Consider the following 124,064-nt stretch of genomic DNA (forward strand, 5'->3'; position numbering starts at 1 on the left):
TCGGGGACCCGGGGATTGTTTCGCCCACCTGCGGGGACCCTGTCCTGCCCACGAGCCCAACCCCAGCGGCCCTTCGGGGTAGTAGAGCTCCGGGCCCGACAGTGGGTGAGTCTGCGGGCAGGTGGGCGTGCAAGTGCATGGATGGCCGTGGCGAGGCGATTCGCCGCCAAGCGAGGGTCCGGGCTCTTACAGGGAGACGCCTTCCAAGCCTGGGCATCTTTGGGTTGGGTTTTTGGACAAGATTTGCCCCTGGGTGGGTAGCGGGGAACCTCCCTTTGCAGAGACCCTCCCTCCCTCTCCTAGGCCAGGCAGATGATAGTGCCATCTCCGAGCCAAAACAAGGTTCCCGAAGGACCTCCGCCGAGACAGCCAGGGGCACACGTCCAGGAGCCCACCAGGGCTGGACCTCCGCACCCTCAGCGCGCCAGGCCGTCTTCTCCCTCCCGGGGCCGCCGGCGCACCGTGTGCTGTTTTTCCCTGTTTTGCTAGGCCGCCGCTCCAGGGCAGGGAGAGAAAGGGGGTCGCCGCGGAGGGGCTGCGAAATGGCTGCCGCAGGGAGGAGCCGGGCGACAAAGAAGTCTTTTTTTTTTTTTTTGTAGAGACAGAGTCTCACTGTACCGCCCTTGGGTAGAGTGCCGTGGCGTCACACCGCTCACAGCAACCTCTAACTCTTGGGCTTACGCGATTCTCTTGCCTCAGCCTCCCGAGCAGCTGGGACTACAGGCACCCGCCACAACGCCCGGCTATTTTTTTGTTGCAGTTTGGCCGGGGCTGGGTTTGAACCCGCCACCCTCGGCATATGGGGCCGGCGCCCTACTCACTGAGCCACAGGCGCCGCCCGACAAAGAAGTCTTTAAGTGAAAAGAGCCAGGGCTATAACCCAGTTATAACCTAAGAATAGGGGGAAGGGGGAAAGGGAGGGGAGGGAGGGTGGAGGGGGGTGGAGGGAGGGTGATTGGTGGGATTACACCTGCGGTGCATCTTTACAAGGGTATATGTGAAACTTAGTAAGTGCAGAATGTAAATGTCTTAACGAGTGTATGGTGCCCCATGATCGCATTAATGTACACAGCTATGATTTAATAATAAAGAAATGATTCAAGAACTCCTATAAATAGACAAATTATAATAAAAGGAGTCCCAGATTATTAGGAAGGAAGAAAGAATAACAGCATAAATGAAAAATAAAGGTAAATACAAAAAAAAAAGAGCCAGAGGAATCTATTGCCTTTTTCCTCGCTGTGCCTCAGCCCCCCTCACCTCAGTTTCTGTGCCTTCTTTCTCAGCAGTGGAGAGCTGCACTGTGGCTCAGAGGCTCTGAGCCTTGCAGCTCACCCCTGAGCTGAGGTTTCTGCCTAGGATCTCCTCTAATGTCAGGACCCGTTTACAAATGAGGATACTGAGGGGGCTGGTGCTGGGCTCCTAGCAGAAGCTGCCATATCTAAGGCCCCCAAGTCCTCGTCTGCACTCTGCCAGCTTTCCACACGGGGCATCACTGCCTTCTTATTGAATGCCTTCTGCATCATAGGCACCATACGCCCACCCCTCTCAGCTTCCTCTATGCATTTCTCTTCCTAAAAAGCTCTGAGCTTGGAACTGGGCTCGTTTCTCTTTTGCTTCTGTCTCTGAAAGAACTAGCTTCCCCATCCTTCAAGCCCACCCCAAGATTTGGTTTCCAGCCCAGGCTCCCTTCAGAGGTCCAGGCCTGGTGGGCTCTTGGCTCTTGAAGGTCCTTCGGGAACCTTGTTCTGCATGTCAGAGATGGTGCTATCATCTGGTTGGCCTATGAGAAGATGTGTGTCATGGGACATGGTGCGTGGGTCAGAGAAAGGAGTGAGAAGAGGAGATGTCCACACACACCACTCCTGTAGCCTCAATGTGGCCTTTTCTTGTCTAAGGGTCCCTGACTGTCAGAGCTCATATGGCAGCAAGTTCTGCAGCCTGCGTCTGTGTTGGGCCAGGAAGAAATCTCACAGTGTGTGTGTATGGAGGTGGCTTCTGGAAGCAGAAAACCCTAGTGCTGTTGGGAATGAGATCAGGAGGCAGGCTTGGGGCCAGCTGGATGGGGAAGGCTGGCTCAGAAACCTGGGCTATTTGGGAGTCCTCCTGTGATGAATTTTCAGTAAGCTGAACACCTTGAAAAGGAGCCCCTTTTAAAAAGATCTTTAAAAGGGGTAGGAGGGCAGCACCTGTGGCTCAAAGGAGTAGGGTGCCAGCCCCATATGCCAGAGGTGGTGGGTTCAAGCCCAGCCCCAGCCAAAAACTGCAAAAAAGGAATGAATGATTGAGTGTAGGAGTGTTTTGGGAGGCAGTAGGGACAAGTAGAGCCCTCTGCTCCCAGCTCCCTGAGAATTTTGGGCTTAGAGAGGCTGCCCTCAACCTTGTGGGACTCCGGCAGGACCCATCTCTGACCAAGGCTGAATTTTGGGCCCACTGGCAGCTCCCAGCCTCCTTCCCAATGGCCTAGCTGTGGCTCTCCCTCACCAGCCAGCACACACGCACTGCCCACAAGGTTGACCCTCTCTTCCTCCCTGATGTCCTGAGATTCAGAAAACTAATCCCTTCCGCCTGGCCTAAGCTTTCTGTCTCAGAGGCCTGCTGTACCCCTAGCTAAGTCCTCATGTAAGCCAGATTCCTTTCATTCAAGGACTTTCAAAGAGGGCCTATGCCCAGTCTGCTCCTGCCTGGGCTGTCCAGCAGCCTGTTGGGACTCCACTGCCACTTTCTCTGGGAAGCCCTCCTGGCTGGCATAACTATATGTCCTCTCAAAGCCAGGCCTTTGTTTTTCCCAGGGCCTCATCCCCCATCACATTTTATTGTCCTAAGACTGAGATTCCTCACCTCAGTGACCCCAGTGCCCAGCACTGCGCCTGGTACTGTAGTAACTGAGTCAGCAAGAGGACCCCTAAAGACCCCTAACTGTCTCAGCCTGAGTCCCCACCTGTTTCAACCCCACCTTGGCTTAATTCTGAGAACAGGTTTCAGAATAGAACAAAGAAGTTCCCTGAGTTCCCAGGAATTCCTAGCAACAGGTAACAATGGTAGAACTTACCCCAACCCCCTAGCAATAACTAAACAATGGTGAAAAACTTATATCCCAAGCCAAGTTTGTCCCCATGCCAGCTGCCACGATAAAACCCCCTGACTCACTGCAACTGGTGCCAAGCCCCCCTGAGCCAAGTATGTAACCCCACCCCTGGGCTAACTAACTGCTATGTTCTGTTCTTTTTTTTTTTTTTTTTTGTAGAGACAGAGTCTCACTTTATGGCCCTCGGTAGAGTGCAGTGGCCTCACACAGCTCACAGCAACCTCCAACTCCTGGGCTTAAGTGATTCTCTTGCCTCAGCCTCCCAAGTAGCTGGGACTACAGGCGCCCGCCACAACGCCTGGCTATTTTTTGGTTGCAGTTTGGCCGGGGCCAGGTTTGAACCCGCCACCCTCAGTATATGGGGCCGGCGCCTTACCGACTGAGCCACAGGCGCAGCCCTCTGTTTTTGTTTTTGCTTACTTGCATGGCAAAAAAGGTATAAAAGGCAACCTGCTTTTCTCTTCGGGGCCGTTCGCCTTTGGCCGGTGGCCCACCTGCACAGGTGCAATAAATCACCATCTGATTTATACCTGAATTGGGGTCCGAGTCTTTCTTTCAGGTGGCAAATGAGTACAACAGTACAAAGTGGGTGCTAAGGCAAGGCCCACTGCACGTATCCTTGAAAGTATGAATAAGTGGGGACTTCAGACATTTTGGGAAGCTCTTGGCTGAGTCAAAGTTCTGCAGTGTCCTGAGACTTACTACCAGGGGCCTACTGTTCTCACATAGTTTGACCTCTGGATGAGCTTTAAGACAGTGGGCAAACAACTATTACTTAGAATTACCTTGGGCCACTGGGAGCCTGCTCATTCTTCTATACACTTCAACTCCGACCCACTCAAGGCTCAGTCTTTTGGGCTTTCCTGGCATCTAACTCTTGGCTTGTCCTGCCCACCTTCATGACAGGGTCCTATTTGCAGACTCCTGGCATTGCTTGCTCACTCCCATCTCATGCTGTCAACTCCCAGGAACTGGGTATTTCTCAGACGGCTCTGGCCTGTGTGGGTGAAAGCAGAAGCTGGCATACCCAGTTGCAGTGTACACAGCATGCACACATATGTACCACGTGCCCCCTACCCCTCGAGCCAGAGAGAGAGACTGCTGAGCCAGAGGATCAGATTTATTAGATTACAGCAAGACTACGGTACATGTTTCATGCAGATTAAATAAGTGCCTCACTACTCCGGGAGGGGAACACTTTCACTGCCAGCTCCTTCATTGGCATGTCAAGAGGTGCATATCAAGGGGAACCCTCAAGATATTCTGCATGGGGGACAGTTGGGATCACGACTGGAGGAGGAAGTGAGACACTAGGCAGCCGAGGGCCCTTGGGACCTTGAGTCTTAAGAGGCTCAGGGACTATGGGACCTTGGTCCTTTGCTGGTGCTGGCACCAAGGAATCTTGATCCTTCAGAGGCCCTGGGATTATAGGAACTTGATTTTTCACAGGCTCAGGAAACACAGGACCTTGATTCTTTGGAGGCTCTGGAATTATGGGATCCTTATCCTTGACCGGTGCTGGGACAGTAGGGCTTTGATTCTTCACAGACTCAGGGACTGCAGGACCACGATTCTTTACAGGTGCTATGGGTGCAGAATCATGAACCTTCAGATGCTCTGGGATCGATACATCTTGATCCTTGACTGGCTCTGGACCCACAAAACTTTGATTCTTTATAAACTCAGATACCATGGGACCTTCCTTCTTTACAGGTGCTGTGGTCATGGCACTTTGATTCTTCGGATGCTCTGGGACCTTGGGACCCTGATCCTTGACAGATGCTGAGACCATGGAATCTTGATCCGTAACAGGTGCTGGGACTACAGGGACTTGATTCTTCACAGGCTCAGGGGCCACAGGACCTTGACCCTTCAGAGACTCTGGTACCATGGGACTTTGATCCTTAACTCTTGCTGGAACCATAGGACTTTGATTCTTTAGAGGCACTGGGACCAAAGGAACTTGGTCCTTGGCTGGTACTGAGATCATAGAACCTTCATTCTTTAGAGGCTCATGGACCACATGGTCTTGATCCTTGACTTGTACTGGAGTTATAGGACCTAGATCCTTCGGAGGCCCTGGGACCACAGTCCTGGGGCCTTGATCCTTTGGAGGCTCTTGGACCACAGGCCCATGACCTTTCAGAAGGCCTGGGACCACAGGACCTTGATCCTTGTTTGGCTCTGTGGCTACAGGACCTCGATTCTTACTTGAATCACTGGCAGGTTTGACCAGGCTCCTGCAAAGGAGAGAGAGGTGGTCACTGTGAGGGTAGAGCTCAGGCCAGGGATAGGGCAGAGCACAGATTGCCTGATCAATCTTGGCCCAGTGGAGCCTGGGCTAGGCAGCTCTTGCTGGAGAGCCAGTGGAGTCTGATTTCTCTGTTCTTATTACAGAACGTGGGGTAGGGTGAGGGGCAGGCTCAGGGATCAGTAATTCAATGTGCTTGCCAATTGATTATAACCTGCACGTGGCACAGGATGGTGCCCTGGTGACAACGGCAGTATCATAGCTGGACTCAGACTTGGCCAGTGGGCACCCAGCAGCCCATCCACCCCACACTCCATCCAGGCCCTTGCTTTTTCCCAGGATTGTTGGGCCCTTCCTGGGAACCCTATGTTAGCTATTCTCTTAGATATCACTATAGGGTGCTCTTTCCTTGTTCTTGTGGCCTTCCAAGATTCCTTTCCTTCCCTGACCCCCTTTTTAAGGGCTGATGTAAGGGAGAGGCCAGGGATTCATGGCATACCAAGAAAGGGGCCAGTGGGAATTTCCCTCTTCCCCCTCCCTGCAAGGGGAAAAAGTATTTTTGTCACTGACATTATCTAGCACAGTGGCATGTGGTGACAGCTGGCCTTTAGCTTTATCATTGCTTTTAAATTTCTATAGACAGTGAACCCCATTGTTGCCTGCATCACTCCCACTGACCCCACCTTTGGTAAGTGGCTGGCTGGGACTCCCCATTCCAGCAGTGATAAGGCCCTGGTCCCGTCACTCTATCCCCACTTCCAGTTCCCTCTGTACTCTTTGGACTCTTGCTGTCACTTACGCCAAGGCTCCTGGGCCTATCACCCTGCAGCCCAGAGTCCAAGCCTGTCACCAGAATTCTCCTGGGCCATTCCAGCTGCCTCACTGCAGCCCTCTTTCCCATCCCTTGGCCCATCCACATGTGGAGACAGTGACAGCACTGACACCTGAGGGAAAGCATTGCCATGCTCAGACCTGGCCGGTCTGGAGCCCTCTGGTGTGGGATGCACACCCCTCCCTCGCAAGCCAGCTGGAAAGTTGCTGCTCAGCAGTGGTGTTGCTCAGCAGGTGTCACAAGCCTGCGCACACCTACAACACATCCTGCTCTCCCACTCACGTCTTGTCATAGCTCATCTTGGCTACACAGCAGTCCTGTGAAGCACACAGGAAAGATTTTATCACCCCTACTTGTCTAATGTAAAAAAGGAGGTCCTGAGAGGGCAGGTGATGTAGAAAGTGAAGGGACCCACGTGGACTAGTCTGGATTTTTCCAATCCTGGAGCCTGTGCTCTTCCCCCTGGCACACAGTAGGTTCTCCATACAGGGTAGCTGTTATTCTTTAACATGTGTAGCAATAAACTTTCAGCATTTTAACAGTTCCTATCAGGCTTCTACAGAAATATATCTTAATGCTTCTTAAAACTGCTTTAGTAAGACCTCTACTTGGTAGCACTTTCTTAGCTCAGTATAGTTTGATCTCTCTGGACCTCAAGCCTGTCATCTGTTTATTGGGTATAATGATATGATATTCACTCAGAAATTTATGATGTAACGGTCATGTACATAGAGCCTTTTGGTATTACTAAGTAGTGTTATGATTATTTTTCTATTTACTTTGAAATAAAATCCCACATATTTGGATTGTTTATATTCTGCTACAGAAGCTTTTTATTGTATTTAGCATTTTGAACCCTCAGTGGCACAGGCAGCCTGCCCACCAGCTCCCTTGCTGGACCTGAGTAGGACAGCTCTCTAGCTCAGCATGACGTGGGGTGATCAAGCTGAGAGAGGACAAAAGAAGGTGATGGGGTGGGGTGGGGCTTAACGGATCTCAGGCTCAGGCTGAAGAACCTACCCCTTGCCAGGACGTGGACTCAGAGTCCATGCAGGCGTGGAGATCGTGAAGACCAGCCCATACTTCCCTGGATCTTTACAGCCTCGTACACCCCAAATGTCTATTTAATGAGCTAAGCCCAGATTGTGTGGACATATAACCTCATATTGCTTTGGTTAGTTAACTTTTTTCTCTATTGGGTAAATGTCTTTAGTCATGGGAGGGTTTAGAATTAAGATTATAAATGATGAATTAAGTCAAATGTAAAATATTACTTTTTTGGGTATTAAGTTTGGGAAAAATCTGCATGGATTTAGTTCGAAAGTATTTGTAATGCTTAGGATAATTTAGCATATTAAAATACCCAGCAGATTAGCTTTGTGATTCCAATATAAAATGTATAATGAAATAATCAAGTTAGACAGAATTTAACAAATTATAGAAATGGAACCCGGAAAGTTCAGACATAATTTAAAGTAGAAAAATATGAGACAGTTTTAGAATTATGTAGACAATGATGAAAATTTTTTTTTTTTTTTTTTAGACAGAGTCTCTTGCACTTGGGTAGAGTGCCATGGCGTCACAGCTGATGCAACCTGAAACTCTTAAGCTTAAGCAATTCTCTTGGGACTACAGGCTCCCGCCACAACACCTGGCTGTTTTTTTGTTGTAGTTGTCATTATTGTTTAGCTGGCCCGGGCTGGGTTTGAACCCGCCAGCCTCAGTATATAGGGCTGGTGCTGTAACCACTGTGCTACAGGGAGCCGAGCCAATGATGAAATTTTTTTATGACAACCCAAGAGTCACCGTATTTTTAAGCTTACTTTATTTTAAATTATTTAGGAGAGTTGAATTACATTAGAAAATCCTCCTTAAAAGAGATTGTTGCATTTTATTAGATCTTTTTATTTTATTATTTTTATCAATTAAGCATTCATTTTTTAAAACCAAAGTAGCCTGGGCAGTTTTTCTTTTTTTCTTTTTTTTTAAACACTACTATTTTATTTTTATTTATTTATTTTTTTGGCCGGGGATGGGTTTGAACCCGCCACCTCCGGCATATGGGACCCGCGCCCTACTCCTTGAGCCACAAGTGCCACCCAGCTGGGCAGTTTTTCTATGCACAAAACTGTTCTCAAGAGCTCTGTGAAACCATCCCTGACACTGACTAGGCATCACCTGGTTCCACAGTTCCCTGCCAGTCTCTGCATCTGTAAAATGCCCCATCACCTCCAATAAGGCTGGTGGGAGCTGCACCCTCAATGTGCCCGTGTGAATAAGGCAAAACCACCTCCTCGAACAAGCTGCATGTGTGGCTTGGGGAGCGGAAACAAGCTGCGTTCAACGCCACTCAGCACAGGCCAGCTGTCCTTTGGCATGACCCAGCCTACACCACTGAATCTGGGCCAGCTGTATATCTTCTCCGGAGAGCATATGACACAGGCCCCTGCCACCTCTCAGCCTGTGTGCTCTGAAAGCACGAACCTCTCAGAAACTAGGATGGGGGTCTAGTGGGTCTGGGTCTCTCTTCCTTCTATGCTGCTGATCGTCTGAGAGGTCTGGGGCAACTGCTCACCCATGCTAGACCTCAGTTTCCCCACCCTTAAAATGGGGACAACAATATAAATGTCAGGGACTGTTACAACAGAGGATCAGGGATCCTGTTAGGTAGCAATCTGAAATCATAACTCTTGATATCTGCAGAGCGCTTGGGTGTGTTACACAACTAATCCACGACTGTAATAATTAATAGCAGTTTACCAAATTCTCACAGCCTCCTTACTGTATCTCGCTTGACCCTCACGCAGCCCTGGGGTTTGGCAGGGTGTCCTGGGACACTTGCCCTATCCTCTCCTGCTGGTTTATATACTCCCAGTGCTGGGTCTTTGCTTCAGCCCCTTGCCCCATCACACCCCTGCCTGTCCTTGAAGGCTCAGCTCAGTGCCCACATCCTCAAAAGTCGTCCTGCCTCCATCTCTCCAGATTAGTTTTGTTCACCCCCGCCCCCATGCATAACCATTTCAGATTCATACATTCACAGATATCAATTGCTGTCATTTTCCCCGGGAGACTGTGAGCTCCCTGAAGGCAGGAGCTATCCTCCTAACCTACAGCCCTAATGCCCAGCATAGTGTCCGGAACAAAGAAGTCCAAATGCAAAGAGTTACAAATTACTGTTGCTGACAGGTGGGTTATCTTCTGTTCCATGGCCCCAGCCAGAAGTCCAGAGTCATCTTTGATACCACCCTCTCCCTCAAAATGCTCACCCAGTCCATCAAGTCCCAACTACTTCAGCTCCTAACATTTCTCTCCTGAATATCCCCATTTCTTTCCCTGCCTCTTCCTTTATCACCTGTTCTACCATTATCTTGTGGGCCACTCTCACAGCCTCCTAACTGGGAGCCCCCGTTCCCTTTATCCTTCTTCTCCTCCAATTCATTCTTCATGCAGAAATCAGAGTAGTCTTTTAAGAAAGCAAATCTCATCCCCTCCTTCTCTGCTTACAACCCCCCAAGGGTTTCTCCTTGCACTCAGAATAAAGAATAAAATCTGTTCCACGGCCCCATCTAGCTGGCCGGCCTGCAAGCCTGCTCCCCTGCCCTGAGCCTTCTCTGGGACTCTGCCTGGACTTCATTCTGTCCCTTAAGCACGCCCTGCTCCTTCCCATTTTACAGCATTTGCATGTTCTGTTATCTGCTCCTGGAATAGTCTCTTGTTCCCTCTTCTCCTGGCTAGTGCCTACTCAGCCTGCCTCTCTCAGCTCACTGAGGCGTTGCCTGGGGAAATCCCTCTCTGACCCCACTGCCAAGGCCAGCCTCCTGCTACAGGCACTGCTGGTTTCTGGCACCTTGTTCCTCTCCCTTATCTCCTCCAGAAGAGCTGAGTTCAACCCTTTCTTTCCAGGGAAGGGTATCGTGGGCGTGGATCTCTAAGCCTCAATTTCCTTATTTATAAAGGGGGATTATACAGCCTACCTTATAGGAAGAATTAGCTTGTGGGGACTTGCATGGCAAGACCCTTGGCATACCAGTGATATTTAGTAAGTGTTAGTTTTTTGTTTTTTGTTTTTTTTTTGAAGGGTCTCACTTCGCCAGCCTGGATAAAGGGCTGTGCCATCATCATAGCTCACAGCAACCTCAACCCTTGGGCTTGAGCAATTTTCTTGCCTCAGCCTCCCAAGTAGCTGGCACTACAGGTATGCGCCACCACGTCTGGCTAGTTTTTTCAATTTTCTTGCTCAGGTTGGTCTTGAACTCCTGAGCTCAAGCAATCCACCCACCTCAGTGTTCCCAGAGTGCTAGGATTACAATACCCAGCCACTGGGTATTTCCAATTTTCTTGCTCAGGTTGGTCTTGAACTCCTGAGCTCAAGCTCCTGAGTCCACCCACCTCAGTGTCCCCAGAGTGCTAGGATTACAGTACCCAGCCACTGCACCCAGCCAGTAAATGTTAGTTCTAAAGAGGGACTCAGTGATCTGATCCAATTGTCTTGCTCCAGGATGGGAAAACTAGGCCCAGAGTGGGCAAGTGACTCTCCACAGCTGCATAGCTAATGGATAGTAGGTCCAAGACTAAGACACGGGCCTCCCAATGATCCCATCAGTGTGGGGACAGGAGGGACGAAGCAGACTCACTCGGAGCACAGATGGTGGGAGAGGAGAGCAAGGCCCAGGCCCATGGCGACAGCAGAACATGATATCACTGCTTTGCTCCCTTCCTCTCTGCCTCCATGGCCCTGCACGGGAGCCCACGATTCTTGGATACAAACAAAGTTCCTAACAGTAAAGGGAAATGCAGGTGCCCAAGGGGGATTGTCAAGGAAACCACCTTTGAAAGGCTCGTTATTCCTATGAAGAATCTGCAGGAGACAAGGACTTCTCAAAACAAGAAGTCCTGCCCCACAGGACTCTGTGGCAGCCTCAATTTAGCAATTACAATGTTGTTTAGTAATTATCTGCCTCTCCCGCTAGACCGTGGGGCTGTGTTTTGTTCATCTTTGCATCACAAGTATCTAGCACAGCCTCTGGCAGATAGGAGTACTGGGCAGATGTTTGTGAGAGTAACAAATGGCTGGTGTGTGGCTTTTTCTCTTTATTTTCTTTTGTATTTTTTCTCTTTTATCCATTCATTGGACAAAATCTACTGAACTCCTGTTCTGTGTTAGGCCCTGTGCTGGGCCCTGACTTGAGGAGACCCTAGTGGGGAGCAGGAGACAGATCTATAAACACACTCCAGGAACACAGTGCTGCTCACGTGGGCAGGCACCACCACGGCCCAGGCACTAAGCCTTATCAGCCTGAGTCTCTTCAACCAGAGCGATTCAAAGGTGGTCTCTTAAAGGACAAAGCCATCACTTGACTGGAGAAGCCCTCCCTCTTTGTTCCATGAAAGCACAGCTCCATAGATCCAAATCAGAGGTGCCCAGGGCTGGGAGGACAGACCTGGTGGGCCATGGGTCTCCTGAACCTGCACTGCAATTTCCCTGCCAGCTGGCTGCCCAGCCGCTGTCCCCTCTTGCCTCAGAAAGTGAAAGCCATTTTGTAGGCATGATCTCCAAACAGGATACTTTCTCTGCCCTACAGTCTATACCTGCCCTCAGCTGCTCTGACTTCCTCTCGGGCACATCAGGGCTGGCTGCTAGAACACCATCTATCCCTGTCTGCCTAGTAAATTCTTTCTCAGCAATTGAAAATTCAGCTCCAGGGCCACTTCCTCAGTGAAGACCCCTGTGACCCTTCATCTCCTTCTTCTGCACCCCCACAACCCTACCCCACCCCTGGCAGCAGCCCCCATCACATCACTCTCCATGTTTTGTATCTGCCTCCCCAGGCTGGGTGGTTTGAGCGCAGACACCACATCTACTTCATCTCTTTCCCTCCATCCCTTGCTCCCTCCCCTTTTCTCTCTGCCTCCTCTGACCCCCTGCTTCCTTCCTGACTTCTTCAAATATTTAATAAATGCCTACTAGGTGCCAGGCCCTTGGATATAGTGGAGAGGCAGGGAGGTCCAGCTTAGGGCTGGCACAGAGCAGGAGGCCTACCTTCTAGATGAGGAGTTTTAAAAGTAGCTCACATGAGATTGAAATCTAACAACCACATTTACACGACATATAAAGGTTTCTCTAGTTTTACCTTACTTAGCATCTTTTTGGTCATCCCCCTAATTATAACATCTCTTTAAGGTTTTCCAAGAGGACTTTACATATAATATGGCATTTGATTCTCACAAGTGGAATCAGCTAGAAAGGGGTCTAGAAAGGGGCTATGCCCCAGATCACCCTGTGAGTATGTGAGTCAAGACCTTAGCTGAGGAGCTCTTTTCTCTCTACAACATCTCTCATGGGTGTGACTTCAAATACAGAGTTTCCAAATTTGTCTGCAGACATCCAAACTGGGTTGAAATGACCCTGACTGGTTCCGGCTGGAGGCAGTGTCTTCTGTAGGTCCCAGCTCAGAGCTCCCAGATACATTTTCTGAGACAGTTGCTGGGGCTGCAGGCCCCCACAACCTGCTTGGCCAGTCCCTGTTACCTCAGCCTTCCTGTATCCACTGTGCAAGGACCCTCTCCAGTTTATCTCCTGGCACTCAGCACACTCTGGCAAAGCAGTGGCATCCTGGCCTAAGAGTGCCCATCAACATTCACACACCTGTGAGCCCCACCTATGCGCTGCCAATCGGTCTATCCGCCCAGGGCCACATAGTCCACCCAGATATGGCTCATCACTACAGAAAGAGCAGCTCAAACCACAGCCAGGAAAGACACTGCCACCACAAGGCTTAATTCTGGGTAGGGGGTGGAGGGAACAAATTGTGCCCATCAAACTCAGCATCTGTGACCTCCCCTGTGACTCATTTCCATGGACAGAGCATTAGTCATTGACGGCTTCATTGCAAGCAAGGGACAGAATGAAGAGCCTGCTATTTCAGGAGAATGCATGTCTTTACCACAGGAACCCAAGAGCTGATCCTAAATGCTGGACAAATACTGGGTTTTAGAGTCATCCAAACCTGGTTTCAAATCCTGGCTCACCGTACGAGTTGTGTGATTTTGTTCCTCAGTCACTGAGTTTTGATTTCTTTACCTGTAAATGGAGATAATACCTACAGACTTTATCACTTATTGTGAGGATTAAATGAGGCCAATTGTGTATAGGTCAAATAAATGTTCATTCCCTTCCCTCAGGCTGTGCCAACTCTGGATTTTACAAAAGCCAAACCAGAGACCTGGGGCCGATTCCTAGTTGAGATCTTTCTCCCCCACGCTGGGCTCCCTCCCTCTTCTGCAGTACAGGAAATGGTTGTACCAAGCGGCTAAGTGGTTATGTTTTCTGCTCTGTTGTATACTTATTTTTTCTGTTGGTAAATATCTTTCTAGATCTGACCTGCTAAGAACTAAATAATCCCCAGTTGTATAAGAAATATTTTTAAAAGCATCCTTGGTTGTTTTAATATCAGGAAGGTGAAGTCAAGGACATCATTGACTGTCTCAATGGGCTGCTAGGAATCTGATAATCTGATAATGACCCTTTTGGAAATGTGAAGTGCTAGATTAAGACAGCCAGACATAAATGGCTCAGTTTTTGTCTAAGTCTGTGCTCCTGGGAAGTAGCGAATCAATTTTTATCCTTTCCCAACAACTTCCATCTAAAGCAAAGCATAGGATCTTGAACAATTAGTCAAAATTGGTTTCATGTGTCTAGAGGGGAGCACTTCAAATGAACGTGTAATTGCAGAAATGGAAACTGCACCAGGTGATTTATAGGTTGTGCTCCGAGAGAGGAGGGGCCCAATGAAGGGCTGAGCAAGGGGAGGAGGGCAGTAAGAGCCATCACCACCTGGCCTTAATTTCAGGCTATTGTGTGGCACAAGGGATGGGTTTACTTCAGGTAGCTCTACTACCAGACTGTTTGGGACCAAGGGTGGTAAGTAACTGGACGTCAGTGAAACTATGAAATGAAATATTGACAAGGGCTCACCCCTTTCCAGTTTACCGGAGACTTTGGCATGCAACCCCAGTGGATCAGAACATATATCCCTTGCTATCACAGCTCTTACCACAGGTCATCTCAAATTCTAGATTCTAGAATCTAGAAGCAAAGAGATATGGAAAACACACTATCCCTTGCTGGCCAAACTCTTACTTCCTGAATTTCAGAACCAACAGGAGAGTGATGCATACTTGCGTTCTCTTTGAGGCTTAAAGTACCTAGTACCTGAATTAAGAGATTCAGCCAAAGTCACACAGCTAGTAAATTGTAAAGCTTGGATTTAGAGCCAGGCCTGTTGCTAAGATTTGGATATGCCTATGGCATGCCAGGAGTGGGGCTGCCTTTCTGTTATGCTACAATTACCAGTAAGGGCTCTGCACTGAGCAGGGGGTGGGATTAACCAACTTCTTAAGATTGTCCTGTGATCAAGAGCCCATGAGTTTATGATGTTGGGACTATTTAGAAAAACTGGACTACAGAAAATACAGAGATATGCTGGCCTGAACAGAGGCTGGCCATGATAAAACCAGGCTTTGACTCCTCTTTTCTGTTGCCATGACTTCTCTCAAAACCATCCCTATCACGTGAGCAGGGACAGTTAGGCAGAATGAAGCCTTGGGGAGGAACCACAGTGAATATGGAGGCAGATGGTGAATATTATCACTCACTCACTCACTACTCATTCAACAGACACTATAGAAGACATTCTCTGTGGTCAGCATTGGGCCAGGAGCTAGGGATACCAAGATGAACAGACGGACCTGGGCTTTGCCCTGGGAGAACACGGACCGGTTAGGGGAGGTACATACACAAATGAGCAGATGACACAGTAGATGTGGCAAATTCCATCATGAAGACACAGGGAGCTTCTTACCCAGCCTACGAGGTGCAGGAAAGGCTTCCTGGAGGTGTCCCCCGAGCGGAGTCTTGAAGGATGAGTTAGCCAGGTGGAGAAGCAGAAGGGCATTCTGGGCAGGTGGGGCAGCGTGGGTAAAGGCATGGAGGTGAGAAGCAGCATGGTGCACTGAGGGAACAGTAAGCTTCTGCCACGAGGAGCCCGAGATGGTTCAAAGCAGGGTGTGACATGGCCAGATTCACAGAGTAGAGATCCCTCTAGCAGCTTAAACCAGTAGCGGTGGCAGTAACTACTAATAATTGATCACAGCACCTGAAGCTCCCTTGGCCCGGATAAGAGGTCTGGAGCCAGCTGTTAATATATTTATATACAATGCCAAGTTAGCAAGTGATTGTGGCCCACTTATATGAGGACAAGGGATAGAAATTAAAGTTTAATTCTACTGGTAGAAGTAAAATGCATAAAATGGTGGTCTCTGATCCAGTGCTTTAGGTACTGGATACCAGTTTTTTCTTGGTATCTCCAGTACCAAGTATATTTCTTATGAATGAAAAATCCGTTATGTCATTCTGTATTTAATAACCACACATTTCAATCACCCATTCAGTTAAAAATCTGAATTTGGTTGTGATTGGTCAGTACAGTCAAGATGTTTGTGCCAAGTGTGAGTAGACCTGATCCCAATCTAATTTTCTCTGGATTAGTTCTGGGCCCCAAGATGTAAAGATGGTACCAGGTGAGCCTAGTGGGGGATCTGCAGTGGCCCAGCTAAGGTGTGGCACTGTGAGGTTTGGGTTTAGTTTTTGTTAGGTGACAGGGAGACACAGTTAGGGCTGTGGAGCAGAAGCCTGGGCTCTAGGGCCTCCTCTGTCTTCCAGGCCTGACCCAGCTGGTCAGGTGCCCCTCCTCTTTGAGCTTCCCTTTCTCATCGGTCACCTGGGGCAAACACCTGCATCACAACTCTAGGAGGGTTCAATGGAACAACACAAAAATCCTTTGCAAGCAATTCATAAATATAAATTGTCAGATATTGTTATTTTATTTATTTATTTATTTTGTAGAGACAGAGTCTCACTTTATCGCCCTCGGTAGAGTGCCATGGCATCACACAGCTCACAGCAACTTCCAACTTCTGGGCTTAGGCGATTCTTTTGCCTCAGCCTCCCAAGCAGCTGGAACTACACAAGGCCTGGCTATTTTTTTGTTGCGATTTGGCCAGGGCCGGGTTCAAACCTACCACCCTCGGTATATGGGGCCAGTGCCCTGCCCCCTGAGCCACAGGCGCTGCCCCAGATTGTCAGATATTCTCATGTAGGTCTGTGGACTCAAGGTAACTCAATAGCTGGAATTCTTTAAAAGTGATCTTAAGAGTGTTTGCCTCATTCAACTTCATATATTACTCCTAGTTAACTGCACATATATCAATCGGAAAGAAAGTGAACATATCTTTTAGAGAAGAAGGGCCTGAAATGATATGTTTAGTGTCTACTATGGGTTGCCTGTAACCTTCATATCATTTCATCTTCACTCTGTTCCTCTGAGGTAGTAGTGCCCTCGTTTTCAGAGGACACCAAGATTCCAAGAGTTTAAGAAAAGACACAGGTTTCCCAGAGGTACTGATGTCTAGCCGTGAACCATGTAAATGCCTAAGTGCATTGCCAATGTTAACAGTATTCACAAGATGAATAATAAAATATGTAACGATGAGAATTCTAGTTCTTTCTGCTGTTATAGGTATTCTAGAATGGTTTAGGTGCAATGAGAATGTATTCATTTGATAGCAGTGAGGTGGGGGGTTTGGACCACACGCGTGGTTCTGCAAGAGTCTAAGATAGTTGGTTCCATTTGAGACATCTGCCTCTCCTGTCTCAGTGGCCTTGGCTGCCCCAAGAAGCTGTCCTCAAGCGCGACTGGGGTGGAGCCTTGCTTTAATGCAGATGGTCCACAGGCTTATCCTGAAGGAAACTTTTTGTACTTGTGGTCCTAGAAACGTGTACTGTTTTAAGAAGTTTTCGAAGTAAAAGGACCTTGAACCACTGAGACATGCTAAAGGAGTCTATAGCCCTTGTGAGATGGGCCTGGACACTACACAAATCTATAAGAAGCAGGTTAAACCCTGGTGAAAGAAAGAGGGAAGAATTTCATTAAGAACACACAAACTTTAAGGAAGGATGAAAATATATTTATAATTAATTTAGAAACAACGGCCCATTTTAAAAAGAGAAGCTAATTTTAATTGTGATTGTCGTTTGAGGGAGGCAGGGTAAGTGATGGCCTCAGATGTGTCTCCCAGGGCTCTGCACAAGGACAGTCACAGCACGAACCACAGGTGTATGTGCCTCGGGGTGAGCCCTGACCCTGTGGTGGCACAGAGAGAGGGGACAAGACACCCTTCCTGCCCCGTCCATCGCCCAGGTCTTGCCTTCTCTGGCCCTGAGTGTATCTCGCTCATCTCCTCTCATTCTCTTAGTTACTCTCCGTGTCTTCATGTGTGTGCGTGTGTTTTCTGTGACTTTTCTCTCTTGGCCTCTGTCTCTTCCTCTCTATTTCTCTCCTTTCTTAACACCTCTTCCAATCCCTGTTTTGTCTCTTTCCCTTAACTGATTGAAAGAGAACTGAATGATATACTTTCATGTATTTGCTTTACTTATTGAACGGGCTTTGTGTTTTCTGCCTCAGATGGGTGGAATGTTTTCTATTCATCTGGAAAACAAATACATAGTGGTTTTTCATTTATATGACTCTTGATTGCTGATTCCTACCACTGTTTCAGCCACCATACACGAAGTCTCAGAAATCTGGGCCAGCAATAAAAGTCTGACCCTAGGGCTCCTAGCTTAGAGCAAGAGAGGATCTGCCGTGTGCCTGGTGGCTGGGGAGGGACAGCAGCATGAGGAGGGAGCATGCAGGGGTCGGGTGCGGTCTGGGCGTGTGGAATGGAGAGCCCTTTAGCAACTGCCCACTCACGTGGCCCCAGCCCTCTCCACCACTGAGCTCTGCCACTCTCCAGCTTTTGCCTTGATCCTCCCCAAGTGAACTATCCCCTAGAACATGAGCTTACCCATGTATGGCCCCTCCCACACCTGTGCTTGGTAGATCCCTCTGTCTGGCATGCTGCAGCCACCCCTGGCTCTGTTCACCTGGTGGACACCTACCCATCCGCTGAAGTCCTCCCTGATCCATGGAACCAGCTAGAACGGTCTCCTCCTTCATGCCCCACAGTGATCAGAGGCAGGGTCTCAGGCATCCTGGTTTACCTAGTGCCTAGCACAGTGCCTGGCACATAATAGGTATTCAATCAACATACATTGGAAAAATGAAGAGTATGAGATCTTTTGTCTCCCCCTACTTTACCAGCAGGATACCAAAGTGGGCAAACTTGGCCCCAACTCTCAGGTCCCACCCAGTTCCCACACTTTCCCATGCCTAGATCCACTCACCTGCCATAGGCTGCCCGCCCACTCCCCACAGCTCCCTCTGCCAAGACCCCGTCTGTGATTTCCCACCTCTGGTGGCAAGAAATCTATCCTTCATTCCCATTCCCAACTCCCTGGTCTGTTGTCATCTTATTTGGGCCTCTCTTATGGCTGTTTCAACAACCTGTGTTAGGCACACACACGATCGTCACCCCTATAACCCACACAGTGAGCCAGCCCCTCAAGGGTGGAACTTCCAAAATGACCATAAATTAAACAAGCAAGTGAAAGCATCTCTGCTGCTTTGGGAGGACAAAAAGTCAGAACGGACAGTCCTGCCGTCAACAGGAAGAGGCAGAGTGTTGGAGCCCAGCCTCCCAGCGTGGCGGGGCGATGCAAAGTGCAGGCGGTCACTCCTCCCAGCAACATGGGGTCAAAGCATTATACTACCTTGTTGGCCAGTGCGTCTCCCGGTCCATCTTCGCCTTCCCAACACTTAGCTCTGACTGCTTGCAATTAGTATCTGAGAGGCAATCTAAAAGGTAAGCTGCATTATGGAGAACCCCAGGAAAACTGCGGGGCACAGCTCATCTTGTGGAGAGTGGCTCAAATGGCAAAGGTTGGTTCCTTCACCTACTCAGCTGGGCCTCACCAAGGAAATAAGATCAAGAAAGTGGTGTTTGTCTTTAGCATTTATTTATAATTGGAAAAATTGTTTGTTTGTTTTTCTGAGCAAGCACAGACCACAAGCACGTCACAATCAATTGGCTATACATGAATATTTTTGTCATTCTCTTACTAACAGCAGGAATGAAATAGCACCAAGAGAGGTGTGCGCTACAGGTCACATAGACAATCTGTGGTATGCAACAAAACTCAGGCCACAAAATCGTAATTAGACACTTCCTTCCTGCCTCAGAAGGCAAAGCTATGTGGACTGAATGGGACTGTGGACACGGAGCAGAGAGCTGAGGGAAGCCAGCGCACAGCTTAACGGGCTACTTTTGCAGGCAGGGGAGACAGACAGCAGGAAAGCTTCAGTCCCATCTCTCTGGCCAAGGGAGTGTGGGGAAGCCACAGGGAAATATAAATGGCAAGACAGGCGTCAGAAGCTTGGTTACCTTCAGAAAGGCAACATCAAAACACTGCTTGTGGAACCAAAATCAGTTTCATTCAGTATGTTTAGGATACAGAATGAGACTGGCTGAGTTTTATTTGTAAACAGTAGAAATCAAAGGAAGTTTCTTGCCAGTGAAATGACACATTCAAGAGTCAAGTGAACTACAAACAGTTTTCTTAGTGGGTGTGTTAAAAAGAAGGGATGCTGACAGGTTGAAAAAGACATTATACAGGTCATCTAAAGCCTCAGGTTGGGCAGGGTAGCAAATTTAGTCACTGGGGCTGCAAGTTAATGGAAGTGCCTGCAGGGCCTTTGCGACAAGTTACAATTTGGGCAACGCCAACTTGACTCAGTCACAGAGATCAAGTCATATGCAGCCTTCTGGCTGTGTGGCTGTGGGGACAGATTCATTTATACCGTCCACCAAGTCTAGCACAATGCCTGGCACACAGGTGCTCAATAAGTGAATGCTGAATTCATGATCCCTAATGCATTGTAAACTCTGATTTATTTGATCTGCAAAAAAACAAATGGTTATTCTATGGAGAAATCAGAATTGTGGCAAACATCAGCATGTCTGACTAATGCCAAATCTTAAGAGAAAGGACAAACATTGGCAAATTCTCTGGACATAGTTAAAGATCATGTTGATAGAGTTTTTGGTAAATGGTAACACTTGCTAGCAAATAGCTGAAACTGTACTGGAAATCTGCTCCAGTCATTTCCAATAGGCATTCAAGTTTGAGATTCATGAAGACTTACTAGCATTTCCTGTCTTTTTTTTTTTTTGCAGTTTTTGGCTGGGGGGCCAGCGCCCTACTCCTTTGAGCCACAGGCACCACCCGCATTTCCTGTCTTTTTCCATGCTGTGAGGCTCTTTAGTTGCAGCCGGCCTGACTGAGCACTTCATTTCTAGTCTTCCTGTTCTGTTCATAGTTATGGCCAATGTGGCATACGCTGAATTAATTTGCAAAAGACTTCCCAATCAGCCTGAGGCTACAGAGCAATTGGCATAAACGGCCTGAACAGTCAGAATAAGAGAGAGCTTGTGGAGGTTCTGCTTCCTCCAAACCGGAAGGACCTAAAGGGGCTTTTGAGGTCAGGAATTGTGGGACTGTCACTCTTCCCCACTTACATTATTAAAAAAAAAGCAAGCCTGAGCCAAGAGGCTTGGCGCTGTTCTGCAGCCCAGGATTTCAGAATGCTGGGGACGATAAGGACTTTTAAGGACAGAAGAAATAAAGCGTGCCAAGCAATATACACATCACATTTGCAAATATCGTATTTTCCTGGTAGATATTTTGGGTTCCCTCACAAGCACTGAGGGTATTTTCACAACAACTCCCCAACTAATACCTACAACACAACTTATGCACAGCTAAGTCGGCACTAGCCACCCCTGGGAACTTTGGCCACATAAGATACGCGACACAGAATATACCGTGAGCTGCTTTTATGCATTAACGAATCAAAGATGCTTGCTAATCACTCAGCAAGGCACTCTCCGAGTCTGCAGGTAAGTCGCAGAAAATCCCCCGACCTGCCCTGGGCACCCCTGGCCCCCCCAAGGAGCAGAGCAGGAGCAGGGCAGGAAGGGAGAGCAAACACTGCCACACTGGCCACCACCTACGCGCCCCTGGGACTTCACCGAAATGGAAAGCCTCGCTTTCCCTACACCTTCACTGTTCCTCCTCAGTCACCTTGAACCAGTTGTTCTGCAACCTTGGCAGCACTGGCTAGGCAGTAAACAGAGGGAAAGTCTCCTCATTTTTGTGACCTTCCTCTGACACCTAGAACGCACCTAAAACACTGAACCTTTTTACCACCGCTGGCCTAGTTTTAGTTATCAGTGGCTAATCCATTACTCAGTAGAGCCCACTGATAGGAAACTAAACACAGGCACACATCTCTAACAGAAGATTCTATGGAACAATTACTTAATAGACACAATTTCATTTTGCTGACATTAAGGCCAAGGTTGTTTATTTTTTTTGTTTTAAATATTTTCAGAAATTTTGTCAATTGCTGCAGCCCAAGTTGAGCTTCTCTAGCATAGGATAATTTCCTGAATTTTGGAAAAGAACACATCTACCTAAAGTTCAAAATTGACCAATGGCTCGGATCTTGGGGAAGAAGAGGAGACCTACAGATACTTCCAGACACACCAGGAGTTTTGCTTCACAGCTAGCTCAGAGTTGCTCCCGCAGGACCTGCTCGCCTTTCTTGTCAGCGAGAGGTCTCACCGACAAGGGCGGGCGCAGCCAGTGGGCAAAGCTTCCCGGTGTTCCAGGTGCCGGTGGCCTGGAGGCCTGGGCTCCTCTAAGGAGGAGGTACCTACTCAGTCTTTGAAGCAGGATTCTGCCTTTAACAAAACCAAACCAAAGAGCTCCTGGAACACTCAGGACCTAGGCAGATGAGAAGCTTCTAATTAATTTTGTGGCCTTTTTTTGTTTGTTGGTTTAAAAAAAGAGAGAGAGAGAAGAGTAAAAGGAAAGTGCAGTGAAATTTACTCTTTCGCCTCAGCCAGTTTATTGTTCATCTCTTTGCTTTGCTCCTTGTCCTCGGGCTTGGTGGCACTGGGGCCCTCTGCGTTCTTTTTCTTGGCGGCCTGGCCCGACACCGCCTGCTTGTCTTTGGCCTTCCTCGTGGGCTTATGGCTTGCTGAGGTCTTTTTTGGTTTGGAACTCTGAACACTAGGTTTCTCCACCTGCATGGAGAGACAGACAGACCGCAAATACAGAAACACAGAAGGGAGGGAGCAGGGGAGAGAATTTAGAGAGGAGACATTATACTTAAAGAGTAACAGTAAAAGAAGTTTGGCACTGATGGAGCCCAGTGCGTGAAGTGTTTCCAGTGACATTGGGGCATTTGACTTGTCCCGTCTGAACTCCCTGGTCAGTCACCTGGGCAACATTCACTGGCTACGCTGGAGCCCCTGTGCAGCCAGTCCTTCCCCTGGACCACCACGGGTGGTGCCTGCGTCACTGCTATATCTGATGCCCGTGCCCGTGGGAAGATTAGACCGCATCACCTTGTTCCACGCAGGCAAAGGCATGTGATTTGCTTTAGTCAGTGAAACATAAGAAGCGATGTGGGTCACCTCCAGGCAGAAGAATCCAGAGTCAGCCTGTGCTTCCCACTGCTCTCTCTTCCTCTGCTGGACAGAGAGACTTCTGCATCAGTCTGAGCACCAGACAGAAAAGGCAATGAGAGGCAGAGTGGCAGCTGACCCAGGGCGGACGTGGGTAATAGACAAACCTCTGTTGCTATGTGTATAACGTGCAGAGTCTTTGGGCTGGTTTCTTTTAAAGTTCCGTGGCATCACAGTTCACTGTAACTTCCCACTCCTGGGCTCAAGCGATTCTGCCTCCGCCTCCCAAGTAGCTGGGACGACAGGCGCCCGACATAACACCTGGCTATTTTTTTTGGTTGCAGCCGTCATTGCTGTTTTGGTGGGCCCGGGGCCTAGCTCAGGTGTATGTGGCTGGCGCCTTAGCCGCTTGAGCCACAGGCACCGAGCCTTGGGCTGGTTTCTTACTGCAGCTCCAGCTGGCCTTGCCCTATTTCTGTCTCTAGGATGGGGAGCTTAGATGGAGTCAAGTCCTCACTGAACACTTTGGCCAGGAGGTCTCCAGCCTCAACTAGCTCATTAGCACTGCAGCTCTCTCTTCCTCTCTGGATGGGTCCCTGTCCGTTCCCCCCAGGGCAGTTGTTCTGAGCCTGCTCCACTCTCCACAAGCTCCCACTCCCAGTACTATAGCTGGCGTCGTGCCTCCTCATTCTAAGGAGATAGCCTCACCTCCCCAAGCCCCTTTCTCAGAGAACTCTAGCCACTGGGCATGATGCCTCAATATGCCCCCTGTTTATCTCTAGATCTGATGTCCCCAATCTTCCTTTCTTCCTCCCTAAATCCTGGTCATCTCTAGATCTGATGTCCCCAGTCTTCCCTTCTTTCTCCCTAAATTCTCCTTTGCCCAGTGCCAGCCGCGTGTCCTAGATCCCCCCCTCCTCTGTGGATGACAGAGCTGATGTTGGGCCTCATAGGCTGGCTCATTCACTCACTGAGGGCCAGTGGTTTTCAATCACCCTTGACCTATAAGTAAGGTAACCAATAGTCCTGGTTTGCCTGGAACTGAGAAGTTTCCTAGAACATGGAACTTTCAGTGCTAACCCTGGAAGAGTTAGGCAAACTGGGTGGGTTAGTTACTTTACCCAGAAATGCCCTGGGCCACATAGGAAAATCCTCTTGAGTGTAAGACTTTAGGACAAAAGCAGAGAAGAGGCTAATTAGGTTCTAGAGCTATTTAGGTTCTCAGACATTTTCTGAGAGGATAGAAGAGAGGATATTTGCACATCTCCATGGGGACTGAATGAGAGAATAAGCTGGGGTGTTTGACGTGTATGTGCCTGCTTCCTCTAGCTGTATCGCCAACGCTTCTCCCTCTCATGAACTCATTCTGAGATGCAATTAAGGCAGGGTAGTGTTATTATAGGAAAATCCCTGAGTCCACGTTCACAAACTGCTTATTTTAGTAACAAATTACTGGGAACTCATCTTGCAGCTGATGTAACAAGTGTGTTGTGACAGACTGAGAACAGCTGGAGGATGGTGTCTGTCCAGGGAAGATGAGAGAGGGCAGGCGCTTTTCAGGGACTGGGGAAGGAAGGAAGGGTCAGTGACAGAAGCCAGGCTGAGGCAGGACCAGGGAGAGGTGGGAAGGAAGCTGGGCGAGAGGGCCTGCAACACTGGGTGGGCCTTCAGGGGCATAAGCACAGTTATTTTAAGACAGGGGATTTAGGGTTTAGGTGATATTTGCTGCCACTATTTTTCTGGATTTCTTAAAATCAGAAACTAGTTCTCTGGAAATCTGCCATCCCTTTAACTTTTTGTTTTAGGTAATGCTCCCTTTTAACATTCCCTTTGAATTTAACAAAGCTTTTTGTTGAAGATACCCTGGGTCTCAGTGTGCTAAAAGGAACCCAGGGATTTTAAAGAGCTGGCAGTAGCCCACCCTCCACGCTCTGTTGCAGTTAACCTTTCCAGTCCAGATGGTGCTGGAGTGGATGGATTCCCACCAGCTCAGTCTCACCTTTGGGGGTTCCTTGAAAGGTTCGCTGTAGAGGCTGCGTATTCTTCTGCGGTCAGTGACCTTATTATCAGCTGCTGTTGGCTTGTTGGCCTCCCCTTTGAACTGGGCACTATAGCTGGTTTCATGAACCATCTTATCATCTGGGGGCTTGTACTGGGGCTTGGCTTTTATTGGTTTCACAGGCTTGATGTCCGTCCATGCTTTGAATTCATTCCTGTCAAAGAAAGCATTAGGGATGTGAAATATCATATGCCTGGAAATAGTGCTCCTAACACAGGGCCGCAAACACAGCAAGGTCACAGCTAGTGCTTGTGGCATTGACTGAAGTGTGGCAGAGGGTTAGTTTGTCTTTCATCATGAAAAATGCAAGTTTTCCTTTTTGCAAATTTGACCGAGGTTGTGACCTTAGCACTAGTGACTTGGAGAAAGAGCTCAGTTCCCAAATCCACACTGTGATCATGGGCAGGAAATTCTAATCTTCAGACTTCATTTTCCTAATCTCTGGAATAAGGTTGGCTGGGCACAGTGGCTCACTCCTGTAATCCTAGCGCTCTGGGAAGGCTGAGGGGAGTGGATTGCTTGAGCTCACGTGTTTGAGAACAACCTGAACAAAAGCCCCCGTCTCTACTAAAAAAAAAAAAAAAAAAAAAATAGAAAAACTGAGGCAAGAGGATAGCTTGAGCCCAAGTGTTGGAGGTTGCTGTGAGCTATAATACCACGGCATTCTCTCCAGGGTGACAGCTTGTCTTAAAAAATAAATAGATAAATAATAAAAATAAAATAAAATAAAATAAAAATAAGGCTGCAAAAACCCAGCCTATTCAGTTCAGCAAATACTGAATGTCTGCTTTGTGCAGGGTTAAAGAGTCATGAAATTAAGTGAGATGATTTGTTAGGCACAGTCTCTGCCTTGTATATTGTGGCCTGTCAACAAATGTCAATTCCTTTCCTCACTTTTTCATAATGAAGAATTTTTGTTGTCCAGAATCCTAAAGAATAATTCCTCCTTTTAAATAGCAGAGAGAGGGCTTGCTTCTGATAGTGTTAGAATTTTAACAGTCTTAATCACTTTAAATCATCACATTTGATGGCTTTAGTTCTTAACCACATTTAGAGCATCCTTGCCTAAATGTTTGCGGATCTAAGGAAGCAAAAAGTACTAAATATAATTTGGTTATCACAGCTAGGACTAGTGTTGGGATTTGTACTTGTGTATGTGTAGAAGAGTCTCCCCCCCCCCTTTTTTGAGACAGTCTCACTCTGTTGCCGTGGGGTCATCATAGCTCATAGCAACTTCAAACTCCTGGGCTCGAGCTATTCTCCTGCCTCAGCCTCTCAAGTAGCTGGGAATGTAGGTGCCTGCCACTACACATAGCTAATTTTTTCTATTTTTTTGCAGAGATAGGGTCTTGTTCTTGCTCAGGCTGGCCTCAAACTCTTGCCTTAAGCAATCCTCCTGCCTCTGTCTCCCATAGTGCTAGGGTTACAGGCATGAGCTGGCACGCCTGGCCAGGAGAGTCTTCTTGCGCTTTGGTGTGAATGGTTATTGGTCCTTACAGGGAACAATCCTCAGGGCTGCTTTTTTGAGTCCATGTGTCAGTTTTCTTGTTCTCAGCAACCCCTCCCTGGGTTTCTGGTCAGCTGTTTTTGATCTGTTACATGGCTGATGGCTGACACATTTGAAACAAAGTAAAATAAATGTAGCTGTTGACAGAGTCTGTAGGGGCCCATCCTGTTTGTTAAGGGCGTGGGATTCAAAGCCTAAGCCAAGGATGAGTGAGGCTAGATTAGTTTTGGACAAGAGCATGTTGGTATAAATGGAAAACAGAAGGGCAGAGTGGCGGTGGGAGGCCAGGCAGAATGCTGCAGTGAGGCGAGGGGGAGCAGGGCAGCACGGAGGAGGCGGAGAAGAGAGAGAAGAGACAAGACTCAGAGCTCTGGGCCGTGGGAGCAAGGGTCGGGCGGGGGGGGCTCCAGGACTTCGGCTGGCGGCCACGCACTGCACTGAGGAGATGGGGAAAGGGTAGGAATTGCCATGAGGATTGAGACCCGCGGACCCTGTTGATGGCATCCTGGCCGTTCCTCAGCAAGGCTGCTTTTGTTCCCTTTCCTCACCTCTACCTCCTGCCTTTTCCGCCTTCTTTAGGTTCAGTCAGATTTCCTGACCTGACTTCTGAACCATGTGGGCTCCACACAGAGGCCTAGGGCTAACCCAGGGTACATTGGGGCTCTGGCCACCACTCCCTGCCAAGCGCTCCAGGCACCCCCTTCTTCCTTCTACCCTTCAGAGCCAAAGCCTTGCTGTTAGATGGGCTCCCGAGACCTGAGACCTGAGTCTGGGTCTCCTGGTGCCAAATCAGTATCAACTCGACTCTCAAACATGATAGCAGAAACCTGGATTCTGTCCTATCCTGCCTGCTTCCAGAATTAGGACTAAGACAGGTATACACTGTCCCTAAGCTCTCTTTCTGGGTCATCTGTTACGGACCAGCCTCTGCAGCCTTCAGCATCCCTGCTGTGGCCCCTGTGGGCTGGGAAGTGTCTCACTTCTAACCATTATCTGTGGGATGTTTGTTAACTGTGGGGTGTGTCCCTGGTGGAAAAAGTTGTTGACTCCCAATCTTGAACAACTCTGGTACATCATCTCCATGTGAGACCTTATTAATGAGTTCCATGGTAAGTTTAAGCCCAAATGCCATTTTTGAGAACTTTCCTTGAACTCTTCATAAAACCTCCTGCAGTTGCACGCAACAACTAATCATGTCATAAAAATAGAATTAGCTACCATTCATTAGTAGCCTCTATAAGCTGAAGGGTTTTGTTTTGTTGTTTTCTGTTTTTGCATATTCTCTATAACCCTGCAACAACTTTGAGAAGGAGGTAGTATTATGCCTCTTTTATAAAGGAAGTAACCAAGCGACTCAGAGAGGTTAAGTGGCTTGCATAAGGCAACACAGCTGGCACATAGCAGAGTTGGGATCAAAGCTCAGGTCAGTCAGGCCCCGGAGCTCAGGTCCTTTCCACTGCACTCAGGCAATGTGCTACAGCTGCAGCCTGCTTCGCCTGCCCTCAGGGGAAGTACTCGTGCAGGGTCCAACCAGCTGTCTGCAATGCCGTGGAGGGATTATGTGACACAGACTGGACCAGATGACCTCGAGATGCTTGAGGAGAGCAGTTTGGGGCAGGCATGCCCATTGCTTCTTGCCAGGTATCCATGGTCTCCGCAACATGATTTCCCCTTCTGGTGTGACCATATTTCTGCTTGATCATTCATTCATCCATTCATTTGGCATGTGGCAAATACCAGCCGTGGGCAGGGTATGTGGCCCACAGGGATGTATAAGCCATGGTGGAGGTGTTCATTGTCTGTGAGTCAGGATCTGACTATGTGTGATCCTGAGAAAAGGCAGAATGAGTCAAATGGGACCAAGTTCAGAAAGAAAGTGGGAAGAGAACGCTTAATTCTAATTGATGGGGAGTGAGGCCTTGGGAAGGGGGCTCTGAAGGATGTAGACAGAGAAGTGGATGAAGGGAACTCAGGCACCAGTATGCGTTTGCGTGGCAGTTTTGGAAAGCAGGTGAACTGGTCAGGGTGCAGAAGGGTGGAGGCTTGGGCAGTAATGCAAGGTGACCAGCTGGGCAGGAGGTAAGGCCAGGCTGTATGGAGCCTGGAATGCAGGTTTGCGTGCACGTGGTAGGCCTAGGAGCCACTGGACGTTTTTGAGCAAGGCAGTACCGTTTCCCCATTGACTGAGCTCTCCTCTATCAGACTGCCTCAATTTTTTTGGGGGGGGGGGGCAAGAGACAGAGTCTTATTATTATTATTATTTTTAGAGACAGAGTCTCACTTTATTGCCCTTGGTAGAGTGCTGTAGCATCACAGCTCACAGCAACCTCCAGCTCCTGGGCTTAGGCAATTCTCTTGCCTCACCTTCCCAAGTAGCTGGGACTACAGGCGCCTGCCACAATGCCCAGCTATTTTTTGTTGCAGTTTGGCCAGGGCCGGGTTTGAACCCACCACCCTTGGTATATAGGGCCGGCGCCCTATCCACTGAGTCACAGGCACCGCCCTGGAGACAGAGTTTTATTATGTTGCCCTCTGCAGAGTGCTGTGGCATCACAGCTCACAGCAACCTCAAACTCTTGGGCTTAAGCGATTCTCTTGCCTCAGTCTCCCAAGTAGCTGGGACTACAGACACCTGCCACAACGCCTGGCTATTTTTTGTTACAGTTGTCATTGTTGTTTAGCTGGCCCAGGCCAGGTTTGAACCCACCAACTGCTGTGCTATGGGTGCTGAGCCCAGACTGCCCCGATTTTAATTATGCTTTAAAGGCCCAGCTCAGGGCCCTCCTCTCCCAGGAACCTCTCCTGGGTTACTCAGCCCGAAGTCTCCCATCTCTTGTTTCCTGGCCCCTTAACTGCACTGTCCAGCTTTGTGGTCACTGAGCAGCTTCACGTTGCTCTCCAGTTCTTTCATGAGTCCATTTTGTCTCTCCTAAGGGATAAGATACTTAACAGAAAACTCATGACAGAATCCTACTTTTGAGCCCGATCTCATTTGCAAGGCTGCACAAGGATATCCTACCTCAGACCCCAGGTTAGGGAGAGATCTGCACTGGGATCCCAACCCCTAGCTGTCCCACCAATGCTGTTCCCACAGTGAGGCTCAGGCTGCCACCCAGGGCCATGCCCTATGTCTTCCTTACATTCCTCACAGGACTTAGGCCTTGGAACTCAGTGGGTAGTAAACGCAGGTAGCTGTTGTTTGATTTCCTTTCTGGTCAGCTCATGTCATCTCCTCCTGGGCTCTTCTTGCCCTGCCCGGCATGACAGGCACCGGCCCCTAGGTGTCACAGGGACTCCTGACTCCAAAGCTCTGGTCCTTCTGCCATCTCACGTTTGGGGGTGGATGTGTAACCCAAGTTTCCTTGAGGTCCCTCAAGCTCATTGAGACTTTGGCTCCTGGCAGCAATAACAAGAAAGCACTTTCCCTTGGCCAGCCTAGGTGTACACCACAGTGAGCCTCTGAGCACACCGGAAGGGCCCCTGTTATCCCAGAGATGTTCTTCATGTCATAGCTTCTCTAGTGTCATGAAGTGTTTAAGTCACTGCGACAGGATGATCTCCAAATGCATTGTTAAAGGCCCACTGTCCCCTCCACAGTAGATTCACTGGTGAGACTTGATGCAGGACTCACCTCCCACACCATCCCTTGTGGAAAGAAGAGAGTCTGGGACCATTATGTCCCCCAGTGGATGGGCAAACTGCAGATGAGTGGTCTCAATCAATACATTCAGATCTAGGTTTAAAGGATTCCTCAGCAGGTCACTTGTGTGGGAAAACCTATGGGGAGAAGGCTGAGCCAGCCCCCCAACCAACACCAAGGAATGGCAGAACCAGGCCCAGTTTGGGCCATCTCATGGAGACTCGTGGCAAGAATTTTGGGGCTGCTCTCCCCAAATCTTTGAACAGTTGCATAGTCATGTTCAGAGTAGCTGCTAAAGCAGAACCTTGGGATCTTGCTACAGGCAAGATCTTTTCAAAGGAGTCAACAAGCATTCTACCTTCAACCCCTCCTGTTCAGTCTCTGTCCTGCTTCACCTGGGCCCTCAGTGCCTCCTCTTCCTGGACCATGCCATCAGAATCACGGCATCCGAATCCTGATCCCCTCTCCTTCCTTCTGATGTGTCTGGCACCTGCATAGGAATCATCCCCAAGCTCAGCTGTGAGCATGATGCTTCAGCTGTGAGCAACAGCTTCCTATGGGAGGAGTTGAAAGCCCAGTCCCAGTCCCCACATGCTATGATTCCTTAGGACGACACGCAGGGCCTTGTGACACGGCCTCAAGTTACCTTTCCAGCCTTATTTCTTTTCCTTCTTCTTTTTTTTTTTTTTTAGACAGAGCCTCAAGCTATCGCCCTGGGTAGAGTGCTGTGGCATCACAGCTCACAGCAACCTCTAACTCCTGGGCTCAAGCAAGTCTCCTGCCTCCGCCTCCCAAGTAACTGGGACTACAGGTGCCCGCCACAATGCCTGGCTATTTTTTTTGGTTGCAGCCATCATTGTTGCTTGGTAGGCCTGGGCTGGATTTGAACCCACCAGCTCATATGTATGTGGCTGGCGCCTTAGCCGCTTGAGCCATAGGCGCTGAACCCCAGCCTTATTTCTTTATCTTCATCAGTCATTTAGCAAGAATTTTGTGTGTGCCTGGCACTGTGCAAAGCTCTTGAAATGCATTATCTTAGGTAATCCTCATAGCACCCCTTGGTGATAGATACTTTCATCCATTTTTCCGGTGACAACGCTGGTCTATGCTGCCCTTCTGCAAACACACACTGTACTTTTCTACTGCTGAGGTTTTGCTCATGCTACTCCCATACCTGGCAGGTTCTTTTTTCCCACACTTTCAACTCTTGCAATACTACATGACTTCCTGAGGCAAGTGTGAGTGCTCTCCCCGCTAGGGAGCCCTCCCTGGCTCCACACCTGAATGAGCATGTCCTTCCCTGACCGGCATCTCACGCAGCACTCACTGTGCTCTACCTTACAGCAGGTACCTGTGCAGATAACTTTCTTCCCTCTCACCCTGTGCAATCACTGAGAATAAGGACTATCCTTTCGCATCCATGTAACCTTCCCTGTGTCTGGAACAGAGATGTGGAATGTGGAAGGCAGCTCCCACTTCCCTGGGGCTCCCTGGCCTGGAAGGGGACATAAAGTTGCAACACAGCACCTTATGGAATCCATATCTCTTCCAAAACATGTTTACAAATTATTCGATAATTCTACCCTAGGTGGGACTTAATTCCCTCCTCTTGAATGATATTGAGAAACTGGCACCTCTCTTCTAACAAACAGAATACATGCATAGAGGAAGCAATAGTATGTAACTTCCGAGTCTGGGCTGCCGAAGGCTTTGCAGGATCTTCCTTGCTAGGATCACTCTCTGGGAGCCACACACTGCCATGTCATGAGTACACTCAAGGAGCCTCTGCAGAGAGGCCCATGTGGGAGGAACTGAGGCCTCCTGACAAAAGCCGAGTGGACAGCAACCGTAGAAGTGGATCCTAGGCCCAGGAAACCCTTCACGTGATTTCATGAGAGACCCTGAGCTAGAAGCACTAAGCTGGGCTATTCCTGGATCTCTGACCCTCCGAAACTATATGAGATAATATTTATTGTTTAAGCTGCTACATTTTGGAGTAATTTGTTACACAGCAACAGATTCAAATCCCAAATAGAAGTTTATTTTCCCATCAAACAAGGTTTAAAACACTCTTGCTTCAGCTCAGCAAGGCAGAAAATAATGTGTACACAGAGCACAGAAATTCAAGTTCCCAGCAGAGCTGGGGCCTCACGTTAATGGAGAGAGGTCATCCTTTGGTCATAAGAAACCAAGGGTGTGCAGTCTGCCGCCTTCATTAGAAGGAGGCATAGCCTCCTATGCAGCAAGCCTAACAAATAAGCACTTGCCTCGGGGCCAGGTCATAAACAGAAACAAAGAAACACAGACCATCACAGGAGAAAATGATGTCCCAGAGCACGTAACACCTGTGTGGCTCATGGAAGGTCAGACAGAGGGTTAAATAGTGTGTATGGGGGGGTGGGGGTGGGGGCACGGTGGCTCACACCTGTAATCCTAGCACTCTGGGAGGCCAAGGCTAGCATTGCTTGAGGTATGGAGTTTGAGATCATCCTGAGCAAAAGTGAGACCCCATCTCTACAAAAAATATAAAAATTAGCCAAGAATGGTGGCACATGCCTGTAATCTCAGCTACTTGGGAGGCTAAGGCAGGAGCATGGCTTGAGCCTAGGAGTTTTGAGGTTGCAGTGAGCTATGATGACACGACTACATTCTAGCCAGGGTGATAGAGTGGAACCCTGTCTAAAAAAGGGGGGACGGTGAGAAGCACAGACATAGAGCCTAGGCTGGAACAGAAACACAGAGCCAGTCAGTTCCTAGGAAAAGAATGAGCGCTGGAATGAGATAACCTGGGCTGTGTCCCAGCTCTAACCCGAGGGCCAGGTCTCACCTACTCTTTACGACGGTGAACTCACATGTAAGGGATTTGCGCGAGGCCTACTCATGGGGATAACGTAGGGTTAAATGAGAAATAATGTAAAGCAGTTCTTTAGTTGAAGAGGACTGGGTATTTGTGTCAAAATCACAAAGCCTGTGGTGGATATCTGTATAAAAAATATATTCGATTTTCAGTATAGAGCTGTTTATTCAAGAAAAATGTTTGCATATCTCTTGTTCCAGGCATGGAGGCAGAAATGCATTGTATAAGCAGATGTAGCTCCTGCCTCCACAGACCTTATGGTCAGATGGGGAGATATAAACAATTGGACAGATAACCAAATCCCTGTGATTGCTATTCTTATATTTCCGACCACTGCAGTCAACATTATGGTGCCCAGAGTGGGAAAAATCTGGGCAGCAGCTTCCAGCACCAGGTTTATTTCTGAGCTTAATTCAAGTTGGACTTGAACAAAGTAGTATTCAGTGAATGTCTGATTAAATGGATCTCCAATACCGAGTATCCACCATAAACAGATGTTCCCTTTTTAAAGCCTTGTCTCACTTAAGCACATTTGTTTGCAGTGATTCAAGGGGAGATGGTGAAAGAGCAAATTATAGAGGGAAAGACCAAGCACCAGACACTGAGGAAGCCCCAACATCCCAGAAGGAGGAGCAGGGGAGGGAGGAGGGGAGGCAGCAGGGGCAGGGGAGAATGTTTGACCTGGGAAAGAAAGAGTTGTAAAAGAACAGACTGGAGGACACATTTTCATTCCTAATTTGAAAAACACAGACATTTATAAGAAAAAATGGCTATGAAGAATATATACATATATTAATTGGTACAAATCACTTCTTGATAAAAAAGGAGACTCAGAATAATGGATCACTGTCAACTATGATCATATTACGATTCCATTTCTCTTGTCATAAGGGGTGGCGCCTGTGGCTCAAAGGCGTAGGGCGCCGGCCCCATATGCCGGAGGTGGTGGGTTCAAACCCAGCCCTAGCCAAAAATTGGGGAAAAAAAAAATCTCTTGTCATAAGGGAAAATGTTTTATTTATTATGTATCTAAGCTTTTACATATTATTTATTATGTGTCCAAATCCTTGAGAAATAAAATTCTTTGCCTATCCTCTTAAGCATTTTTTTTTAAACCTTGACTGCTTTGTGAAGGAAGAATGGAATGCTTTTAAGTATTAGTGGTCTTAAATTTTCCTACAGATTTTCGTAGGTAATTTATGCTATCAGGGAAACATGTTTAATCTCTGTTCAAAAATCTTGTCTACTGTTAACTGTTCTTGAAGAAGGGGAAGCATTCTCCTTCATGAACCCTGATGGAGGCAGTCAGTGACTGCTGCCAGGTGCCGTACTGTCAGGATGTGGTTGAGGAAACAGAATCTGTAGGTTGAAAAGAAAAAATCAGCCCCAAGCCTGTTGCAAGTGGCTTAGGAGCCTTCTCTGTCCTTTTATTTATTTATTTATTTATTTTGTAGGCTCCATTCTGTCTTAAATAATTCCAAAACCTTAGGAAAACATGGTCAGAGTGACTTGGAGATTATTTAAAGAAAAATTAAGTTACCTTTAACCAAAGTTATTTCTACTATGCTATATGACTCAATACTTGACTTTGGTTAAAGTAAATTATATCTTAACTACATTATTTACTACAATTATTTTTTATCCTAATTCAAATTGGTTGACCAATCTATCTCACTAATCATTAAGAGTGCTCAGCATTTTCCATTTGGAGCCATTTCCATCACTCAAATTTGGTGAATCTGCCCTCAGTTCCACTGTATGTGTGGTCCTAAGCAAACATTCCAGAAAACAGAGATGATCTAACATGATCATTTATGATCCTTTGTGAGTAGAGAATGAATTTAGAACTTCTTAGATAGAACTTCTTAGATAGAAGTTCTAAATTCATTCTCTACTCGCAAAGGATCATAAAAGTTTTACTTTTCTTATGTAAATATTTGGCAGTATATACAATGGTCCTCTGCTGATTTGGAAGCAATGACAGTTTCTACTATACTCTGTTCATCATATGATATAACTGTTAAAGGGGAAAAAGGAAAATCTATATTTCTTTTCTTTCCGTTTTTTTTTCTTTTTTTGAGACAGAGTCTCACTTTTTTTTTTTTTTTTGTAGACACAGAGTTTCACTTTATTGCCCTTGGTAGAGTGCCATGGCGTCACACAGCTCACAGCAACCTCCAACTCTTGAATAGGTGATTCTCCTGCCTCAGCCTCCCGAGTGGCTGGGATTACAGGCGCCCGCCACAACACCCGGCTATTTTTTTGTTGCAGTTTGGCCAGGGCTGGGTTTGAACCCGCCGCCCTCCGTATATGGGGCCTGCGCCCTGCTCACTGAGCCACAGGCGCCGCCCTAGACAGAGTCTCACTTTATCGCCCTCAGTAGAGTGCCGTGGCGTCATAGCTCATAGCAACCTCAAACTCTTGGGTTCAAGCAATTCTCTTGCCTTGCCTCCAAAGTAACTGGGACTATAGGCACTTGCCACAATGCCCAGCAATTTTTAGAGATGGGGTTTTGCTCTGGTTCAGGCTGGTCTCCAACTCATGAGCTCAAGTGATCCACCCACCTTGGCCTCCGAGAGTGCCACCATGCCTGGCCTGAAAACCTATATTTCTTAGTGAAATTATTTTTCTTGTCTGAGAAAAATAATTTTCTCTAACTATTTTTTTCACACCCTCTTCCACACCCTGAATCTACAATGGTCCAACCACAAATCTGGGAACATTGCTTTTGAGGCCTATTATCTGATAAGAAAGTTTAGTCCCATCTGAGGAGAGTACCCGAGTCCCAGCCTTCTCAGCATAACATTATACCTATCACCTAGAAGTCAAACATCCAAGTATCCATCCTGGGTCTAAGGAAAAGAGTTATTTATGCTTTTACAAAAAGTGGAGCTGTGTAACACATCACAAAGTCAGATGGAGCTGCATCAGGCATTTTTGCCTCTTAGAAGGAATCAAATGGAAAATTCTCTCGTTTCTCCTCCTTCTCCCCACTCCTCTATGTCCAAAGTGTCCTTTTAGAACAGTGATTTTCAACCAGTAAGCCGCAGAACACTGCTGTGCCATGAGAGGATCTTAGATGTGCTCAAAAATTTTTAAAGATCATTAATTAAATTATTTTCAAAAGAAATTAAAAACACAGTAAGTATATTCTTTTTTTAATTCTTTTTTAAAATCAATATAATTTAAGTGAAAGTGCTATGAAAGTTTATAGGTTCAAGTGTGCTGGGAGATAAAAAAGTTTTTAAAACACCTTTTAGAGAGCGGTGGAAGATTGCTTCCTCTTGGCCAGAAATGACTGCGTCAAGGGAGAAGCCTACGGACACATTCTTGTTTGCATGTATCTCTCAGTTTCTTTTGTGCGAAAGGGAGAGAAGAGTTTCATATGGAAAAAAGCAGCATTCTGATGATTTAGAATCATTCTTCTTCGTTAATTCCCAGTAAGCACATGAACACCATGTCTGATGGTTTTCTAAAATGAGGAAAGCACATACATGGACAAAAAAAGTCAGTAGATAAAGTTTGAAGCTCATTTGATAGAAAAATCAATGGAAAAGAATCCTCCCTCTCTCTTGAAGAAAGAACTGATATGGGTAACATTTGGCAATGACAAGTGTCAAGGTTTGGGTCTCTACATTAGGTAAGTGGCTCATTCTGCACATAGCTGCCATTGAAGTCTAATCATAGGTTAGACTTAAGGGCTGTGTACCCAGGAAATGGTATCTCACACAAAGAAAGCCCATATGCCTCATATGTACAGAATCATGATAACAAATAGTTAAAAATTAAAACTGTAGCCAGGCATTGTGGCAAGCACCTGTAGTCTAGCTACTTGGGCGGCTGAGGCAGGAGGATCGCTTGAGCCCAGGAGTTTGAGGTTACTGTGAGGTAGGCTGATGCCATAGCAGTCTAGCCCAGGGTGACAGAGTGAGACCCTGTCTCAAAAAAAAAAAAAAAAAAATTAAAGTCACTCGCTCAAACTAGGTATCAGTTCAGTTCTACACAAATTAATGTAGGTTGCAGTATTTACTGCAAACTACAGAAAGAAAAGGTTGCAAAATAAGAACATTGACAGAGGTGCTGGGTAAGAGTAGTGGTGGGTGGTGACTAGTACACTAACAAATATACCTTAAATACAAACTAATAAGAGATAGATGAGAGGTCATAAGGTTACCAAAAAATTGCCCCCTCCCCCATATCATGTCCCCATCACTGTCTGGGTATATCAGTTTTAGGAATGCTGAAGTGGCATCAGGAATGCCATAGCCATAGGGATATCCAGTTGAGACTGAAGAGGGAAGACTATATTTTTCTGGTTAGTAGGGTCCTCGGTGATCTATGTCACTCTTGGTGAAAGATGGATGCTAGGAAATAGGAATGTTGAGGGTGTGCCCAAAAGGAGGGAGAGAGTGTCCTTCTGGGAGGACACTCTTAAAAGATGATCTATAAGGTTCAGTGCCTGTAGCTCAGTGGCTAGGGTGCCAGCCACATACACTGGAGTTGGTAGGTTCAACCAACCCAGGTCTGCCAAACAACAATGACAATCACAACAAAAAAAATAGCCGGGTGTGGCTTGGCGCCTGTGGCTCAAGCAGCTAAAGTTCCAGCCACATACACCTGAGCTGACAGGTTTGAATCCACCCCAGGCCCGCCAAACAACAATGACGGCTGCAAGCAAAAAAAATAGCCGGGCATTGTGGCGGGCGCCTGTCGTCCCAGCCACTTGGGAGGCTGAGGCAGGAGAATCGCTTGAGCCCAGGAGCTGGAGGTTGCTGTGAGCTGTGATGCCACAGAACTCTACTGACGGTGACATAGTGAGACTATCTCAAAAAAAAAAAAGAAAAACCAAAGGAAAAAAACTGAAAACACCAAAGATTCTACTACAAAACTCTTAGAAGTGATCAAGGAATATAGCAGTGTCTCAGGTTACAAAATCAACACTCACAAATCCGTAGCCTTTATATATACAACAATAGTCAAGCTGAAAAAATAGTCAAGGACTCTCTTCCGTTCATAGTAGTGCCAAAGAAGATGAAATATTTGGGAGTTTATCTCACAAAGGACGTGAAAGATCTCTATAAAGAGAACTATGAAACTCTAAGAAAAGAAATAGCTGAAGATGTTAATAAATGGAAAAACTTACCATACTCATGGCTGGGAAGAATCAACATTGTTAAAATGTCCATACTATACAATTTTAATGCAATCCCTATTAAAGCTCCACTGTCATACTTTAAAGATCTTGAAAAAATAATACTTCGTTTTATATGGAATCAGAAAAAACCTTGAATAGCCAAGACATTACTCAGAAATAAAAACAAAGCAGGAGGAATCACGCTACCAGATCTCAGACTATACTATAAATTGATAGTGATCAAAACAGCATGGTGCTGGCACAAACAGAGAGGTAGATGTCTGGAACAGAATAGAGAACCAAGAGATGAATCCAGCTACTTGCCGTTATTTGATCTCTGACAAGCCAATTAAAAACATTCAGTGGGGAAAAGATTCCCTATTTAACAAATGGTGCTGGGTGAACTGGCTTGTGACCTGTAAAAGACTGAAACTGGACCCACACCTTTCACCATTAACTGAGATAGACTCTCACTGGATTAAAGATTTAAACTTAAGACATGAAACTATAAAAATACTAGAAGAAAGTGCAGGGAAAACTCTTGAAGAAATTGGCCTGGGTGAATATTTTATGAGGAGGACACCCAGGGAATTGAAGCAGTATCAAAAATACACTACTGGGACCTGATCAAACTAAAAAGCTTCTGCACAGCCAAGAACACAGTAAGTAAAGGAAGCAGACAGCCCTCAGAATGGGAGAAGATATTTGCAGGTTATGTCTACGACAAAGGTTCAATAACCAGAATCCACTCAAACGTATTAGCAAGAAAAAAACAAGTGATCCCATCTCAGGCTGGGCAAAGGACTTGAAGAGAAACTTCTCTGAAGAAGACAGGTGGATGGCCTACAGACATATGAAAAAATGCTCATCATCATTAATCAGCAGAGAAATGCAAATCAAAACTACTTTGAGATATCATCTAACTCTAGTAAGATTAGCCCATACCACCAGAGATGTTGGCGTGGATGTGGAAAAAAGAGAAAACTTCTACACTGCTGGTGGGAATGCAAACTAATACATTCCTTTTGGAAAGATGTTTGGAGAAGACTTAGAGATCTAAAAATAGACCTGCCATTAGATCCTACAATTCCTCTACTAGGTATATACCCAGAAGAGCAAAAATCACATTATAACAAAGATATTTGTACTACAATGTTTATTGCAGCCCAATTCATAATTGCTAAATCATGGAAGAAGCCCAAGTGCCTATAGACCCATGAATAGATTAATAAATTGTGGTACATGTATACCATGGAATATTATGCAGCCTTAAAGGAAGATGGAGACTTTACCTCTTTCATGTTTACATGGATGGAGCTAGAACATATCCTTCTTAGCAAAGTATCTCAAGAATGGAAGAAAAAGTATCCAATGTACTCAGCCCTACTATGAAACTAATTTATAGCATTCATATGAAAGCTATAACCAAATTATAGCCTAAGAATATGGGGAAAGGAGAAAGGGAGGGAAAGGGAGGGGGGAGAATGGGTGGAGGAAGGTAATTGGTTGGACCACACCTATGGTGCATCTTACAAGGGTACATGTGAAACTTACTAAATGTAGAATATAAATGTGTTAACACAACAACTAAGAAAAAGCCAGAAAGGCTATGTTAACCAGTGTGATGAAAATATTTCCAGTTGTATATAAAACCAGCGCATGGTACCCCATGATTGCATTAATGTACACAGCTATGATTTAATTAAAAAAAAAATAAAAAAACTGACAATATAGATGAAATGGGAAAATTCTTAGAAAGATGCAGATGACAAAAACTTAGAAGAAGAAACAGAAAATCTGAATAAATCTATGTCAATTTTTATAGAAATTGAATTAGGAATTTAAAATCTTCACAAAAAAGGTCCAACCCCAAATGGCTTTACTAAGAAAAAAATAAATACCATCCTAACAACCACTTTTATTTTTATTTTATTTTTTATTAAATCATAGCTGTGTACATTAATGTGATCATGGGGCACCATACACTGGTTTTATAGACCGTTTGACACATTTTCATCACACTGGTTAAAATAGCTAACAACCACTTTTAGAAAACAGAGGAGGCTCGGAGCCTATGGCTCAAGCAGCTAAGGCACCAGCCACATACACCTGAGTGGACCGGTTCGAATCCAGCCCCGGCCCGTCAAACAACAATGATGGCTGCAACCAAGAAATAGCTGGGCGTTGTGGCAGGCACCTGCAATCCCAGCTACTTGGGATGTGGAGGCAGGAGAATTGCTTGAGCCCAGGAGTTGGAGGTTGCTGTGAGCTGTGATGCCACAGCACTCTACCTAGGGCGAAAGCTTAAGGCTCCGTCTGAAAAAAAAAAAAAAAATAGAAAACAGAGGAAAAGGGAACATATCCCAACTGATTTTAAGAGGCCAGTATTATCCTGACTCCCTGATACCACGCCAATCACAGACATCATAAGAAAAGAAAACTACAGGGCAATATTTCTTATGAACACAGCTGTGAGGACTCTTAAAATATTAGTAAATCAAATATAGCAACATATTAAAAGATTGAAACACCATGACAAATGAGGTTTATTTTAGGAGAACAAAGTTGGTTTAACATTTCAAATCAATTAATGTAAGATACCTTATAAACAAAATGAAGAGGGTGGCACCTTTGGCTCAGTGAGTAGGGCGCCGGCCCCATATGCCAAGGATGGCAGATTTGAACTCTGCCCCAGCCAAACTGCAACAAAAAATAGCCAGGTGTTGTGGTAGGCTCCTGTAGTCCCAGCTACTTGGGAGGCTGAGGCAAGAGAATCACCTAAGCCCAGGAGCTGGAGGTTGCTGTGAGCTGTGATGCCACAGCACTCTACTGAGGGTGACAAAATAGGACTCTGTCTCTTAAAAAAACAAAACAAAAAACAGAATGAAGAACAGAAGCCATATGATCATCTTAACAGACAGAAAAAGCATGTGACAAAGCTCACATCCTTTTATGATAAAAAAAAAATGTCATCAAACTAGGAATAGAGAGAAACTTCCTCATCAGCTTAATACAAAACTTTATAGCTAACATAGTACTCAACTATGAAAGACTAAGTGCTTTCCCCTAAGATCACGGACAAAGTAAAGATGTCTTTTGCTTTGATCACTTGTATTCAGCATCGTACTGGATGTTATAGCCAGTATGATCAAGCAAGAAAATAAATTAAAGGCATACAGATTAAAAAGGAAGCAGCAAAACTGTCATTATTTGCATGTAATGTGACCTTGCATTTAGAAAATCTTCAGAATAAGTTCTTCTAAACACCGATACAAATGAATGAATTTAGCAAGATTGCTACATACTAGATTAATACACATATACAAAAATCACTACTATATCTATGTCTATATGCTAATAATAGAAAATGAAGAAAAAATTTAAAAATCCATTCACAATACCAACAAGAAGAATAAAATACTTAGGAATACGTTTAACAAAAGAAGTATGATATCTGTATGCTGTAAACTATATACCATTGACAAGAAAGATCACAGAGACATCCCAAACAAAGAGATATATGATGTTCATGAATTAAAATTGGAAGATTTAATACTGTTTAGTTTAAATGCTGGCGTTTCTCTAGACATTCATCTATAAATTCAAGGCAACTCTTATCAAAATTCCAGCAAGACTCTTAGAAAATGACAAGCTGATCTTAAAATTTATGTAGAAATGCAAAAGATCTAGAACTGTCAAAACAATTTTGAGAAAGAGAAAGTCTGAGGATTCACACTATGTCACAGGCATAAGGATAGACACATAGATCTATGAACAGAACAGAGAGTTCACAAATGGATCTTGGTTTTTTTTCTTTTTAGAGATGGGGGTCTTGCTGTGTTGCCCAGGGTGGCCTCAAACTCCTGGTCTTAAGCGATCTTCCTGCCTCAGCCTCCTGAGTAGCTGAGACTATAGCAATAGATAGATCTTTGCATACAGTAGTGTGTTGAAGCTGGCTTATATTGGCTTATAGAGCTGGCTGTTAAATTTTTAAAAGTTTTATGCGACAATTGTTAAACTATTGGTAGCTTGAAATTAGCCATGTGAGAGTATTCGCGTTAGGAAATTGGCCAACACTACAAATAAGATTCCTCCTTTTTCTCCAGATTGTGGTTGTTAAACATTTATCATCATACCACTGGCTTACATATATGGTCAATTTATTTTTTGACAAATGTGCTAAGGTAATTCAGTGGGGTAGAGGACAAACTTCTCAGCAACTGGTTTGTCCATTTGAGGAACTGGGAAAACTGGATATCCATATGAAAACAAGATGAATTTCAACGATTACCTTATACCATACACAAAAATAAATTGAAAATGGAGACTAACTGGAAACCATAAAACCCCTAGAAGAAAACATAGGAGAAAATCTTTGTGACCTTGGGGTAGGCAAAGATTTCTTAGATATGACACAAAAGACAAAAATAATAAAATGAAAAAAAAAGATAAATTCATGTTCACCAAAGTTAAACATTTTTACTCTTCAAAAGATACATCATTAAGATAATGAAAAGACAAGTCACAGTCCAAGAGAAAATAGTTGCCAAACATAAAGGATTTATATCTATAATATATAAAGATCTCTTCAAACTCAGTAATCAGACAAACAACCCAATTCAAAAATGGGAAAAATATTAATAAACACTTCACCAAAGAAGATATACAAATGGCAAAAAAGCACACGAAAAGGTGCTCACCACTATTGGTAATGAGGAAAGTACAAGTAAAATCACAGTAAGATACCACCACATATCTACTAACATGGCTCATGTGAGGAACACTGACAATACTAACTGTTGCCAAGAACGTGGAACAAGTAGATCTTTTATACGTTGCTGAAGGGTATGTAAAATTGTATAGCCACTTTGCAAAAAAGGTTTTTTAAGTTAACCATACACTTACCGTATGACCTAGCAATTCTCCTCATAAGTACCACAGAGAAATGAAAACATACATCTATAAACAACTTGTACGTGAATATTAATAATAACATTATTGATGGGAGCCAAAAAGCTGAAAACAAATCCAAAGCCCATCAACTAATGAATGAATACACATAATGGGTACATTCATAAAATGGAATGCTACTTAATTAAAAGAAATGAGCCAATATGGATAAATCTTTAAAAACCATGCTAAGTGGCTCAGCACCTGTAGCTCAGCAGCTAAGGCACCAGCCACATACACCGGAGCTGGCAGGTTCAAACCCAGCCCACGCCTGCCAAACAACAATGACAACGACGATCAAAAAATATTGGGTGTTGTGGCAGGTGCCTGTAGTCCCAGCTACTTGGGAGGCTGAGGTAAGAGAATCTCATAAGCCCAAGAGTTGGAGGTTGCTGTGAGCTGTGACGCTACAGCACTCTACTGAGGGCAACATAGTAAGACTCTGTCACAAAAAAAAAAAAAAAAGCTAAATGAAAGAAGCCTAACAGAAAATACTACGTATTGTACTATTCCATTTATATAAAGTTAAAGGTTAGTCGTGCTGGTGTAGTGAAGGCAGCAGACTGCCCCAGCCCTTACAGCCAGGCTGCAGTTGCCCTGATGTGCCCCAGAGCCCCCCAGACGCGGCCAGGTGGGCAGCAAAGGTGGGTTTAATGGGGTGCATGCACGACTAACCTTTAATGGCTTCAGTATCTCTTCTTTTTCACATTATAATTTTACTTTCAGCAAGTTTTTCGGCAATTTGCTAGCTCCAAGAGAAGTAATAGACACACTCAGAGGAGTCAGAGTCGGAGAAAATGTGAGACTGTTTTTCAGGCCATGAAATCCAGAGAGGTTTCCTCAAAAAATGGGATGCAAAAGTGGGATCTCATCGCAAAGCTGTAGAACAAAATTCAGTTAGTCACTTGCCTGGGCCAGCACCCAGGGTGACAGTGACTTGGTGTGGATGACACCTTTAGAAAGTCACAGCTGCATGGCTTCGTTAATCCCTTCCTCTAGAGGGTGGACGGCGCTTACATGCATTCCTTCTTTCATCTTCAGCACAGCTGGGGAAGGCTGGAGGCCCCCAGGTCCCAGAGAGGTGCGAGGTGTCACAGTCAGGGACAGATTAGAACTCAGGCCTGTCCAACTCCACATCTCAAGCTCCACGAGCTGCCCTGCAGAAGCTTGAAGCACTTTCATTAGTCTATGTCTGCATGGCCTGCTGTTGCCTTGTTTTTTTTTTTTTTTTCCTTTCCTTTTTGAGCAGGGAAACCGCTACTGTAAGATGCAACTCAAATATAGGCAAAGAAAGCAGTGAAGAGAAAGAAGCTGAAGACAGAAGCCTGCATAATGTACTGGCCATCAGAAGGCCTGCGTTCCTTAAAAAGGCGAGTATCAGCTCCACACCAAGTCCCTGCCTCAGTTTTCTGGCTCACATTCCACTGGGCAGCAAACTCACCAAACACCTTGCACAAAGAGCGTGCTCAGCCAACATTTTAAAGATTATTTTGTGCCTCTGAGCCTCTGCTGGCTATTCTGCTCAGTAAGCACTGAGGACGCATCTTTGAGTAACGCAAAGATAAGAACTGGCCTTTAAGAATGTTCTGCTACTCAGGGCACGGGGCCTCGCCAGAGACAACAGTGCACTCTGGGGTCTGACAGAGCAAACCCCTGGGAGTTCAAGGGCCTTGCAGAGAAACCCAAGTAGGGGTTTTCAGGTAAAAAAGGGAGGCGGGGCACAGGTATTCCTGTAATCTTTCGCTCCTCTGAGCTTTCCAGAACTATTCTTAGGAAGAAGATTGCCTCCACAAACTTATCAACACAGCCTCAGTGCCTGGTGTTGTCATTAGACACATTTTCCAGGCAGCCTGGAATGGCAAGTCCCAGCTGGCCATGTCACAAGCATTCAGCTGAACAAACAAAACCTTTCAAAACTCCTAGTCTTTGGGGGAAGCAATTAATATTTCACAGGCAGCCTCCTTCACATCAGCTTCCTGCATTCTTTATCTGTCAGCTGTGCAGGCCATCAAGGTAGCATCCTGAGACTGAGCAGATAGGAGAGGAGTGGACGTCGGGGCCCACAGTGTGCCACATGCTTCACAAAAAACACGTCCTGGCCCTTAATCCCCATAGCAATGCCATAAGGTGAGGACTTCCCCCCATTCTAATAAATGAAAAAAACCCAGCCTCAGAGACATGAGTGATTTGCTCAAGGGCATGTAGCTAGCAAACAAGAGGCCTAGAAATCAAATTCAAGAGTGAATGACCAACTATAGAGCTGACATTTTCCTATTATTCTACATAATTTTCTGAATAGAAAATAAAACACAAAACAAAAAAACCTCCACAATTTTTTTCTTATTTAAATATCGAAAGAAAATACATGCACAAATTATACTACCAGAATAATCTGCCCATGTGGAAGAAACGCTTGGCCTGATTAAATGACTTCTGCGAATTCCACATCTGGAAAATCAAAGCCAGACTCCCCACCCAGACATCAGTTCCAGTTCAGCACAGCCTACCTCTGTGGGCCCATCGCCTCCCACTCTAATCCCCTGAGCTGCTTATCCACAACGCTGCACACCTCTGGTCTTTGCTATGTCATTCCCTCTTTCTAGAATGCTCTCCCAGTCTCCATGCTCTTTGCTTGTTCCACTCAAATGTCACCTCTGGGAGCCATTGCTGACCCCCAGACAGGCTAAGGACTCCTACGGCCATTCCCACACTACATCCCCTCTGCTATATCCTCCTCAAGGACAGGAGCCGTATCTCTCTCCAGAGCTCGCCCAGGGCCAGAACAGAGCAGACACTCAGCAGAGGCTTGCTGAGTGGGCCTGATGGCATGACAGTGACAGAGTAGCAGAGCTGGACAGCCACCAGCAGTCTCTCCTTTTATCCCATAGCTGAGTTTTATAAGGGGCAATGAAGGCAACCAGGTGGCAAGGTGAGATGGGGCCATTCAGGAAGCACAGGGGCCACTTAAGACCCGAGAGCAGAGATGTGACATGACTATGTGGCTTGAGAGGTACTTTGGGTAACTCGGGCCATTTGAGGACAATGAGAGACTGGGGATAGGGAGAGACCAGAAGCTGCAGATTCATGTGTGCTTTATTTAATGATGACTTGCATTATAAACTTAGTATCAACTCTGCTAACACTTTATTTAATTCATATATTAAAAGCTTATAGCAATTATAAGATGGCTACTCTTTGCTGAGGCCCTACTGTGTACCAGGTGCTTGGTATACACTTCTTAATGTAGTCCTCAGTGCTACCTTTCGAACTGGACACTATTACTTTCCATTTTATGGATGAAGAAACTAAGCTCACAGAGGTGAAATTACTTGTCTATGACCTCAGGGAGACATGATCAGCACACTGTTTTAGCACCTGGGGAGAAAAGATAAGGCACTCACAGTCTAGGGTGGTCCCTGTGGCTCAAGGAGTAGGGCGGCGGCCTCATATACTGGAGGTGGTGGGTTCAAACCCAGCCCTGGCCAAAAACTACAAAGGAACTCACAGTCTAGTGAGGGGTAGAGGAGAAAAATTAATCATTTGCGTCTGTGTCATGGGAGGTGCTATACCCCAGAGAAATGTAGGGAGCTGAAAAGGCCTGAAGCAAGGCCTCTGATCGCTGGCACGGGGTGATGAATGAAGTCTTATTGTGATGGGTGACAGAAAAAAATGCATTACAAGCTGAAAACAGCCCTACCGTCCTATTACTTATCTTTTCTCCTTTTAGAGCAAAGTCAAACTGTGTAAAACCTAAAAGAAACAACTAAAATCAGAGAAAAATATGCAGAGCATCGCTGCATGAGATTCAAGCATCATCTTCATGGTTCTAATCATTCAGCACAGAAGCTCCTGCATATGGTTTCCCAACAATGGGATTAGCCCATCTTTCTGCCTCAGGAAATTCTGTGCCATTAGGGAAGCCCCAGGGGTCCTGGTAAAGAGATGGCTGATGGTCTAGCACCAGCTGGCCCCACATAGGCCCACCACTTAATTAGGTTCCCGGGAAGACAGTGTTCAAAGATAAGCCAATTAGAGGGAGTGCAGAGACAAGGTGCTGGGTGCTGGCGGGGACAGCCTGCAGGAAAAGCCCCTCTCTGCCTGTGCAGCTGTGTTGGCATGCACATCTATATTTGTGTGTGTCCTCTGGCGGAACAGTGAAAGGAGAGAGAGTTGGTAATGAAAGGATATGAAAATAAGTGGTCCTTCCCGGTAAACAATTGATTTGTTTGAGGATTAATCATGATAATGATGATGATGATGATCATGAATATATCTGACATACAAACTTCTAGTGCCGGGAGCAGGTACATTTACGCATTATCTCATTTCACATTCACAGAGGCCCTGCGAGGCGGGATCCATTATTATCATTCCCATTTTATAGATGGGGAAACAGGGGCCAAGGGGGTTAAATGTCTTGATCTTGGATGGCAATAAGTGGAGATTCTGAGATTAAACAAGAAAAATGCAATTACTAGCCCGTGCCAGGGATGACATGGAAGATCCAGCTGAGGCACTGAGATAACACCATGTTCCAAAGGGAGACACAAGATCGCAATGCGGGATTTCCAAAGGAAAGACTGAGTATGGCAGAGGGAGAGACACTGCTGGGAGCTCGGTGCGCCAGGAAGGGCCCTTTCCCCTTCAACTGATATCAAGAGAGAGGCTCAGGGACGCCCGGACCTTGGGGGTCATGGGGGGCCAATAGCTGACTCACCTGAGAAATCTGCAGGGTCAGAAAGTGGCTGGCTAGCCAGCCCACAGCAGAGTGAGGGGCAAATCACCATGTTGGGGTGACTCGTATTCTCTGTTAGGGCAGAGAATGCAGGAATAGTTTCCCTGGGCCTGATGGGGTCAAGAGGGCTAACTCAATTGGCAAGCAGATCTTACCAGAAAAGCAGGAGGGCCTGCAGGATGCTCAGGTTGAGGCAGGAGTGTGGGACCAGCCAGAGGGATTCACATTTATCAAGGGACCTGTGGGGTGAGATCTTCAGAAATAGGTGGGGGCCTCCAAAGAACCCGACAAAGTGCCTGCCTGAGACACCTGCTGGCTGAAAGCACCGATCACTGAGCTCTCCTGCTCCCTTCACCTCCCTGCTCTTGCCTCCGAACACCAACCCTGGAAAGGGTAGAAGCCAGGGAAAGAGAGTAGGATGGATGTAGGAGTCCCCTGCAGGCGTCTACTCTGAAGCATGCTAGAGCAGCTAGAGAGAGAAAAGAATAAACTTTAAATACACTATTTTGACTATTATATGTACATGCGCTGGACATTTTAAGGACTGGAGGACTTTTATTTATTGACATTTGCCAATTCGTGAGACTTGCCCATACATTGTACAAATTACGAGACTTGTCCAAAATTTCATGCAAGGGTAGGGGAAGAATTGTCCCCATGGAATAGACTTGAAGAGAGTGGGAGACAAAACTAAAGCACTTTGCAATTATGTCCTATGAGTTACCTTTGTATAATGTAAAGTTACATTTACAATCAATGAAAACGTATTGTTTAAAGCCAGAAGCTTTAATGATGTATTTGCCTGCTTACCCTAATTTAACCAACACTTAAAGACAGAAGTTTTTATCCCTATTTTGCAAATTAGAACATGAAGGCTCAGAAAGGTAAAGTGACCTGCCTATGTTACAAGCATTCAGCTGAGCAAACAAAGCCCTTCAAAATTCCTAGTCTTTGGAGGAAGCAATTAATATTTCAAAGGAAGCCTCCTTCACATCAGCATTCTGCATTTTTTATCTGTCAGCTGTGCAGGCTGACAGATAAAAGGTAGCATCTTGAAATTGAGGGGATAGGAGAGGAGGGGATGTTGGGGCCCACAGTGTGCCACATGCTTCACAAAAAACATGTCCTGGCCCTTAATCCCCATAGCAATGCCATAAAGTGAGGACTTCCCATTCCCTCACCTGTCATAGAGCAGGTAAGTGGCAGGGCTGGAACCCAAACCCATAAGGTTAACAAGCTGGGACTTTCTTTTTGCCCATTAGAGACTCCAACAACCTGTACCAACAAAAGTGGTACCCAGGATGAGAACTTTTTTGATATCCTTAGTACATTTTTTCTGAATTAATTCTGCTATCATGTGCTCAATAAATATTTCATTACCAAGGGCAGAATGCTTTACTTTAGGGCACCGTGGCTCACACTCGTAATCCTAGCACTCTGGGAAGCCAAGGTGGGCAGAGTTCACAAGTTCGAGACCATCCTGAGCCAGAGCAAGACCCCGTCTCTAAAAATAACCAGGAGTTGTGGCAGGCGCCTATAGTCCCAGCTACTTAAGAAGCTGAGGTAAGAGGATCACTTAAGCCCACGAGTTTGAGGTTGCTGTGAGCTATGATGCCACAGCATTCTACTGAGGGTGACAAAATGAAGCTTTGTCTCAAAAAATAAAAAAAAAAATGTTTTGCTCTAAATACGGACACAAAATGTATTGCATTATTTTGAGACCAAAAGGATTGGGAAAAGTTTATCCCACCACTGCCATCACTTGATTCTTTGTCAGAGGGTTGATGTAAACTGCAGTAGTCATAGCAAACCACTACATCTACATTGTGAGAGGTACACTGGTGGTGTTATTTAGAGGGAGCTGCCAATAAATGACAATGAGGGCATAGTGGGGAGGGAAGTGTCAACTGAGGGGGAGAAAAGGGGAGGAGAGAGAAGGAAAAGGCAACGTGACTATGTCTTATTGACATAGGAGCAAAAGTCTCAGTTCCTGTTCAAGAGCCACGCACTGAATTCAATCTCTCGTATTATCCATAGCAATAAGCTATCCAGGGCAAGCTCAAGACCGGGTCCTGTTTCAGAGAAGAAAGCTTGAGAAAAACACACAATTGGATTTCAAATCTGTGTACAGAGTGACGCAGCATGTGTGTGCACTGCTATAGCCATCATCAACTCCATCATCATTACCATTGTTCTCATTTGGGGTCATGTAACTGAGCCTTCTGTCTCTGCTCTCTCCCTGAAATCCATCTGTCAGCACCTGACTCCTGGTTTGAACTCCTCCCACCTTCACTGGTGAATTCTAGTGTCTTTGTCTGGTTTTGGTATCAGAGTAATTAATATCTTATAGAATGAGTTGTGAAATGACCTCTCCTTTTCTATTTTTTGGAAGAGTTTGTGATATATTGGTATTAATTTTTCTTGAATGTTTGGTAGAAATCACCCACTTATTTATTTTTATAACCCATTATACACAGTTGATGCTCATTACAGGGTATTGAGTTGAAATGAATCTGTTTCTATAATTTTCTAACTTTTAAAATCTTTTCTGGAGTGTTGATGTCTTATATAGTTTTGTATCTTATCTGATATAATTTATCATGAATATTTTACTTAAACTTTTTTTTTTTTGAGACAGTCTTACTTTATCTCCCTCAGTAGATAGCGAGGTTGCTCAGAGCAACCTTCAATTCCTGGGCTTAGGAGATTCTTTTGCCTCAGCCTCCCGAGTAGCTGGGACTATAGGTGCCCACCACAATATCCGGCTATTTTTTGTTGCAGTTTGGCCGGGGCTGGGTTTGACCTGCCACCCTCAGTATATGGGGCCAGCACCCTACCCACTGAGCCACAGGCACTGACCTATTTTACTTAAAATTTTTAAAAGAGGTTTTTATTGGGCCAGGCACGGTGGCTCATGCCTGTAATCCTAGCACTCTGGGAGGCTGAGGCAGGTGGATTGCCTGATCTCACCTGTTCAAGACCAGCCTGAGCCAGAGCGAGACCTTGTCTCTAAAAATAGCTGGGCATTGAGGTGGGCTCCTGTAGTCCCAGATACTTGGGAGGCTGAGGCAAGAGAATCACCTGAGCCCAAGAGTTGGAGGTTGCTGTGAGCTATAACACCATAGCACTCTAGCAAGGGTGACAAAGTGAGATTCTGTTTCAAAAAAAGGTGGGGGAGTTATCTGGTATATCACAGAATATTATAGAAGTCTAGACTATAGGCCAAATTTCAGACTATTTGTATCAGGACTTGAATTTCATCGTTGTGAACTACTAGTCAGTCCTAAAAATAAATTCCCTCAAATTTCTCTGAGTGCCAGCTAAAATTCATTCAACTAAGTCCTACACTGAGTTCCACCTTCCTAGCTGTAGCCTTTCTAAATTCTATTAAAAGAATCCATAACTAGGTTTTAAATACAAAATGCTTAACTTACAAAGGCTAGATGTGATGGCTAACATCTATAATCCTAGCACTCTGGGAGGCTAAGGCAGGTGGATCTCCTGAGCTCAGGAGTTCGAGACCAGCCTGAGCAAGAGTGAGACCCTGTCTCTAAAAATAACTGAGAGTTGTAGTGGTGCTTGTAGTCCCAGCTTCTCCGGGGGCTGAGGCAAGAGGATTGCTTGAGCCTGAGAGTTTGAGGTAGCTGTATTAGCTAACAAAACTCAAACATGAAAAAGGAAGAAAAAGAGGCAGATTCAAAGGCTGGTGAATAGATTAGCACATGCTTGCTTCTGAACACAAACCTCAACAAGAGACCAGTGGAATTCACTCAAAGGAGAGCATGCTTACAACTTCAGGTGTTTTGATAAGCAGTAGTACTTCCATAGTCGATCTCTTCCTTGCACTGACCATCTGCTTAAGTTGACCTAATTTTTATAATCCAGACATGCACCACTTGTACATATCAGTACAGTAGGCCTCGTTCTTTATGTTGGCCATCTCTGTATATTGGCCAGTTTGTTACAGTCCCGTGGGTGGTCAATTTACAGATGTTCTCCCATAGTTAGTGGGAGAAAGGAGGAAATATCAAGCTCAAGTCTGAAAGGAAAACAATAAAAAGTGATCATTTCTGGCTCGGTTCCTGTAGCTCAGCAGCTAGTGTGCCAGCCACATACACCAGAGCTGGTGGGTTCAAATCCAGCCCAGGCCTACCAAACAACAATGACAACTACCCACCCCACCCCCCCCAAAAAAAGAAGCCAGGCATTGTGTCAGGTGCCTGTAGTCCCAGGTACTTGGGAGGCTGAGGCAAGAGAATCACTTAAGCCCAAGAGTTTAAGGTTGCTGTGAGCTATATGATACAATGGCACTCTACCCAGGGTGACAGCTTGAGACCCTGTCTCAAAAAAAAAAAAAAAAGTGATTGTTTCTGGTGTCCCAGGAAATAGGGACTGGGTGTCCAATTATGTTACTTAGATGGAATGATCCAGTTTCATCCAAATACTACCTGTGAGGGCATTTTTGATCTATTTTGCTGGGATGGACATCAAATGTGTGTCTGTGAGCAATATATCCCTTACTTTACATCCATTAATTAACTTAATAAACAAAGAGTCTAAAATTATGAGTCTCTGGCTCAGTGCCTGTAGCTCAAGCGGCTAGGGCGTCAGCCACATACACCGAGCTGTCTGGTTCGAATCCAGCCCAGGCCCGCCAAACAACAATGACAACTACAACTTAAAAATAGCCGGACATTGTGGTGGATACCTGTAGTCCCAGCTACTTTGGAGGCTGAGGGAAGAGAATTGCTTAAGCCCAAGAGTTTGAGGTTACTGTGAGCTGTGACACCATGGCACTCTACCCAGGGTGACAGCTTGAGACTCTGTCTCAAAAAAATAATAAATAAATAAATAATAAAATTATGAGTCTCTTATTATTCCTTTTTATTAATATCTCCATTTCCTACTACAGCTCCATAATATTGGGGGCAAATTACTTTACCTCCCTGAGCCTCCTTATCAAATCCTCACTTCAACTCTATAAGCTTTATTCTATTTCCAGGAAAATGGGGTACAGAGGGTGCCTTACCCAACCCAATGTCACCTGAATAGTAAACTGGTGGTAGAATGGAAGCCAGGGTGGGCTTCCTCTGTGTTCTTAGCCATTCCAACACTGGGGAGCACCCTCGAGAACACCAAGTTAGGGGGCAATATGTCTTTTTCAGATGCTTTTCTGGGTTTTTCCATGTCCAGTCCTCTGAGATTATAATCCACCAGAGAGAAGATTAAAGGTCTATGTAATTCTATTCTCTGTAATTCTTGTACAAAAGTGTGCAAAGAAATGTCCCTGAAGAACAGCTACAGGTGTAACTATAATCTACTGATTTCTAACTGTCTACTACTCAAAGAAGATAGAACCAAGGACTTAAGCATGAGCCGTTTCCCCAACTTCAGATAAAGGGCAGGGCTCTTCTGGACTAGGAAAGAGCAAGGAAAGAATGGTAAGAAGCAATTAGAACCAGCCAGGATTAAGACTGGGTAACGTTGTGGAAATTAGGCTCATCCAGTCATCCAACCAGAAGCAATTCCTAGAAGCCTAGATTTTAGAGCTGGTAGACAACCTAGAGATAATTTACTGAGCTCTTCAGACATGAAAGATTCAGATTTTTTTTTAGAGAAATATCTATTAAGAGAGTTGTTGACACTTCAAAATATTGTGCAGAAAACCTTTTTCTTTTAATGAGTATTTAAAAGCTATTACAACCACATTTGTTTGCAATCTGGTAGCTATAAAGACATGCCCTTTTATTATTCTTTCATTGAGCTTTCTCCTGCCAAATTACTAATGAGATAATTACCGACATAATAATTATTGTATAATTATGAGGGGAGTGAGAAGGGAAATGTAGAGCAAAGCACACAGCCAGGATTTCGGCTCTTCCATCAGAGATCTTACAATAATCTCTGTGAAAATCAGTAAACTCAAAGTTTATCACTTCATAAACTGGGAGCTATATCATCAGAGTATTCTAAAAGAAACTAGTTGGGAGGGGAAAGCACAGCCTTTCCCTCCCCTGGGGACTCAGCCTTCTCAGAGACAGCCTGTCTGGGAAATAAGCGCTCTCTAAGCAGACCTGAGTGGCCTTAAATCTGTCACACCTCAGTCCCTGTGAAGCCTTGGGTGAGTGGCTGAACATGTCTGAGCTTAAAAGGAAATGGGAAAAATGTACCTGCTGGGTGTGCTGTGAGGATTAAACACATCGACCCCGAGGTAGAGCAAGTGGCATCTGGTGCTGCCTCCATGTTAGTCTCTGTAACTCCCTTCCCCCACCACAGGTCAGGTGGCATCTGTTGGCTGAAAGCCCGATTAGGCAAGGCCAATCGGCTTGGCAATTTTTCAATAACTTTTACCCATTTATTTTCTTGTGAAACTGCCAAAGTCACTTTCAATTAGTCTGTCAGTTCGTATTTTTCAAAATTTGAGGTAAAAATAGAGACCCATGGGGATAAATAGGATTTTGAAATTACAAAGCTATGTCAGTGGCCAAGCTGTGATTTGAGGCTTCTGGCTGATCGAGGACTTGGCTCCTTGGCTTCATCCCTGTGTGAGCTGTATCCAAACATCTGTAAGGTTAGCCTCCCCTAGCAGCTGGCCTAAGACAGCCAGAGCGGCAGGAGGCAGGGCTGCCGGCAGGTATCTCTGTTGTTGCCTGTGTGTTTAACACCAGCTTGGCTGTTGCCACATTAGGCCAGGCAACCCAAACCGAGATCTTGTTTAAGGAGCGGAGGTGTCTAAGCTACTGAAGTGCGTAAAGGGTGTGGTGGTAATAAGTCCATAAACACCCCTTTAAGTAAACGCAGTGTTTAACCCTTTAGATTCTAGAATGCACCTAGCATAGTTTTCTTCACGATGGTCTCCAAAGTTTATATTCCTCAGAATAACCCAGGGTGCTCAGCGCCTGTAGCTCAGTGATTAGGGCGCCAGCCACATACACTGGGGCTGGCAGGCTTGGGCCTGCTAAACAACAATAACAACTGCAACCAAAAATAGCCGGGCATTGTGGCAGGTGCCTGTAGTCTCAGCTACTTGGGAGGTTGAGGTAAGAGAATCGCTTCAGCCCTAGAGTTTAAGGTTGCTGTGAGCTGTGACAACACAGCATAACATAGTAAGACTCTGTCTCCAAAAAAAAAAAAAAAGAATGACCTAGGGTGGGAATGAGGTACTTGCCAAAATGCAGATTCCTAGGTCCCTCCCTCCATAGACTCCAGACCCTAGAAAGCAGCACTTCAAACAAGCACTCTAGGTGATTCTGATGCAGGTCCACAGACTGTGCATATTAAGAAAAACACTGAGATATTTACTTGATTTGCCCAACAACCTTGGGATATGAACAGAATAAACATGGTTCAGAGGGTTTAAGTAATCCGCCCAGAGTACACAACTTGTCAGCGAGTAGTGGAGCTGAGCTCTTTGCCCTTGCCTGCCCTGATGAAAAGACATTTCTTCCATTAAGCCTGTACCAGAACAAGGAATTCTTGAATATTCTCTCCTTTCAACACACAAAGTATGCTTCTCTTTGTTTCTTACAGCTTTCCTCTTTACACAATGCTTACAGCAAGCACCTGCCTTGCCTCTGTGTTAAATGTGTTCTTTTATTCTGATGTTTTGACATCTGGTGTCTTACTGATCCTCCTGGGAAACTGCCCCCCCCCCATCACCCCAGCGCTAGCCACCTCCTACAGACAGTGAAGGACTTGCCTGTGAGGGTTCTTTCATATGCAAACCAACCAATTCAATGCCCTCTCCCCAACCACCACCTTTATCAGGCTCTCACTGGGCCACTGTTCCCCTGCCCTTATCACCCCAGGGCCAGGTACCAGACCACTGTGGACAGTCCCTATCATCTGAGAGTTCACCAAAACAGTTCAAACTAGCAATCTTAAACCTGCTTAGCCTGCCTTACCCGTTCCTTCCTGCGAAAGCGCGGTGAAGCCTCCTGCCCACATCTCCCCTCATTACTCCGCCTGCTGATCCCTGGGGCCCTGTTGTTTTCTTTTCTCTTCCATTCTTTTTTTTTTTTTTCAGGCTTATTTTTAATTTATTGTCACTGAATGTGTCCATCCCAGTTATGTCTTGACTGGAGTGGAGAGTTGAAAATTCCAGCTATATGGTAAGACAATTGTTTCAGTTCTGGCTTGGCCACTTGTGAACCAGGAGACCTTCAGCCAGCCACTTAGGCGTCCTGAGCCTCAGTGTTCTCAGCTGAAAAGTGGGTGTGATGGGGGGGAGATGAACGAGAAAATGCCCTCGTCCAGGCCCTATATACCGAAAAGCAGGTGTTGTAGTCTGGGAAGCATTCAGGAATATTGCTGTGGGCATGGAACAGATCAAAGCTATGGATTTTCCAGCTGGTTGGGACCTTCTCCAGCTGTCAGAGCAAAATCATGGAGGCCCAAGGGAGTGGGGAGTCAACCAGGGAAAGAAGACGCGGGGAGTCTAGGCACCCACTTTGCTCCTGAGGTGGAGATTGCTGGTCTGGCCTTGAAATATTGTTTTATGGTGCAGCTTTTATCTTTGTGAAAGGAGAAAGTAAGTTCAGTGGGGGAATTGATGTTCCAACAAGGCTTTGAAAATTTTAAGCATGTTAGAGCCAGGAGGGAGGCTTATGAGGCAGGAAGAGAGGCTCGGACTGGGGACTTCAGAGTGGAGCTACCCCTCTCTTATCTGCATCCCCTGCCTGACACAGTCTGGGGGCTCCCTGCGCCTGACTCATGGAGCTGAGATGGAAGCTGGGGATGCAGTCCTGGACTTCTGGCTTCTGTCACTGGAGGCCACACAGGCGTGGCCTTGCGACTCTCAAAAGACACCAGACAGCTGAGGTCTGCCAGGTCATCGATAAAATCAAACAACTGACTGATATCATATGTAATAGAGGGACTGTTGGGATTCATTCTCTTCAGATGTTCTTTATACATTTTACAAACACCTTCCATGCACTCATTCACAGATTCATAGTCAGCATAAGTTCTTCCTTCTGGTCTCTTAGTAGGATGTACCAGCAAAATGGTGTGAGACATGGCGCCAAACTCTTCGCTGCAGCTCCGATCCACACCACCGCCACTACACGAGCTTAGCCGAAACCTTCTCTTCCATTCTTTACTTTCCCTTCCTTTCCTCCCTTTTCCCTTTCCCTTCCTTTCTTTTCCCTTTCTTAGAGTTTTCCAGTGGTGCTCAGACTGGCATTGAACTCCTGAACTCAACAGGCATGAGCCACCACACCCAGCCAATCTTTTCCATGGTAATTGTTTCCTGATCTGTTGGCATCACCATATAACAACAAAAATGAGACCTACACTTTAAAATAGCCTCCCATACTAAACAAGAAGCAACCTGAGTACAAACTCTTTTTCGAACAGCTCTTAGATTAACTCAGTGTTTCACTTACTGCAGGTATTAAAAAAATTGTTAGTTTTAAAAGTTAGTCAAGAAGTTTAAATGAAGCCTTCTATTAGTGATTTTGTTCACTTTGGGGGTTAGTTTTGTTTTGTTTTCTTGAGACAGGGTCTTGCCTCTGCCCAGGCTGGTTTTGAATTCCTGGCCTCAAGTGATCCCCTGCCTAGGTCTCCCAAAGTACTAGGATTAGGCACGAGCCACAGTCTGTAGCCTGAGATTAGAATTTTATCTTTATTATTATCATTACCGTTATATATATTTTTTGAGACAGAGTTTCACTTTGTGGCCTTTGGTAGAGTGCCATGGCATCATAGTTCACAGCAACCTCAAACTCTTGGGCTCAAGCAATCTTCTTGCCTCAGTCTCCCGAGTAGCTGGGACTAAAGGTGCCTGCCACAACACCCAGATATTTATTTATTTATTCATTTATTTATTTATTTTTAGAGACAAGGTTTCACTCTGGCTCAGGCTGGTCTCGAACCTGTGAGCTCAGTCTCCCCAACTGCCTCAGCCTCCCAGAGTGCTAGGATTACAGGCGTGAGCCACTGCGCCCACCCAGATTAGAATTTTAAATCAGTTTTCTTCTTCTTCTTCTTCTTTTTTCTTTTTGCAGTTTTTGGCTGGAGTTGGTTTTGAACCCGCCACCTCCGGAATATGGGGCCAGTGCCCTACTCTTTGAGCCCCAGGTGCCACCCCTTTAAATCAGTTTTCAAGCTGCTCCTAAATTTATATGTTGTTTTTCTCAAGCAAAAAGTAAAAGTGAATGGCAGCCCACATGGTGCGACTGAGTTATCACAGGCTCCTTTGAACTCTGCAAGAAAAGTAGTTACTGACACTAAGTTGAAAAGGTGACAGTTTCTGCTTTTCAGTGTGCCCTGGAAACAGACGGTATTGACTCATAAAAAAACCTTTCAAAGTGTAGAAACACATCCAGTAATATAAACCCAGCCATTTACAGCGTCTTGAATGGGCTGGCTTTGTTGTATTTCTGTGTGATGGGCTGTGAAAGATGTCATCAGGCCAAACAAAGAGCAGGAGCCGCTAAGGTGGCCTGACTGGGCCCAGATTTGCCCAGTGCTCTGCTGATCCCTCCTCACACGTCTGCTCCCTGTAGCCTGTCAGGTGGCTCTCCTGGTGGCTGTTATCACTCCCATGAAGTGTCCTGCTCAACATCCTATAGAACTAGATGAATTGATCAGAAAAAGAACTGGTCTAGCCCATGAATCAATCTAAGAAACGTTCTGCTTGAAATGGCTTCTTGCTCTCCCACAAAATGCCCATTTTCCTGTCAAACATGAGTGGTTGCCTGGGACCACCGCGGTGCTCTTCACCAGCATCCCTGTTACCCTGCCCCCATGCTCTTGGGGTCCCAGGAACAATGAGAAATGATCCAGACACACATTTCTTGCTCTAGTATGTCACATTCCAGAACCAATACAGCATTTTTTTTTTTTTTTTTGAGACAGATCCTCAAGCTATGGCCCTAGGTCACAGCTTACAGCAACCTCCAACTCCTGGGATTAAGTGATTCTCTTGCCTCAGCCTCCTGAATAGCTGGGACTACAGGCGCCTGCCACAACACCTGGCTATTTTTTGGTTGTAGTTGTCTTTGTTGTTTGGCAGGCCCAGGTTGGATTCGAACCCACCAGATCCGTTGTATATGGCTGGCACCTTAGTCGCTTGAGCTATAGGCACCACCAATACAGCATTTTAAATCTTCATGCTCTTTCAAAAATATCTAAGGCATTTTCTTTAGAGGGAAGGAGGGAGGGGGGTGGGGCCTTAGTGTGTGCCACACCTTCTGGGGGCAAGACATGATTGTAAGAGGGACTTTACCTAGCAAATGCAATCAGTGTAACCTGGCTTATTGTACCCTCAATGAATCCCCAACAATAAAAAAAAAAAGAAAATGAAAAAGAAAAAGAAAAAGAAAAAAATATATAGCTAAGGCAGCAGTTCTCAACCTGTGGGTCGCGACCCCTTTTTAAACAATGAAAATACATTGCAGCATTAGGAAGGTTGAGAACCACTGATATAAGGAATGGCTCAGCGCCGTAGCTCAGTGGTTGGGGCGCCGGCCACAAGCACCAGAGCTGGTGGGTTTGAACCTGCCTCTCCTCCCTAAGCCTGCTAAAACAACAATGACAACTACAACAACAAAAAAAATGGCTGGGCCTTGTGGCAGGCACCTGTAGTCCCAGCTACTTGGGAGGCTGAAGCTGAAGATTTGCTTAGGCCCAGGAGTTTGGGGTTGCTGTGATTTGTTGCCATGGCACTCTACCCAAGGCAACAGAGTGGGACTCTGTGTCAAAAAAAAAAAAAGAGGTTGGGTGGTATCTGTGGCTCAAAGGAGTAGGGCGCTGGCCCCATATGCCAGAGGTGGTAGGTTCAAACCCAGCCCTGGCCAAAAACAGCAAAAAAAAAAAAAAAAAAAGAGGAAAACAATTGCTCACTCCTTTCCCCCTGTTGGAAGTGCTTTTTTATGCCCAAGGCTTTATCAAAGCTGATTAAATACATAAGAAATACCTTGTTCAAAAACTGGTGAAATGACTAAAATGGGTGCCTCTGGCTGAGACTCTACAATAGTGTTCACGTAGAAATATCCATTTTGGACCAAATTGTCATTTGGCTTCAACCATCATCTTTTCACCAGGTTGATATGGGATGTAAATGCAAGAGCCACCTCACTCAAAGCTAGACGTCTGACTCAAAAGAACTTTTCAGAAAGAAGCATATAGAATTGGAAAAGCATGATTTAAGACTCCTAAAAAATGTGTGTAGAAAAAAGGATGAACCAAAAAAGTTAAAGCATCTGCTTATGACTGGTGGGGTTTGAGGTAATTAAAATTTTCTTTTAAAAATATAAACCAAGTTTTCTTCTTTTCCTTCTCTATTTACTAAATAACCTATTAAGGGAAGGAAGAAAAGGGGGAGGTGGGTGTGGGGAGGGAGAGAGAGATTGAGAGAGGTATCACTAAATTACCATTCAAATTACTTAAAGTGATCCTCCTGGGCACAGCTGTGCAGTCATTAGAGTTGTCTGGGGGTTTGCTAGCTTGGCTGCGCCCAGGCCCACCCTGGCTCTGCAGCTGACTGCCTCCCACTCCAGAGTCTGTCACTTTCCGTTCCACTTGATTTCCATTCTCCCCTCTGGCTGACAGCCAGGAGTCCTCTTGGCAACCTCCACACTGGTTCCCATGGATACCCTGCACTCCCAGACAAGTGGCTCCTAGAGCAGATGGTTGTCCGCACTAGGGTGGGGAATAGGTTGAGGGGACATCTGAGGTATCCAGCACCCTGTGTCTTTCTGTTCGCCCCTTTGCCCAAAAAACCAACACACACACACGCACACACATGTACATGTGCGCACACACACACGCACGCACACACACACATGCACACCCATGTACATGCACACACACAACCACACATCTTTCCCTAGATCATGCTTAGTTCTGGCCTTGGAAAAGGAACTCATGCTGTTTCAAATATCACAAATACTACAACAATCGCTTCGGGTCTGCTGTATCTTAGGATGGAAATGACACATAACGATGAGCTACTGCACAGCTCTTTCCATCTTCCCGGCTCTGAGGTCAGTGAGTGGCGCTGGCAGACTGACCTTGGCTGTGGTGGGATCATCAGCACCATGCATTGTGCTGATTTTCTAGGTATGAGAAAGGGGTGGAGTAAATGTTAATGATGCAGATTGAGCTTTAGAATGGGTTATGTCTGTTACATTGCGAACAGCATAAAAAAATTGAGGAACCGTTTCTTCATTATTAAAAACTGCTATTTGATTGACAAAGAAGCCCACAACATTGACTTATGAGTGAAGTTCTGGCAAGGGTCTTCATTCACCTTCACTGCAACTGTTGGTATCCTGCCAAGCACAGGAAAAGGTATAACCGGAATGCCCAGGCTAAAAGCTGAAATGGAACTGGCCGAATGAGACACGTAAGAAGCGCACACCACAGACTCAGGCGTAGATTCCGAAAAGAGACAGCACCTAGACGCGAGGGGGCAGCTGTTGCGGCATTCAGTTCATCGCAAGGATTTCGACAATGAGGCAGTCACCCAGCAATCTTCTGGCTTAAAAAACAAAGTCCTATTGGAACCCTACATCTTTGTCAACAATGTGAGCGACTTCCTTGCTGAATCAGGTAGTAATCCAACCTGCATTTGTGGTCTATTTTGTGATGCTATTGTTAGCAATAGAAATATAAAACCGATGGTGAACTTTGTAAGAAATAGAAAGTCACTCTGAAGTTACAGGTTTTTGGAATTTACCATAAACAATACCATATTTGGTTATTATTTGTAAACTGTGTGTTCACACCCTACTTCCCTAAAATTTATTATTCTGCACATATATATTTTTTCTCGGATAGCTGGTTGTTAGACACCACATGCCAGTGCAGATGTCCCCTTGTGTTTTACAGCAGCCAATCTCACTTGTTTTGTACATTTATAAGCCTACACTGTAAGTCCCTGATTTAAATATTTGTCTCTTCATGCAGAATGAAGCCTTCTTGACAGCAGGGACTCTGGACTTTCTAAGCTTCACAGTGATTCATAAGGAGGTTGGCACAGAGGAAAACCTTAGTAAGTGTGGAAGGTAAACCTCACTTCATCTAAGAAGTCTTCCCTGACACCCACAACCGACAGAACTGGCCACTTCTGTACCTCCACAGTGATTTCCATGTACCTCACAAGTTCATCCTGGCAGTCCCAGAAACAACTCAAGAGAATGCCCTTAACTACATACACCACACAAAGTAATAATAAATAGGGGGAGGAGACAAGATGGCTGACTGAAGCCAGCTTTCCACAGAGGCTCCCGTCCAGTAGGAGAGTTAAAGAACAAAAATTCAGCAAGTAACCTGGTGGATTTGAGCTGCACTAAGAGAGAAGGTTGAAGAACACATGTCAACCCCGCTGAGGCGAGCTGCGACCACAAGGATACAAACAAAAGGTACAAAATCCATCACCAAGCGGACGGGAGTCCCCTCCCCCATGAGAATGGCTCAAGAGTGTCCCACAATCAAATGAGCAGAGTTCAAAGGTCCTCCCACTACACTCCATGGGAGAGACCCTCTAAAAACTAAACCTACCTCCCCTACTAGGGTGCCACGGCATCCTCCTGCCAGGCATAAAACTGTATAAACTATACATAGTCTCTACCTGGAATTCTGAGCTCCCAGCACTCCCCTTCACTCACACTGAGGTCTGGAGGCCAGTCCTGGTCGGCGGAGAGGGGACCGCACTGGAGTGGCAGTTCCCTGAGGCACAGTGCGACAGCCGTCTTTTGGTGACAATACGGCCAGGCATAAAACTGTGTAAAGCTGTGTGTGTGTTCTCTGCCCGCAACCCCAGGCTCCCAGGGATCCCCGCATTCCCCTCTGCTCTCGCTCCAAGGTCTGCAGGCCTGTCCCCCAGGGGTCCAGACTCTTGGGCGATTGCTCGAGGGGTGTAGAAAGTGCCGGGCTGCAGCCGGTCCGTGCAGACTCTGGGGTACGGGAGTGGAGAGAGGACGGTTGGCTGGAAGGGAGCTACACCAGAGCAGCGGTTGCCTGAGCCATAAAACAGCAGCCCTCTTTTGCTAGCAATACAGCTCACTACCAAATATTCTGAAGCCACACCCCCTGTCTCCCTGGGCAACCAGACTCTGAGTGTAGGATTTGCCTGAGGCAGCTCCAACTTGCAAACTGGGGAAACTCCCAGGGCAGGGCTGACCCAGAGGTCCGCTTTACTAAACCTAAGACGTACCTGGCCCTCAGGGGTTCGTCAGCCTATAGACAAAACAAGAGCAAAGACAAGCTGATTTGGAACTCAATTCAGCTTCTCTTCTGCAGGGGAACCGCAGAGTTGTTCTGCTCTGTTCTGTCAGTAACATTAATCAGGGGCGAGACTGGACCTGAGTGAAAACCCCCCAACGTTCATCAAGCGCCCGAGGTTGTCAGGCCTCACCTACTCCTGCTAGAGAGAGGCAGAGCGCAGTGGCCTGGCAGACTTCCTTGTGATTCAGGCAGGTACAAACTCCTGGGGTACCAATTCACTACAGGCAACTGGGTCAGCCAACTGCAGGGCTATCAGTGACTGGGTGTGACAGTGGTGCAAGGCGGGGAAGGAGGCAATAACCTTCCCAGACTGATCTATTGCCTGGGTGGCTCCTCCTGACTCCACGCAGCACTGAAGCAAGCCACACCAGAGTAGTCACCAGACCCCTTTGATCCAGTTCCCAGAGACCTCTTAAACTCTCTCACCTGAGACAGGTGCAGACTGAGACAACTGATTTGGACTTTTTGAACTGAACCAATCACCTGAGGACAAATGAGGTGGTGCCCTGGATGCATGGTGGTAGGAGGTTTGATTTTTCTTTTCCAATTGTTTGCCGGTGGGGGCTGGGGTGAATTAATTACTGATATTTCTCCACAGCTGAGACTTCAATACAGAGTATCTGTTTCACTAGGGTGGAACAGAAACCAGCTGAAAACAAGACAGAACCACTTAGCCCGACCACACGAGACAGGGCCCCAGTTTCTAAGGCCACAACACTGTACAGGCCCTCGACAAAGCTCCAGGGGAAAAAATCAAAGGGAGTAAAACAACCATGGGGTGGAATCAGCGGAAAAACTCTGGTAACATGAACAACCCAGAATAGATCAACCCCCCCAAGGAAAGATATGGCAGATATAATTGAAGATCCCATTCATAAACAACTGGCTGAGATGTCAGAAATCAAATTCAGAATTTGGATTGCAGACAAGATTAACAAAGTGGAATTAGGAATTCGAGGAGAAATTCAAAAGTTGTCTCAAGAATTTAATGAATTTAAAGCCAAAACCACCAAAGACTTAGACACACTGAAGCAAGAATTTGCAGCCCTCAAAGATATGAAAAATACAGTAGAATCCCTCAGCAACAGAATGGAGCAAGCAGAAGAAAGGATTTCTGACATTGAAGATAAAGCCTTTAAACGCTCCCAAACTCTCAAAGAGGAAGAGAAATGGAGAGCAAAAATGGATCATTCTCTCCGAGAGCTCTGGGATAATTCAAAGAAGGTGAATATCCAAATCATTGGAGTTCCAGAAACGGATGAAGTGGCCTCACTGGGCACAGAGGCCCTTCTGCATAAAATTATGAAAGAGAATTTTCCAGACATGCCTAGAGATTCTGAAATTCAGATAGCGGACAGCTTCAGAACCCCAGCACGACTCAACCCCAGTAAGACATCCCCCAGGCATATCATAATTAACTTCACTAAAGTTAATATGAAGAAGAAAATCCTCAAAGCTGCCGGGAGAAAGAAAACCATTATCTTCAAAGGGAAGAATATTAGAATGACTGCAGATCTCTGTGCTGAAACTTTTCAAGCCAGAAGAGGGTGGTCACTGACTTTTAATCTCCTAAAGCAAAATAACTTTTAACCCCGGATCTTGTATCCAGCTAAACTGAGTTTCATTTATGATAGAGAAATTAAATACTTTAATGACATTCAGATGTTGAAGAAATTTGCCATAACCAAACCAGCTCTTCAGGATATTCTCAGACCTATCCTCCATAATGACCAACACAATCCTATACCACAAAAGTAAATTCACTCAGAAAGTTCAGATCAAACTCCAATTTCCACACGGGCAAAAAGATTAAAAATGCCCACTGGACTTTGGAAAAACTTGATACCCAAAACTTCACCAGACTTATCAATATTCTCCATTAATGTGAACGGCTTAAACTGTCCTCTAAAGAGGCATAGGTTAGCTGACTGGATACAAAAACTCAGGCCAGATATTTGTTGCATACAAGAGTCACATCTTAACTTAAAAGACAAATACAGACTCAGCGTTAAAGGATGGTCATCCATATTTCAAGCAAATGGCAATCAGAAAAAAGCAGGTGTTGCAATTTTATTTGCAGATACAATAGGCTTTAAAACAACAAAAGTAAGGAAGGACAAGAATGGTCACTTCTTTTTTTTTTTTTTTTTTTAAGACCTCTTTTTTTTTTTTTTTCTTTTATTGTTGGGGATTCATTGAGGGTACAATAAGCCAGTTACACTGATTACAATTGTTAGGTAAAGTCAATATGATGAGATCTCAATTATTAATATTTATGCACCCAACCAGAATGCTCCTAAATTTATAAGAGAAACTCTAACAGACATGAGCAACTTAATTTCCTCCAGCGCCATAATAGTCGGAGATTTCAACACTCCTTTGGCAGTGTTGAAAGGATCCTCCAACAAGAAGCTGAGCAAAGAAATCTTAGATTTAAACCTAACCATCCAACATTTGGATTTAGCAGACATCTACAGAACATTTCATCCCAACAAAACTGAATACATATACTTCTCATCAGCCCATGGAACTTACTCCAAAATCGATCACATCTTATGTCACAAGTCTAACCTCAGTAAATTTAAAGGAATAGAAATTATTCCATGCATCTTCTCAGACCACCATGGAATAAAACTTGAGCTGAGTAACAACAGGAATCTGCATACTCATACAAAAACATGGAAGTTAAATAACCTTATGCTGAATGATAGCTGGGTCAAAGATGAGATTAAGAAAGAAATCGCCGGGCGGCGCCTGTGGCTCAGTCGGTAAGGTGCCGGCCCCATGTGCCGAGGGTGGTGGGTTCAAACCCAGCCCCGGCCAAACTGCAACCAGGAAATAGCCGGGCATTGTGGCAGGCGCCTGTGGTCCCAGCTGCTTGGGAAGCTGAGGCAAGAGAATCGCTTGGGCCCAGGAGTTGGAGGTTGCTGTGAGCTGTGTGAGGCCACGGCACTCTACAGAGGGCCATGAAGTGAGACTCTGTCTCTACAAAAAAAAAAAAAAAAAAAGAAAGAAATCGCCAACTTTTTGGAACAAAACAACAATGAAGACACGAACTATCAGAACCTCTGGGACACCGCAAAGGCAGTTCTAAGATGGAAATTTATAGCACTGCAAGCCTTCCTCAAGAGAACAGAAAGAGAGGAAGTTAACAACTTAATGGGACATCTCAAGCAACTGGAAAAGGAAGAACACTCCAACCCCAAACCCAGTAGAAGAAAAGAAATAACCAAAATTAGAGCAGAATTAAATGAAATTGAAAACAAAAGAATAATACAACAGATCAATAAATCAAAAAGCTATTTTTTTGAAAAGGTCAATAAAATAGATAAATCTTTGGCCAACCTAATCAGGAAAAAAAAAAGAATAAAATCTCTAATCTCATCAATCAGAAACAACAAAGACGAAATAACAACAGACTCCTCAGAAATCCAAAAAATCATTAATGAATATTACAAGAAACTGTATTCTCAGAAATATGAAAATCTGAAGGAAATTGACCGATATTTGGAAGCACGTCACCTTCCAAGACTTAGCCAGAATCAAGTGGAAATGTTGAACAGGCCCATATCAAGTTCAGAAATAGCATCAACCATACAAAACCTCCCTAAAAAGAAAAGCCTAGGACCAGATGGTTTCACGTCAGAATTCTACCAAACTTTTAAAGAGGAATTAGTACCTATATTACTCAACCTGTTCCAAAAGGTAGAAAAAGAAGGAAGACTACCTAACATGTTCTATGAAGCAAACATTACCCTAATCCCCAAACCAGGAAAAGACCCAACAAGAAAAGAAAATTATAGACTGATATCACTAATGAATATAGATGCAAAAATATTCAACAAGATCCTAACAAACAGAATCCAGCAACACATTAAACAAATTATACATCATGACCAAGTCGGTTTTATCCCAGGGTCTCAAGGCTGGTTCAATATACGTAAATCTATAAATGTAATCCAGCACATAAACAAATTAAAAAACAAAGACCATATGATTCTCTCAATCGATGCAGAAAAAGCTTTTGATAATATCCAGCATCTCTTCATGATCAGAAAACTTAAGAAAATCAGTATAGAAGGGACATTTCTTAAACTATAGAGACCATCTACAGCAAACCCACAGCCAATATCATATTGAATGGAGTTAAATTGGAATCATTTCCACTCAGATCAGGAACCAGACAAGGCTGCCCATTGTCTCCATTGCTTTTTAACATTGTAATAGAAGTTTTAGCCACCACAATTAGGGAAGAAAAGGTGATCAAGGGTATCCATATAGGGTCAGAAGAGATCAAACTTTCACTCTTCGCAGATGATATGATAGTATATCTGGAAAACACTAGGGACTCTACTACAAAACTCTTAGAAGTGATCAAGGAATACAGCAGCGTCTCAGGTTACAAAATCAACATTCATAAATCGGTAACCTTTATATATACCAACTACAGTCAAGTTGAAAAAACAGTTAAGGACTCTATCCCATTCACAGTAGTGCCAAAGAAGATGAAATATTTGGGAATTTATCTAACAAAGGACGTGAAAGATCTCTATAAAGAGAAGTATGAAACTCTAAGAAAGGAAATAGCTGAAAATATTAACAAATGGAAAAACATACCATGCTCATGGCTGGGACGCATCAACATTGTTAAAATGTCCATACTACCCAAAGCAATATATAATTTCAATGTAATCCCTATTAAAACTCCACTGTCATACTTTAAAGATCTTGAAAAAACAATTCTTCGTTTTATATGGAATCAGAAAAAACCTCGAATAGCCAAGACATTACTCAGGAATAAAAACAAAGCAGGAGGAATTACGCTACCAGACCTCAGACTATACTACAAATCAACAGTGATCAAAACAGCATGGTATTGGCACAAAAACAGAGAAGTAGATGTCTGGAACAGAATAGAGAACCAAGAGATGAATCCAGCTACTTACCGTTATTTAATCTTTGACAAGCCAATTAAAAACATTCAGTGGGGAAAAGATTCCCTATTTAACAAATGGTGCTGGGTGAACTGGCTGGCAACCTGTAGAAGACTGAAACTGGACCCACACCTTTCACCATTAACTAAGATAGACTCTCACTGGATAAAAGATTTAAACTTAAGACATGAAACTATAAAAATACTAGAGGAGAGTGCAGGGAAAACCCTTGAAGAAATCTGTCTGGGCGAGTATTTTATGAGGAGGACCCTCCAGGCAATTGAAGCAGCTTCAAAAATACACTACTGGGACCTGATTAAACTAAAAAGCTTCTGCACAGCCAAGAACACAGTAAGTAAAGCAAGCAAACAGCCCTCAGAATGGGAGAAGATATTTGCAGGTTATGTCCCTGACAAAGGTTTAGCAACCAGAATCCACAGAGAACTCAAACGCATTAGCAAGAATAGAACAAGGGATCCCATCTCAGTCTGGGCAAGGGACTTGAAGAGAAATTTCTCTGAAGAGACAGGCGCGTGGCCTTCAGACATATGAAAAAATGCTCATCATCTTTAATCATCAGAGAAATGCAAATCAAAACTACTTTGAGATACCATCTAACTCCAGTGAGACTAGCCTATATCACAAAATCCCAAAACCAGAGATATTGGCGCAGACGTGGAGAAAAGGGAACACTTTTGTACTACTGGTGGGAATGCAAATTAATACATTCCTTTTGGAAAGAGATATGGAGAACACTTAGAGATCTAAAAATAGATCTGCCATTCAATCCTGTAATCCCTCTACTGGGCATATACCCAGAAGACCAAAAAGCACATCATAACAAAGATATTTGTACCAGAATGTTTATTGCAGGCCAATTCATAATTGCTAAGTCATGGAAGTGCCATGATTCACGAATGGATTAATAAATTGTGGTATATGTACACCATGGAATATCATGCAGCCTTAAAGAAAGATGGAGACTTTACCTCTTTCATGTTTACATGGATGGAGCTGGAACATATTCTTCTTAGTAAAGTATCTCAAGAATGGAAGAAAAAGTACCCAATGTACTCAGCCCTACTATGAGACTAATTTAGGGTTTTCACACGAAAGCTATAACCCAGTTACAACCTAAGAATAGGGGGAAGGGGGAAAGGGAGGGGAGGAAGGGGTGAAGTGGGTAGAGGGAAGAGGATTGGTGGGATTACACCAGCGGTGCATCTTACAAGGGTATATGTGAAACTTGGTAAACGGTCTGTGAAGCTAGTGAATGATGCCCCATGATCATATCAATGTACACAGCTATGATTTAATAAAAAAAAAAAGTAATAATAAATGCTAACATGTCCTGAGTACATGGTATGTACTGGGCACTGTTCTAAGAGCTCTATGTGCCTCAGCTCATTTAATCCCCACACCTGTGTTATGATTATTCTCATTTTGTAGATGAGGAATGTGAGGCCAGAGAAGTTAGTTAAACAGTCTGTCCAAAGTTAAGGAGGAGAGCTGGGATTAGAACCCAGGTAGTCCAGCTCCAGTCCTCAGTGAATGAATGAAGGAATAGATGAATGATTTGAAAAATAGCTCCCCTCCTAGGCAGCTTGTGATTCTATACAAACCTGTTGGTATTTTCAACCCCTTAGAAAACAATAATCTGATTCTTAGAGGTGCATGGCTGTAGACTTATTTTCACCCTCCAAGGTTCTTCTCCAGGATTTAAGACAGGCAAAATTTTGTCTTGCCCCAGGCTTTTCTTCCAGCCTGGGAGTCCTGAGCTTTGGTTCCAAGATCCCCGTGTCCTCCAGTTTCTGACTGATGGTCTTGGCAGTGATGCTCTTCCCGGGGCCTGATTTTGCAGCAGTGTACAAATCACTACTACAAAGGGGCAGCATGGTAAGGTATTCAACCTCTCTGAGCCTCGGAAAACAATACCTATCTAACAGAGTTGTGAAGACCAGATATAATATATACAAAGCTGTTACTATTATTTCTACTACCACAACAACTACTACTGCTAATAGCTAATATTTATGGTACATTTATTATCCATGAGGTACTAAACCGTTTAGATAGTAATTCATTTAATCCTAAAAATAATTTTTTAAGTTAAACACCATTGTTATCTCCATTTTATAAATGAGAAAACTAGATTCAAAAAGTTAGCAACCTGCACAAAACCAGAAGTGTTAAGTCACAGAGCCTGGGTTCAATCCAGATGTTCCTAATGCCAAAGTTTACCACTATGTTGTATTTCCCCATCTTCTACAATAGCCTATGACAAAAGCTTTGCCATGTTGTATTAATATTCCTAGACAGTGATTTAAGATAAAATTGAAGAAGTTAGTGGAAGATTGTAAAGGCAGAGACAATACTGTCATTATTTGCAGATAATATGATCATTTACATATAAAATTGAAGAAAGAAAATTTGATTGAACTAAGCTTTACTCCCTGTAAAAATCTGTAGAAATGCTGTATCAAACATAGGAAAATAAAATGGAAATAATTTTTACATTCAGAAATGGTCTCAAAAGAAAGAAAGAGAATCCTCAGGTGCCACCTGAGTCAGAATAAGAAGCTTGAGGTGTGACTCCATTGCTGCTGAGAAGGCACCATGGACCCCAGAACCAGCTCTAATGGCAAGACATGGGAAGAGACCCGGCCTTCTGCAGGTCAGGGAGTGAAATTCCTACATAAAGCAGGGCTCAAAGGCTGCCCCACTGTGCAAGGAGTAGCTGGCCCAGGGAAGTATAAGGATGCCCCTTTTGGGTTAGAGTTTTGGGTGGGAGAGGAACAGGGAGAGGGGATTTGCCACAATCCATCTGTACTCTAAGCAAGAGTCGCTCATGAGTAGGGGTCCCTACTGAGCAGTATCCACAGAGTATAGAGTTTCCAAGCTGAGGAATTAAGGTAAACATGAACCAGTAGAACCCTGAAACACCTCTCAGGAACCAAAGCACAATTGCTGCAGAGGCCCATTTTGACAATCCACAATACAAACTTAAAGTTGTATGAGGAAATGGTCTGCCATGAGCGTTAGCATCCTATGAATGAGATGGTATCATGACCTAAAGGAGACTATACTGCTTAAAATGTTTTAAGAGAGAGAGGGAAGGAGGGAAGGGGGTGGGGCCTTGGTGTGTGCCACACCTTCTGGGGGCAAGACATGATTGCAAGAGGGACTTTACCTAAAAAATGCAATCAGTGTAACCTGGCTTACTGTACCCTCAATGAATCCCCAACAGTAAAAAATAAATAAATAAATAAAAGAATTGGGAAAAAAATGTTTAAAGACTTAAACAAAGAAAGCGAAATCATAAGGAAACAATGAGACACAATGAAAAAGAACACAAATATTTGAAAAATCAAATAGAACTTCTAGAAATGAGAAATGAAAATGAAAAACTCAGTGAATGACAAGAACATCATATTTGAGAAAATTAGTGACAGAATGACATAATTACTCAGAATGAAGCACGAAGAGATAAGATACATGAAAAATGAGTGGTTAGAAGACAAATTTGATATACTGAGAAGAAATAAGATATTTGGCTCAGCACCCATAGCACAGTGGTTACAGTGATGACCACATGCACTGAGGCTGGACGGTTAGAACCCAGCCCAGGCCAGCTAAGCAACAATGACAACCGCAACAACAACAACAACAACAAAATAAATAGCCGGGCATTGTGGCGGGCGCCTGCAGTCCCAGCTACTTGGGAGGCTGAGGCAAGAGAATCGCTTAAGCCCAAGAGTTTGAGGTTGCTGTGAGTTGTGACACCACGGCACTCTACTGAGGGTGACATAGTGAGACTGTGTCTCCAAAAAAAAAAAAAGATACTTATTTCTGTAATGTAATGTAAATTCTAGGGAAGAGAACACAATGAAGAGATGGTAGGTAAAAAATTCATGGAACTGAAAAAAGTAACACATTTTCAAATTTAGGAAAACAATGATTCTTAAACATAATATATAAAAATAAATCATCTCTAAATATATTATAATAAAATTCAGAACAGTGAAGACAAAGAAAAATCTTAAACTAAGGAGGAAAGACTACCTAAGAAGGAATGATTATTGGCGTGATTGTAGACTTCTCATAGGCAAAACCAAAGGCCAGCATACAATGGAACGGTATCGTCAAAGTGCTATTGTCTACCTTGAATTCTTCCCTCAGCTAAATTATCTAAAGCATAAGGGTAAGATAAAGATATTCAGACAAAAACATACTTTCAGGAGGCAAGGTGGGATTCAAGAAATGATGGTGAGCAAATATTAGTAAATATGGGGGCAAGTGTAAATAAGTATAGGGTATAAAAATTTTATTACTCAGTATTTTTAAATTGTGGAGCTATAAAGCAAAGATGAGCTAAAACATTAGACAATAAGAATCTGTAAGCTGGCAGAAGTAGAGCTTGATTAACTTGAAACTTTAAACCAGATGTACAGATTAAAAATAAGGATAGCCACTAAAAACAATCCATCTGACTCCCCCTCCTAAAAAACCCAAAAGCAGAATCTGTAACTTCTACATAAAAGGAAATATAGAAAATGTAATCAATTCAATAGAAGGCAGAAATGGATCAAAGAAGGAAAAAACAATCGTGATAAATAGAAAAATCCAAAAGAATCAGAGGAGAAAATAGTAGAATTGATAAGAGAGTTCAGCCAGTTTATAGGAAAAAGATAAATATACAACAATTAACAGTCACTATATACCACCAAACAGTTAGAAAAGGTAAAAGAAAACATCTCATTAACAAAATCAAGAAGAAAAGGCCTTTTTGAAGGATATACAAGGTCTGAGTAAATGGAATGACGTATCTTGTTTATGCACAAAGACTCATTACAGAGATGTTAATCCTCAGCTTCATCTTCCACTTATAAACTTGAGTCTCATCAAAACAACAATAGTGTTTTTTTGAGTGCTTGAAAACCAAGTCCAAAATAAATATAAAAGGTAAATATTTGAGAAAGACTAAGACAATTCTGAAAAATAACACCCAAGAAGGAGACATGCCCTGTTAAAAATTCAAACGTTATTACAAGGCTATAACCAATAGGTAAGTGTGGGATTTGTTTAGACAAATAGATCAACACGACAACATAGAGAGTCCAGAAACTATCCACACAAATCAGAGAACTTGCTATATGACAGAGGGAACATTTGAAACCAAAGGAACAAGAATGACAATCAAACAAATAATGGATTTGGGATAACTGCCTTTCTACATAAAAGAACATGAAATTGTACTCTATCTCACACAATATGCACAAAAAATTCCAGATGTATTACATATCTAAATGTAAAAAATAAGCCTTCAAACTATCAGAAGAAAACAGTGACTTTATCACTTTGAGATAGTTAAGTACTTCTTAAATTAGGAATAAAAAATAAACCATAAAGGCAAGGACTAACACCCTGAATAAATGAAAATGAAATATTTCTGCATGACAAAAGACACTGTAAACAAAGGTAAAAGATAAGCCACAGGAAAAAAGATTAATCAGACTCAATGTAGATTAATAAGAAAAAGCTAACACTGTAATAGGATGATGGGTATCAGGTATGAATGTGCAATTCACAGAAGAGAAAATGCAGATTGTCAATAAGCATATGAAAGGTTTCTTAATTTCACGGAAATATGAATTAAACAACACATCTCTACACTATGAAATCACCAACATTTTACAAGGCCGACATTATAAGAAAAAGGAGATACTTTTATTCACTATTAGTTGAAGCATAAATGGGTCCAGCTAGTAAACAGAACAATTTTCCAACATTTAGTAAAATATAGAATGTGTATAATCCAACACCCAATAATTTCACTTCTAACTCTTTATTACAGTCGCAGAGAGATGTGTATAAAGATATTCACTGAAGCATTTTTGGTGATAATGAAAAACTAGGAAAACCTAAATAAAGAGAAATCAGAACCACTGTAAAGTGCTAGGTCTTTGCAGTTGTACTGTCTAAACAGTAATACTCAGAAGTGTGCATGAAATCAGAACACACACAGGTCTTAACTCATAGAGAGTGGTCACTCAGGAACAGGCAGTCGCTCAGGGAACAGGAAATTAGGAAAACGTAAACAGGATAAGGCCAGTACAAAGAATGATCTGTATTTGTTTGGGTATTTAGGTATATGTGCTGGCATTTTTTCAAGATATATAATGTTTAGTGAAAAAAATAAAGTCACAAAATAATATAAGATGCCACACAGAGTAATGCCTTACAAAGTTCATGGCTAACCAGGTATAAATACCCCAATCATAACAGCGGTGACCTCCCAGAGGGCAAGGACAGAAGAGTGAGTCTGAGTCTGGCAGGCAAGAAACAACTTTATCTGAAAAAAAAATTAATTCAAAAACTTCTGGAAGCAAATAGGATAAAATATTAATTCAAAAAATTCCGTAAGTAAGAATATGTGTGTTTTACTGTTCTTTGTAGTGTGTGTTTTAGAGTTCTTCCCCTCACCCCACCCCCAGGACAGAGTCCTACCATGTCACCCTTGGTAGGGTGCTGTGGCATCACAGTGCACAGTAACCTCCAATTCCTGGGCTCAAGTGATTCTCCTGCGTCAGCCCCCCAAGTAGCCGGGACTACAGTCGCCCGCCACAACACCCGCATGTCGTTGTTGTTGTTGTCGTCATTGCTGTTTGTCAGGCCCGGGCCAGGCTCGAACTAACCAGCCCCAGTGTACGTGAGGGGCACCCCAGCCGCTGAGCTACAGGCGCCAAGCCGTTTTAGAATTCTTTTTTAAATAAAGAAAATAGAGAATGTTTGAAGGCTTCTTGGACAAGGTGCCATGAGATATTTAGAAGGGAATGAGAGCAGTATCCAGTGGATGAAATTAGATCTTGGCCATGAGCTCCCTTTTCATTGTCATCAGAATTTTACATCACAGTCACGCTCCCTCCCCCAACCTGTGTTCTCTACTCCAAAATGAGACTGTGCTTTGGCATCATGCATCAAGGTCTTTCTTTAGCACTAAGAAGGACTTTGCAGGGGACTGGGCCAACCCCCCATGACAGGTAAGGAAAAAGAAGCAGGCAAGAGGTGAGCAAGACTTGTCCAGGGACCCACAGGAGCCGGCATCAGCCCTCATCTTCAACCCTCGGGCTCTACTCAGATGCCGCCTCCTAAGATGACAGCTCCCACTCCTGCTCTAGGTTGGCCTGTCAGCTCCCACTGAATGCTCTGATAGCACCTTGGACTCCCACCCCCCACCCCTGGCCAAGAATTTATCACAGCTGTATTTAATCATTAGTTATTGGACTACATGCTTAACATCTTACTGAACATTATACTGCACATGTCATGATGAACTTTGTCATCTGTCATGTTCATGGTTGTAATCCAAGAACTGAGTGACCGCTGTCTAGGAGTGTAGACCTGTGTGTTCTGATCTCACACACACTTCCGAGTATTAGTATTTAGAAATTACAATTGCAAGGACCTAACGGTTTATAAAACATGCTCACATCCCATAACTTAGGATATATGTGATATTGCTCTGTTTTCTGAAGAAAGAAATTGAGGCTCAGACACTTGAAATCCCTTTATCAAGGTCATACAAATAGTAAATAGAAAGGCTGGAATTTGAGCTAAGGCTTTCTGATTGATTAGTCCACTGCACCATCGCTGCCAGATCAGTAGCTATGATTACTAATTACCCTTGTGTCTTTGCTTTTTTTCCAGAACAGTTCCCCTCTCCATCACTAACCCCTATCTCTGAAGACCTTTCTTATTTTAAAAGCATTCGTGCTCCTGCTGCTTCATCCTCTTCCCCCCTCCACCACCACCACAATCATCATCTTCCTCATCATATTTTTCCTGACAGAATAAATCAGGATGTCCCCAACATTAGACCTGATGTTCATATCCCTAGAGCCCAGCTCAGTGTCTTGTTCGTAGGAAGAGCTTAACAAATATGAATTGAAGGAATGAGTGACTAAAGTAATACCCTCTACTAAGGGCTTGCAAAGAAATTACCTTTTTGCAAATGCAAACTAATCTAAACTAGATTAGTACTATTATGCCATGCTAAAAGGCTCCTCAGAGAATGGTGTTATTATTTCAGATTTTTTAGCAGTTAGGATCACCAAGCCTCTCTCCAGTTTGCAGTCCGCCTTTGACCAATCCTGGAGAAATGCTGATCAGGGCTTCTTGGAGGACTCCAGTAGTCTCTCCTGGATAGCTCTCTTCTGTGCTATTTTTGGGTGCTGGATTGCAGCCATGTTGATTATTTCCCTGTATGCTTTCTAATATCACTTATTCCTTGTCTACATTTTTTTGTAAAATCCTGTTCCATCTCCTAGGAGAACATCATACAAACTGGTCATAGCAGCCAGAGACTAATAATATTTCACAATGGTGACTCCTGTACCTTGCATTCTTGGTTGCCATGAGAGAGATTTGCTGGTCATCCATTATACATAAGGACAAAGAGACTCTCACGTGTACATCAGCTTCCTGTTGCTTTTCAGTTGTAAGGAAACAAGAGAACGACTGTGTCACTTTTGAAGAATAGGTGATAAGCTTAGTAAGGCACAAAGGAAATATTCTCAAGGCTCATGCCTGTAATCCTAGCACTCTGGGAGGCCGAGGCAGGTGGATTGCTGAGCTCACAGGTTCAAGACCAGCCTGAGCAAGAGCGAGGTCCCGGCTCTAAAAATAGCCAGGCGCTGTGGCGGGCACCTATAGTCCCAGCTACATGGGGGGCTGAGGCAAGAGGATCACTTGAACCCAGGAGTTTGCGAGGGTGACAAAGTGAGACTCTGTCTCAAAAAAAAAAAAAAAAGGAAGTATTCTCATGCATTTTGTTCAGGTGTTTGTTTGTTGCTTAAACACAGAATCTAAACTTGGCAGCACAGTATTGTGTCTAATGAACCATACTCAACCCTCTACGTGTTTTGTTCAGTTGTGAGCTAAGAATGGTTTTTGTAGATAAATGTTTGCAATTAAATTGATTAAAGGGAATACTAACTTTAAACTCTGATTTAACAAAATGTTACTACCCTAAAAAAATACATCTCATTGGCAGACTTGTATTGTGAAAGATTATATTCCATTTTTAGTATTATATTTTGAATTTCAGTAATAAAAATGTGAATGAAAATTTGTTTTCTCTCTTTTTATATGAGTATCTACATAATAACCATAATTTTGGATCTTGGCCTGCAAAGCCTAAAATATTTACCATCTGTACCTTCTCAGGAAGTTTGCCAGCCTTGGGTCTAGGCCAAGCCATTTCCCCCTCCCTCTCCTCATGCCCCGGCATCAGTCCCATGCATGGAACTCTGGTCATATCTTGATATCTGTGGTCTGTCTTATGCACATCTGGCTCTCCATTTCCCAATTGTTCCTTCCCTTCAGATAACTGTGCTGCCAAGTTTAGATTCTGATATCTGTTTTGCCTATGGAGGTCAGACTGGTCCTTCTAGGTCCAGCTCAGATGCTACCCTCCTTTCTGACATCTCTGATCTTTCAAGTCAAAACTGGTAATGTTCCTCTCTTCAAAAAGCACATGTGGGGCGGCGCCTGTGGCTCAGTGGGTAGGGTGCTGGCGCCATATACCGAGGGTGGCGGGTTCAAACCCTCTGCCAAACTGCAACAAAAAATAGCTGGGTGTTGTGGCGGGCACATGTAGTCCCATCTACTTGGGAGGCTGAGGCAAGAGAATCATCTAAGCCCAGGAGTTGGAGGTTGCTACAAGCTGCGAAGCCACGGCACTCTACTGAGGGCAATAAAGTGAGACTCTGTCTTGAAAAAAATGATATGATATCCTATGAAACATAATTCACTTCGCTATAGTTAGGAGTTCACATCCATTGCTGTCTTCTCTCCTAGACTACAAGTGTCGCCAGGGCAGGAAGTTACATATGTACAATAGGGGATTGATAAATGTCTGTTGAATGAATAATTGACTGCCACACTAACAGGAAATGAAGAAATAAAAATGAAAAGCAAGCCTGACTCCTGCTCCTGTTGGAAGTATGATCTAAAGTCTAAACTGAGGCTTGGTGCTTGTAGCACAGTGGTTATGGTGGCAGCCACATACACTGAGGGTGGTGGGTTTGAACCTGGCCCGGGCCAACTAAACAACTGCAACAAAAAAACAGCCAGGCGTTGTGGCAGGCACCTGTAGTCACAGCTACTTGGGAGACTGAAGCAAGAGCATCGCTTAAGCCCAAGAGTTGGAGGTTGTCGTGAGCTGCGACGCCACAGTACTCTAACAAGGGAAACATAGTGAGACTCTGTCTCAAAAATAAATAAATAAAGTCTAAACTGAGTGTTTGGCTTTTATTGCCACCAGTGACTTATGTATTTGCCCACCATCAGTAAGAAGTGTCCTTTGCACAGCAAGGATGGGGTAAAAGGATGGAGAAGTAAGTATTATCTAGAAAAATACTGCAAATAAATCCTTAGAAACCTTGATATTACTTCTCAAGTTATCAGGCTGTTGGGCACAGTGCTGCAAATGGGCAGAAAGATTCCTACTACCATTCCTGCTCCTTATCCTCTGCTTACTTTTCTCCCCCACTCCCATGTTACATCGTGACTCTTCATTTCCTCTCTCCCTAGCCCCTCAAAACAGAAACTCAGCATCTGACATTCATATTTCATTCAGTGGCTCACTAAATCCACAAGGAAGATTTGGTTATCAGAAAGCTCTGAGAAGAATGGTATTGGGCCTATTTACTCACTGACAGTCATTCTTCAAACAGTGGTTGAGCCGTCTTCTGTACCAGACCCCGAGGAAGGGATAAAAGGACAAGGCCACCAGGTATGGTGGCTCACTCCTATAACCCTAGTACTCTGGGAGGCCAAGACAGGAGGATTGTTTGAAGTCAGGAGTTTGACACCAGCCTGAGCAACAGGGAGACCCCATCTCTACCAAAAATAGAAAATGTTAGCTGGGCTTGGTAATGCCCACCTGCAGTCCCAGCTAATAGGAAGACAGAGGCAGGACGATCACTTGAGCCCAAGAGCTTGAAGTTGTAGTGAGCTTTGATGACACCACTAGACTCTAGCCAGGGTGACAGAAAGAGACCCTGTCACAAAACAAAACAAACACAAAAAACAAAGAAGCAATCAAACAAACAAAAGGCCCAGGCTCTGTCCTCAAGGATATCAGGCCAAATGGACTTTCTTGTATATTCCTGAAAAAATCATGTGAGAGGAGTCCTTGGGATCCCTGAGATTTTTGAGATGTTAGAATAAGGCTGTTAGAGAGGCACAGATACTTAGATGGGAAATCCAAGGGAGAAAATTCTATCCCAAGTTTGTTCACAATTAACCCATTCCCTGACTGATAGCACCTAGCTGCCACTAGGTGGCAAATCTCAGATCCATACTTTGGTAAAAATTGAATAGCATCACTTTATTAAGCAGAGAAACATCTCTGAATTCATTTTCAGAGCAAATTTAAACTTGTTAAAAATTGTAATTGTCATGCAGAGTCTCATTTTATGATTTGTATCTTATGCATGCAATGCTTTTGTGTATGCAGAATGATGGAAGCTGGGCCTCTGCATAGAATTCATATTTGCACAGATAGATTATAACATGGTGACTCAGAGATGCTTGTTGAACTAAAGAATACTCACAGAAACCATGATCTGAGCATTTAATCATTCTTTTCCTAGAAATTCAGAATGTGTACAAACAGAAGAGCTAAAGGATCTCTATACTTGCCAAGTAGTGCTCAACCCACCAAGGACAATGACGAGGATAGTTGCTGTTTACTAAACGCTTACACTGAGCTAGGCACTATGCTAGGCTGTCCATGCACCAATCATTCATTTTTTCAGTTAATATCAATGGAGCATCTGTGAAATACCATACACTGAGCTAGATGGGGAGGGTGCAACATTAAACAAAACAAAATGGACTTAATGGAATGTTAATCATTCCACAACCTTGAACGTTCTATTTTACCAGTTACGAAACAAAATCAGAGAAGTTAAGTAACTTTCCCCAAATCGTTTAGTTAATAATTGTGAGCAGAACTTGAAACCAAAGTCTCAGATAAAGCCAGACCCCTGAAGGAGCAGGAATTGTAATTAAGTATTCTGTTAAATGGCCTTTTGCATTGTTACCTCATAGTTAAAGACCTCTAGGAAGGAGTCTGTATCATATGGTTCCTAATTTTTCCTTCCCAAAGGAGCTATTTATAACTCCTACACCTTTTTTTTTTTCCTCCTGGGCTTTTGACACAGTATGGGCACAGCCCTTGCAGGAGGTGGTCTGGGACTCAGATTCAGACCCCACCTTTCCTCACAGCCTCTCAATACCTCACACGTGTTTCCCTTATCGTACTTACTCCATTACTATAATTCTGTAATTAGGACAATTGGCTATGTGTAATTCATCTCTCTGCCCCCAGGTCCTAACATAGAGCCTCATACAAGATGCAGTCAGTGTTTCCTGAATAAATAAATAAATAACTTCCATTGGAACCGACTCCACTCCATCATTTCAGTCATCATCATCGCAGCAGCCAGCGCTTACTGTGATGAGCATGCTCTCAGGACAAGCGTTGTCTCCCTTCATCTTCATCATGACTGCGAAATCACAACTGCGTGATTATCCCCACTTTATTGATGAGAAAAATCGAGTCTTTCTCAAGATTATACAGACCTAAGTTAGAGAGGAGCGATTCAAACCAAATATTAATGGTCACTAAGTTCTTCACAGGACACCAGGACATCTCCCAATACTTACACACCCATCCCTTCCACCAATCTTTCAGCAGCATTAACCAGCCCTTGTGTGCCCCTGGAGGATTCTGCCCCTTGATTTTAACCCCACAGGGCCTGCCTAGTACTTTGGAAACAGTACATCCATCCGTATTATCTTTCTCAGAAGATAGCAATCTTCTGCAAGCAGGGATCATGTGTTCTTCACCTAGAAGCCTCATATCCCATAGTTCCAAACTTTGCATGCTCTTAAGATGCTGTATGAACATGAAATAAAAATAATGTTAATCCCACAGTATTATTATTGTGGAATTAGAATCAAATAAATCCAACCTAATTCCTTGCTTATACACTATAAGCCTCTTTCTCAATGGACTAAAAGCCCTGAGGATAGGAAGGATTTAGAAAGAAGATGGGAGGAGCGCAGGAGGGAGGGGAAATTATGAGCAAAATCCAGCAGTAGTTATAGATGAGGCTTATGAGAGCTCAGTTCAGGCCACGATTTAATCAGAGCACCTGCTGAGGCCCCCGTGATTTTAATGTGCAATCAGGGCTGAGAACCTCCAGGAAAAAGCATGAAGTGTGTGCAGGGAGCAGAAGGCAAAAAGACTGGAAGCACCAGACAGGTCAGATCCTGAAAGGCCTTGACTGTAGGCCAAGGTGCCTGGGCCTTGCCTTGGAGGGAAAAGGAATCCATGGACAAGAAGTGGTGGGACCACTCACCCCTCCCTCACTGCAGAGATGCATTTGGTGGAGGAGGATGGCATGGGCTTAGGAGAATGGGGGCCAGAAAGACAGCATAAATGTGCAGGTTGGCAGAAGTCCTCCCAGAATAGCATGTTGGGCTGGGTGTCTATGAGGGAACGTGGCAGGGGTCTGCTGGAGCTGCACAAGCAAGACACAGCTGTGGGGAGGAACCGGGAGAACCAGATTCCCAAGCCAGTCTCTAACTCTATCCTTCAGCTTTAAAGATAGAGATGTTTACCTTAAAAGGTCATTACGAAGTCTGTATAAGAAGATTTGGTAAAGCAGTTGTCACAGAGTAGACACTCAGCAGATGAGGTTGAAACTCAGTTATGTCTCTGTTCTCTCTGATATTCCACTCTTCAGCATCCCGCCGTTGTCTGCCTTCCCCCTAATCATTATGATTTAATAGTGGACAATCCTTGAGGGCTAGGAGGCTTGCAAAAATGCACTCTGCACTCTAGGATATGCCACATGTGGGCCAACTTTTTGAAGTCACAGTACAAAATGGCCAGTGACCACAGGGAAGCACTTGTGGTGGGTTTTGTGGCTTGAGGTTTGAGCAGAATTTTCCCACCAAAAGAGGTTGCACCAGACTTAGCCCTGAAAAAGCCTCTCCATTCACACCAACAGTGGACTCTGCTAGGATAAGGGAGGGGTAGCGAGGAGTACTAATATTATTTAACACATGTGCAGGACAGCTGTGTGATGTTCCAGGCCAGCTGCAGGGAGGTGAGAGGTGGAGGCCAGGGTGGGGTGTATGCTCTCGCTCTCGCGGGGTAGAGACGGGCACAGACACCACCGGCCTGTCCATTCCCGAGATGTCGGTGCTGCTTTCTAGCCTGTGGCCTCAGCATTCTTTTCTTCTCATCCTCTTCATCCCTCAACCATCACAACACTTAAGAGTTCAATACCCACCGACAAATTGATGTTGTCCACATCTTTCTCTCTGTTCTGTCCTTTTTCTTGAGCATCCAACTACATCTCCATTTAAGTCGCTTGTATTTTGCTTTTCATTATTTGTGGAGATAGAGAGTGCATAGAATAAGGTCTATGAGTCTCTGTTGTTGTTATGTATAAACCCATGTAATCACCACTCAGATCAAATTATAGAACATCGGCAACACCTTAGAAGGTTCCCTTGAGCTCTTTCTGAGCCCATAACTCACCACTATTCTAATTTCCATCACTGCCATTTACTTTGTCTGCTTTTGAACTTCATATAAATGAATCATGCAGTGAGTTCACTTGTGTCTGGTTTCTTTCACTCATCATTGTATCTGTGAGATATCGCCATATTGAGTGCCACGGTGATTTGTTCTTCTTTGTTGCTATATAACAGTGATTCCCAACTGGAAGTAATTTTGACCCTCAACCAGGGGCTTTCAGCAATGTCTGAAGACATTTCTGATTGCTACAAGTCAGGGTAGGGAGGGATGGGACATACTACTGGTGTGGAGGGGGTAGGTGCCAGGGACGTTGCTCAACATCCTACAGTGCACAGGGCAGCCCCCACAACAAAGACGTGTCTGGTCCACAATGCTAGTAACTAAGAAACCCTGGGCATTAATCTCCTGCTGTAACAGATTCCCACAAATTGAATGGCACGCAAGTTTATTATCTTACAGTTTTGTAATCAGGAAGTCCAAAATGGATCTCACTGGAGGCTCTTTGGGAGAACGGACTTCCCTGTCTTTTCCAGCTTCTTAGAGGCGGACTACATTCCTTGGAACATTTCCCTCTTCCATTTTCAAAGCCAGCAAGACCCCTGTGATTACATTGGGCCCACTTGGCTAATCCAGGCTACTCTCCCATCACAAGATTCATAACTTAATGACATCTGCAAAGTCCCTTTGCCATGTAAGGCATCCTATTCACAGGTTCCCAGAATTAGGATTTGGACATCTTTGAGGTGGGCATTATTGTGCCTTCCATACCCTGCTACATAATATTCTGCTGTATGAACATGACACAGTTTACATGTCATATTGTTGATGGACATTTGGCCTGTTTTAGTTTTTAGTTATGAATAATGCTGCTACAAACATTCTCGTGCAGGTCTTCTGCACTCATTTCTGTAGATTCTCAAGAATATGGGGCCGGGTGTGGTGGCTCACACCTGTAATCCTAGCACTTGGGAGGCCTAGGCAAGCGAATTGTCTGAGCTCACAGGTTTGAGACCAGACTGAGCCACAGCAAGACCTCATCTCTAAAAAAATAGCTGGGCATTGTGATGGGCACCTGTAGTCCCAGCTACTCGGGAGGCTGAGGCAAGAGAATCGCTTAAACCCAGTTGGAGGTTGCAGTGGGCTATGATGCCATGGCACTCTACCGAGGGCAACAAAGTGAAACTCATCTCAAAAAAAAAAAAAAAAAGAAGGTTTTATGCCTGGGGCTCAAGCGGCTAAGGCGCCAGCCACATATACCTGAGCTGGCAGGCTCGAATCCAGCCTGGGCCTGCTAAACAACAATTTTTTGCAACCAAAAAATAGCCAGGCGTTGTGGCAGGCGCCTGTAGTCCCAGCTACTTGGGAGGCAGAGGCAGGAGAATCACTTGAGCCCAGGACTTGGAAGTTGAGCTGTGAGCTGTGATGTCACGGCACTCTACGCAGGCTGACAGCTTGAGGCTGTGTCTCAAAAAAGAATGAAAGAAAGAAAGGAAGGAAGGAAGGAAGGTCATAGGGTAAACATATATTTAATTTGAATCAATAATGCTAAAGATCTTAAAAGTGATTATACCAATTTATACCCTTATCGGCAGTTGAGTTTCCATTTTCATTTTGTAGTGAACATCTCCATGTAGACACTTCAAAGACACTTCAAGCTCAACTTGTCTAAAACTGTGCTATCTAGCTCAGTGAAAGATACCACTGTTCCCCTAGACATCCAAAGCATAAAACCTGGGAAGTGGCCTAGACTCTTCCCTCTCCATTTCTGCCTACTTTCAGTTGCCACTACATTATTTTATTCTATACCATCAGCATCTGTTTACATTCTTTCCTTGCTGGAGGTATTCAACACCCTTCACCTAGTCTATAGTTTCCTCCCTGGACTCTGTGCTCCCAACCTAATCATGTCCCTCACCCATTCTTCCACTGCTGTCAAAATCTAAAAGCTCATCCTGATTTTCCTCTTTGCTGGCCCCAGTCTACACCCCCAGGCTTCCCCTCACCATTCTCTCCTCACGCTATTATATCTCCAAAAAGATCTGCCTGTACAGAACTGCCTATGATTTCTCTTCCTCTGCATTTTTTTTTGTTTTTTGAGACAGAGTCTCACTATGTCACCCCGGGTAGAGTGCCATGGTGTCACAGCTCACAGCAACCTCACACTCTTGGGCTTAAGCAATTCTCTTGCCTCAGCCTCCCAAGTAGCTGGGACTACAGGTGCCCGCCACAACACCCGGCTATTTTTTGTTGTTGTTGTTGTTGTAGTTGTCATTGTTGTTTTAGCTGGCCCAAGCCTGGTCCGAACTCGCCAGCCTCGGTGTATGTGGCCCGGTGCTCTAACCGCTGAGCTACGGGCACCGCCTTCTTCCTCTGCTTTTACTCAAATTGATCTATTCTGCATAAATGCCCACTCATCTTTCAAGACCCAGCCTACTTGTCACCCTCTCTACTGAATCCTTTCCCAACCTTTATTTTTTAATTTTTTTTGAGACAGAGTCTCAAGCTGTTGCCCTGGGTAGAGTGCCATGACGTCATAGCTCATAGCAACCTCCAAGTCTTGAGCTCAAGCGATCCTCTTGCCTCAGTTTTTCTATTTTAGTAGAGACGAGGTCTTGCTTTTGCTCAGGCTCATTTCCAACTCAGAGCTCAAGCAATCCACCTGCCTGGGCCTCCCACAGTGCTAGGATTACAGGCATGACCCACCATGCCCAGCCTCTAACAACCTTTCAATGGGGCTGATAAATCCCTCTCTTCCCTGTGCTCCACCGTGCCCTGCACAGACTTTTTTTTTTAAAATCAGGGCACCTATAGCTTTTCAGCACATTTGTCTCTGCCTAATAAATGTAAGCCTCCTGAGAGCAAGGACAACTTTGTCATCCCAGGGCTTAGTTCAGGGCCTGACATATGGCTCTATAGATACAGATAAGTGTTTGCTAGATTGAAACTCAATGGAGACAATACATGTTAATATGAGATGGAGGAAGTGCTGAGTGCAGAGAAAGGTTAGTGCCAACAAACTCTGCCTTCAAAGTCTGTCTTAAAACCTAATGATATGCAAGAAGCCTGTGTGTCCCAAGTGCTAACCGGGAAGTAATGGCCCTGGCTCCGGCAGGGCTACTGTAAAGATGACAGAAGAAATGTACCGAAGGTTTCAGGCCTTCTGCCAGGCACATAGTAGGCACTCAATTAGCTACTGTTATTATTATTTCTAATGGTGAAACTAGAGAGTTTTTAGTTTGTTGATTCAGGCCCAGAGATTTGGAAGCTCACCTGTTTACCTGAATACAGCTGACACATTTATAAAGCCGTAGCTGCCTTATAGAGATGGCCCCTTAATCCTAATGAACACTCATTGGATTATTTAGTTTTGTATTTGGGACATGGAATGATTCTTGGTAGGTGTAGATTTAGAACTATCATTGGCTTGACTTTTTAAAAGACATTCATATATGCATTAGATGCAATTTTTCCCTAGGAGAGCAACCAAGAATTAATTAGATGTATTTTATCTTCTTTGTGGGTCAGTCCCAGTCAACATTATATCTCTGAAAGTTAACTGCATGAGGTCAACCAATGAACTAACAAAATGCCTTGCATATAGTAGTCCTCAGTAAAATTTCCAAGTAGGCACAAAGCACTGTGGAGTTAGTGTGTGATTTCTATGACAAGTCTCTTTCCCGGTTTTCTTCCTTCCCCCATCACCTCTTCTGTATCTTTTCTGCCATCGTAGAAAGGATACAAATACTTGTACCTCCAGGGCTCCACTTTCTAAGTTAATTTTCTGTATTCTCTCTCCAGGGATGATTTCACTTCTTCCCATGGCTTTAATAACACCTACAAGCTGATTGTTTACAATTCTATATTTCAAGCCCGGATCTTTCCCTAAGTTTCAGATCCATTTACTCAACTAAAAGCCTTGGACGCCTTTTGTCAGATAACATATAAGGAACTGAAATTCTGGCTTGGTACCTGTGGCTCAAGCGGCTAAGGCGCCAGCCACATACACCTGAGCTGGCGGGTTCGAATCCAGCCCCGGCCCACCAAACAACAATGACGGCTGCAACCAAAAAATAGCCAGGCATTGTGGCAGGCACCTGTAGTCCCAGCTACTTGGGAGGCGGAGACAGGAGAATTGCTTGAGCCCAGGAGTTGGAGGTTGCTGTGAGCTGTGATGCCACAGCACTCCACCCAGGGCGACAGCTTGATGCTCTGTCTCAAAAAAAAAAAAAAAAAAAAAGAACTGAAATCTGTATCCTAAAGAGTAAGCTCAGTTTCCACTTCTGTCTTTTTTTACTCCTCTCTGTTCCCTGTTCCGGTGACTAGCACCACTGCCAGTTATCCAAAACGGAAACACAGAGTCATCCTGGATCATATCCTATTCCTTGCATCTCAGTTGGTTATTTAGATCAGTTGTTTTATACCTATATTATATTTTGAATCTCCAATCCCACAGCCGAGGCTTTGCCATTCTCTCTGAATTATTATTATTTTTGTTTGTTTTTTTGAGACAGAGTCTTACTTTGTCACCCTAGGTAGAGTGCTGTGGCGTCATAGCTCACAGCAACCTCCAACTCTTGAGCTCAAGCAATTCACTTGCCTCAGCCTCTCAAGTAGCTGGAACTACAGGCACCCGCCACAAAACCTGGCTATTTTTTTTTTAAGTGGGGGGTGTGTGTAGAGGAAGTCTCACTCTTGCTCGGGCTGGTCTTGAACCTGTGACCTCAGGGCAATCCACCCATCTCAGCTTCCCAGAGTGCTAGGATTACAGGCGTGAGCCACTGCGCCTGGCTCTCTCTCTCTCTCTTTTTTTTTTGAGACAGAGTCTTACTATGTCACCCTCAGTAGAGTACTATGGCATCACAGCTCACAGCAACCTCCAACTCCTTGGCTCAAGCGATTCTCCTGCCTCCGCCTCCCAAGTAGCTGGGACTACAGTCACCTGCCACAACGCTCTGCTATATATATATATTTTTTTGGTTGTAGTTGTCATTGTTGTTTGGCAGGCCGGGGCTGGATTTGAATCTGCCAGCTCTGGTGCATGTGGCTGGTGCCCTACCCACTGAGGTACAGGGGCCGAACCCCAGCCTCTCTTAATTATTTTAACACCTTCTGATTGGCTCCTCTTTCTCTAATCTCACCAGGTCACTCAGCTAGCGGGAGCTTTATCAAATCATGTTGTTTCGGCTTGGTGCCCATAGTTCAGTGGTTAGGGCGCCGACCATATACACCGAGGCAGGCGGGTTCCAACCTGGCCTGGACCTCCTAAACAATGATGACAACTGCAACCAAAAAAAATAGCCGGGCCTTGTGGGACCTGTAGTCCCAGTTACTGGGAGGCTGAGGCAACAGAATCACTTAAGCCCAAGAGTTGGAGGTTGCTGTGAGCTGTGACGCAACAGCACTCTACCGAGGGCAGCATAATGAGACTCTGTCCAAAAAACAAACAACAAAAAAAAAAAAAACATGTTCTTTCCTTTGTTCCCTTGGTTAGATTCCTTCAGTGGCATAATTGTCTATAGAAACAAATCCAAACTCCTGAACTAGGGATGCAAAGCTAACCTGACCTATGCCTACCTTGCAAAGATAAAAAGAAGGGGAACAATAAAAATAAGAGTAAAATTTACTGGAAAAAGACACTCAACAAAATCAAACTTTTATTCTTTGCAAAGACTAAAAAACAAAACTTACTTCAACAGGACAAATTCTGAAAAACTAGAGAAGGCACAAGTTAATATTGGGCATGAAAACGGGGCTATAACTATAGATAAGTAGAGATTATTTTTAAATTCACAACATAATGATATGACCAATTTTATGTCAATAAAATTATAAAGTTAAAGAAATGTAAACTATCCAGAAAAAACCCCACCAAAATTGGCTCAGGAATAAATACAAAACCTGAATAAATGAATCACTATTAAAGTTATTCATATAGTTAGTAAAAAGAAAAATCCATGAGAAGATATCAGGTCCAGAAAGTTTTATAGGAGAATAATATCAGATATATAAGGAGAATTCCTTATATAAATTGTTTCAAACAACTAAAAAGAAAATATTCTCATCTAATTTTATAGATATAACCTTGATCCCCAAAGTGTAGAAGACAAATACATAAAAGGAAAAATTATAGGCCAATTAATTTTATGACTATATATGTGAACATTTTAAATAAAAAAATAGCAAACCAAATTAAGCATAATAAAATATACTGTATTTTTATCTAAGCAAGGTTTATCCCAGGAATGCAAAGATGGTTCAATATAAGAAAAAAAAATTCATTAACAGATAAAAAAAGAAAACCATATGATCATCTTATTTGATGCAGAATAAGAATTGAATAAAATTCAACACCCCTGAGAGGTCAAAGTGGGTGGAATGCCTGAGTTCACAGGTTTGAGACCAGCCTGAGCCAGCACGAGACCACGTCTCTAAAACTAGCAGGACATTATGGCAGCGCCTGTAGTCCCAGCTACTTGGGAGGCTGAGGCAAGAGAATCACTTAAGCCCAAGCATTTGAGGTTGCTATGAGCTGTGACGCCACTGTACTCCACTGAGGACAACAAAGTGAGACTCTGTCTCAAAAAAAAAAAAAATTCAACATCCATCCTCATTTTTAATTTTTTTTTTGTGAGACACAGTCTCAAGCTGTCACCCTGGGTAGAGTGCTATGGTGTCACAGCTCACAGCAACCTCAAACTCTTGGGCTTTAGCAATTCTCTTGCTTCAGCCTCCCAAGTAGCTGGGACTACAGGCTCCTGCCACAACGCCCAGCTATTTTTTTGTTGTTGTTGCAGTTGTCATTGTTGTTTAGCAGGCCCGGGCTGGGTTCGAACCCGCCATCCTTGATGTGTGTGGCTGGCACCCTACCCACTAAGCTATGAGCACTGCCCCATCCTCATTTTTAGAAACTCCCAGCAAACTAGGATAAAGAGAAGTTTCTTAATCTGATCTCATAAAAACATTGAGCAAACCTCATATTTAATGATAAAACTTCAGAAACATTTCCATGTCCCAAAACAAAGTTGTCCGTTATCACCTACAATTCTAAACTATACCAACTGTCCTACACAACACACAGAAAACAAGATCTATAAATACTAAAAAGTAAGATAGTACATTGCTAATTTGCTAAAAACATTCATTATCTTCAAAGACAATCCAAAAATGTTTACAGACAAAAGCAATTAGAGAGTCTCTAAGGTTCCTGAACACAAGACTTAACACACAAAAATTAATGCATGTACACAATAATAAATTAGAAAATATAATAAAATAAACTCTTTAGAATAAGAATAGTTAAAAGATAGCTTAGGAAAAAAAAGGAAAATAAGATAGTGTAGCATTAGGTCAGACTAATGGAACAGAACAGAGAACCCAGAAATTAATATCTAAGAGTGGTGGCACCTGTAGCTCAGTGGGTAGGGTGCCAGCCACATGCACGGAGGCTGGTGGGTTCGAATCTGGCCCGGGCCAGCTAAAGCAACAGTGACAACTGCAACAGAAAAATAGCTGGCATTGTGGTGGGCACCTGTAGTCCCAGCTACTCGGAAAGCTGAGGCAAAAGAATCACTTAAGCCCAAGAGTTTGAGGTTGCTGTGAGCTGTGACGCCATGGCACTCTACCCAGTTGGACAGCTTGAGACTCTGTCTCAAAAAAAAAAAAAATCTAAGGGTATGTGACCCTTATTTGATAGAGAAGATGCCATAAATTAATAAGGAAAAGTTAAACTTCTAAAGAAGTTATAATTTGGGCGGTGCCTGTGGCTCAAAGGGGTAGGGCGCTGACCCCATATGCCGGAGGTGGTGGGTTCAAACCCAGCCCCAGCCAAAAAAAAAAAAAAACTGCAAAAAAAAAAAAGTTATAATTTAAAGATGACTTTCCATGCACGGGGAAATGCAATCCCTACCTCACTCCATATATGAAGATATAATCCAGTTAGATTACTAAAGAGCTAAATATAGAAATAAAGCTTTAAAACTGTATCATGTAATTTTGTGGAGACTATTATAAAGTAGGAGTGAAAAACATAAGATTCAAATAAATAAGCTTTACCATGTTTGTATATGGGAAAGTTCAGTACCTTAAAGATGACAAATCTCCCCAAGTAGTTTATTCCCAAGTAAAGTCTGCATTCACCTGCCTCAAAATTACCTAGAGTGCTTGTTAAAAAACAAAAATTCAGGGCAGCTCCTCTGGCTGAGTGGGTAGGGCGCAGGGCCCATATACCGAGGGTGGCAGGTTCGAACCTGGCCTGGCCAAACTGCAACAAAAAATAGCCGGGCGTTGTGGTGGGCGCCTGTAGTCCCAGCTATTCGAGAGGCTGAGGCAAGAGAATCGCCTAAGCCCAGGAGTTGGAGGTTGCTGTGAGCTGTGACGCTATGGCACTTTACGGAGGGTGATAAAGTAAGACTGTCCCTTAAAAAAAAAAAAAAATTAGGCCCATTTTAAATCTACTAAGTCAAGATGTCTGAGAATGTAGTCCAGGAATCTGCATTTTAAAAAGTTTTCCACATGATTCCTTCTTGTGCTAAGTTTTGAGAACTAGTCTTATGGAAGTAGGTGGTCAACTGAGTTGCACATTAGAATCACTTGAGATAGCTTTAACAATTCAGATCCCCAGGCTACACCCAGACCAATTAAGTCACATTTTCTGGGCAAGGCATCCAGATGCATCCACCTTTTTATTTATTTTATTTATTTATTTTTGAGATCAGAGTCTAACTATATTGCCCTCGGTAGAGTGCCGTGATGTCATAGCTCACAGCAATCTCTAACCCTTGGGCTTACGTGATTCTCTTGCCTTAGCCTCAGTGATTCTCTCCCCCAGCTAATCGGGGCTACAGGAACCCACCACAAGGCCCAGCTATTTTTCTTTTGTTGCAGTTGTCGTTGTTGTTTAGCTGGCCCGGGCTGAGTTGGAACCCACCTCCCTTGGTGTATGTGGCTGGCGCCATAACCACTGTGCTACGGGCACCGAGCACATCCACCTTTTTAAAGCAGAGATTCTAATGTGCAGAGGTTGAGGACCACTGCCCTAGGTGAAGGTGCATCCAGACCATCCAGAGTAAGGTCTATAGAGTTTGCTGCCCTTCTCCCTTTGAACATTTACTTCTAGTGCTAACCTAATAAGATGTGGAGCAAGAGGGACTTTACCTAACAATTGCAATCAGTGTAACCTGGCTTATTGTACCCTCAATGAATCCCCAACAATTAAAAAAAAAAAGATGTGGACTTTATCTGGATTAAGGAAGACACAATTTCCTTACATCAGGATTGTAACTTATTCTTTTGTATCCTAGCACCCTGTCTGGTACATAGCAGGGTTTGGTGGTCATTTTCTGAAATAAATTGAGATAAATGAAACTAAATGAATCATTATGTAGGTAAATAAAAAACTCCCAGAGCTCTAAACATTCCATTGAATTCAACAAATCTATGTGGCATGTAGGTACAATGTTAGACTGTAAGAGGTACAGAATGAATAAAATACAGTCCTCTTTAAGCATTTTTGATATGGTAGGGGAGGCAGTTATGGACAAAATTATTTTATAATCAAGCAGAAAATGATAAGACGTCAGAAAGTAACAAGAGAATAGAATAAAAATTAATTCTAAATGGTAAGACCAAGGAAGGTATTGCTATAGATTCAATACCTTGAAGTATCTGAGATTAGCCTTGAAGTATTGCTGGGACTTACCCAGGAGGGAAATGGGAAGTTGGGGCATTAGGGCAGTTCTGCACAGCATAAACTAAGTCAGATGGGCCTTGCTCTGACCTTCACACAAATCTATAGGGCAAACATTAAAGATTCCTTTTCTTCTGACTACCTTGTTACTACTATCATTTTTTCAAGTATTTTGCCTCTGGTTTATTAGTTCTACCTCCTGATGCCTCAGCTGATTTCTTCTAGGAAAAATTTTCATTAGCATTTCTATTGGGAGCACCTGCTGCCCTATCTGTCTCTACTATCTGATGTCCAAGGCAATGCCAAAGGACTTTTAATCTCTTCCTTATGACTCATCTAATTTCTAATTGAGAATGCCAGGTCTAAACTCCCAAAGGGCTTCCCAGTGCAATTCATCTTAACATTAAAAATTGAAATAAAGGCATATTTCTCAATTTTATAATATCTATGTAAACTGAATGTATTAAAAATTAATCAACTTCATGATTCTGAATAATTCTAAACATATCTCAGATACCACTTGAGCACAAAAATTCCTGGCTAGACTAATTCGCACATAAATTGGATTTAATTTTGACCAAATATTTTTGTAATTTCCCCTTTACAATATTATATTTTTTCTAATTTTAATATCCAGTGTATCCATATTAAGTAGAATGATTTTGAAATATTTCTTCTTTTTGTACTGTCTGTAAGATTTGGAATAATCTGTTTTTTGAAATTATCTTTTACTTTTTTTTTTTTTTTTTTGTAGAGACAGAGTCTCACTTTACCGCCCTCGGTAGAGTGCCGTGGCGTCACACGGCTCACAGTAACCTCCAGCTCTTGGGCTTACATGATTCTCTTGCCTCAGCCTCCCGAGTAGCTGGGACTACAGGCGCCCGCCACAACGCCCGGCTATTTTTTTGTTGCAGTTTGGCCGGGGCTGGGTTTGAACCCACCACCCTCGGCATATGGGGCCGGCGCCCTACTCACTGAGCCACAGGTGCTGCCCGAAATTATCTTTTACTTTTATTTATAAATATTAGTTGTCTATTTTTTGAGACTTTGGAAAAAAAATAATAAGAAGTTAACTGATGGTGGCGCCTGTGGCTCAGTCGGTAAGGCGCCGGCCCCATATACCGAGGGTGGCGGGTTCAAACCCGGCCCCCGCCAAACTGCAACCAAAAAATAGCCGGGCGTTGTGGCAGGCGCCTGTAGTCCCAGCTACTTGGGAGGCTGAGACAAGAGAATCGCTTAAGCCCAGGAGTTGGAGGTTGCTGTGAGCTGTGTGAGGCCATGGCACTCTACCAAGGGCCATAAAGTGAGACTCTGTCTCTACAAAAAAAAAAAAAAAAAAAAGAAGTTAACTGATGATTCCATACTGAACCTCAGAGTCAAAACATTCTATAATAGACATACTCTTATTTGACAATGTGAATGTTTCTTTCTTTGCATTATTATTATTATTATTGCTCAATATAAAAAAAAAAAATTCCAGGGCAGCGCCTGTGGCTCAGTGAATAGGGTGCCGACCCCATATACCGAGGGTGGCGGGTTTAAAAAACCTGCCCCAGCAAAACTGCAACAAAAAAATAGCCAGGCGTTGTGGCAGGCGCCTGTAGTCCCAGCTACTCAGGAGGCTGAGGCAAGAGAATCGCCTAAGCCCAGGATCTAGAGGTTGCTGTGAACTGTGATGCCATGGCACTCTACCAAGGGCAATAAAGTGAGACTCTATCTCTAAAAAATAAAAATAAAAAAATTCCAGGCTAGTATGAGCAGAATTAGATGAACTGAGGTTTTTTTGTTTTATTTATGTATTTATTTATTTTGAGACAGAGTCTCACTCTGTTGCCCTGGCTAGAGAGCAGTGGCATCATCATAGCTCACTGTAACCTCAAAACCCTAGGCTCAAGCGATCGATCCTCCTGCCTCAGCATCCCGAGCAGCTGGGACCACAGGCTCATGCCACCACACCCAGCTAATTTTTCTGCTTTTTGTAGAGATGGGTGTCTCACTCTCACTCAGGCTGGTCTCCAACTCCTGGCCTCAAGTGATCCTTGGCCTCTTAGAGTACTAGGATTATAAATGTGAGTCACTGAGCCCAGCCGCAGATGAACTGTTGTTGAATAGGAAAGTTTTCTCAAAGCCATAGTGTCAAAGGATAGCTAATGTTATTTACGGTTGTACATTGTAGGAGAAAATCAATTAGCATGTACAGGATTCTGAATGTTGAATGTGTATTTTACATTACATACCAATATAAATATCAGTATTAAGCTGACAGATATGTGTCCTTTCTCCAAGTGAAATACTCACTTTGATGTCATGTGACAGATGTCACTTATAAACCCCATGAGATGAACTAGTGACCATGGTATATAAATACACTGCGATTTATGTAGAGTGGCAGAAGAAAAGAGTTCGTAAATCAAATCATCACTAAAATGGAGCCAAACTTGGCTTCTAAGGTGATGAAAGGAGTCGTAGCAAGAAAAAGACATGTGAGACCATGGGAAGGAAAATCAAAGTTCTAGATAAAGCAATAATTGCCAAGCTTTTTTTCTTTACAGGGGTTTTGTTGTTGTTTTGGGTTTTTGTGTTGAGACACAGTCTTGCTCTATAGCTGTGCCTAGAGTGCAGTGGTATCATCATACTCACTGTAACCTCAAACTACTGTGCTCAAGTAATCCTCCTGCCTCAGCCTCCCAAGTGGATGGGACTACAGGCATGCACCTCCACACATGGCTAATTTTTTCTATTTTTAGTAGACCCCAGGCACTGTGGCTCACGCCGATAATCCTAGCACTCTGGGAGGTCAAGGTGCGTGGATTTCCCTTAGCTCACAGGTTTGAGACCAGCCTGAGCAAGTACAAGACCTCGTCTCTAAAAATAGCCAGCCATAGTGGCGGGTGCCTGTAGTCCCAGCTACTTGGGAGGCCGAGGCAAGAGAATCTCTTGAGCCCAAGAGTTTGAGGTTGCTGTGAGCTATGACGCCATGACACTCTACCAAGGGGTACAAAGTGAGACTCTGTCTTAAAAATTAAAATATATATTTTTAGTAGAGATGGAGTCTTGCTCTTTCTCAGGCTGGCTTCAAACTCCTGACCTCAAGCAATTCTCCTGCCTCAGCGTCCCAAAGTGCTAAGATTACAGGCATGAGCTACTATGCCCAGCTTACAATGTATTTATTGAACATCTTATTTCTTCCTATCTACTTTCACTCAAAGTATATTGACCTACTACTAGTTAATTTCTTTTTCTGGAACAAAAGATAATGTTAAATTTCACAACAAATTTGTCATACACTTAAATTGTCCATTAAAGAAACCGGTGTTTCTTAGCAACACTCATTCTTTTAGTTTTCAAAACCCTTCTGATTATGTGCAAAATGGTACTCTTGGCCTCAAATTCATAGGCATAATTAAATTTTTCAGACTACCTGAATTGATAAAAATTTTTAGGTATTCAAATATTTTTTTGTCCTACTGATAGAATTCTGATAGTTGCTTAAAATAAATATTCTCATCAGCTGTGAGAGCACAGCAATCTCCCACCCAATCCAATCATTTCCAGGATGTGTATAATTCAAACTATGAAACATGACATGCTTATTGCATGCTTAAAGTGTTCTCATATCAACCCCAAATTAGTAATGAGTTATATCTGACAGGTGTGGTCATTCCTTGACTGGCCAATCATCCCTAAACAAAGCCAAGTCCTGCCAACTCGGAAACATAAACTGAATAGGATCACTCAAGAAGATTTAAGAATCTGAAATTTCTCTTGATTGGCTTTGATTATATGGAGGTGAGGAGAGAGCACTCCTGCCCAGGGGCTAGGGGATGGTAAGGTTCCACAGGGTAATAGAATGGGAGTAGGAAGATGACGAGGCCAGACCACGAATCTGTGACATTAGGTTAGCATTAGGGTTCTCAGGGAATGAAAATCAAGAAATGAAGTAGGGGCTGGGTGCCCATAGCTCAATGGTAAGGGCACTGGCCACGTGGGTTTGAACCTGGCCCAGGCCAACAACGACAACAATAAATAGCCAGGCATTGTGGTGGGAGCCTGTAGTCCCAGCTACTAGGGAGGCTGAGGCAAGAGAATTGCTTGAGTCCAAGAGTTTGAGGTTGCTGTGAACTGTGACATCACAGTAGGGCGACATAGTGAGACTCTGTCTGAAAATAAAAAAAAAAAAAAGAAATAAAGAAAGAAAAGAAATGAAGTAAGACTTTGTAAACAAGAACCAGAAAACTATATTTTGGCATTGGTTTTTATGCCTCTTGTTTTCTCTTTTCTTTTGATCGTCCTTTGCTAGCAGCTTAAAAATATGGTGAAAATTCTACCTCCTTGTGGCTAGCCAAGTAAAAGGTTACGTGTCCTTATTTGACACAAACCTTTAAAAGGAAATAGTGTACTCCTGGGGGCCAGTGTTGTTGTGATAGCAATAAGCCAAGAGACAGATGCCAAGTAGGAAATGGAATTCAGCAAGATGGGAAATGCTGGGATCGGGGGAAGATTTTGTCTTAACAAGAGAGGGTGTCTACATATGCGAGGCTTTCCTCAGCATATAAGGGAGTGTTTACCATGTTCACTGGAAAAGGACATCAGTCTGACGTGAGGCCACATACAGGATCTTGGCCAAGGACATTAACTTTCCTGCTGCAGGAAGGAGACAATTAACTGGGTGCAGCATTGATGAAGGACCCCATAAGCCACATTTCAAACACCTCTAGCTCAATTACTAATCATACACAGCTTCTTCCTGAGAGGTTCCAAACCCAACATTACATGTTCAGACTCATCTGTGATCTGCTAGCTATGTGTTGTTGGCTGAAACATAAGGGTAGGATTGACAGCCAAGCTAAACGTTCAAAAACATATATTGGATGGATGAAGGGCAGGAAAGCAGACTGGATGGGTACAGCAGAGGGAAAATTCTAGAAGGAAAGAGAACTAGCTATCTAGATAGGTTTCCATGCTTAAAGGCAACCATTTACAAGGAATTGATGTGCTAAGGAGAGAGAGTGAAAAGCACATCTAGAGAAGAGGAAGGAAAGGAGAGAGAAAGGAGATGCCTCCAGGGGAAGAAAGAGGCATACAGAAAGTGGAAATCGAGAATAATGAGGCATCCTGTAGAAGGGAGGAATGGAACATACTGATTACCAGTATGTGCCAGGCATGAACTGTTCTCCAGAATCAGCTCCTTTAATCTTCACAATGTCTAGCACAGTGTTTGGCACATAGTAGATACTCAAAAATATGTTTAATATTTAATAGTAAATCAATAAATGAATAATTCTAAGAGATGTCTATGATCAATTACATCTTACAAATAAGAATCTGAGGCCCAGAAAGATTAAGATGCCTGCCCAGTGGGTTACGGCTAGTAAGCAGCAGAAGGAAACCCACTGCAAAGCCTCAGTTGTGAAAGGTGGGGGATGATGTGTAAGGATCTTTCAGGTAATCAAGAAAAGGTAGCGTTGATGCTTGGGCATTGCCCAGGGACAGAGAGAGGGAGAGAAGAATGAAAGATCAGGCTGAAGATGTTAACAAATGGAAAAACATACCATGCTCATGGCTGGGAAGAATCAACATTGTTAAAATGTCTATACTACCCAAAGCAATATATAATTTTAATGCAATTCCTATTAAAGCTCCATTGTCATATTTTAAAGATCTTGAAAAAATAATACTTCATTTTATATGGAATCAGAAAAAAACTCAAATAGCCAAAACATTACTCAGCAATAAAAACACAGCAGGAGGAATCATGCTACCAGACCTGAGACTGTACTATAAATTGATAGTGATCAAAACAGCATGGTAGTGGCACAAAAACAGAGAAGTAGATGTCTGGAACAAAATAGAGAATCAAGAGATGAATCCAGCTACTTACCGTTATTTGATCTTTGACAAGCCAATTAAAAACATCCAGTGGGGGGCGGCCCCTGTGGCTCAAGGAGTAGGGCGCCGGTCCCATATGCCAGAGGTGGCTGGTTCAAACCCAGCCCCGGCCAAAAACCACAAAAAAAAAAAAAAAAAAAAAAAAAAAAAAAAAAAACATCCAGTGGGGAAAAGATTCCCTATTTAACAAATGGTGCTGGGTAAACTGACTGGCAACCTGTAGAAGATGGAAACTGGACCCACACCTTTCACCATTAACTAAGATAGACTCTCACTGGATAAAAGATTTAAACTTAAGACATGAAACTATAAAAATTCTTGAAGAAAGTGCAAGGAAAACTCCTAAAGGAATCGGCCTAGGTGAATATTTTATGAGGAGGACTCCCCAGGCAATTGAAGCAGTATCAAAAATACACTACTGGGACCTGATCAAACTAAAAAGCTTCTGCACAGCCAAGAACATAATAAGTAAAGCAAGCAGACAGCCCTCAGAATGGGAGAAAATATTTGCAGGTTATACCTCCGATAAAGGTCTAATAACCAGAATCCACAGAGAACTCAAACGTATTAGCAAGAAAAGAACATGTGATCCCATCTCAGGGTGGGCAAGGGACTTGAAGAGAAACTTCTCTAAAGAAGATAGACACACGATCTACAAACACATGAAAAAATGCTCATCATCCTTAATCATCAAAGAAATGCAAATCAAAACTACTCTGAGATATCACCTAACCCCAGTAACAGTAGCCCACATAACAAAATCCCCAAACCAGAGATGTTGGCGTGGATGTGGAGAAAAGGGCACACTTCTATACTGCTGGTGGGAATGCACACTAATACGTTCCTTCTGGAAGGATGTTTGGAGAATACTTAGAGACCTAAAAATAGATTTGCCATTCGATCCTATAATTCCTTTACTAGGTTTATACCCAGAAAACCAAAAATCACAATATAACAAAGACATCTGTAACAGAATGTTTATTGCAGCCCAATTCATAATTGCTAAGCATGGAAGAATCCCAAGTGTCCATTGATCCATGAATGGACTAGCAAATTGTGGTACATGTATACCATGGAATATTATGCAGCCTTAAAGAAAGATGGAGACTTTACCTCTTTCATGTTTACATGGATGGAGCTGGAACATATTCTTCTTAGCAAAGTATCTCAGGAATGGAAGAAAAAGTATCCAATGTACTCATCCCTACTATGAAGCTAAATTATAGCTTTCACATGAAGGCTATAACCCAACTATAGCACAAGACTATGAGGAAAGGGCCAAGGAAGGGGAAGGGAGGGGCGAGGTTAGGGTGGAGGGAGAGTAATGGGTGGGGCCACACCTATGGTGCATCTTAGAATGGGTGCAGGCGAAACTTACTAAAGGCAAAATACAAATGTCTACGTACAATAACTAAGAAAATGCCATGAAGGCTACTTTGAACAGTTTGATGAGAATATTTCAGATTGTATATGAAACCAGCACATTGTACCCCTTGATTGCATTAATGTACACAGCTATGATTTAACAGTAAAAAAAAAAAAAGAAAGAAAGAAAAGAAAAGAAAAAAAATAGCCAGGCATTATGGCAGCCACCTGTAATTCCAGCTACTTAGGAGGCTGAGGCAAGAAAATCGTTTGAGTCCAAGAGTTTGAGGTTGCTGTGAGCTGTGATTCAATGGCACTCTAACCAGGGCCACAAAGTGAGACTCTGTCTCAAAATAAATAAATAAATAAATAAAAGAAAGAAAAAACGAATTCTTCTAGAAGGATGAGGACCCTGTGGAAAGCCACCAAGATCCTAGGTGACAGCTGATCCACCAAGGTGCAGCAGGTGAGTTGGGTGGGGCAGAATGGAAGCACAGCCTGTGTGGAAATTGCAATGAGTCTCCTTTGGGCAGACAGAGATCTAAGGTGGGGCAGTGATTGGGGAAAGGGGGCTACAGTGGTGAAGACAAAGAGCTGGGATGGATGATACTAACAGATTTCACACAGGTCAAGGCAGCAGAGAAGTCTGCAATGGGAGGTTGCCGGGATGTGGCAGGGACAGGGCGTGGTCTGGGACCTGCACTGGGGCGCTGCGCCCTGGACAGTCTGGGAGACGGTAAGGGTGACTAGTCCGGTTGGGTGAGCTTCAGCTCGCATCTCACCTGTAAGAGCTGCCCACTGCGCTCGCCGTCTCCTCTCTGATTTGCCGGTTGAGAGCGTCCGCTGCTGCGCGCCCCTTGACACTCTCCAGGCCGGCGGCCTGGACCTGGGCCTGAGCCAAGGGCAGCGGCGTCTGCTCCTGCCCCTGCCCCTCGGCCCGTCGCACCATCCAGGCGGGCCCGGCCTTCCTGCGGGTGTCGCGATCGTCCCCACCAGACGCTTTTCCAGCCGCCGGGCCACCAGTTCCGGCCTGAGGCTGGGCCTCGGGCAGCGGCGTCTGCTCCTGCCCCTGCCCCTCGGCCCGTCGCACCATCCAGGAGGGCCCGGCCTTCCTGCGGGTGTCGCGATCGTCCCCACCAGACGCTTTTCCAGCCGCCGGGCCACCAGTTTCGGCCTGAGGCTGGGCCTCGGGCAGCGGCGTCTGCTCCTGCCCTTGCCCCTCGGCCCGTCGCACCATCCAGGCGGGCCCGGCCTTCCTGCGGGTGTCGCGATCGTCCCCCCCGGACGCCTTTCCCGCCGCCGGGCCACCTACTCCTCCAGGGGCCGCCTCTTGCTCCGAGGCCTCAATGGTAGCCTGCATGGGCCAACGCTCCTGGCTCTGCGGCCGGCGCTTAGGAGCACTGAAAACAGGTGCGGAAGCCTGGGAGGAAGTTGGGATCTGCACCGGCTTGGGGATCCACGGGTGGTCCCCGCGGCGCGGCAGTGGCCAGGCGCGGAAATCCTTCTGGTACTGGGTCTCGCGCTCGAAGGGCACGTCTGAGGGCTGGTACTCACTGCGCGGCCGGCAGCTGGGCTCGGGCCGCTGCACTTTCCAGGCGCGGTAGTCCTGCCGCATCACCGAGTCCGCGGGGCCGGTACCGGAGGTGGAGCCGGAGCCCAGGCCGGGGCCCGGCCCAGTCCGGCCCGGGGCAGTCGCCGCCTCGCGTTCGCCGCCGGGCGCTGGCGCCGGCCCAGTTGCCCGGGCAACCGCATCCACCTCGCCCTGGGCCAGCTGCGTCTCTATGGCAACCGCGCGCGCCGAGGGGGGAGCCGGAGCCCGCTGCGCCTGCTGCTGTTGAGGCGGCGGTGGCTGCGGCGGGGCCCCCGGGTGCTCCGTAGCCTCAGAGTACTTGGTGAAAACCAGCGGCACGGCGATGTCTGCCTTGTCCAACTGGTTCCAGAAGCGGGCGATGCAGCAAGCCCGCGTGATGCACGGCCACGCCATGATGCTGGCTGCAACCCTGGCCCTCTCGCTTTCTTTTTGTGGTTCTAAAGCAAGTCTCTAATCTTCCTTCAGCCTTCGACCCCGACCGGCCAGTGCGTTCCCACCGTTTTCTCCCTCCCCCGATGATCCTGAGCTACCTCTCTCTCTTCCCTCAGAGCGCACCGGGGGACCTTCGCTAAGATAGTCTGTAAAGTCCCTGGATTACCGGTTACAAACGCCTTTGGGAGTGCAGTCTTCAGCGGGCGCCGAAGGGCGAGGTCGGGCGTCCCCCGAGTCCCTGGCGAGGGCGTCTGGGAAGCACCCCTCCCTGAGGCCGCGGTGGCGCGCAGACCCCAGCCGAGCGAGGAGAGGTGGCTGCCGGCTTAAGCCATGGCGCAGAGGAGGGGTGGGGCGGTGTGGCCGCAGGGCGCACGGACCCGGCTCGATTCTCCTTCCCTCCGGCGTCTGGTCGCAGCCGGCCACCTAGCAGAGCCCGGAGGCCATCACTGCCAGCCAAGAGCAAGCCCCGCTGCCTGCGTCGCTGCCCGCAATGATGCCGCAGCTTCTGCCGCCGCCGCCGCCTCTGCTGCTGGGAAGCGTCCCCACCCTATTCTGCAGCTCCGGGTCGCCGTCGCTGCCCGCGATGATGCTGCAGTCCCTGCCGCCGCCGCCGCCTCAGCTGCGGGGAAGCGGCCCCACCCTTTCCTGACGCTTAGCAGGGGGAGAAAAAAATTCAGGAAAGATGCTGAGAGAAAGCGCGCTGCAGAAAAAAAATCAGCTGCTGTCGTCAGCGCGCGTTGCCGGGAGCTTATCCTCTCTCTCTCCTCCTTTCTCTCTGACGGCTCCTCCCTTCTCTGCTCCTGGGCAACTGAAGAATCTGGGGCCTTGGTGGGTTCCAATCCCAAGCTCGTGACTTCTTGCTGTCCTTTGCACTGGTCGCTTCACCTCCAAGGAGCCTGAGGCTCCTGTTTTGTAAAATAGGGCCAATCGTTGCGGGGTGGGGGGCAATAAAAATTTAAAATATGGAGGAAACTAGTGAAATTCTTGTCCCACAAGAGACGCCTTTATGGGGGCCGACGGCGGGGGGGAAGGCTGCTGCTAATGACCAAGGGCGCCAGGCTGTACTTGAGCCCAGTTTGGCTGGCTCCTCATTCAAGGACTTTCCGATCTTACTGACAAGCCTTGCTCAGATGCGTGGGAATGCGAGACCCAAGGCTGGTGGCCCCCTCCCTTGCTGTTCCTTTTCTAGAGGATCCTTGGGAAGGGGTGTCTTACACTCTTTCAAGAACTACCTAGTCCCTGTTCAGTCTATGCGCCACACTGGAGGAGAAGTGGTGAAAAGAAGACTCCTGAGTAGGAGAGTGCCCTAGGAAAGGACAGGGCCTGAGCCGCAGGGGCTTTCTGGGGTGTTCCTTCCCCTCCCCTTTGCTCCTCTTCTATCTTGGAGGCAGAATAGATTTTGAAGTCTTACAGGCTTGACACTTACTGTGTCACTTGGGCAAGTTGGGTCACCCCAGACCTCTGTCTCCTCATCTGTAGAATGAAGGAAACAACAGCTGCCTCAAAGTGGTTTGTGAGGATAGTTAAGGACTCTGAGTCTAATCAAATCTGCAGGGATTCAAATTCTGGATTTTGTAGCCCTTAGCTGCCTGGCAATGGGAAAATCACTGCAACTTTCTGACCCTCAGTTTCTTGTATGATTGGGGAGGGGTTGTACCAATCCTGAACTTACAAGACTGTTTCAAGAACTAAGCTGAAATAATGCACTAAAAGTGCTTACCACAACACCTGACATATAGCAATGGCTCAATAAATGGTAGCTATTAGTATTCAAAAGGCCTACCCAGAAGACCCATAGTGGAGCTTCCCAAGCAAGCCACTTGACCACCTTCTCCAGGAGATGTCCTGTTCCTCTAAGTATCTTTGGTGCCCCCTGTCCTGCCTCCCCATTTATGTTCCCTGCTAGCTGTATCTACTGGCCTTCACTTCTTTCCTCTTTCCCCCTCCAATGTAGGCAGAGTTTTCAATATCAGTTAAGCTGGAAGTACTGGTGTTTCTGAGGGAGAAAGTCATTTATGTGTTTAGATTAGGAATTGATTGCAAAACACAGCTTTTTTTTAAACCCTAGAATCACATAGGACGAAATGACAGTTCTGATTAGTCAATTATCTGCTGAACTTCCTCCCACTTGGGTCTTTGCCTCCTGGTGATTTGATTTGAGTTCCATAAATAAAATGATGCCTGGCACTGCTTCCCAGTCATTAGGAGTTACATTTCTGTAAACAACATGATCTGGTATGACGCTTCCTCCCCCTGATCCTGCAGAACTCCCTGTGATTTGGCTGATGTTTTTTCAATGACTTCCAAAGGTAAAAACGACTAAAAACTGGAGGGGAGATGTCCAAAAGTCATTGAGACTTTACCCTTCTTTTATTTAGTAAATCTAATCTCCTTATGCCTACACTGTGCCTTAGGCACTGTGGGGCACAGATGGATTTTAGCTCTGGAGGAGCCCTCGGTTGTAGGGGTGTGTTATGAGAGGACTGAGAGACGGACACCTAAGTATATAATTAGAAAGGGACATCTATGGTCAGTGTCACACTGGTGTTGAATGAATGACTAAGGCGGATGAGTAGGTGTTCCAGCAGGAGAAGTGTAAGTAAAAGTGTACCAAGTGACTTTATCAGAACATTCCCTTCCACATTTTTCACTTGGATGTTAAAGACACATTCAATTATACAACCTCCTTGGAACATCCAGTGGCCCTATGAGGCAGACAGGTCTAATGGGCATCTGTTACATAGCTTGTTCAGTATCCATTCCAGCAGCCATGGCACCTCATTATTTGACTTTTGAGAACCATTCCTCTCTTACTTTCAAGCCATGAGGTTTGGGTGGGGTTAATCCTACCCCATCTGGCTTCCGGGGGTGAGCCTTCCACACCTGTTTACCATTGGACTACATGTACCTGGCCAAAGCAACTAGTTTAGTGATAGGCATGTGATCCACTTGGACCAGTTACAAGAAATCCCAGACTTGGCAGCGCCTGTAGCTCACTGGGTAGGGTGCCAGTCACAGAAACCGAAGCTGGCAGGTTCGAACCCAGCCCGGGCCAGCTAAAACAACAATGACATCTGCAACAACAACAAAAAAAATAGCTGGGCATTGCAATGGGCACCTGTAGTCCCAGCTACTTGGAAGGCTAAGGCAAGAGAATTGTTTAAGCCTAAGAGTTTGAGGTTGCTGTGAGCTGTGACACCACAGCACTCTACTGAGGGTGACGGGTGACATAGTGAGACTCTGTCTCAAAAAAAAAGAGAGAGAGAGAATCACACATCAACAATTTTAGAATTTCAGAATAGAATGATACAGTCCTAGAATCCTAAAATAAATGAATGTTAAGAATCCAAGAACCTTGGAATTATACAATCTTTTCTTAAGTTTTTTTTTTTGTTGTTGTTGTTTTTGCAGGCTGTTATGGACTGCATGTTTTTGTCTCCCAAACTCATATTTTGAAACCCTACCCTTCAATGGACTGGTTGGTATAAGGAGGTGAGGTTTGGGGAAGCTAATTAGGTATAGATGAGATCATGAAGGTGGAGCTTCCATCATGGGATCAGGGTCCTTATAACAAGAGAGAGGAAAGCTTGCCTACTCTCTTCCCCATGTGAAGCTATAATGAGAAGATGTACCAGCACCTTGATCTTGGACTTCCTAGGCTCCAGAACTGTGAAAAACAAACATTTGTTGTTTAAGCCCCATCTGTATGTTCTGTTATGGCAACCCAAACTGAGTAAGACATAGACTAAAAACTTCTTCCTTTTATTCAACCAAAATAAGATTTCTTGCAATTTCCATCTTTCCTGAGACCACCATATGACAGCGTTTTAAAGTCATGTCTGAAAACAGCTACTATATCCCCTGGTCTCTTCTCAAGAGATTCCCCATTTTTTTTTTTTTTTTTTTTTTATTGTTGGGGATTCATTGAGGGTACAATAAGCCAGATTACACTGATTGCAATTGTTAGGTAAAGTCTCTCTTGCAATCATGTCTTGCCCCCATAAAGTGTAACACACACCAAGGCCCCACCCACCTCCCTCTTTCCCTCTTTCTGTTTCCCCCCCCATAACCATAAGTGTCATTATATCAAAATTGAGTACATAGGATTCATGCTTCTCCATTCTTGTGATGCTTTACTAGGAATAATGTCTTCCACGTCCATCCAGGTTAATACGAAGGATGTAAAGTCTCCATTTTTTTTAATGGCTGAATAGTATTCCATGGTATACATATACCACAGCTTGTTAATCCATTCCTGGGTTGGTGGGCATTTAGGCTGTTTCCACATTTTGGCGATTGTAAATTGAGCTGCAATAAACAGTCTAGTACAAGTGTCCTTATGATAAAAGGATTTCTTTCCTTCTGGGTAGATGCCCAGTAATGGAATTGCAGGATCAAATGGGAGGTCTAGCTTGAGTGCTTTGAGGTTTCTCCATACTTCCTTCCAGAAAGGTTGTACTAGTTTGCAGTCCCACCAGCAGTGTAAAAGTGTTCCCTTCTCTCCACATCCACGCCAGCATCTGCAGTTTTGAGATTTTGAGATGTGGGCCATTCTCACTGGGGTTAGATGATATCTCAGGGATGTTTTGATTTGCATTTCTCTAATATATAGAGATGATGAACATTTTTTCATGTGTTTGTTAGCCATTCGTCTGTTGTCTTTAGAGAAAGTTCTATTCATGTCTCTTGCCCATTGATATAAGGGATTGTTGGCTTCTTTCATGTGGATTAATTTGAGTTCTCTATAGATCCTAGTTATCAAGCTTTTGTCTGATTGAAAATATGCAAATATCCTTTCCCATTGTGTAGGTTGTCTCTTTGCTTTGGATATTGTCTCCTTAGCTGTACAGAAGCTTTTCAGTTTAATGAAGTCCCATTTGTTTATTTTTGTTGTTGTTGCAATTGCCATGGCAGTCTTCTTCATAAAGTCTTTCCCCAGGCCAATATCTTCCAGTGTTTTTCCTATGCTTTCTTGGAGGATTTTTATTGTTTCATGCCTTAAGTTTAAGTCCTTTATCCATCTTGAATCAATTTTTGTGAGTGGGGAAAGGTGTGGGTCCAGTTTCAGTCTTTTACATGTAGACATCCAGTTCTCTCAACACCATTTATTGAATAGGGAGTCTTTCCCCCAAGGTATGTTCTTGTTTGGTTTATCAAAGATTAGGTGGTTGTAACATGTTAGTTTCATTTCTTGGTTTTCAATTCGATTCCAAGTGTCTATGTCTCTGTTTTTGTGCCAGTACCATGCTGTCTTGAGCACTATGGCTTTGTAGTACAGACTAAAACCTGGTATGCTGATGCCCCCAGCTTTATTTTTGTTACAGAGAACTGCCTTAGCTATACGGGGTTTTTTCCGGTTCCATACAAAATGCAGAATCATTTTTTCCAAATCTTGAAAGTACGATGTAGGTACTTTAATAGGAATGGCATTGAATAGGTAGATTGCTTTGGGAAGTATAGACATTTTAACAATGTTGATTCTTCCCATCCATGAGCATGGTATGTTCTTCCATTTGTTAATATCCTCTGCTATTTCCTTTCTGAGGATTTCATAGTTTTCTTTATAGAGGTCCTTCACCTCCTTCGTTAGGTATACTCCTAGGTATTTCATTTTCTTTGAAACTATGGTGAAGGGAGTTGTGTCCTTAATTAGCTTCTCATCTTGACTGTTATTGGTGTACACAAAGGCTACTGACTTGTGGACATTGATTTTATATCCTGGAACGTTACTGTATTTTTTGATGACTTCTAGGAGTCTTGTGGTTGAGTCTTTGGGGTTCTCTAAGTATAAGATCATGTCATCAGCAAAGAGGGAGAGTTTGACCTCCTCTGCTCCCATTTGGATTCCCTTTATTTCCTTGTCTTGCCTAATTGTATTGGCTAGAACTTCCAGCACTACGTTCAATAGTAAAGGTGACAGAGGACAACCTTGTCTGGTTCCAGTTCTAAGAGGAAAAGCTTTCAGTTTTACTCCATTCAGTAAAATATTGGCTGTAGGTTTGTCATAGATAGCTTCAATCAGTTTTAGAAATGTGCCACCTATGCCTATACTTTTCAGTGTTCTAATTAGAAAAGGATGCTGGATTTTATCAAATGCTTTTTCTGCATCTATTGAGAGGATCATGTGGTCTTTATTTTTGCCTCTGTTAATATGGTGGATAACGTTTATAGACTTGCGTATGTTAAACCAGCCTTGCATCCCTGGAATGAAGCCTACTTGATCATGATGAATGACTTTTTTGATGATAAGCTGTAATCTATTGGCTAGGATTTTGTTGAGAATTTTTGCGTCTATATTCATGAGTCAGATTGGTCTGAAATTCTCCTTTCTGTTTGGGTCTTTTCCTGGTTTTGGTATCAGGGTGATGTTTGCTTCATAGAATGTGTTGGGGAAGATTCCTTCTTCCTCAATTTTTTGGAATAATTTCTGCAGTATAGGAATAAGCTCTTCCTTGAAGGTTTGATAGAATTCTGGAGTGAAGCCATCTGGACCAGGGCATTTTTTGGTTGGAAGATTTTTTATTGTTTCTTTGATCTCAGTGCTTGAAATGGGTCTGTTCAGGAGCTCAATTTCTTCCTGGCTGAGTCTAGGGAGAGGGTGTGATTCCAAATATTGATCCATTTCTTTCACTTGTCAAATTCCTGGGCATAGAGTTTCTGGTAGTATTCAGAGATGATCTCTTGTATCTCTGTGGGATCAGTTGTTATTTCCCCTTTATCATTTCTGATTGAGGTTACTAGAGATTTTACTTTTCTATTCCTCGTTAGTCTGGCCAATGGTTTATCTATTTTATTTATTTTTTCAAAAAACCAACTCCTTGTTTCATTAATTTTCTGAATGATTCTTTTGTTTTCAATTTCATTGATCTCTGATTTGATTTTGGATATTTCTTTTCTTCTACTGAGTTTAGGCTTAGATTGTTCTTCTTTTTCCAATTCCATAAGATCTCTTGTGAGATTGTTGATGTGCTCTCTTTCTGTTTTTCGAATGTAGGCATCTAAAGCGATGAATTTTCCTCTCAAAACTGCTTTTGCAGTATCCCACAGGTTTTGGTAGCTTGTGTCTTCATTGTTGTTATGCTCAAGGAAGTTAATGATTTCCTGTTTTATTTCTTCCTGCACCCATCTGTTATTCAACAGAAGATTGTTTAATTTCCATGCCTTTGGGTGGGGTCAAGCATTTTTGTTAGAGTTGAGTTCCACCTTTAGTGCCTTATGGTCTGAGAAGATACAAAGTAAAATTTCAATTCTTTTGATTCTGTTGATATTTGTTTTGTGTCCCAGGATATGATCAATTTTGGAGAATGTTCCATGGGGTGATGAGAAGAATGTATATTCTTTATCTTTGGGATGGAGTGTTCTATATGCGTCTATCAAGCACAGTTGTTCTAGGGTCTCATTTAAGTCTCTTATATCCTTGTTTAATTTCTGTTTAGAGGATCTGTCGAGTTCTGTAAGAGGAGTGTTAAGGTCCCCTGTTATTATGGTATTATCAGATATCATATTGCTCAGACTGAGTAAGGTCTGTTTCAAGAATCTGGGAGCATTTAAATTGGGTGCATAGATATTTAGAATTGAAATGTCTTCTTGTTGTATTTTTCCCTTGACTAATATAAAGTGACCATCTTTGTCTTTTTTGACTTTAGTTGCTTTAAATCCACATGTATCTGAAAATAAGATTGCAACTCCTCTTTTCTTCTGAATTCCATTTGCCTGAAAAATTGTCTTCCAACCCTTAACTCAGAGCTTTAATTTGTCTTTTGAAGCCAGGTGTGTTTCTTGCAGACAGCAAATGGATGGCTTGTTTTTTAATCCAGTCAGCCAATCTATGTCTCTTCAGTGGGGAATTCAAGCCATTAACATTTATTGAGATAATTGATAAGTGTGGTAGTATTCTATTCGTCTTATTTTGTGAGAGTCCATTGCTTAGTTTTATCTTTTGCATCAGTGTGGAGGTTAGGTTCTGTCCTTTAATTTCTGAGTTCTTACTTTGCTGCTGATCCATTGTGGTGGTCAGTGTGCAGAACAGGTTGAAGTATTTCCTGTAGAGCTGGTCTTGTTGTGGCGAATTTCCTCAATGTTTGTATATCCGTAAATGATTTGATTTCTCCGTCAATTTTGAAGCTTAGCTTAGCAGGGTACAGAATTCTGGGCTGGAAATTGTTCTGTTTAAGTAGATTAAAGGTAGATGACCATTTTCTTCTTGCTTGGAAAGTTTCATTAGAGAAGTCTGTGGTCACTCTGATGGATTTGCCCCTGTAGGTCAACTGGCGCTTACTCCTGGCAGCTTGCAGAATCTTTTCTTTTGTCTTGACTTTGGACAGGTTCATCACAATGTGTCTTGGAGAAGCTCGGTTAGAGTTTAGCGACCTGGGGTCCGATAGCCCTCTGAAAGCAGTGTGTCAGAATCTTTGGTGATATTTGGGAAATTTTCTTTTATAATATTCTCTAGTATGGCTTCCATTCCTCTGGGGCATTCTTCTTCCCCTTCTGGAATTCCTATAACTCGTATATTGGAATGCTTCATAAAGTCCCATAATTCTGACAGTGAACGTTCTGCTTTCTCTCTCTTCTTTTCTGCCTCTTTTACTATCTGAGTTATCTCAAAAACTTTGTCTTCTACCTCTGAAATTCTTTCTTCTGCATGGTCTAACCTGTTGCTGATACTTTCCATTGCATCTTTAAGTTCCCTGATTGACTGTTTCATTTCCTTCAGCTCTGCTATATCCTTTTTATATTCTTCATATCGTTCATCTCTTATTTGATTCTGTTTTCCTTTCCTTTCCTTTCTGAATTTCCTTTTGGTTATTTTCCACTTTATTAGCAGTTTCCTTCATTGTTTCCATCATTTCTTTCATTGTTTTCAACATGTGTATTCTAAATTCCCTTTCTGTCATTCCTAACATTTCTGTATAGGTGGAATCCTCTGCAGTAGCTACCTCATGGTCCCTTGGCGGGGTTGTTCTGGACTGGTTCTTCATGTTGCCTGGAGTTTTCTGCTGATTCTTCCTCATGAGTGATTTCTTTTATCTGTTTCCTTGCCCAAATTTTCCTTTCACTTCCTCTTGCTCTTTAAGTTCTCGTGCCTGTGGACTAAGGGTTACAGGACCAGAAGGGTGAGAAGGTTGAAGAGCAAAAAAGGGATGAAAGAAAGGAGGACCAAGTGATAGGAAAAAAAGAAGAAAAATAGAGAAAGGAGAGGGAGTGGGTAAAAGGAATAATGACAAAAAGAAGAGAGGCACAGAAAGAGGGAGACAGAGCAGTATAGGTGTACAGTAGCGTACTTTGATACAACCTTAAAAAAAAACCACCTTCTGGGGGTGCCCAGTTGGGTGGTTCCCTTGAAGTCAGCAGCTCTTGGCTAACCTGATCAGACACAGTACCCCACCTCCACGAAGTAGAGAGGAAAGACAAAAATGCTATAAATCAAACCAAAACAAGCAAACAGAAAACTTTACGGGATAAAACTGGCTGGAAAAACCAAATAGTAGTGGTGGAAACGCTAACAAAAATGAAGTTCTAATTATTGAAATAGGCAGCAATGGGAAATTATAATGAAACTAGAAAAATTGAGAAAGAAAAAGGATCTGTATGGAAAAGGTTGAACATAAAAAACAAAACAACAATCAACAACATCAAAATAAACAAAAAAAACAACCAAACCAAAAAAACAAAAACACAACCAGAAACAAAGCAGTATGTATATGTTATTGAATATTGTCTGGGCAACACGTGGTCTTCTGGGGTATGAGATGTTAATCACAGTTCTGATACGACTGGAGGCTGCTAGTTTCTCAAACCCCAGCAGGTAGACACCCTAAATCTCTCTTCAGCCCACTTAAAAGGCACTTTGAACTTGTTTACTTGCTGAGCAGAAGCTTTCCCAGGGAAGTGCTTGTCGCTGGAATCACTGCTGAAGTGGCTATCCACTTACCCTGTGTGCCAAAACTGGTCTCCCTCTGCCCCCGAGGGTTAGGGATGCAAGGCGGCTCAGACCCCGCCCTTAGGCTACTTGGTCACTGGGTTACCAGCTCCCACCCAATTCCAGCTCTGCGACCCTGAGGGCAGAGCTTGCCGGGGCAGATCGCTCACAATGGCTGCCTGTGACCCAGAGCCAAACACTATTAGTTCCGTCTGGTTCAGCGGCTCAGACTGGGGCCCTAGACAAAGGCCAAAGTTCTCCACACTCCTGCTCAGGCTCTCCCCAAGGCAGTTCAGCTGAGTGCCAAGTCCAAAGACACCAAAACAGTTCACAGGTAAGGCCTTTCTGGTTTGCGGTCTCGCTGCTACTGAACTTACAGTTATGGGCGGATTTAGACGGATTGAACACACGCGACCACTTGCCGGTTTTCCACTGTTTTAGTCCTCCTCTTGGGGTCCAGAAGTCTCTTGCTGACTCCCTGTATCCTCTCAGGGGTGATGATAGGCAGATCCCACCAGCCAGAGAAGCCTGGAGTCCTATCTCCCCAGACTCACGGTGCCCAGATGCAAGGAAGCTGTTACTCGGCTGCCATCTTGCTCCGCCCCTCGAGATTCCCCATTTTTTAATTTAGTATAATATTATACTAAAGCAAGATACTTTGAGACTGTAGATCTCCTGTTACTTATCAAACTTCCCTCCACTGCTTTAATATTTATTGGTGGCTCTTGTCTGGAACAATTATTATTATAGTATTTGCCAAATAGTGATTTTCTAACTCCAACATTCCTTCTACATTTACTAGTTAGCATCTTTGTTTATACCAGTACAGATTCAAAAATTCTTATTTTTGTTTCATTCAGTGTAATCAATTACTCTCACTTTTTATTCTGATGCTTATATTTTATTCTGATGCTCAGATTTTCCCAGTGGGAGACCCTAGGTGATGGCTCTGCAGTTCCCTTAAATAAATGACACAGATACATTTTAAGTTCTATACTGAGCATGTTCCCTGCCTTCCTTTCTCAGTGTTGCTACCAAGACCGTGTAGATGCATGTTTTTATAGTTTTCTTACATCTACACGAACCTATAATAAACATCTTTTCTTGAATGTTACTATGGTTTATGAAGCTCTTACAATATTCCCTTCTCACTTATCAATAGGAATTTGAGATTTATCCATCCTGATACATCTAGATCTGGTTAGGCCATTTTAATGCTTTCTGGCAGTTTGTTATATGATAAACCACTTAAATATGCATATATTTAATACAATTTAATGTATATATTTAATACAATATATTGGGTTGTTTCTACTTTTTAGCTATTACAATTAGTACAGCATATTTTTTCCTAGGTACGTTTCCACTGGGCATGTGAGAATAATTCTATAATATTGATAATCCAGAAGTGAAATTTCTGGGTCATAGGGTATATGCCTCTTCAGACATATGAGGGAAAAATTCTCTCCAAAATGGTTCTACCAGTTTACACTCCCACTTCTGGTACATGAGAGTTTCTATATCTCAATTTCCTCACTGGTATCTATTACTACCAGATTTTTACATTTTTGCCAATCTGATGGATTGGAATTTGAATACTAATGAAATGAACATCTCCTCAAGTGCTCATTGCCTATTGGAGTTTTTGTGTTTTCCCGATTTATATGCTTGGCTCCTTTATCTATCAGGTTGTTTAACTTTTAAAAATCAGTTTTTAGAAGTTTTCATATATCCTACATATTGATCACCTATGGTTTATATGTATTCCAAATATCATCTTCCAGGCTGTGGCTTATCTTTTAACGTTGTTTATAGTACCTGTTCACATACAAAGGCTCAAAAAAAATTTTTTTTGAGATACAGTCTCACTATGTCTCAAAAAATAATTTTATTTTGAGACAGAGTTTTCTTATGTCACCCTCGGTAGAGTGCGTGGCGTCACAGTTCACAGCAACCTCTAACTCTTGGGCTGAATGAATCAATCAGAGGACCAGCAAAAGGGATACTGGGAGGAATAGCAGTGTTGTACCATTGTCAGGAAAGAGATGAACAGGCATCGGTGAGGATGGGGTTCAGATCTGCACAGCAAAGAAGTCAAGTGGAAGGTTCTAATAGGAGATACATGTAAAAGGACGGAGGGAAATGGAGAGAGGGTTAGGAATGCAGATTTGAGAGTTATCCTTCATCATCTATTAATGTCTTGTTCACCTGTTCCCTCTTCCATCACTGCATCTGTCTCTATCCTTGCATCTGCGTTTAGTCACCAACTTACAAACTTTTGAGTAAATTGTGAGTCAAGTCATGGACACTGGGGAGACACTAACCAATAGACAGTCCCTGTCCCCCAAGGACTTTTAGTCTGGAGGGAATGGGAGAGTAATGAACATAAAGTTATAATAGATTGTAAAGTAAGTGCTTCTGTGAGGGAGCCACAGTGGATTACATAAATTATAGTTGAAAACATGTGGGAGAAAATAAAAGATTTAGTCTTGAGGACATGCCAGAAATTAGGGCGCATGGGGGAGGAGGAACTGCCAAGAGCTGACAAGTCGAGGAAGAAGTGGCTCGGGGAGATTTAAAAAAAAAACACACAAGAGAGAATGGCTCATGTCTATAGTCCTAGCACTCTGGGAGGCCGAGGAGGGTAGACTGCTTGAGTTCAGGAGTTTGAGACCAGCCTGAGCAAGAGCAAGACCCTGTCTCTAAAAAAACAGCTGGGCATTGTAGCGGGCACCTATAGTTTCAGCTATGTGGGAGGTTGAGGCAAGAGGATCACGTGAGCCCAAGAATTTGAGGTTTGCTGTGAGCTATGGTGCCACGATACTCTAACCAGGTGACAAAGTGAAACTGTACCTCAAAAAAAAAAAAAAAAGAGAGAGAGAGAAATTATATCACAATAGGGAAAATCCTGAGCTTTTGAGAAAGTGACCACACTTTGAAGCCCAGCCCTGTTTCTTGCCAGCAGAGTAACTTTGGAGAAATGATTTATTCTCCCTGAGCCTCTGTTTTCTTCTCTGGAAAATAGAGATAATAGTACTAAGCTCAGAGCAATGTTATGGGATAAGTCTTGCCTAATTCATGGTAGGTTGTCACAGCTGGTGGTTGGTTGGTGTTGATGGTATTAGTGATGGTGGTGGTGGTGATTATAATGGCCATGAGGGTGGTGTCTGGTAGGCACTTTAGAGACCTTGCTCCCTGCCTGCTGAGCAGTATTCAACTCTGAGATTTTTTGAGGCACTGCCCCTGAATATGGGAACACCACATGATTGATGTTTTGGTGGAGAGGAGAAAGGTGGGCCAAATCTGTGCCGCTGTCTTTTGCAGGATGACTACAGTTTGGATGGAAACTGGATACCAGTGGTCCACTTTCCGCAAGGAAAATGCATTAGCTGCAATCCATTACACTGGTTTGCTGACTCAAAACCCTTCATGATGAGTGCTAAAATTAAGTGATTGTATTCTTTTCTATTTTAAAAGATATGCTTTCCCACTGGGCTTCAATAGTAGGGTTAAGTATTTAATGGTCAGGGGAAATAGTTTTTAGTTAGAATCAATTTGCTCTTGATGAATATGGAGGAGTGTGGCTTGGAACTTGGCCAAGAGGATCCACATTCTGCCTTCTGCGCCTCTGCAGAGTGTAAGGACACTGAAGACAGTAGGAATAGGAATGGGGGAGCCCAGACCATTGAGGAAGGACAGCTCCACCGCAAGCCCAGGAACCAAGTCTAGCTTTCCCACAGCTTCTCAGAGCGACCACCAGGGGGCAGCAGCTCCTCAACACTGGGCTTGGGGCTCACTCCTCCTTCCTCCTCTCCTTCCCCTCACCCTCTACCCCTCTCCGTTCTTCTGGGTCTGTCTTCAAGACTTTCCTCTCTTATCCTCTGGGCTAGACTCTGTCTCCCATGTTGAGGACATGGGGTTCCTGGGCTTGAGGATTTTGTGAGCTTTTCATGAAAGGAAACCAGTTAAAATTATGAACAGAGTGTGTGATGAAGGGGAAGGGAGCTCTGGAGTAAGAAAGACTCACACTGAACCTTAATTCTGCCTTCTGTTAACTGTGAGCTCTTAGACAAGTCACACCACCTCTCAGAGCCTGACAGGACTAATGTCTACTTCATAGAGCTGTTGTGAGAGGTACATGAGATGTCAGGTTTTGTATGCAGGAGTTAAATAGTAATACTAATAGCACCAACCTCATAGGTTGCTTTGAGGATTAAATGAAATAATACACATAGATTGCCTACTTGATAGTAGATGCTCAAAAATGCTAGCTCTTTAGTAAGTATTTATATAAAGAACAACTCGGCGGCGCCTGTGGCTCAGTGAGTAGGGCGCCGGCCCCATATACCGAGGGTGGCAGTTTCAAACCCAGCCATGGCCAAACTGCAACAACAAAAAAAAATAGCTGGGCGCTGTGGCGGGCGCCTGTGGTCCCAGCTACTCGGGAGGCTGAGGCAGGAGAATCGCCTAAGCCCAGGAGTTGGAGGTTGCTGTGAGCTGTGTGACGCCACGGCACTCTACCGAGGGCGATAAAGTGAGACTCTGTCTCTACAAAAAAAAAAGAATAACTCATAGCATACCCTCAATGCTAGTTCTTTCTCCTATGCTTCTACCCCATCCCTAGCCTATAGAAGTGGAAATCGAGGCCCACAGAGGGTATATACTTCCTCAAGGTCACCTAGGGAATGAAAAGCAGAACAGATTATCAGTCCATGTCATTCCATGCCCAGCATAAAGCCAGTAGCATGGACAGAAATCCTGGGCCCTTAAAGCCAAGCTGTCAAAGCTCCTCTTCATTTTTTGCTAAAGGCAAGAGGCCTCCAGAGCAAACAAGGCCTTACCCACGAAGGTGGGGCTGAGCACCCACTGGCTTTAGCATCTTCTGCATGGCATCTACTGGCAGCACTTGACTTTGATCTCAGATCCCTTTGGTTATCTCTAGATAGACAATTCGGCCTGTTGGCTGAGATCTCTGAAGCATTTAAGGCTCTTTAAAGCCAGCCTTCATTAATTCCTAATTTTTAATCCTATGCTTGTCTTCTTCTACCCCCTTCACACTTCATGTTCCAGATACTTTCACTTACTCAATTAGTTCAATAAATATTTGAATGTTTACTATAAGCCAAACCAGGATGTCTTGCCACTCCTAGGTTGGAAAGGGCCAGAGGTAGCAGCTATTACTGGAGCCCAGGAGTGCCTGTATGGAGAGGGCCACCTTACAGGAGATGTAGCCTTTTGTAGAGGGAAGCGCCAACCCACAGAGACCAAAAAGGGAGGAGGTTGAGGAAGCTGCTTTATTTTTATTGTATTTTATTTTTTGAGACAGAATCTTAAGCTGTCACCTTGGGTAGTGCCGTGGCATCATAGCTCACAGCAACCTCCAACTCTTGGGCTCAAGTGATCTACTTGCCTCAGTTTTTCTATTTTTAGTAGAGACGGTGTCTTGCTTTTGCTCAGGCTGGTCTTGAACCTGTGAGCTCAAGCAATCCACCCACCTTAGCCTCCCAGAGTGCTAGGATTACCGGCATGAGCCACTGTGCCTGGCCAGGAAGCTGCTTTATCGAGGAGATACACTGGGGAGCACAGGGCTAAGACAACATGAGGCTGATGTGTTGAGAACCTAGTGTTAAAATTAACATAGAGGGCCAGGCAGTGGCTCATGCCTGTAATCCTAGTACTTTGGGAGACAGAGACAGGCAGAGTGCTTGAGCTCAGGAGTTTGACACCAGCCTGAGCCAAGAACAAGAATATGTATCTACTAAAACAGAAAAAACTAGCCCAGTGTGGTGGTATGTGCCTGTAGTCTCAGTTACTCAGGAAGCTGAAGCATGAGGATTTCTTGAGCCCAAGAGTTTGACATTGCTGTGAGCTGTAATAATGCTGTGGCACTGAACCCCAGGGCAACAGAATAAGATTCTGTCTCAAAATAAACAATTTTTTTTTTAAGTAACAGAGAGATAGAAACAAAAAGAAAGAGTCAAAGGGAAATGCTAGAAATAAAAAAGAGATGAAGAATTTCTCTGGATATACTAGTAGACTCAATATCTCCAAAGAAAGGACTCATGAAGGTAACTCAATTACCAAAACTGAACCAGAAAAAGAAAAAGAACTGGGGCGGCGCCTGTGGCTCAGTGAGTAGGGCGCCGGCCCCATATGCCGAGGGTGGCGGGTTCAAACCCAGCCCCGGCCAAACTGCAACAACAACAAAAAAAATAGCCGGGCGTTGTGGCGGGCGCCTGTAGTCCCAGCTGCTCGGGAGGCTGAGGCAAGAGAATCGCGTAAGCCCAAGAGTTAGAGGTTGCTGTGAGCTGTGTGACGCCACGGCACTCTACCCGAGGGCGGTACAGTGAGACTCTGTCTCTACAAAAAAAAAAAAAGAAAAAGAAAAAGAACTGGGGGCAGAGAACCAACAGAGAATTCAGGAGCCTAAGATCCCCAAAATTGAAATCGCAGAAGGAGAAAAGATAACAAAGCAGAAAATAATATTTGAGGAGATAATGACTGAACATTTTCCAAAAATAATGAAAGATGTAAAACCATAGAGGCAAGAACACAGACTCTCAAGTGGGACAATCTCTAGACACGTCATATTAAAGCTGCTGAAAACCAAAGGTAAAGAGAAAATCTTGAAGGCAACCAGAGAAAAAGATACAGTATATACAGAAGAATAAAGATAAGAATTACATGTTTAAAGAGCTGAAAGGAAAAAACAAAAAGAACAACAACAAAAAAAAACCTTGTTAACCCGAAATTCTGTACCCCATAAAAATACCTTTCAAAATTGAAGGCAAAATAGGCACATTTTTAGGCAAACATAAGCCAAGAGATTTAATTTCCAGAAGACTCCTCCTGTAAGAAAAATTAAAGGAAGTTCTTCAGGCAGAAGAAATGTAACAAAAACTTGTATCTACACAAACTTAGAGTTCCAGAAATAGTAAAAATGAAGGCAAATGTAAAGTACTTAAAATGAGAATTTTAAAATATAAAATAAGACCTGACTGTCTAAAGTTAAAACAGTAACAATGTCGTCGTTATATACTATTGTAAGGTATTTTACACTATATGTGGAGAAATATAATATAATTTAATGGTACACTGTGATAAATTAAAGATATCTATATTGTAAATCCTAAGGCAATCACTAAAAATGATTTGAAAGAGGCCGGGCACAGGGGCTCACACGTGTAATCCTAGCACTGTGGGAGGCCGCGGCAGGTGGATTGCTTGAGCTCATGAGTTTGAGACCAGCCTGAGCAAAAGTGAGACCCCTGTCTCTACTAAAAATAGAAAAATACTGAGGCAAGAGGATCGCTTGAGCCCGAGTTGGAGGTTGCTGTGAGCTATGATGCCACAGCACTCTACCCAGGGCGACAGCTTAAGACTCTGTTTCAAAAAAAAAAAAAAAGAAAGAGACGTATAACATAAAAGTCAACAGTGGAACAAAGTATTCTACCCCAAAACAAGCAGCCTTAGATTTAAATCTTTTATCCATCTTGAACCAATTTTTGTAAGTGGTGAGAGGTGCAGGTCCAGTTTCAGTCTTTTACATGTGGTCATCCAGTTCTCCCAGTATCATTTATTAAATAGGGATTCTTTTCTCCAGTGTATGTTCTTGTTTGGTTTATCAAAACAGGTGGCTGTAAGAGGTTAGTTTCATCTCATGGTTTTCTGTTTGGTTCCAAATGTCAATGTCTCTATTTTTGTGCTAATGACATGCTGTTTTGACTACTATGGCCTTATAGTATAGCCACAAGTCTGCTAGGGTGATACCCCCAGCTTTGTTTTTATTGCTAAGAATTGCCTCAGCTATATGGGGTTTCTTCTGATTCCATACATACAAAACGAAGAATTACTTTTTGCAAATCTTGAAAGTATGATGATGGGATTTTAACGGGGATGGCATTGAACCTGTAGATTGCTTTGGGTAGTAATGACATTTTCACAATGTTGATTCTTCCGAGCCATGAGCATGGTACGTTCTTCCATTTGTTAATATCTTCTGCTATTTCTTTCTTTCTCTTTTCTTCCTTTTTTTTTGAGACAGAGTCTCACTATGTCATCCTTGGTAGAGTGCCAGAGCATCACAGTTCACAGCAACCTCAAACTCTTGGGCTTAAGTGATTCTCTTGCCTCAGCCTCCCAAGTAGCTGGGACTACAGGCTCCTGCCACAGCACCTGGCTATTTTTTTGTTGCAGTTGTCGTTGTTTTAGCTGGCCTGGGTTGGTTTTGAACCCATCAGCCTCGGTGTATGTAGCTGGCGCCCTATCCACTGTGCTATGGGCACCAAGCCTATTATTTTTTTCAACTACCACACCATAATCTGAAAGAATTTGTCTTATAACAGCTACATTTATTCATGATTAGTTATATTTTATTACACTTATTCAGATTGTAATATATATTTTACATTTGTGAGTTCATAATATTTTTATTTTATGTGTCAGTACAGTAGTGGTGACACTAATAAGAAATAAAATTAAGTCCACAGACTCTTTGCACTTCTCAATGGTACCATGGACTCATTTTGACTGCCACTCAGAACTTGCAGCCAAGGCTGATCACACATCTGACAAGTTCAGTTTGTGCCAGTGACCATCAGACTGATTGTTCAAGTCACAGTGTCTGATCTGTTCACTTGTTTCAGTAATTTCCATGATGTCACCAGTAGCTGGTCATTACTTGTTGCCTTCAAAATGTGCAGATTTATTTCTAGCCCACAGCAAAGGAAATACATTTTGTTATTTGTAAGAAGTCTAATTCCATGGAATTAAACAATTTCAAATAGATTATTGAATGACTGAAAACACCTTAGCTTTTTATATCCATAGTCATAGACTCTTAAATATCTGGGAACCAACAGCATCTTATTTCTAGCATAGATTTAGATTAAATAGGGGAGAACCTTTTCCTTAACTCTTTTCAACAAATGATTTGTTGTTGGATAATTTGAAAGAGCTACTTAAAGATGCCTGCAACAGTAATATTTTAAAGGCTTTATATTCGAGTTGTGAATCTGATCTGTCTATTGATTTTTTTTTTTTTTTACTCAATATTCCCTTTGGAAATTAGCTTCTCTAAAACCTTTACTAGCTTTGAAGGTGGACAGGATCTCTTTCTATGTTTAAATATATGTCACGCTAATGCATTAGTTTTAACTTAAGCCCTTTGTTTTCATTTCTGGGGAGAAATGGTATTCAATCTACTCTGTCAGTCCCTCTGATAGGTGCTGGGTAAATAACAATGACTGAGACAAAGCCTTTGTCTTCAAAGAACTCACAGTTATGTGGAAAAAAATTATAAAAAGTAAATACAAAGATCCATGAGGTATGTACCAAATGCAGTGAAGAAGAATCAATACCTCTCGGCATATCAGGAAATCTTTAGAAAATAGACATCATCAGGTCCCAAAAAGTCTATATAAAAATAACTTAACATCTGTGTACTACTTATTATTTACAAGCACTTCATATGTGTCTCATTTTTTCTTACGACAAAAAATCCCTGTGAGTTTTGTATTTTGTTTTGTTTTTTGAGACAGCCTCAAGCCGTCGCCCTGGGTAGAGTGCTATGGCATCATAGCTCACAGCAACCTCCAACTCGGGCTCAAGTGATTCACTTGCCTCAGGTTTTCTATTTTTAGTAGAGACGGGAATCTTGCTTTTGCTCAGTCAGGCTGGTCTCAAACTTCTGAGCGTGAGCAATCCACTCACCTCAGCCTCCCAGAGGGTTAGGATTACAGGTCATCCTGACCACACGCACAGCAGCAAAGGTGGAAGGAGCTCTCACCTAAATTTCTCACAGCTGACTAAGGAAAGCTTCACCTGCTGCGGGGAAAGCAAAAATAACTTTAAAAACGGTTAACATGCCCTGCTCCAGCCACATACTGGAAGCTGGCTGGTCAACGCACGGCTAAAGCCTAAGGAAACTCCTTGTGAGACTTGTCTTAATTAAACTTTATCTTTGGGAAAAGGCAAAAAAAAATGTAATCTATGGACACACACCACTGAGATAGACAGGTAATTCAAAACCTCACCACTAACAAGCAACCCATGTTCAAGATAGAATCAGTGATTTGATTTATGATCCTAAAACCAGTGGGAAATATTAGGCCTAGATTAAGGTTGAAAAATAGCAGTTCACTGCTGGAAAATTTCTGGTCCGCAAGCCCTCAACGAAATGGAGTAAGTCTGGTTCACTCCCGAGACAGATGGGAAAGTACTCACTGACTTCTTCCTTCACTAACTCCCCTGCGAAACAGACTGGGAAGTACCAACTGTCCCCAGGCTGACCTTTGAGAAATACCAGGTGGGGAAAGTACTGAAACAAAGATATATGGCTAGCTAACCTCAGAATTCTGCTTCTCTACGATTCTTGCTAACCTACCCAGATGCACCTGGGCAGCCAAGATGCAGACCACGCCTTAAAAACTCCACCCGTTAATGGGCGGTGCCTGTGGCTCAGTCGGTAGGGCACCAGCCCCATATACCGAGGGTGGTGGGTTCAAACCCGGCCCCGGCCAAACTGCAACAAAAAAATAGCCGGGCGTTGTGGCGGGCGCCTGTAGTCCCAGCTACTCGGGAGGCTGAGGCAAGAGAATCACTTAAGCCCAGGAGTTGGAGGTTGCTGTGAGCTGTGTGAGGCCACGGCACTCTACCGAGGGCCATAAAGTGAGACTCTGTCTCTACAAAAAAAAAAAAAACCTCCACCCGTTAAGCACTTGGGGCTGCTGTCAGAAACCCCACGTTGGAACACTGAGGCAGTCACCGGCTGGCTCTTCAATAAAAGGACTCCTCTTTAAATTGGACTTGTCTGGCAGTGTGGTCTTTGAGAGACTCCTGGGCATAACAAACAAATGTATGTGAAGTATCTAGCACTCTATCTCAATTACCTGGTATATTATTTTCTTCTTCAGACATTGGGGGATGGATGATGACATGAAAAATCAATGTTCTAGAGAGATAATTAGAGCAGCAATGTGGAGGATGGATTGAAATATCAAGAATTACAAGAAATGTACAGTAGTTAGAGGAGTGTTCTGTAATAGTCTAGCTACAAGAAGATGTTTTGGAAGCAAAGCAGTAACTTTGGAATGGAGAAGAAGAAAGGATGCTGAGAAAAATCCAGAAGTAGAATTGCCTTGATGATTGGATGACTGTCAGAAGTGGAGAGGAAGGCAGAATAACCTGACAATTAATAATTTGGGAAACTGTTGGCTTGTCGTCATAGCACAGTGGTTACGGCGCCGGTCACATGCACTGAGGTTGGCCGGTTCAAACATGGCCTGGACCTGCTAAACAACAATGACAACTGCAACAACAACAAAATAGCCGAGCATTGTGCCGGGCGCCTGTGGTCCCAGCTGCTTGGGAGGCTGAGGCAAGAGAATCACTTGAGCCCAAGAGTTTGAGGTTGCTGTGAGCTGTGACAGCACAGCACTCTACTGAGGGCTACATAGTGAAACTCTGTCTCAAAAAATCAATCAATCAATCAATCAATCAATAAATAACTTGGGAAACTGTTGTATGATACTACCAGGAACTGAGTAGGAAATACATACAAATAAGATGGCTTGAAAGTGGATACTCAATAATCTTTTAGACATGTTGATTTAGAGATCCTAGGGAGAAGAATCCCTAGAGCTCAAGAAAAATGTCAGGATTGTTAATTTAAATTTCAGAGACAATAAACATTCTGGGGCCGGGCACAGTGGCTCATTCCAGTAATCCTAACACTTGGGAGGCTGGGGTGGGTGGATTACTGGAGCTCACAGGTTTGAGACCAGCCTGAGCCAGAGTGAAACCCCCATTTCTAAAAAACAGCCGTGTAGGCGGCACCTGTGGCTCAGTGAGTAGGGCGCCAGCCCCATACCCGGTGGCGGGTTCAAGCCTGGCCTCAGCCAAACTGCAACAAAAATAGCCAGGCATTGTGGTGGGCGCCTATGGTCCCAGCTACTCGGGAGGCTGAGGCAAGAGAATTACCTAAGCCCAAGAGTTTGAGGTTGCTGTGAGCTGTGACACCACAGTTGTCTACTGAGGGTGACAAAGTGAGACTCTGTCTCTAAAAAAAAAAAAAAAAAAAAAATAGCCAGGCATTGTGGCAGGCTCCTGTAGTTCCAGCTACTTGGGAGGCGGGAGGCAAGAGAATTGCTTAAGCACAACGGTTTGAGGTTGCTGTGAGCTGTGATGCCACAACACTCTACCAAGGGTGACATACTCAGACTCTGTCTCAAAAAAAAAAGACTGAGAACCAAACAAGAATATCCTCTCTTATCTGCTAGTTCAATAAAACAAACAAAAAGAAATAAGGTGTGGTGCCCATAGCTCAGTCAGTAGGGCACTGGCCATATACACCCAGGCTGACGGGTTCAAACCCGGCCTGGGCCAGCTAAACAACAATGATAATTGGAACCAAAAAATAGCCAGGTGGTGTTGTGGCAGGCACCTGTAGTCCCAGCTGCTTGGGAGGCTGAGGCAAGAGAATCACTTAAGCCGAAGAGTGTGAGGTTGCTGTGAGCTGTGACGCAACAGCACTCTACTGAGGGTGATATAGTGAGACTCTGTCTCAAGAAGAAAAAAAAAAAGAATGAGATACATGTTGGAAAGGAAGAAGTAAACCTGTCCTTACTCATAGATGACACGGTTGTCTGCGTAAAAATCCCTAAAGAAGCTACAAAAAAATCTCCTGGAATTAATAAGTAAAATAACAAGGTCCTAAGATATACAATCAGTATACAAAAATCAGTTTCTCCTTATTTAATTTATATATTTAACATAATCTCAATAAAAACACCAATAAACTTTGTGGAACTAGACAAGTTGATACAGAGCTTCATATGGAAAAATAGGTATGAAAGAATAGCTAGAAA

The 124,064-nt window shown here is 44.1% G+C and overlaps 1 protein-coding gene across 1 annotated transcript; it reads right to left on the reverse strand.

The window, feature by feature from the left end:
- Positions 1 to 4,191: 4,191 nt before the first annotated feature.
- On the reverse strand, positions 4,192 to 101,410 carry MAP6 (microtubule associated protein 6). Its single transcript, XM_053562100.1, has 4 exons — positions 100,036 to 101,410; positions 24,641 to 24,854; positions 22,061 to 22,257; positions 4,192 to 5,328 (listed from the first exon to the last, which is right to left on the reverse strand). Exons 1-4 carry the CDS (start codon positions 101,235 to 101,237, stop codon positions 4,329 to 4,331), a joined length of 2,613 nt encoding a protein of 870 aa, XP_053418075.1. The 5' UTR covers positions 101,238 to 101,410; the 3' UTR covers positions 4,192 to 4,328.
- Positions 101,411 to 124,064: the final 22,654 nt, after the last annotated feature.

The sequence above is a fragment of the Nycticebus coucang genome, chromosome 14, assembly GCF_027406575.1.
Source record: "Nycticebus coucang isolate mNycCou1 chromosome 14, mNycCou1.pri, whole genome shotgun sequence".
Lineage (NCBI taxonomy): Eukaryota > Metazoa > Chordata > Mammalia > Primates > Lorisidae > Nycticebus > Nycticebus coucang.

Bases quoted from the DNA above. Each gene is read 5' to 3' on its own strand.
- MAP6 (XM_053562100.1), bottom strand. From the start codon at position 101,237: ATGGCGTGGCCGTGCATCACGCGGGCTTGCTGCATCGCCCGCTTCTGG. The intron at 24,855-100,035 runs GTGAGATGCGAG...TTTCTTTGACAG, and splicing joins GCAGTGGGCAGCTCTTACAG to GAATGAATTCAAAGCATGGA. The intron at 5,329-22,060 runs GTAAATTTCACT...TCTCCTTTGCAG, and splicing joins AAACTGGCTGAGGCGAAAGA to GAGCCTGGTCAAACCTGCCA.